At 38.3% G+C, this 144,179-nt stretch overlaps 1 protein-coding gene across 1 annotated transcript; it reads right to left on the bottom strand.

Moving 5' to 3' along the window:
- Window positions 1-79,827: 79,827 nt before the first annotated feature.
- Window positions 79,828-121,582, bottom strand: TRHR (thyrotropin releasing hormone receptor). Its single transcript, XM_061171988.1, has 2 exons — window positions 120,794-121,582; window positions 79,828-80,235 (listed from the first exon to the last, which is right to left on the bottom strand). Exons 1-2 carry the CDS (start codon window positions 121,580-121,582, stop codon window positions 79,828-79,830), a joined length of 1,197 nt encoding a protein of 398 aa, XP_061027971.1.
- Window positions 121,583-144,179: the final 22,597 nt, after the last annotated feature.

Below are 144,179 nucleotides of genomic sequence, written 5' to 3'. Positions count from 1 at the left end.
GGAAATCAAAAGAAAGTAGCAATGCTACTGATAGAAGCAATGCTACTGATATGAGTAGCAATACTCATATCAGAAAAAATAGACTCTAAAATAAAGACTATTACAAGAGACAAAGAAGGACACTACATAACGATCAAGGGATCAATCCAAGAAGAAGATATATCAATTGTTAATATTTATGCACCCAACATAGGAGTACCTCAATACATAAGGCAAATGCTAACAGCCATAAAAGGGGAAATCGACAGTAACACAATAATAGTAGGGGACTTCAACACCCCACTTATACTAATGGACAGATCATCCACAATGAAAATAAATAAGGAAACACAAGCTTTAAATGACACATTAGACCAGATGGACTTAATTCATATTTATAGGATATTCCAACCAAAAACAACAGAATACACTTTCTTCTCAAGAGCACATAGAACATTCTCCAGGATAGATCATATCTTGGGTCACAAATAAAGCCTCAGTAAATTTAACAAAATTGAAATCGTGTACTTTCTGAATACAAAGCTATGAGACTAATATAAGTTACAGGAAAAAAACTAAAAAATGCAAACACATGGAGGCTAAACAATACACTACTAAATAACCAAGAGATCATTGAAGAAATTAAAGAGGAAATCAAAAAATACCTAGAAACAAATGACAATGAAAACACGATGACCCAAAACCCATGGGATGCAGCAAAAGCAGTTCTGAGAGGGAAGTTTATAGCAATACAACCCTACCTCAAAAAACAAGAAACATCTGAAATAAAAGACCTAACCTTATACCTAAAGCAATTAGAGAAAGAAGAACAAAAAAACCCCAAAGTTAGCAGAAGGAAAGAGATCATAAAGATCAGATCAGAAATAAATGAAAAAGAAATGAAGGAAACGATAGCAAAGATCAATAAAACTAAAAGCTGGTTCTTTGAGCAGATAAACAAAATTGATAAACCAGACTCACCAGGAAAAAAAGGGAGAAGACTCAAATCAACAGAATTAGAAATGAAAAAGAAGAAGTAACAACTGACACTGCAGAAATACAAAGGATCATGAGAGACTACTACAAGCAACAATATGTCAATAAAATGGAAAACCTGGAAGAAATGGACAAATTCTTAGAAAAGAACAACATTCCAAGACTGAACCAGGAACAAATAGAAAATATGACCTGACCAATAACAAGCACTGAAATTGAAACTGTGATTAAAAATCTTCCACAAACAAAAGCCCAGGACCAGATGGCTTCACAGGTGAATTCTATCAAACATTTACACAAGAGCTAACACCTATCTTTCTCAAAGTCTTCCAAAATATAGCAGAGGGAGGAACACTCCCAAACTCATTCTACAAGGCCACCATCACCCTGATACCAAAAGCAGACAAAGACGTCACAAAAAAAGAATACTACAGGCCAATATCACTAATGAAAACATAGATGCAAAAATCCTCAACAGAACACTAACAAACAGAATCCAACAGCACATTAAAAGGAACATACAGCACGATCAAGTAGGGCTTATCCCAGCAATGCAAGGATTCTTCAATATACGCAAATCAATCAGTGTGATACACCATATTAACAAATTGAAAGATAAAAACCATATGATCTCAATAGATGTAGAAAAAGTTTTGACAAAATTCAACACCCATTTATGATAAAAACTATCCAGAAAGTGGGCACAGAGGGAACCTACCTCAACATAATAAAGGCCATATATGACAAACTCACAGCCAACATCATTCTCAATGGTGAAAAACTGAAAGCATTTCCTCTAAGATCAGGAACAAAACAAGGATGCCCACTCTCACCACTATTATTCAACATAGTTTTGGAAGTTTCAGCCACAGCAATCAGAGAAGAAAAAGAAATAAAAGGAATCCAAATTGGAAATGAAGAAGTAAAGCTGTCACTGTTTGCAGATGACATGATACTATACATAGAGAATCCTAAAGATGCTATCAGAAAACTACTAGAGCTAATCAGTAAATTTGGTAAAGTAGCAGGATACAAAATAAGTGCATAGAAATCTCTTGCATTCCTATACACTAATGATGAAAAATCTGAAAGAGAAATTAAGGAAACACTCCCATTTACCATTGCAAAAAAAGAATAAAATACCTAGGAATAAACCTACCTAAGGAGACAAAAGACCTGTATGCAGAAAACTATAACACACTGATGAAAGAAATCAAAGATGATACAAACAGATGGAGAGATATACCATGTTTTTGGACTGGAAGAACCAACACTGTGAAAATGCCTATACCACCCAAAGCAATCTACAGATTCAAGGCAATCCCTATCAAACTACCAATGGCATTTTTCACAGAATTAGAACAAAAAATTGCACAATTTGTATGGAAACACAAAAGACACCAAATGGCCAAAGCAATCTTGAGAAAGAGAAACGGAGCTGGAGGAATCACGCTCCCAGACTTCAGACTATACTACAAAGCTACAGTAATCAAGAGAGTATGGTACTGGCACAAAAACAGAAATATAGATCAATGGAACAGGACAGAAAGCCCAGAGATAAACCCACACACATATGGTCACCTTATCTTTGATAAAGGAGGCAAGAATATACAAGGGAGAAAAGACAGCCTTTTCAATAAGTGGTGCTGGGAAAACTGGACAGCTACGTGTAAAAGAATGAAGTTAGAACACTTCCTAACACCACACACAATAAACTCAAAATGGATTAAAGACCTAAATGTCAGGCCAGACACTATAAAACTCTTAGAGGAAAACACAGGCAGAACACTCCATGACACAAACCACAGCAAGGTCCTTTTTGACCCACCCCCTAGATTAATGGAAATAAAAACAAAAAAAACCAAATGGGACCTAATGAAACTTAAAAGCTTTTGCACAGCAAAGGAAAACATAAACAAGATGAAAAGACAACCCTCAGAATGGGAGAAAATATTTGCAAACAAAGCAACTGACAAAGAATTAATCTCCAGATATACAAGCAGCTCATGTAGCTCAATATCAAAAAAACAAACAACCCAATCCCAAAATGGGCAGAAGACCTAAACAGACATTTCTCCAAAGAAGATATACAGATTGCTAACAAACACATGAAAGGATGCTCAACATCACTAATCATTAGAGAAATGCAAATCAAAACCACAATGAGGTATCACCTCACACTGGTCAGAATGGGCATCATCAAAAAATCTATGTGGCACATATATACAATGGAATATTACTCAGCCATAAAAAGAAATGAAATGGAGGTATTTGTAGTGAGGTGGATGGAGTTAGAGTCTGTCATACAGAGTGAAGTAAGTCAGAAAGAGAAAAACAAATACAGTATGCTAACACATATATATGGAACCTAAGAGAAAAAAAAAAAAAGGTCATGAAGAACCTAGTGGCAAGACGGGAATAAAGACACAGACCTACTAGAGAATGGACTTGAGGATATGGGGAGGGGGAGGGGTAAGATGTGACAGGGTGAGAGAGTGGCATGGACATATATACACTACCAAATGTATAATAGATAGCTAGTGGGAAGCAGCCACATAGCACAGGGAGATCAGCTCGGTGCTTTGTGACCACCTAGAGGGGTGGGATAGGGAGGGTGGGAGGGAAGGAGACGCAGGAGGGAAGAGATACGGGAACATATGTATATGTATAACTGATTCACTTTGTTATAAAGCAGAAACTAACACACCATTGTAAAGCAATTATACTCCAATAAAGATGTTAAAAAATAAAAAAAATAAAAATAAAATGCTGGAGAGGGTGTGGAGAAAAGGGAACCCTCTTCAACAGTTGGTGGGAATGTAAATTGATACAGCCACTATGGAGAACAGTATGGAGGGTCCTTAAAATACTAAAAATAGAACTACCATATGACCCAGCAATCCCACTACTGGGCATGCACCCTGAGAAAACCATAATTCAGAAATAGAGGATATGGGGAGGGGGAAGGGTAAGTTGTGACAAAGTGAGAGAGTGGCATGGACATATATACACTACCAAACGTAAAATAGATAGCTAGTGGGAAGCAGCCGCATAGCACAGGGAGATCAGCTCGGTGGTTTGTGACCACCTAGAGGGGTGGGATAGGGAAGGTGTGAGGGAGGGAGACGCAAGAGGGAAGAGATATGGGAACATATGTATATGTATAACTGATTCACTTTGTTATAAAGCAGAAACTAACACACCATTGTAAAGCAATTATACTCCAATAAAGATGTTAAAAAAAAAAAAAAAAGACATGTACCCCAATGTTCATTGCAGCTCTATTTACAATAGCCAGGACATGGAAGCAACCTATGTGTCCATCGACAGATGAATGGGTAAAGAAGATGTGGCACATATATACAATGGAATATTACTCAGCCATAAAAAGAAATGAAATTGAGTTATTTGTAGTGAGTTGGATGAACCTAGAGTCTGTCATACCGAGTGAAGTAAGTCAGAAAGAGAAAAACAAATACTGTATGCTAACACATATATATGGAATCAAAAAAAAAAAAGGTTCTCATGAACCTAGGGGCAGGACAGGAATAAAGATGCAGATGTAGAGAATGGACTTGAGGACACAGGGAGGGGGAAGGGTAAGCTGAGACAAAGTGAGAGAGTGGCATGGACATACATACACTACCAAATGTAAAATAGATAGCTAGTGGGAAGCAGCCGCATAGCACAGGGAGATCAGCTTGGTGCTTTGTGACCACCTAGAGGGGTGGGATAGGGAGGGTGGGAGGGAGGCTCAAGAGGGAGGGGATATGGTGATATATGTATACACATAGCTGATTCACTATGTTATACAGCAGAAACTAACACAACATTGTAAAGCAATTATACTCCAATAAAGGTGTAAAAAAAAAAAAAGATAGTGCATGATCAGTCAATCAATCAAACAAATTAACCATAGACTTTTGCTAAGGGTTTTTGTGTTTAATTGTGTTTAATGCGGTACTGAAGATGAAATTTTAAAGTGATAGCATTCTAATGATCATATTAAATAAATCTTTGTTATAGTGAAAGCTAACTTCATTATAAATGCATTTCATTTCTAGAGGATTTATTATTGTTCCTACTCAGGAAATTACTCTGGCCAGACTCATTTGTCTCCTTTAATCAGGTAGAGAATAAATGATGGCCTAGAATTTTTAATATCAGTAAATCCAATGAATTCTATGCTTTGACGACACATTCCTAGTCCAATGAAAATTTATGGCCTCAGTGATGACCCTGATGAATTCAGATTCCCTATGTGTCTTTTGAATTACCAAAGGGAAATTAAATGGTATGCCTTATTCTTTCTCACACGTAAGAGTTTGAGATCTTATAGTTCTTTAAAAATTATTAATCCACGTATATAGTACATAATCATTCCAGAATAATGGTTGAATAACTAGATCATTCCATTCTGTTACCATAATATATAACCAAGGTCATTGTAAAAACAAGAGGATTAAAAATGAGAGGCTTTTCATGCTACCATTATCATAACAGAAAGTGGAAATGTGCTTTAAGAAGATTTATAATTGAGGTGTTTTGGAAAAAATATTTTTTAGGGGAAGTATTATTCTTTTTCTTACACTCATTATCTCTGTCAACAATTGTTTCTTTTTTTTCACACAAGCTTATCTGAGCCTCAAAAGTGAAAGAAACCAGTTGAGAGAAAGAGAAGGAGGCCTACTGTGCTCTGGCATTTTATCTACTGGACACACAAAGGGAATCTACACAGTAAAATATTTTTTTTTCCTTGAAGAGCTCTTTCATTCTCCTTGCTTCTCTGACCTTCACTATGTAAACAATTCCCAATCAATTGCCAGCTCTGATCTCTCTCCTGGGCTCAGGCCCTCCATTCCCAACTGACCAGTGAACATTCAGCTGTTCAATGACCACATTAAAGCTCAGATGTCTACAGCTGAATCCCCATCCTTCCAACCTAACATTTCAATGGTACCATTCTCCAGCTTACCTTGACATGAAACTGCAAATTCAACCCTGAATTCTTCATAATTCTTCTCACCTCTATCCATTAGTCAGTTGACCCTGTTGCTTCTTTAAAAAGTCTTTAGCAGCTTCCTGTTCATGCTTTCATTCTAGTTGCAGCTCTTACCTTGCATGTGAACAGCGACAATAATTTCCCATCTGACCTCCTCGTATTACATGTTTTCCTTCTCCAGACTGTTGTATTACTTCCACCGTAATTAATATCCAAAAATAATGCCAGCAGTTTGAGATCAACCAGGAGAAATCAGGACCAGAAGGGGTCTGGTGGATCAATGTTGCAGACAGCCAGTGAGTCAAGTTCAAAGAGGCATAGAGTGGGTAGAAAGATCAGTGGGTTTTATAGGTTAAGCAGGGAAGAATTTGAAGCTCAAAAGATTCTTGAGCCAGAAATGATCAGGTGGTCAAGCACAGTTAAGTTCTAGAAAAGGAGGATCTTGAGTCTCAATGTCAAAAATGGTACGAATGACCAGGAAGAATAGTTATTATATCCCAAATAGATGGCCAGCTCCATTAAGTCTGGAACTATTTGCTAAAGGTGTTGTCACCGTCCCCTCTTATCTAGAGCATACCTCCCATACACACAGAGCTGTCATCCCACAGCAGAAGTTGTTTGCCTCAGTCCTGTTCACTTCTCACAGCTGCTGCTGGATTACCCTGGACCTACTATAACCAAAGAGTAGTGAGAGAATTGGGCATGAACTTTGACCTTAAACAGATTAATTTTACTGGTTTTACCTAGAGGTCCCCCTGTAGGTGGTAATTCCTAATTCAGTAGCTCTGACTCCAACCTAATTCTCTAGCTCCATCCTGCTATTATGCAGTCTTTCTGTCTAAACGTTCTCCTACTCTACTTTGTCTGTCAAAGTTTATCATGTTGATCTGGAGTCAGACGGCATGGGTTGAAATCTTTGTTTCACCATTACCTCGCTGTGTGATATGAGAAAATTACTTAACCTAAATTGTAATATCCTCATGCGTAAGAAAGTACCGTTGATCCTTGGAGAACACTGTTTGAACTGCATGGGTTCACTTACATGTGGATTTTTTTTTTTTTTTTCACTAAATACAAACTACAACACTACACAGTCTGAGGTTGGTTGAATTCCTGGACACAGAACTGTGGATACGGAGGACTGACCATAAGGTTTTATGTGGATTTTCCACTAAGGGAAGGGTGGGTGCCCCTAACCCTTGCTTTGTTCAAGGGTTAACTGTAATGATAATAGTACCTGCTTCATAGGGGATTTGTATGCATTAAATGAGACAATAAATGAAAAGCATTTAGTACCTTGCCTGGGACTTATTGATGATGTAAATAATAAATGTTAAGCTGATACTAATGCCCAAACTTCAGCCACCTTTCAAAGTCCAAATTAAAATACTACTAGATAATATACTGCATTAATTAAGAGTGTGGACTCTGGCTTTGCATCCTAGCTCTGTCACTTAAACTAGACATGTAACTTTGCGCAAATTTCTTCACCTCTGCAAATGGTGATACTATTTCCCACTTCATATGCTTGTTACTGGGCTCAGGTAGAGGCCGAAGTCTGACCATGCAATACGATGTGACTATGTTGCCTGAGAACTGCACATTACTACATTATTAACTAGTGTTATGTGAATTGCTGCATCATAAAAACTGAAAGGGATCAGCAAGATTCTATTGTAAAATGGGAACTGCTAATAGATATTGGATCTGAGGAGGTCCAGATGCACAAGGAAACTGCATAAGCAGATGGTTCAGACTCATCTGTTTCTATTGCTTTGCTGCCTCTCTCTCAGCGCGTATTTTTAGCCTCAGAGAATTCCCAGGACTAACTCATGAGGGAGGAAAAACATGTGGGCCTGACTTACTGATATACCTGCCTGGGATATTGGCACCAGGCAGGGGTGAATGCTGTTGCACTACAGCTGCACTTAAGGGAGGCTCCAAAAGACGGTGGTGAAAGTGTATATACATCAAGCCAACAGGCATAACTTTAGGTGAGACTGATTGCTCACTTTGTCTGGAAAGAGAGTGCCTGCATCATAGATCCAAACTGATTCGTGGGCAGGAGCTAATGGGCTGACCAGGTGATGAGGCACTTGGAGACACAATTGGAAAATGGAGGATATGGAAAGATAAGTACATAGACCTCTTAGAAGGGCTTCTTTCTCTTCCTGGAGTGAACATTCCAGGATTCCCCAGGATTTAACATGACTTCTCATCTTTCAAAAGGACTATGTTTAGAACCCTGGCAATTCCCTCAAACGCCTGTTAGCTTTCCTCTGTCAGTAGTTCTGCTCAATGGAAAACAGCAACAACCCCAAGCGACAAAACCACCAAGTACTTGGATCCTAAAGGTCACCCTTTCATGTAAAAATCCTTTTGCAGCTGAAGGGCTTGCAGAGGGTGAAAGAAACATGGACTGCGTAGTGGCAGAAGGCAATTTTTGCCTCTTGACCAGCTCTAGGAGTGGGGACTGAAGCAGCTGTCTTATGTTAATTAATAACTTTACAATCTCTCTTTTTCATTCTACAACCTAATATGAAAACTAGGGTTTTAGATTTCAGGTAGTAGTCTAACCAAATTGATATCGACTTATGATGGAAGTTGATGGAAGTTTACTCACCTGGGTTGAAGATATGAACTTTTCAATTACATAAATGACAAAAGTAGTAGCCAAAGAGCAAAAGCACTTTGATGGGCATCAGCAATTTGTTTTTCCAAATCTACACCCTTGTGCCCCCTGTTCTATATCCGAAGAGACTGACCTGTCCAGGTTATATTCTCAGTCAGAGCTGTAAGTAACAGAGTCCAAATCCAGTGTTTTATCCACCATATCATACATAGTTGTATCCGCCTGAAGATGCCTTTGTTTTCTCAGCTGAAGGATAAGAGACCTAAATTATTTGTGGTGGAGCGGCTGAGGTACCCGATGTCACTATCCATTAGCTGTGGATGCATCTAGTGGCAGTGATTGTCAGGTTCTGCGATGGTGTCCAGGGGCAGAACTGTTGTATAGCTGTGTCTGGGGGTGATGGCCTGTATCCTTATCCCTGATGCTTAGTGTTCAAGGCCTCTGGGTTCCAGCCTAATTTCCCAACCTGCTCCTCCAGCTTTCTGTCAGTTCTCTGAGCCACTAAGTATCTTTCAAATTGGATGCAATAAACCAATTTTTTTGTTTTAGCCCACCAGATACAGCTTATAATTTAATGGGTCGAAGGGCAGTGCCAATAAGCAAACGAATAAGCAAAAGGAATATAGAAAAAGTGATAATTGTATACAGAAGATTGAAGCAGGTTTATTGAGAGGTTATTTTATATCAGGTGTCCTGGGAAGACCTCACTGAAGAGATGTAAGATGAGATCTGAAAGATAAGAAGGAACCAGCCATGTGAAGATTATGAGGAATAACATTCCATAAGGAAGAAGCAGCTACTCAAAGGCCTCAAGGTGGGGAATGAAATCAGCATGTTAAAGGAACCAAAGATAAGAGTAACAGGGTCTGAGAAATGAGAAAGAGCAGGGAGGGCAGGATTACAGGGCTTTATAGGCCACGGTGAGGAGGTTTTTAAAAAGTGTGATGGGAAAACATTGGAGGGTTTTAGGTGGGAGAGTGATATGACTGCATTTCTATTTTAAGAACTATCACTTGGGCTACTGTGTGAAGAAAGGATTAAAGGGGGACAAGAGTGGAAACAGGGAGATAATATGAATTAGCATCATAGCCTAATGATCTCTACTCAGAAGGTTCAAGAAAATATAATGAAGGAATTATTTATCGAAAAATGGGGAAATGGGGGAGGTTCAAGTGTTCCAAGGTTCAAGGGTGCAAGAAGAATTAAAGATGACTCTGAGATTTCTGGCTCCACCTGGAGTATTGATTTATCACATTTAATCATAATTATATTAGTATGTTTGTCTTACTAGCTGATTAAGGGCAGAGACTGGATCTTATTTATCATTTTCTATCTAGTTTCTAACCCATTGTCAGAGTGGACACAGAGTAGGAAGGAAATAAATGCTGCCAAATGAGCCTGTGTGCACTTTGAATAATAATAATAATTAAACAAGTACTCTCATCTAGTTATAGAGGCAAGTAGTAGAGACCATTTAAATACCGCTTTCTCTTTTTCTCATTTATGCTTCTCCTTTTTCTTTACCTTCATGTGTGTCATTTTTTTTTAGATGTAAAATAATTAAATGTAACAGGAGAAAAGAGAATCAGATATTAGATGTAGGAGTAGGAGCTTCTTTTATTCTTTGCAGGAAATCTTTTGTTTTGCTATTTTGCTTTTTTCTTTAGACTGAGAAGAAAATAAAAAGAGATAAAGATGGGGGGTGGAGAGGGAGAAGGGAGCTGTGGGGCTGAAGTATAATCTGAAGTGAAGACAGGCATATAGGGGAGAAAAGAGGAAGGAAAAGGGGAGCTGCGATGAAGAGATGAGGACAAGAATAAAGGCCACCTAAGAAAGGCTGGAGGCACAGCAAGGCCAGATAACGGGTCCCTTCTCCCCCCAGCCCTGTCTCCCACTCCTTCCCACGACTCCATTGCTACTCCTACAGTCTACATTTTAAACACAAAATCTCTAACACACCAAGAACCTCTTGGGTATGTGCAGGTGGTATATCTGGATGAAATGACTAAGTTAGAACAAACAGCTTTTCAATTTTGGTTTCATAGCTTCAATTTAAATGCTCCTGTTGTGCTTTGTGAGGTCTAAATATAGTCAGCATATCTGTTCTACAGCTTCTCAGTTATTACGTGTAGATTTATCTCCATGAGGGCCATGCTACCAGCTGTCTCCCCTGGGCACCCTGTGGAGGGTATAGTCATGTATGTGGCAATAGAGAGAGTCATGCGAGACTGGGAGAAGTGTGAAGGTCATATACAACTAGAACTCCTATGGACCAGAGATGAATCCTTTGCTCCCTTCCCCCACCATTCTGTTCCACTGTAAAAAAAAAAAAAAAAAAAAAAAAAGAAAAAAGGATATTTATAATCCAGGTAACAACGTTAATGGCTGTATTGCTTGACATTCAGTTGTGGAAAAAATATTCTACTCTAGCTATATAGCTAGAATCTACTCTGGCTGAAAATTTATGTAGTAAGAATTTTATTCTAGGGTATCAAATGGCTTAAGAATTTTTGGGAGGGATAAAGCAACAAATTCTATGTTGTGTTTTTATTAGGAAAGAATCCCAAAGCCCCACGCAAAACTCGGCTTTTAGAAGTGTTGCTGCCTTACTGTTGTAACAATATTTTTAACCGTCTTAGCCTATCAGTACAGAGGAATGATCTTCTACCTTGCTCTTCTTTTGCCAGTTCTATCCTGTGTGTAACCTCTTTTGGGGCTGTGTGGCAAGGTAACGCATAGTGGTTTGTAGCTTTGGCTTTGGCTTAGGAAGCAAAACTCTATTTTAGCAATTATCCCTTTATGCTGTAATTACCTATTTGTTCTATATATCTCAAATTCCTCATAGATAGTGACTAAGTCTTACTTATTTCTTTAACGTCAGCACCTGGAACATAGCGCTCAATATTTGTAGAACACATGAAGAAAGGAATTTTATTTTTGCCATTATTGAAACTATGCACAAGCCTGACCAATATGAAATTGTACAGGCTTGATTCCCTCCCACTCCCTACCAAATGTGCATAGTTATATTACTGGGTATGCAACAAAATGTTTGATTGTGATGAATGCTATTATAGTTAAGGCATGTGGCTAACACTTGCTGCAATAAACAAGGAATGACTACTTAAAAAAAAAAAGATTTGCTGCCTTTTCCGTGATCAGGAAGCTGTTGTTTTCCGCCCAAACCACTATTGCTACAGTGTGAAAGGTGTTGCTACTGCTGCCAGAGATAGAACAATACCACCTCTTAAAATCTGTCCTTGTACCTGGAAAATGGATGCCCGGTATGTATCACTCATGAAGGTAATGACTGGACACTGAAACCTCTTCTAATATAGCCAATGGAAAAACAAATGTCTCCACAATCTGGGTTGACAGCAAAAACAAAAGCAACAACAGGAGCAGGGGAGGAAAGAAGGATGGCATGCTCCTTACTTTTGACTTCCAATTTCAGGCAAGTTCACCTTATTTCTGAAATTAAACCACCTCCAGGTCTTGGCAGTGATTTCTTCTCTCTGACACCAAAAGTACAGTCAATAAAAGCGAAAACAGACAAGTGGGATTACATGAAACCAAAAAGCTTCTACACAGCAAAGGAAACAATCAGTGGAGTAAAAAAGCAAACTACAGAATGGAAGAAAACATAAGGGGTTAATATCCAAAAAACGTAAGGAACCATTACAACTCAATAACAAAAACAAGAACAACAAACCCCAAACACCAAACAACCCAATTTAAAAATGGGCAAAGGACTTGGATAGATATTTATCCAAAGAAGACATCCAAATGGTCAACAGGTATATGAAAGAGTGCTCGACATCACTAATCATCAGGGAAATGCAAATTAAAACCACAATGAGATATAACCCCACAGCTATTAGGATGGCTATTATTAAAAAAAAAAAAGTCCCCTCCCCCTCACAAAAAATAACCGTTGTTGGTGAGGTTGTGGAGAAATTGGAAACTTTGTGTTCTGTTGGTGGGAATGTAAAATGGTGCAGCTGCTGTACAAAAAAGTATGGAGTTCCTCTAAAAATTAAAAATAATTAAAAAGTAAAAATATGATCCAGCAATCCCATTTTGGGATGTTTATCCAAGAGACTTGAAAGTATACTATTACCTTAAAATGCAAATAGTAATAGTTAAAGGATAATATGTACCATGCATGTTTATAGTGAGTAGTCAATGTGATAAAGCACATAAAGGGCCTAGGACACTTAATGTGCCAGGCACTTAATAAAACAGTAATTGCCTTTTATCCCAGAAATACAGAATTTTTATTCCTTAGAAACTCAAAGCTTTTTGCATGTATCATGTCATCTATTTTCACAAAATCTTTTAGCGCTTACCCATGGACCTAAGACATAAGTCTTGTTCACTGTTGAACTCTAGATGTTTGCTAAACATTCACTGAATTAATGAATGCATTAAAAATTGGATAATCAAGGGGAGTTCCGAAGATGGTGGAGTAGAAAGACCCTGAGCTCACCTCCTCTCATGGGCACACCAAAATTACTATTTACACAACAACTATTGATGAAAAAAACTGGAACCTACAAGAAAAGATCTTCTACAACTAAACATACCAAAAAGTAACCACAATGAGATGGGTAGGAGGGTTGGAGTCACGGTATAGTCAAGACTAACACCCCTGGGTGGGTGACCCACAAATGGGAGAATAATTACAATTGCAGAGGTTCTCCCCAAGGAGTGAGGGGTCTGAGCCCCACATTGGGCTCCCCAGCCTAGGAGTCCTGTGCTGGGAAGACAAGACCCCAGAACACATGTCTTCAAAGCCCAGCAGGGCTTACTTTCAGGAGACCAAGAGGACCGTGGGAAATAGAGACTCCACTGTTAAAGGGTGCACACAGAATCTCACACGTTCCAGGACCCAGGGCAGAAGCAGTAATTTAAAAGGAGCCTGGGCCAGTAGGCACATGAAGAGATGCTCAACATCACTAATTCTTAGAGAAATGCAAATCAAAACTACAATGAGGTATCACCTCACACAAGTCAGAATGGCCATCATTGAAAAGTCTACAAATAACAAATGCTGGAGAGGGTGTGGAGAAAAGGGAACCCTCCTACACTGTTGGTGGGAATTTAAGTTGGTACAGCCACTGTGGAAAACAGTATGGAGGTTCCTCAGAAAACTAAAAATAGAACTACCATATGATCCAGCAATCCCACTCCTGGGCATATACCTGGATAAAATTATAATTCAAAAAGATACATGCACCCCTATGTTCATAGCAGCACTATTCACAATAGCCAAGACATGGAAACAACCTAAATGTCCATTGACAGATGAATGGATAAAGAAGATGTGGTACATATATACAATGGAATTTACTCAGCCCTAAAAAAGAACAAAATAATGCCATTTGCAGCAACATGGATGGAGCTAGAGATTATCCTACTAAGTGAAGTCAGTAAGAGAAAGACAAATATCATATGATATCACTTATATGTGGAATCTAAAATATGGCACAAATGAATCTATCTATAAAACAAAAACGGACTCACAGACATAGAGAACAGACACGTGGTTGCCAAGGGGGAGGGAGGGAGGGAGAGGGAGGGACTGGGAGTTGGAGTTTGGGGTTAGTAGATGCAAACTATTACATTTAGAATGGATAAACCAAAAGGTCCTACTGTATAACACAGGGAACTATATCCAATCTCCTGGGATAAACCATGATGGAAAAGAATGTATAAAAGAAAAATAAAATAAAAGGAGCCTGGGTCAGACCTACCTGCTGATCTTGGAAAGTCTCGCAGAGAGGCAGGAGGCAACTGGAGCTCACCCTGGGGACATATACACTGGTGGCAGCAATTTGGAGAAACGTGTTCTACCATGTGGACACTGATGCTGGGAAGCACCATTCTGGAATCTTCCCTCTAGTCTTGTAGCCTCAGAACCCAGCCCTGTCCCTGCCCACCAGTTTGTAGGCACCAATAATGGGATGCCTCCAGCCATGCAACTAAATGGGAGGGGACACAGCCCCACCTAACAAGACCCCCTGAGCCCACATTCACCCCTGGACATGGCCCTGCCCAGCAGTGCACAGGCACTAGACCTGGGATGCCCAGGAGCCTGCAGCCAGAGACCCGTTAGCTCTAAATTTTATTCCACTTCTCCTGTAGAGTTTTATGTTAAGAAAACATATATTATGCTTAAAATTCTTTTATTGATCCCCTATCATACTTGTTTTAGATAAAACTATGTGTATAAATCTAAATTAAAATATTTTATTATATTGAAACATATGTTCTGGATCATGTTATCACTGCATTATGACTATGCAATTTGATCAAAATAATATATGCATATTATAATTTTTGACAAAGACAATTTAATTAAGCACTTATATGATGCATTTTGCTTTTTTCTGCCAATTAGTTAATGTAACCCTAGATGAATATTATTTATTGCTTGAGTGGCATAGGGAGGGTTCAGCATCAGTTCACATAGATAAGTAGATGAGATGGGTTTTGTTAAAGTGGTTTTCCTTTATTCTTTGAATACTTTCTGAGTTACATGCCAAACATCTCAAAGTGGTCTAGCAGCAAAAGTCATTTTTAAAGCTCTATTAGCTGAATATTCTATTAGGCCTGCCTTCAATTTTGTTGAGAGCAAAGAATTGAAAATCAACTCACTTGCAAAGATTTGCTACCCAGTTGTTGTAGACATTCATTTTTTTCAGATTTTGGGAACTATACCAAAAATGCTTTACCAATACTTTTTAAATGGTTATTTATTATATGTTAGTTTTGCACTTGGAGGCATATAGTTTAACCCAATACTCTCAGAAAGAACTGGGACATGAAATAGTAATAATTTCAATATACATTGTCAATATAATAGCTTGATAAAATGCTTGTATCCACATGATCCATATGCTTTAAATACATTTTTGTTAAAACCTGAGGGCTTCAAGTTTAGTTCATTCAATTAATTGAAAATTTCCACTCTGTAACCTAATTAGTAAAGTCTGTACTTACTGACAAAAATTTGTTACAATTGATGAACCAGTATCAACATATCACTAACAACCAAAGTCCACAGTTTATATTTGGATTCACGCTTGGTATGTACAACTGTAGGTTTGGACAAATGCATAATGAAATGTATCCTCTACTGTAGCATCATATATCACTACCCTTAAAATCCTCTGTGCCTATCCATCCTTCCCTCCCCACTAACCCCTAGCAACCACTGATCTGTTTACTGTCTCCATACTTCTGCCTTTCCAAATGTCATGTAATTGGATTGATACAGTATATAGCCTTTTCAGACTGGCTTCTTTCACTTTAATAATATTCATTTGAGTTTCCTTCACGTATTTTTATTTTTTGATAGCTTTTTTCTTTTCAGAGCTGAATAATATTCCATTATCTTGATGTACTGCAGTTTATCTATTCACCTATTGAAGAATATTTTGGCTGCTTCCAAGTTTTGGCAATTACGAGTAAAGCTGTTATAAACATCTGTATGCAGGTTTTGTGTGGAAATGTTTTCAACTCCTTTGGGTAAATACAAAGTATGATAGTGGGATTGTATATATTTGGGTAAGAGCATGTCTAGTTTTGTAAGAAACTGCCAAAAGGTCTTGCAAAATGGCTATATTAGTTTTTCTTCCCACCAGCAACGCACAAGAATTCCTGTTGCTCCACAACCTCACCACCATTTGGTGCTGTCAGTGTTCTGGATTTTGGCCCTTCTAATAGGTGTACAGTGGTATCTCATTGTTTTTTCAACTTGCATTTCCATGTCGATATATGATGTGTCTATTAAAGTCTTTGGCTCATTTTTTGAGTTGTTTTTTTCTTAGTATTGAATTTTTATGTTTTGGGTAACAGAACTTTGTCAGGTATTTCTTTTGTAAATCTTTTCTCCCAGTCTGTGATTTGTCTTTTTATTCTCTTGGCAGTGCCTTTTGCAGAGCAGAAAATTTAATTGTAATGAAATCCACTTTATCAATCTTTTTTTTATGGATTATGCCTTCGATATTGTATTTAAAAAGTCATTGCCAAACCCAAGTTATCTAGATTTTCTCCTATGTTATCTTTCAGTTTTATAGGTTTGTACTTTACATTTAGGTCTATGATCCATTTTGAGTTAATTTTTGTGACGGGTGTAAGGTATTATGAATCTTGATTTTTTTGCACATGGATATCCAATTGTTTCAGCACCATTTGTTAAAAGACTATTTTTTTCACTGTTGCCTTGACTTTGCCCTTTTGTCAAAGAACACTTGACTTTATTTATGTAGGTCTATTTCTAGTGTCTATTTGTCTATTCTTTTACTAATACCACACTGATTATTGTAGCTTTATAGAAAGTCTTCAAGTCAGGTAGTATCAGTCCTCCAACCTTGTTCTCCTCCAAGGTTGTATTGGCTATTCTGAGTCTTTTGACTCTCTACACAAACTTTAGAATCATTTTGTCAATATTCACAAAATAACTTGCTGGCATTTTGACTGGGATTACATTGAATCTATAGATCATGTTGGGAAGAATTGACATCTTTACAGTACTGAGTCTTCCTATCTATGAATATGGAATGTTTCTCCTTTTATTTAGCTCCACTTTGATTTCTTTCATCAGTTTTGTAGTTTTCCTTATGTGAATCTTGTACATATTTTGTTAGATTTATATGTAAGTATTTCACTTTGGGGGTGCTGATGTAAATGGTATTGTGTTTATAATTTCAAATTCCATTTGTTCATTGCTAGTATATAGAAAAGCAATTGACTTTTGTATATCAACCTTCTATCCTAAAGCCTTGCTATACTTGCTTATTAGTTCCAGAAGTTTCTTTGTTGATTCTTTTGGATTTTCTACATAGATAACTTTGTTATCTGTGAACAAGGACAGTTTTGTTTCTTTTTTCTCAATAAATATCCTTTAATTTATTATTATTTTTGTCTTATTGCATTAGGTAGAATTTCTAGTGTGATAGGAAAGGAGCGTTGAGAGGGGACATCCTTGCCTTGTTCCTGATCTTGGCAGGAAAGCTTCTAGTTTTTCACCATTATGTATGATAATAGGTTTTTAATAGATATACTCTCTCAAGATGAAGAAGTAGCCTTCTATTCTTAGTTTACTTAGAATTTTTATCATGAATGTGTTCTGGATTTTGTCAAATGCTTTTTCTGCATGTTAATATGATCATGTGACTTTTCTTCTTTAGCTTGTTGATGTGATGGATTACATTAATTGATTTTTAAAAATTGAATTATAGATGATTTACAGTGTTGTGACATTAACTGATTTTTGTCAATTCCAGTCTTTCATACCTGGAATAAATTCTACTTGTTCATGATGTATAATTCTTTTTATTCATTGATGGATTTGATTTGCTAATATTTTATTGAGGACATTTGTATTCATTTTCATGAGAGATATTGGTGTGTGGTTCCTTTTCTTATAATGTCCTTATCTGATTTTGGTATTAGGGTAATACTGACCGCATAGAATGGGTTAAGAATCATTCCCTCTGTTTCTGTCTTCTGAAAGGGATAAAGAACTGGTATAATTTTTTTCTTCAATATTTGATAGAATTCACCAGTGAACTCGTCTGGTCTTGGTCCTTTTTGTTTTGGAAATTTATTAATTATTGATTCTATTTCTTTAATAGATATAGGTCTATTCAAATTGTCAATTTGTGTGTGTGTGTGAGTTTTAGCAGATTGCATCTTTCAAGGAATTGATCCATTTCATCAAGGTTCTTTTTTTTTTTTAATGTATTTTTATTTATTTAATTTATTTTTGGCTGTGTTGGGTCTTCGTTTCTGTGCGAGGGCTTTCTCCAGCTGTGGCAAGTGGGGGCCACTCTTCACCGCGATGCGCGGGCCTCTCGCCACCGCGGCCTCTCTTGTTGCGGAGCACAGGCTCCAGACGCGCAGGCTCAGTAGTTGTGGCTCACGGGCCTAATTGCTCCGCGGCATGTGGGATCTTCCCAGACCAGGGCTCGAACCCGTGTCCCCTGCATTGGCAGGCAGATTCTCAACCGCTGCGCCACCCGGGAAGCCCTCATCAAGGTTCTTAAACTTGTGGGCAATGTTGTTCATAGTATTCCTTTTATCATTTTTATATCTATGGGGTCTGCAGTGATCACCTCTTTCATTTCTCATATTAGTAATCAGTGTCCTCTCTCTCTATCTTTTGCTTGTTTAGCCTGGCTAGAAGCTTATCAATTTTATTGATTCTTTCAAAGATCTGGCTTTTGGTTTTTTGATCTTCTGTTTTCAATTGTATTAATTTCTGCTTTAATATTTATTACTTCTTTTCTTCTCCTTCTAGGAAACTAGAAAAAGAAGAGCAAATTAAATCAAAAGTAAGATCTTTCTTTTTTTCTAATATATGCATTCAATGCTATAAATTTCCTCTAAGCACTGCTTTTGAGATATTCCACAAATTTTCATAAGTCATGTTTCAAAATATTTTCAATTTGTCTTGAGATTTCTTCTTCGATACATTTGTTATTTATAAGTGTGTCATTTAGACTCCCCGTATTTTAGGATTTTTCAGATATCTTTATATTATTGACATTTCTAATTTAATTCCATTGTGGCCCGAAAGCAAGAAAGTGTATGATTTCTATTTTTAAAAATTTGTTAAGATGTGCTTCATGGCTTGAAATGTGGTCTATCTTCATGAATGTTCCATGTGAACTTGAGAAAAATGTCTACTCTGCTGTTGTTGGATGAAATAGTCCATAGATGTCATTATATCTAGTTGATTGATGCTGTTGAGTTCAACTATGTCCTTACTAATTGTTTGCCTTCTGGATCTATCCATTTTGGATAGAGGGGTGTTGAAGTATACAACTATAATAGTGGATTCATCTATTTCTCGTTGCAGTTCTATCAGTTTTTGCCTCATGTAATTTTCACTTTGTTGTTAGAAGCATAAATGTTAAGGATTGCTATGTCTTCTTGGAAAATTGGCTCCTTTATTATTATGTAATGTCCCTCTTTATCCTTGATAACTTTTCTTGCTTTGAAGTCTGCTCTGTCTGAAATTAATATAGCTACTCTTGCTTTCTTTCGATTAGTGTTAGCGTGGTATATCTTTCTCTATCCATTTACTTTTTTTTTTTTTTTTTTGATTTTTTAAATTTGCCTTTATTAGTGGAAAATTTGATTTTGTACCACCATAATAAAACAATAGTAAAATTAAAGTTCTCGTCTTATACCATTCTGATAGTAATACAGAAAAAAATTCAAGCATTATGAATAAGTATATGACATAAAAATCCATCCGTAAGTTATTAAACTATCTAATTATAAAAGTAATACATATTCACTATTAATTACAAGCGAGAACAAACAGAAGCTTTAAAGAAAAAAATGTAATTCTCTACTACCCAAGATTATTGATATTACAATTTTACTTATCTTTCCATTTTTAATAAAATATATGCAACATATGTAATATATCTATGTCTATATTTATGAAAAAGGAATTACCTGAACCAAAATATTATTATGCTTAAGACTGAGAAACTCTGTGTGTGTGTATGTGTGTGTGTGTCTGTTCATTTACCTTAATCAAAGTAGGTGGGAGTAATGGAAATCCCCAGCCTACTCCTTCAATCTATCCTGTTCCCTGGAATGAGGCTCTAATGGTTGGATCTGTCAGTCATGTTGGACAATAAGGATGAAGGCAACACCTGATATATTAGTCCTGGGACTGTTGGAGATCAGTTCCATTCTTTACACTCTCCTTTGCTGCTCAAGATTAAGAAGGACTACTCTGCTGACTGCATTTCGAAGGCTCCTGTATCAGTCCTATTGAATATCAAAGTGTATTAAAGTTATATTTATAATATACATTATCCATTTACTTTTAATACTTATATGTCTTTATATTTAAAGTGGGCTTTTTGTAGACAACATATCCTTTGGTCTTATTTTTTGATTCACTCTGACAATCTGCCTCTTTTGATTGATGCATTTAGATCAGTCATTCAAATTGATTATTGATGTATTTGGATTACTATCTGCCATATTTGCTATTATTTTCTATTTGTAGCCCTTGTTCTTTGTTCCTTTTTTTGTCTTCCACTCTTTTTATGCCTCTTAAATTTTTAATCAAGCATTTTATATGATTTCCTTTCCTTTCCTTTTTTTTTTTAGTGGTTGCCTTTGAGTTTGCAATATGCACTTACAACTAATCCAAGTCCATTTTCAAAAAACACTATGCAATTTTACAGTGTGAGTGGCATAGTAAGTACCTTATAACAACAAAATAATCCTTATTCCTTTCTTTCATCTTTTGTATTATTGCTATCATTTATTTCACTTATATATAAACCTACATAAACATATGTATATGATACACAGGTTTAAGTTTCTGACCTGTACTATTTTTATTCTCACTAAAGAACTTCTTTTAACATTTCTTGCAAGGCATGTCTCCTGGCAACAAATTCCCTCAATTTTTGTTTTTTTGAGAAAGTCTTTATTTCTCCTTCACTTTTGAAGGATAATTTTACAGGGCACAGAATTCTAGATTGGTGGCTTTCTGTTCTCAACATTTTTTTTTTTTTAAAGTGAATCAAGAACTCTTTTTTTAAATTTAATTAATTAATTAATTAATTTATGGCTGTGTTGGGTCTTAGTTTCTGTGCGAGGGCTTTCTCTAGTTGCGGCAAGCGGGGGCCACTCTTCATCGCGGTGCACGGGCCTCTCACTATTGAGGCCTCTCTTGTTGCAGAGCACAGGCTCCAGACGCGCAGGCTCAGTAACTGTGGCTCACGGGCCTAGTCGCTCCGTGGCATGTGGGATCTTCCCAGACCAGAGCTCGAACCCGTGTCCCCTGCATTGGCAGGCAGATTCTCAACCACTGCGCCACCAGGGAAGCCCTGTTCTCAACATTTTAAATGTTTCATTTCATTCTCTTCTTGCTTGGTTTCTGAGGAGAAGTTGGATCTAATTTTTATTTTTGCTTCTCTGCAAATAAGGTATTTTTTTTCTTCTTGCTTCTTTCAAGATTTTTTCTTTAATCTTCCGTAGTTTGAATATGATATGCCTAGGTGTAGCTTCGGGGGGCATTTTTCTTCTTGGTATTCTCTGAACTTCCTGAATCTGTGGTTTGTTTTCTGATATTCATTTGGGGAAATTCTCAGTCATTATTCTTTCAAATATTTATTCTGTTTCTTTTTCTTTTTCATCTCCAGGTATTCTCATTATGCATATGTTACACCTTTTGTAGTTGTCCCACAGTTCCTAGATATCTTGTTCTGTTTTTTCCAGTTTTTGTTCTCTTTGCTTTTCAGTTTTGGAGATTTCTCTTGTTTTGGAGAATCTCAAGCTCAGAGATTCTTTCCTCAGTCGTGTCCTTTCTACTAATAAGCCCATCAAAGGCATTTTTTATTTCTGTTGTCTTTTTTGATCTCTAGCATTTCTTTTTGGTTATTTCTTAGGATTTCCATCTGCCTTCTTACATTGTCCATCTATTTTTGGGTACTGTTTACTTTATCCATTTGAGCTCTTAGCATTTTAATTAATCATAGTTGTTTTATATTCTTAGTCTGATAATTCCAACATCGCTGCCATGTCTGGTTCTGATGCTTACTCTGTGTTTTCAAATTGTGGTATTTGCCTTTTAGTATGCCTTGTAATTTTTTCTTGATAGCCAGACAAAAGGTACTGGGTAAAAGGAACTGCCTTTAGGAATGTGGTGGTAAGGTGTCAGGGAAAGGAAATGTTCTGTAGTCCTATGATTAGGTCTCAGTCTTTTGTTGCCTCTGGACTGTAAACTGCCCAGGTCCTTCTCATTCTACCTCCACCTTCTTAGAACAGGATGACTAGAGCTGGCTGGAGTTGGGTATTTCCTTTTCCCCAGGTCATTTAGGTTCTGATAAAACCCCAGCAGATTAGGCTTTGGTTAAATAGTTTGTCCTGCCTTCTTCTTGTTATGAAGAACGGTGTTTTGACATATTGCAAAATGGTTCATTCTCCTCTCCATGAGGGGATTTTTCTCTAATATTTACTATGAAAACCTGGTCAAAGTCCTGCAGGAAAAATGCACAAGTGTGGCAGACCCCTCTATGACTGTGTCCCCCTGGTGATTTTTAACTCTCAGACCATCTACTCTAAGCCTCCAGCAATTTGCAATTACAGTTCTGCTTTTCCTACCCTGGCACTGGCTCCCATGGAGGTTTGAGCTCATATGTTTCTGCTCTGGTAAGTTTTGATTCTCTGTGTTTGCCTGTTGGTCTCAATGATTTTGGGGGCAGCAGTTTGCCCTGTGACCTCATTTCTCTTACAGATCTAAGAAGACTTGTTGATTTTTCAGTTTGTTCAATTTTTTACTTGTTATTATAAAGGAGTGGTGGAGTCCAAGCTCCTTGCATGGAGAACTAGAAACTGGAAGCTATGTGTTACTTTTTTATTATTTAATTTGTATTAATGCAATGTGATGGATAGCTAAAATAAGTAGTTGGGAGGAGTATAATAAATCAAACATGGTGTGTTTTTAACCTAAATGGGTTTTTAAGCATATATTGTATCAGTTTTGGGGACGTGTTAAATAAAGAATTGTATATAAATATTTAGAACTCTTAATTTTTTTGATATGATGGTAGCATTTTTCTAGGGACCTTACGAAAGAAAAATATTTTTATTGTTAAATTTACCTGGCAATTAACATATAATTATATATTATGTAATAGGGGATAGAAAATATTAACCACTTTATAAGATGAACTAATATACAATTAGAGTAAGTATTTTACGGTCTGATTTGATAAACTATACTTTAATGACCTCATTGAATATTGCACATTAATCTAAAAGAAATCATAAAATCTTTATTTTTGGATGTACTCTCCATAATAACTAGAAAAAACTGAATAATCTTGGAAAATATTCCAGTTACTCTTAAAAGACTCAGCATCACCAAGCTATACTGCTTTGGCAAAAAGGTGCTTTTCTTTTATAAATATTGTGATATCTGAAAAAATTGTTACTTTTATAAAAGCAATTTTTAGCTTTTAGTGTTTCTTAACAATGCTCTCTTCACTTTGTTCTCAGATTCTGTCTCAGGGAGTACTGTATGCTTTGAAAAGAGTCTGGGGAAGGGAAGAGGTGAAGACTGCTTACTCTATTATACATGTAATTTTGGAAAATTCTTACAAGGGCCAACATACCACTATATTTCTAATGCCATATACTTTAGTTTTATCAGAAATGTGTGTAGGACAAAGGAAAACAGGACGACAGAGTCTTGATTAACCAACAAAGGACACTTTCTACACTATTTCAATTGTCTTTTGCTGGTGCCCTAGATGGTTTTATGCCCCAGAACAATGACATAATTAGATTCAGGATGAGTCATGGGGATGTCTTTCTTATGTAAAGTGGGAGAAGAAAGGGCTATTTTGAAAAGGGAAGTAGGGGAATGGAATCTACCTGATGATAGGAAAAAGTACCCCTGAAAGTTGAGGATCTGAAAAATAGATCCTCTCAAAATTATACCCCAATTGAAGACCACATCTTATACTTCTCCTGTCCCAACCCCACCTTTGTTTGTACCATGGAAATTTTATCTTGACTTTGCTTTCTCAGTATGATATTCCAAACCTGCTCTATATTCTGCTCTGTATATGTTAGCTTCATCTTTGAAAAACAAGGAACAAAAGAGTTAGTTCTAGTAATATTCTTCCTCAACAGATAATGTCCATGACCTCATATTCAGGGTCTCTAGCAACATTGCCATCCTTTCTAGTTGTGCAACACGCTGGCCCTTTAAGGGCTCCATAGTAGCAACAGGAAACTGCAATATGACCAAATCAGAGTGCTAAGGCAATGACTATAGATTGAGTACTTCTTCTTTAAAAAAATCATAAAATACATGCACCGGCTTCCCTGGTGGCGCAGTGGTTAAGAATCCACTTGCCAATGCAGGGGACATGGGTTTGAGCCCCGGTCCAGGAAGATCCCACATGCCACGGAGCAACTAAGCCCATGCGCCACAACTACAGAGCCTGCACTCTAGAGTCCGTAAGCCACAACTACTGAGACTGAGTGCCACAACTACTGAAGCCTGCGCACCTAGAGCCCGTGCTCTGCAACAAGAGATGCCACCACAATGAGAAGCCCACGCATGGCAACTAAGGGTAACCCCCGCTCGCCGCAACCAGAGAAAGCCTGCGCGCAGCGACGCAGACCCAAGGCAACCAAAAATAAATAAATTAAAAATAAATAAATAAAAATAAATAAATAAAATACACGCACATAATAGCAAAATCAGAAAATACAATAAGAAAGAGATACATACTGTCACTCAGAAGTAACAATATTTTGAAGTGTATCTTTTTTCTATCTATCCTTATCTATCTAAATAAATAAATTTATCTTTGAAATTATATAATGCAAGGTGTTTTGAAATATAAGTTTTAGCTCTCCAGCTCATTAATAACATATTTCCACATTAATAAATTCACCTCTACAACATAATCTTTAATGGCTGCAGAATGTCCCACTGTGTGATTGAATCACAATTTAATCAATCAATGTACTATAGTTGGATGTTTAAGTTGCTTTCAGTTTTTCACAATTCCAAACACTATGTGATTAACATCTTTGTAGCTAAATCTTCTCATACTTCCTTAGTTATTTCCTTGGACATTACTCCTAGAAGAGATAGTTCTGGGTCAATATTTGAGTCTTTTGATACATAACCTCCAGAAAGGTTATATCAATATGCACTCCCACAAGCAACATATGAGAGTCTCCTTACAAAATTATGTGCTTCGCTTGAGGAATGCTAACACATCAAGCTTTGGTAAGGAGTGTATATTAGAGGTAAGAGAGTGTGTAAATTGCATACTGATTCATGTACATGTAAATAATCTTTTTCTAGATGGAAGACTACAGAGACCTTTGGTTTTTCTGCCTTGCTTAGAAGTTTCTTCATGGCTCCTGTATTCATAGGCTTTATAAATAGAGCTTTAAATATCTACCGATTTGTGGCAAACCAGGCAAGATAATTATTCTGCCACACCTGAAAGCATGTCTTGCTCTCAGCATCTAAGTAGTTTGAAGCTTTGATTAGCTACACAATCTGCAGAGCCCTAAAGTTTGGCTTATTTTCTTATTTGAAGAAAGTCTGCCAACTAACTTGAAAGTCAGAAAGTAGCAGAGGCAGATTTAGAGAGACAAATTATTTACACATTGCAGAGGAAAACCTGGTTTTGTATTCTGAATCCAATAAATTATTATTGCCTGAAAAAATTCCTACCAATGATGATAATAGACAGGATACTGAGAGAGATTATGAAATTCCTTTTCCTAAAAAGGCACTGAATGATGACTTGAATTGTCATTAATACAGAATTTATTTCTTCCACTGTTATAAATATGTGAAAGGGGCACTATGAAACAAACAATATGAATTGGTAAAAAGACTGTCTGATGACAGAATGAGATCAGGGAGGCATATGTGTCATAGAAGAAAGAAAATTGGACTTGTATCTGAACTTAAGTTATTCATTTTTTCCCCACCCATTTAACAAATATTTGTTGAGTATTTACTATGTACCAGAAGTTGAACTAGGTGCTTAAATACAATAGTGAACAACGGACACAATCTTATCTTTACAGGGCTTAGGGTTAGGGAGAAAATGGACATCAAAAAGTAAATAAATTTTTAGCTCCAGCAAGAAAAGAGCTTGAAAGTTTTCACTCCCGTCATTACAACAATAAAAAGCTGAACAAACTGAACATTAATGACGTTTCTTGGATCCATCAGAGAAATGAAGTCACAGGGCTAGGCGTCATGCTGAAATCTGGAGAGACAGGTGAGATTGGAGAGTCACAGCTGAAATCTGCTTACTGAAGCAGAAGTTAACCGGTATGAATGTTTAAATGGTGATTTCGACAAATCATTTAAGTGCATGAAAATCTTAAGGAAATCATTTAGGAAGTCAGCAGGCGAGAGAGCAATTGGAGTTAGAATCACAGCTCTAACCCTAACTGGCACTGACTAGGCGGTTCGGCCATGAGTAAGTCATTGACCTTTCCTGCCTCTTAACTTCCTCTCTTGTCAAAGATGTGACATTCAGAACAGAATTCAATTCATAGTTATCTCCTAAAAATATTAAATTTCTACAAATTAGCAATGTTTGTTGTTTCAGAAAATAACATTGTTGTTTATGTCATAAAAATTGAGAATTTTCCTGCTTACTAAAGCATCATGTTCTGTTTTGATCTTCACATTTTAAAAGACGTTTTTAGAATCAAAAACAATGAGATCTCAAACAGAACCAGTGAGGAAAGCTTAAATGAATTGAAGTCATTTAGCTTACATAAAAAGAAGATTAAGTGATGATTTGATGACAATTTTTCAATGAAAGAAAAGTTATAGAAAAGGACATAGCTAATTATTCTCTCCTTTCATAAAGGTTTTAATGAGAAGTGGCTTAAATTGCTAGGAAGGAGTTGGGAAGTATTGTTGACTGTACCTGTGAGGTGTACTAGCATAGATTATAGAATTTCCATGACCGAAACATACAGAACGAGGTCAGACAATGATTTGCCTTAAGTATTCTGAATTTTCCTTTGTAAAGACAGGTGATTGGTCCAGAAGGCACCTGGAGGTCTTTTCCAATCCTTTCATTCCACAGGAGAAGGGATTAGTACCTATTGATTCTTGCTTGGTGACAGCTGCTTTCATAATGTTCCTTAATCCTTACAATAACACTGTGAGTTGGGATAATTATTCCTGCTTTAGAGATAACAGGCACTTCTTTCCCCATACCCTGGAAGGAGCAACTTTTTGCAGGTGAAGGGAATAAAAACTGGGCCCTCAAAACTGGGCATCTGTTTATGTGCAGTAGTTAAATAGTTTATAGTCACAGAGTGAGGGGTGCAAAAATAAAACTTCATTCCTCATTTCCGCTTGGTGGTGGAAAGCATCCTTTTGCCAGGCTAAAGAAACTCAGTCATTTCCATTTAATGCTCAGCCTCTGCAGTTTTCTCCTCCCCTTTCTTCTCCTCATCTCCATGAGTAGCATCTGAGATTATGGCCTATGTAATGCCACAGAATGGGGTGATGTGGGGGTTCCATGGTAGTCTTCTGACCTTGCTCACCCATCCTGATGGTGCCTGGTGGGGTCAGCATCTGCTACTGCTGTATCCACTGATGGTGTAAATCTCCTCCACAGCCTTCAGTTACCAGGGTACCACCATCTGTGTTAGCCTTATGTCAGCCATGAGCTTTCTTTCAATCTACTATTAATTTTTATGCCTCTCTTGGGACCTAAGAACTGTTAGCTCCTTTGCCTCATGGCTTTAGATCTGGAGGAGACTTGGGGGATGTATCAGGTCTGCTTTCTCTCTCTACCTATCCTATACCCATTGCTCCTCTACTGCCTGGTGCTGTTTGGATGCAGGGCTTCTCTCAGAGGTTTGCAGTCTCTTTGGGCTAAGCCCTGGGCAGAAAGGCCATGTCCCCTGTACCCCATGATTCCTCTAAACTGGTCTGCCGTCTGGGATTAGAACGGGGTGGAGAAGTGTGGCAGAGGCTCGGGTGTTTCACAGGCACATCTAACTCTTTTGCTTTACTTTTTGAGTTCTTGCCAAATTCCCTTTTCCCCCATAGCCCATAAAAGGTTCTGATCACCTGTCTGGGTGTTAGGAAAGCTATTCTTGTGCCGTCACACATTATTCCCTGCTCTATGTTTTGACTTTTCCAGGCTTTGCTTTTAATCAATAAAGATATGCTTTTAAAATTCCCCCCCCAAGTCCACCAGCAACTTCCCACAGGAAAACCAAGCCACATAAAATTTATTTTCTCTTTCAATTGTCTGGCTTTTGTAATGGAAAGTTACTGCTTTCAAGACTATTTTGGAAAAAAAAATTTCCAAATTTGACACTTTTTTTCTTATTGGTTTGCTTTATCTTCTTTCCCCTTGGGCAATAAACCTCAGGTTTATGATCTATGCGTTTTGTTTTGCTTTAAGTAATGTTGACATTGAAACATAACAAATATATAGAAGAGCGCAAAAAAAAAAAGAAAAAGCATACAGCTTGGTGGCTTACTACAAAGTGATTACTGGTGATACCACCACCTACATCCAGACATAGAGCATTACCTGCACCCCAGGAACACAGCCCCCTTCCAGAGACTATTCCACCTTCAAAGTCGCCACTGATCCAACTTCTAATACTCTAATTTACCTGTTTTCAAATTTTATATAAATGAAATCATGGAGGATGAGTTATTTGTGTCTGACTTGTTTAGCTCAAATTTACATTTGTGAGGATCATTTCTATTGCTGTGAACAGCAGCAGTTTGTTCATTTTCATTGCTGAATATTCCACATTGCATGTATATCCCACAGTATGTTTATCCATTTCATTGTTGATGGATATTTAGATTGTTTCCAGTTTTTTGGCTGTTGAAAACAATACTTCTCAAATCACGCTTGTAAATTTCCTGTGGCACATGGTCTGCATTCTGTCGAGTGAATTCTTTGAAGTGATAGTCTTCACCTTTTAATCAGAGTGTTTAGTCTAGATACATTATCATTATTTTAATAGCTTCTCATCTTGTCTTCTTGCCTTTCTCTAATGCCTTCCCTATACTATATTCTTTCTAAAAATCAACTAGACCCTGTCATTTATATTTTTAAACCACTTCAGTTGTGAACTATTGCTCTGGGGTAAATTACAGACTCTACATGGCCCATAGGGCCTCCTATGATTTGACTTCTACTTCCTGCACCTTTTGCTCTGCTCTAGCCAAACCTTGTTCACCTCTCCTAAATGCGCTCTTTCACAAGCTGTTTCCTCTGCTTTAATCGTTTTCTGTCACCCCTTGTCCATCTCCCTCCCTACCCCTCACCATGATTTCATCTGGCCAACTCCCACTTATTTCTTAAGTCACAACTTGTCATTTCTGAGACAACACTGAAGGTTGAATTGTCAAATTTGGAGCATACAACACTCAAGTGAAACATGGGAAAGTCTGAGCCCATCAACAAAACTATCAAAGTCTGTTCTTCCTATATTAGGATGTATATTAGAACATGTGAAGTTCTCAGAGGTGCTTGGTGGATATGCACAAAGGGAGCCATTTCAGTTATGGAACAGCTCCTTTATATAGCCCATTAATACACAGTTACATGACATTTTCTAGTGACCTATAAGTACCAAGTTTAGTGACAATAAGCAAACTTGATAGACCATCTCTTAGAAATGATTCCTCCACTTCCCCCTAGAAAATACCACTAGGTCTTCACCTTTACAAAGGGATTTGATTGTGGCAACTCTTGCTAGGCATCCCTTAGAGGAAGAAAATAGATTTCAGACTTGCGGTTAATCTTTGCCTTTCCAATTTCCTAATGTAAGCGTTTCCAACACTCTAAGTCTGGACAAGTGTCTATTAATGTTTTCATAGTTTCTTGTGTTTCTCCCATCTAAGTGATTTCTGATGTATTGCCCATAACCCCCTCAATACTATGAATTCCATTAAAATGGGGATTATGTATATTTTATTTACTGTTATATGTCTAATGCTTGGCACCATTGCTGAGACATAGTAAGGCCTCAACAACATTTGTGAATTGCTAAATTGTTTAAATATATCTGCTCTTTTAAAATAAGGTCTTTTGTTTACTCAGTTTGACATTGTTGGTTTTTAAGCTTGTTTGAATAAAGTTTATACATAGTTAACTTTGATGAATGATTCTGGCATAGAAGAAAAAGATTCATGGGTTTCTTGTATAAACCTTGTCATAATAATTAGATTTTATATTCTCATTGAATATAAGGCATAATACGTCTTTGACCTTTCCAGAGATGTATTATTTATTTCCAGATTTACTTCTGCTGACTTTCTCTGTATTATTGTCTTCTTTCTTTTTTTCATTTTCTCACTCTTCTCCATTTTTCTCCTATTTTTCCATCCTCATCTGTTTGCAGTTCGTATTTCCTTTTTGTCTTTCTTTAAAATCCATTCCTTTTCTTTAGTTTTTGTCACCTCATAGAATTTAAAAAATCAAATTTCCCTGGCATTTGAATTTAAGATTGAAATAGTAAGCTTCTTGTTTGTAGAATTAGTGGTTTAGATCTACCTTTGCTCCACAAAGGCTGACCTCCAGTTTATCCATAGGTTGACTGATAAGGTTATGATAAGACTGATAAGACTGAAAAGATTATGGGTTCTGGCTATTTCTAAGTTATGCCAAAGCATCTCAGTGAAAAGGGATATATTCACTCATTTACCTGGATTCAAACAATACTTCACTCTAATATAATTCATAATAATAATATTGAGTTTATGTGACAACTGACATTTTCCTGAAACTAAGGCAGCATTCGTGAAGAGACTATTACACTGACTGCTACTGAGTTCTTTTGAATTTGACCCGTGTATACTTTCTTGTGTCATGGAATGGTTCAACTCTGCCGATACTTTTGCTCTAGCGCATTTTTCTATTCAAATTACTGCTAAATCTCTATTCAAATAGCACTTAGAATTTCATTTGGTCTTCACTGAATAACAATGCATCCTTTATGCATTTAGTCCTCCTCTGTCCTTATCCCATTAGCCAGTCTTATTAGCAACAATTAAAGTAATACTGTTTGGTGTAAGATGTAATTATAATCATAAATGCAAATATGGGCACTGACATTATACGACAATAGTTAGCAATAAGGTGGTTATCTGGATGTTTTAAAGTAAGTTGATAATAATTTATTTCAGATAATTATTAAAAAGATACACAAAACTCAAAAATTTTATAGAGGGCTCCTGAGCTCTTGAGACTGTTTTTTGATCCCCAGATGTCCACATCTTTGAGAAATCGTAGCTTCTTCCTTGAATTCTTAGACCAATAATTCTCAAAGTTTGTCCCCAAACCAACAACATCTGCATCACCCCAGAATTCATAGATGTGCAATTTTTGGCCTCACACTGAACCTACTAAATCAGCAATATTGAAAGTGGGGCCCAGAAACCTGTGTTTTAGCCTTTCAGGTGACTCTGATACACACTACAGTTTGAGATCACTGTCTTAGACCATGAGGAGATACTATCTGCCCTGGGCTAGAAAATAAAAGTAGGGCAGTTGCTGCATGTATTCTAGAAGATGCACGTGACTTGATGTATATGGCATGAATCATTTAAGGAACAGTATTCAATCTCAATTCTATAGTGGAGCAAGGGTCTTATAAGTTTAAGGCATGAAGAGGGCAGTAATAAAACTAAAATAAAGTTACTATTCTAAGATGGGAAGACCAGGAGCTACTGCTTATCTATGAAGATCAAACTGAGTCAGGAGACAGCAGAGGTCAGAGAGTCTGGAGAGTGTGTGTCAGAGGGAAAAAATGTGAAATCCAAGGATTAAGAGTTCAAAATCTGTGTCTATGGACAAACCAAACTTAGATTCTAAACCAGTTGGAGACAATAGCTGATTGACTTTCTGCTGCCATGGAGAGTTTGGACCAGATAAGACCCTGTTGTTGTGAAAGGACATACCTCTGTTGCCCTTAAGGCTTTGGTGTCCTGACAATCATGGTTTAGAGATACACTGAAGGCTATTATATGAAATTATATTTGAGAAAGGAAAAGAATCTTAAGATCAACTGCATCCATGTAGCTAGTACCTTATTCAGGATTCAGTGGGAGCTTCACTTCTCCAGGAAGATTTTCATGACCCTGTAAGGATAGGGTCCTAAGATAAGTACCATGTGCTCCATAGTACGCTGAAGCTCTGCTATCATAGAAATCTCATACTGTAATGTAAGGGTCTTTTACCAACCTGTCCTCTCTAATCATAGTAGATTACGAACTGCATGAGGAACTGTGTTGGGAGTTCCCAAGATTCCCCTACCTTTGGAGATTCCCTAGAAATGTACACGAGACTCTTCATATAGACGTACTCATGGCTAAGATTTATTACAACTGTGTAATAAGGAGACACAAAAAGACGCAGGCAGAGTCTGAGGAACCCATATATAATACATTGAATGAATGAACGTATGTGAATTCCTTATGTTGTCTCTAGCCCATCAGGGGTCACACAGAATGTGCTCTTCCCCCAGCAATGAAAATGCAGCAAACTGTGTGTGATGTTTCTGCCCAGGGAAGCCCACTAGAGACATGATGCCCAGGATTTCTACTGGGAGTTGGTTCCATAGGCATGCTCTGCATAGCACATAACAGAATTCCAGACTCCCAGAAAGAAAACACGTGTGCAGCATAAACTCTCCAGCCATAGTCTAGCCCTTATCAGTTCACTGTTGACTGGGAACACTTGAAAGCCAAGTTTTCAGAGGCCAGACAAGGGTCAACTTTGCAAGTAGGCCTTTCTAAGGACAGCAGTGTCAAACCTACTATTATAGCTCTTTCTGCACAAGGACCATATCTGCTGTATTCCCTGCTGTTTCCCCAGCAACTAGCACATTGCCTGAGAACCAGTAAATCTTCAGGAAATACTTCCTAAAGGAATTATAGACCCATACAGATAAACAACATATTTCTAGAAGCTTTGGCCTGAGTATGGTTGTGTGTGCATGCATACACACATGCCTGCGTACACACATACACATACACACACACACACACACACACAAGGCAAACACTAAAATATGCTTCACAATTTATTGACTGTAAACCTTTCTCAAGAGTTACTTAAGTGCCACAGTGCTATAGAAGATTTGGTTTCTGGATAGTTTGCTATCTGTTTGAGGGTGCAGGTCACTGACTCCCTGGAGCTCTCTGCTGAACTGTCAGAGAATCTAGGGCCTGGTCCAAGCCTCAGGGCACCCTTTAGTGAGGCCTAGGGGTTAGGGGGGGCGGTGGATGTGCAGGAGCATAGGATGGAAACCATCCTCTCTTCCAACCTATTTTTAGGTGTAATGGGTCTCTTCCTTCTTTCCTTTCTTCCCTCCTTGCCACCTGCCTGCCTGTTAATCTCTTGCTTTTTCTCTAATGCATATGGACATATCAGCTTTGGAGTAAAGTGAGTATCCACCTTTGTTGACCATTAGTTTAAGGGCATCCCTGCCAATACTCTCCAGTCAAATACCACCAGGAACATGCCTGAAGTTCAAGTTGGATCTATGACTTATTGACATGAGGGAGAAGACAATCCTTGGGGTGTCTCAGTAAAAGGGTGTTAGGTGAAACTTATAGGATTTGGGCTTGTGTTAGGTGATTTGGGGAGGGTTTAAAGAAGCAGAATTTTGCTCTTGATTGGATGCTGTGAGGAATCAGGTAATTCTATGATTCTGTATCTTAAAAAATCTTTTTTAGGAGGAGGAAAAATAGAGAATCAAGCCATAATTGGTAAAGAAGATGCAGTTACTCATATAAACTGGGAGAGGTAGTTTTTTGTGCCTTGGACAGTATTCATGTTTTGTCTGTCTAGACGTGATTACAGAATGGTCCTATTTTTGTCTTGATCCATCCTGGTCACAGAGTGGCCTTGTCTGATATTGACATTCTGTGAAATTGTTTATGTTCAACAGTAGAACACCAAGGCCTGGCTGGGAATACGAGGCCAGCTCCTGGATATCAAGGACTGCTTTTCTTTTTCTCAGCCCCATGGCTGAGCTGGAACTGATGTACAGGGCAATTGATACACTTTTGGGGATGAGGTGAAGAAGTTGTGCTCCTATCAAAAGATAAAAAGTGATGGATCTACTTAACAGGCCCATGAACTCAGAGCTTAGGAGGGATAAATGTACCAAAAAGAGAGACTTTATAGACAAAGCAATCAACAATTTGATGAGAGAATGCAATAAAACTACACTAATGTTACAGATTTTTTTGGAGAAGGTGGGAGTCAAAGTTTCCTTCTTTGTTTCTATGCACATAACTCTTCTTTTCCAATCCAAGAGTAAGTTAGTTCATTTTCTTGTCACTTAATAGTTTGCAAAGTGCTTTATAGCCTGTCATTAGTTTGATTCTCATAGTAACCTTGAAGCAAGTATTAACTTATTATTATTATTATTTTTTTTTTACAGATTAATAAACTGAAGCTCAGAGAGGTTTAACAGATTTGCCCCAGAACACAGAATTAACTTACAGGAGTGAGTGACAGAGGATTTGACCTCTGATTCTGAATCTCATGCTCTTTCAAAAGTGACATCCAGCTTCCATTGGGGGGACTTCTTTTTTCTTCTCAAATAATTTAAATAAGTAGCATCAACACCCTCTTTGAGTCACAATCATAGTGCCAACTTACATAGCACTTCCTGTGATTCAGACATTTTTCTAAGCACTTTATATAAATTACCTCCTTTAATCCTCAACCCTTTGTGTAGATACAGTTGACCCTTGAACAACAGTGGTTTGAACTGCATGGGTCCACTTATAAGTGGATTTTTTTTTTCCAACAGTAAATGCCACAGTACTACGCAATTCCCAGTTGGTTGAATCCGAGGATATGGAAACTTGCATACAGAAGAAACTTGGATACAGAGGACCACTTATAAGTTATATGTGGATTTTCTACTGGTGGAGGGTCAGCACCCTTAAACCTGCTTTGTTTAATGGTCAACTGCTTTCATGTTCCAAAGGATGAAACTGAAACAGAGAGGATAAAATTAAGGAAGAAAGAGATAATTTGCACAAGGTCATGCAGCTAATAAGGGGCAATGTCGGAACTTAACCCCAGGTAGATGGTTTCCAATGCTCATGACTTTAACTACTGTGATTTACAGCCACCTCTGCTCTCTCAATTCTTACCCAATGGGTGATTAAGTTGCTCTTGGGGTGCAGAAATTATGGATCTAACTGAAGTCTGTTATTCTCCTTTGGCCATCTCCTGTCTTCTAGGGTTCACACTCCTCAAGAATACCTTCTGGGGCTTCCCTGGTGGTGCAGTGGTTGAGAATCTGCCTGCTAATGCAGGGGACGCGGGTTCGAGCCCTGGTCTGGGAAGATCCCACATGCTGCGGAGCAACTGGGCCCGTGAGCCACAACTACTGAGCCTGCGTGTCTGGAGCCTGTGCTCCGCAACAAGAGAGGCCACGATAGTGAGAGGCCTGCACACCGCGATGAAGAGTGGCCCCCGCTTGCTGCAACTAGAGAAAGCCCTCGCACAGAAACGAAGACCCAACACAGCCAAAAAAAAAAAAAAAAAAAAAAAGAATACCTCTGCCTTTATTAGTGCTTCCCACCCATTATTTCTGATGAGAAATATTTTCAACTTGTTTATCTCAATCCTGGCAGGAGGACAGAGAGAGAGGCAGAGAGGGAGAAAGAGAGGGAGAGATGGGGGTGGGGGGGAGGGAGGCAGAGAGAGAGAGAGGAGAAAAAGAAAAAGGAGGAGGAGGGGAAGGGAGGGGGGAGGAGGACAAAGAGGAGGCAAAGAGGAGGCTAAGAGGAGGAGGAGGGGGAGGGGAGGGGAGGGAAAGAAAAGAGATCTCCAGGCCTATTTTTGTTATATCTTGACCTCTTGCCCTTACCCAGCTTTTTGCTGAACTTCACAGTCTTTGGTAGTGTCTCTGTTTCAGCTCCATGTTCATTCCTCGACCTTCATGGTGAACTTGACCTTTCTGGTTTGGACTCTGCTAAGATCTGGGCCTGTACTCACTACCTGCTTCTGCCCCCCAGCTCCAGACCACAGGGTGCACATCCTAGAAATACATCTTTCAAAGTTTCCCCTCCCAGGAGCTATGAGGAATGATCTAGATCCTGGGCCCAAAGATCACCTGTGCCTCAGCTCCTGTGGGGCCTCCAATGCCTTTTGCCTCCAGCAAACCTACCAGCTCTTCCTCCTCTGCTACTAAATTATTCTGAAGAACAGAGCTTATGATGCCTCAAAAAAAGAAGTGGTGCCTTTGTGTCAGCAGCATATAATTTTCCTGAAGTTGCTTGGAGAAGCAGCTTCAAAGATGCTCTACTGTGATAGGGATGAGTGTGTGTAGAAAAGAGAGAACTAAGCTCTATTCCTTGACTCTGCTAGTTGTTCTCGTCCTATCTTTGGTAATCCAGGCACTGGAGTGGGGTTGATCAAGTATATGAAGATCAACTCCGTCCTTCCCTGGACAACAGCCAAGTGAAGACTGTTCCAGAATAAGTTTACATGTCAGCAGTGGAAGGACCAATCAGTTGTGTTACAATGTATCTTAAGAAAGCAACAGGACTTAAGTCTTTCTGTAATATTTCCTTTCTTTATTTTCTGCTAGATGCTATACTAGGAATCTGTGGAAAAATGATGGATATTATTTGGCCTCTGCCATCAAGGGATTTACACTTGAGTGAGAAAAACAGGCACATAAACAAACAGATTACAATATGATGTGATAAGTACAAAAAGGGAATATTGTATAGTTCTAGAAACAGCATACAGGAAGAAGCTATCAGTTCTCTGTATAGGAAGGCTTCCATATGAGGTTGTTTCTAAACTGGGTTTTGAAGGATGAATAGGAGTTGTCCAAATAAACAAAGGGAAGATATTGGGTAGGAGGAAAGAATTAAAACCAGGATCCTGGTCGTAATTAAAACCATAGAATGAGGACCTACTTCTAACAGTATTATGGACTAAGGTACTATTAGAGGTCTCTCTGCCACAGCAAAACACTTCCAAAATGACATGCTAAGCTCACAGGAAAGTATGGAAAATCTTAAAGGGCCAGATCATAAGAGTGAATGCTGAAATCACAGAAGCAGATGAACACAGACACGGAAGCTGCTGCTGCCCTGGGGATAAAAAGTCTTATTTAGGGCTTCCCTGGTGGCGCAGTGGTTGAGAATCTGCCTGCCAATGCAGGGGACACGGGTTCGAGCCCTGGTCTGGGAAGATCCCACATGCCGCGGAGCGACTAGGCCCGTGAGCCACAACTACTGAGTCTGCGCGTCTGGAGCCTGTGCTCCGCAACAAGAGAGGTCGCGATAGTGAGAGGCCCGCGCACCGCGATGAAGAGTGGCCCCCACTTGCCGCAACTACAGAAAGCCCTCGTACAGAAATGAAGACCCAACACAGCCATAAGTAAATAAATAAATAAATAAATAAATAAATTAAAAAAAAAAAAAAAGTCTTATTTATAACTCAGAGTTTTATGTACCAACGACCACTGCGTGGAAAGACTAAGTTTGGGGTATGTGACTCTACGTTAGACAACATCACAGATTGAAAACTGCTGAGAAAAGCAGATGACTAATTCCAGAGATTGTCTTTACATGCAAATCTCTTTGCAATAAAAGTTTCACTGTATGGATAATCAACACAAAATGAAAATGCTGTGTGACTGTTATGAATGTATATTCAAATTTCTGTCTTATGTGATAGTCGATACTTTTGAAATTATATTGCCAAGTATAAGAACTAGAAAATCTGAGAGAATATGACTAAAAGAGGATGAAAATTAGAAAGGTGAGCTAAAAGTAGCCTAATGGTCTAGTCCCCAGTCACCATCAGGAGCTTGGATGGTAATGAATTTATACTTCCCAAGGCCACAGGGTTTTGCTGGGAGTCCAAATCCTTCCAAAAGCTAAGATAAATAGTAGTTCCCAAGACAACTCTCTGAAGCTGTACAAGTGAACCCTTTGAAGAATTTCCATAAAATACAAATGACAGTGGTTAAAATAAGGAGTTATTTAGAATCCACAGAGGAACATAAGTGAAAATAAATGAAATGTTAAAAAGTTATAGAAAGTTGCTGCAGAAGTCATTAAAAGAGGGGGGAGAATACAGTCTTTGAAGGATTTTCATATTGTCATTGAATGTATGAGTTTCACAATTAACTCTTTTTGAAGAAAGATATTTGTGCTTGCATTGATTCACTTAATAAACATTGAAAGCCAAGTATGTGCCAGACACCATGTCAAAAGCTGGAGATACGAAAATGAATAGACCTCACTGCCTGCGCTTCTGTAATTCCATAGTCTACAGTAGACTACAGTGTGGCCTTCGTGTAACAAATAATTGCAGGGCTGTGAGATAAGTGCTGTAATAAGACATAGTGGTGACACACACAGCCCGGGGTGGATAATGAGAGGGAACATATATTATCTTTTCATCTGGGATGAGCATCTGCTTACAGCTGTGATCTTCCTTTCATTTTTAGAGTGGGCTGCACCAAGTCAGGGAAGGCTTGGGGGCTTCTGACTCCCTTTCTGAGCTTTATCAGTGAAATTTCATACAAGTTATATTCCTATCTGTGTCTATTTCATGTCTCTGTATATTCTAGCCAATGCGTACACAATGCAACAGCAAAATAAAGATATAAGGAAACAAAAAACAATAAACAAAGACACATTCAGGTGTATCAAGGGAATAAATTAAGTGATATGAATTTTAGGGCATGAATCTGTTTTCATTCATAGTATCTTCCTTTTTCTTTGGGGCGGGGGGCACACAGAGAATTATAAAGAAATTACTTTCTCAAGGAGCTGCAGTGTACAGTGATGATTGAGAGTGTGGGATACAGAACCTACATGGTCTGGCTCAACCCAGGCAGGGCCACTGACTACTCAGGGACGTCAGGCACAATATTTAACTTAGCAAAGCCTTAGTTTGCTCATCTGAAAAATGGGGATGTAATTGCAATTTTTTTTTTCCTTCATAATGTTATTGTGTGGATGCTTGCAAACAGCTTAATACATGTGATGACAATAATGATGAAGAAAAGCCACCCAAGCTACAGGAGTGGGGTCTGGCCAGGGGAAACATTTGGTCCAATGGCTTTCAAAGTTTTTAGCATATTAGCATCATGTGGGGCAGGGCTGGCTTCAAAGAGGGGCTCCCCCCTTGATTTAATGCTCTGCTGTTGCCGTCTTAACATTCTTAAATTTAAACAGGAGTCCTATATTTTCATTTGAAAATGGACCCTGCAAATTATGTAGCTGGTCCTGTCTGGGGAGCATTTAAAAATCCCAATGCCTGAGCCCCACCCTGCATCAATTAAGTCAGAATCTCGGAGGCTGGGACCAGAGATGCTTCTCATTTTTTAAAAGTTCTATAGATGAGTTTTATACGTAACAAAGTTGAGAAACAGTGCCTTGATTTTCTAGTTGATTGCTGGCAGTCTAGGGCAGTTTTTGCCTCTGTGGCCTATGTCACCTTGGTGGGGGAAACTTGTTTTAGGTATAAATTTCTATTGCAAGAGAATTAACATATGTTCCTCAACTTTGAATCATGTCTATTACTACACTGCACACACTAGAATGCCCATCAATATAGCTGAGTGATGACTGGTCCTGGAGTCAGACCATAGGAGACTTACTCTCTTTAATCTGTAAAATGGGGCTTAAAATAACACCTATCAATACATCAGACAGTTGTTATGAGAATCAAATAATTCATATTAAATGCTTAACAGAAAGCCTGACACATAACAGGTATTCAATAAATGTGAGCTATTATTAATGTTATAACGCCTACAGGTTGTTTTGGCTTTATTAGTAACGGGAAACTTTGATGACCTAAAAGATTCCTGTCATGAGAACATCCATAAGGTACTTGTTTCAAAGTCCATGGTTAGTTTTTCTTTAGAGTGTACAAGGCATTTAGTCCAAGGAAGTACAGTGGCTTGAGGCAAGCCACATCACAGCACATAAAGGCAAGCTGTGAATAATTTACTCATCCTGCCAAGCTGTCAAATTATTGAAGTTTTCCAAAGCACCATCTGACCTGATTTCTCAGACCACCAACCCCCCACCCCTCCTTTAAGGAGGACATGGCTAATTGGAAGAGAAAAGACATCCACAACCCTCATGCCCTTTGCACATCAAAACATGCCATCTGTCACCCCTATCCTTAGTCACCACCCCAGCCAACAAAATCTCTCCATCATCAATGACTGTACTCATATTTGTTCCTTAATTATTGATCATTATTTTTTGTTTATTCTGATATCCTTCATGTTTGATAGTAAGATGACAGAATGGATGCTGCAATACACTTTTAGAGCCTCAAGCACTGCTAAGATGCAGACGGGTAGGTTTTTAAGCCTTAGAGGGGGATGAGGACAAAAAGAAATATAAATTATGTTTTAAGGCATAAACGAACCATAAACTTACAGCTTTAATTTTGCAGTTTGAAATTTTGTTTTCCTATTTTCCTCCATTTGAAGGATTACCTGGCATTTTGCTAGTACCGCAGAGGGAAAAAATTTATGAATGCCTTTTGGTAGAGAATTACAAAGAACTGTGTAAATACTAATTTAATTAGAATTCAGCATGGAAGCCAAAAGCCAGAAATTATTTATCTGCCTGACACCTGGTTGACATGCTTACTTGGCAAAGTGGTTCTTAACCCAGCAGCACTTCAGGATCACTTGGTGAGCTTCAATGAAATCATACCTAAACTCTGGCTCCACTTTCGACCAGTTAAATTTGAATCTTTGGGGATGGGTCTGGGCATCATTTTTTTTTTTTTGTCTTTTAAATAGACAATTTTTAAAAAGCAGTTTCAGATTCACAGCAAAACTGAGCAGAAAGTACAGAGAGTTCCCAGCTACCCCCTGCCCACCCCCCGACAGCCATCCCCACTATCAACATCCCGTACCACAGTGGTACGTACATTTGTTATAACCGATGAACCTATACTGACACATTGTTATCAAAGTCCACAGTTTACATTACAGTTCACTCTTGGTGTTGTACATTCTATGATTTGTTCAAATGTTTAGTGACATGCATCCAACATTGCAGAATCATACATCACTGCCCTACACGTACTCAGTGCTCTTATTAATCCCTCTCTCCCCACTAACCCCTGGCAATCCCTGATCTGCTTACGGTCTCCATAGTTTTGCCTTTTCCAAATGTCATATAGTTGGAATCATACTGTATGTAGCCTTTTCACATTGGTTTCTCTTACGTAGTAATATGCACTTAAGTTTCCTCTATGTCTTTTCATGGCTTGATAGCTCTTTTCTTTTTAGTGCTGAATAATATTCCATTGGCTAGATGTACAGTTTTTTAATCTATTCACCTATTGAAAGACGTCTTAATTGCTTCCAAGTTTTGGCAATTAAGAAATAAGCTGCTATGAACATCTGTGTACGGGTTTTTGTGTGGATGTAAATTTTCAACTCATTTGGGTAAATATTAAGGAGCAAATTGCTGGATTGTATGGTAAGAGCATGTTTAGTTTTGAAAGAAACTGTCTGGCTGTCTTGCAAAGCGGCTGTACCATTTTGCATTCTCACCAGCAATGAATGAGAGTTCCTGTTGCTCCACATCCTCACCATCGTTTGGTGTTGTCAGTGCTCTGGATTTTGGCCATTCTAATAGGTGTGTCGCAGTATCTCATTATTGTTTTAATTTGTATTTCCCCGATGACATACAATGTGAAGCATCTTTTTTATATGCTTATTTGCCATCTGTATATCTTTTTTGGTGAGGTGTCTATCTGTTCGGGTATTTTGCCTATTTTTAGATTAGGGTTTTTTTTTTTTTTTTAAATCAGGTTCTTATTGCTGAGTTTTAAGAGTCCTTTGTATGTTTGAATAGTCCTTTATCAGATATGTCTTTTGAAAATATTTTCTCCCAGTCTGTGGTTTGTCTTCTCTTTCTCTTGATGGAGCATCAATTAAAAAAAATCTCCTCTGGCGATTCTAACATGTAACAGTTAAGAACATGGAGCCCCAGCTAGAAATGTGAGGGATCCTTATAGAACCCTCAAGGGCTACATGCTTTAAGGGTTGAGAAAGTACAAAAGCAGTTTTAAAAAACAACCTATTTGATTCTGGTTGGACTGTACCAGTAAGCAAACAATGTTGATGCTTGGTTAAAAAAAAGCACACACAAACATACCTTCAACCACGTAGGAACAAGAACTTCCTCATGCTAAAAGCAAATTCGGTGCTGCTAGTTCCCTGGCCCTGAGGGCATCACGGCAGCAGAACAAAGTCAGTGCAAAACACAGTGTGGCCTCTTCTCTTTCTCACTTTTAGGTTTTCTCCACTTAGCTCAGGCATTTGGAGTTCCCCTCGCACACTTCAGTTAGACCTGAGCCTCCCTGAAAGGCAGCCACACTAGCTGTTCCCAGCGGAGCATGGGGAGCGTTCTTCACTACTGTGTGCAGTGCAGCCCACCCCCACTCACTGCTGTGTTCAGGTTCCTGAGGGACCAGATACTGCCCCCCACAAAAATGAATGTCATCCCACTTCTGAAAGAGACTTCTGCCTTGAATCCCTACCGTTAGAGAACTTGCTGCCTAATATAGAAGGAATTGCAAAGGTCTCCTTTACTCTAATGCCTGAAAGCCTACATCAGTGGAGGACCTGCTTGCAATCTCTGGGGCCCCATCCTGACCCTTGTTCAATTCTGAAACAAAAGAGCCCCCTAAACTACAACGGCAGCTCTTCTACGCTGATGCTATATGGGAAGCAACTCTATAAAGGGAGAGAGGGAAGGGGAAAGGACAGAGGTAGAAAGCATTTAATCATCTGATAACCACTTAGGGTGAGCTACCCAATATAAATAATCTGGATTATGCCTGTGTGAAGTCTCTTCTTCACCCAGTAGCCAGTGATCCTTAGTTACATGAGTCAGATCATGTCACCCCTCTTCTCAGAAATCTCCAGTGGTCTCCCAACTCACTAAGAAGAAAGTCCAAAGTCCTTATCACGGTCTACAAGGCTCTGTGGGACCCGCACCCCACTGGTCCTGCACCCCTGTCTCCCACCGCTCACTGAGCTTCAACTACACTGCCCTCCTGGCTATTCTTGGTACGCACCAAGCACCTCAGTTTCTAATTGCTGTTCCCTGGGTCTGCAAGGTTCTTCTTCCGGAGGTTGGCATGATCCCTCCCTTCCTTATGGGAGAGACAAGCTGACCCTCCTAATTAAGACACCACCCCATCCACCTCTGTCACTCTCTCTCCCCTTACCCTGCTTTGTATATCTTCATAGTATTTATATCCACTTGACACATCAGAGAGGTTTTGTTTATTGTCTGTCTTCTCCCACTAGAATGCAACCACCATCAGAGCAGAGGCTTTGTCTTGTCCACAGCTGCATTCCCAGTGACTAGATTGGTGATTATTAGACCTACATTGGTGTCAAGTAAAGTTTCAGAACATGTGCGGAGGGATCTTTCAAATGACACCCCTTAGCAGAGCTCTTTCTCCAGAATGCTAAGGACAGCTGTCCAACATTTCCACTTGAATATCTCAGCATGTTAAAAGACTGTAAGCCACAGCAGAGCAAGGACTCTATTGTTTTGCCCACCAATTTCTCCCCAGCACCCAAGACAATGTGGGTTTATGGCCTGTGCTATTTGTTGAATGAATGTTCAGAATTGAACAATTTCCCACCAGCCCAGCCATAAACTTGGGAGACAACCTTGACTTCTCCTCATTCTTCATCTTGTACATCAATTCATATATCAATCCTTGTGGATTGTATCCCATTTACATCTATGAAATATATAGATTTCTCTCTAATCCTATGGCCATTACTCGAGTCTAGACTTCGTAAATCTCTGATTTCCTCTAATTCATTCTTTAGTTGACAGGTTTAAAAAAATTTCTATTAAAGCAGATCTGATCATGCCTTTTTTATTATGCTTAAAACTTGTTAATGACTTCACACTGTGCTCAAGATACAGTCCAAACTCTTCAATATGACTGGCACAGATTGCATGATTAGACCCCTGCTTTTCTCTTTCATATCAAATTCTATACACCAGACACACTGGCCCAAGGCTCTGTCTTAGCTCTGGACCTTTGCACAGGGTGTTCCTCCTGCCTGAAGAGCCTTGTTCTCTTCTCTCCGTCCATACAGCTAACTCCTACTACTGTCTTCACCCCCCTTCGAGATTGGATCATGTGCCTTTGCTGAAGCACCTCCTCAAAACACATGCATTCATTTGTACCCTTGTGAAGGTAAGGGCAGTGTCTAACTTGTTCTCCATTGTGTCACCAGTACTAATCCATCCCTGATACACAGCAGAGATTTACCAAACTTTTTTTAAAAATAGATCTTTATTGGAGTATAATTGCTTCACAATACCGTGTTAGTTTCTGTTGTACAACAAAGTGAATCAGTCATATGCATACATATATCCCCATATCCCCTTCCTCTTGAGCCTCCCTCCCACCCTCCCTATCCCACCCATCTAGGTGGTCACAAAGCACCGAGCTGATCTCCCTGTGCTATGCTGCTGTATGTTTCTTGATCAACTGAATCCTGTGTAGGCATAGTGATTAGTGTGTGTGGTGGCGAGGAGAGCATGCTGTGTTGTTTAAGTTTAAACATCTAGTATTTAGAGCAAGCCCTGTATTTCCACAATTGTTAGTTTCTTTATATGGACTAGGTAGGGTTCACATATGTATCCCTGGGGCCTAATACTCTGCCTGGCATGTTGTAAATGCTCAGAAAATGTTTGCAAAATGAAGGTTGCATATATTACTGCAGCAGAATTAAAAAAAAAAAACCACTGCACCTCAACTCTGGTAAAAAGGCAAAATAGTGGAAAGAATGAGAGCTTAGACAAAGAAAAAAATTCAGATAATTTTGGTTGCTTTAATGTGGACTACTCCTGATTGTAGTAGAAATGGTCTTAATGCCTTAACCACCAAATAATTTCCAGTTTTACCACATTTTCTAAGATATTTGAACTGTTTAAGGGACATTCAGTATGAGTGTGAATGTGATCTTCACAGGATAACAATTAAATACACACACACACACACACACACACACACACACACACATCTTGACTCTTAGGAAGGTAATATGGTGTAGTGGTTGAGAACCTGAATTTAAGGGGTCAGACAGACTTGGAATAACATACTGATGTGTCATTCCCTACATGTGGGAACTCAGGTAAATTACTTAATCTCCCAAGTCTCAGTTTATTAGATTGTAAAATGGGAATAATAATACCTAAATTTTAAAATGATGTATTGACAAGAGGGAGAAGATATGGGGATATATGTATATGTATAGCTGATTCACTTTGTTATAAAGCAGAAACTAATACACCACTGTAAAGCAATTATACTCCAATAAAGATGTTAAAAATAAATAAATAAAATGATGTATTGAGATAAATACTGTATATAGTACTTGATATACCAAGCATAATGTATTTTAGAAACTGTGCCTGATTATTATTACTAATTATTATTAAAAGATAATCCAGTTACCCTTCATGTAATTGAATTCCTATTGAGCAGTAGTTCATCCTTTGCTTCAACAAAGCCCTGAAGCTCTCTAGCCATCCTTTCATCAACACTAACTCGCCATAATACCACCCACAACAGGTCTAATATTTTAAGGATGCAAATGGAATACTGTAGGCCCATTCTTCACTAGTCAACAGAATTTCTGATACAAAAATATCAAAGATTATGCATTCTGGAAGGAGAACTAGGGAACCTCTATGGTGATATCTCTAATGGAAATAGTCTTTAAATTTTCAATATTGGGGACATTATGGTGGGAGTTTTAGGTATTTTAATGTAAGCCATGGATTAAGACTTGTTTGGGGGCAGGAGGATCAGGTAGATATTTTATGAACATTCCCTCAGAAGATGAACAGTTAAGAGTGACGCATTGTGCATGAATGACAGGATGCAACACATCATCCTGAACTTTCAGCCCACTGAGAAAACTGGAGGGAAAACACAAAAATTTTCCATATAAAAATGTGCGTTGAACTTTCTGAATCTTAACAGGAGAGAGCAAAGAAACTGACTTGCCAGAAGGCTTTCTCCAAGTTTCGAGTAATGAGTCATTTAGAAAAAAACATCTGTTGCATCTAGAAATGGACCACTGGGAGCAAAAACATTCACTGGAAAACAGAGAATTTGAACCGATGTCACAAGCAGTTTCACAAATAGTTTCCAAGACTAAAAAAAGAGAATTAGATTCAGCTCTCATGGCTACCAAACCAATATTCTGTTGCATCATGCCAATTTTATTGTTTCTGTTCTATTATGAGCACTGATCTTTAAAATTCTCCCGAGACAAACAATCAGAGTGCAATTCTGAATGTCATTCTCATTTGATTACCTGTCATCCAAAACTCTGCTCTCTAAACTTGGCGTGCACATGTATTTGTTCTTCTAAACTATAGTTACATTGAAAATTAGAAGACCAACCTGTCCAAGATTGATTCTCAATGGCATTATTATGTGATGAAAAGATAGCAGGCTTTGCAGTAAGGTCTAATTTGAATCCTGGCTTGGCTGTTGATGAGCTGTGGGAACTTGGAGTTACTTACCTTCAATTGAATGGAGTTGCCTCATGTGTAACATAGGGAACATAATACCTACCTCGCAGATTTGTTGTAAAGGATACATGAGTATCCACTGTGCTCATTACAGAGTCGTTCTAAATGTTTTCCCTGTAGCTTCCCAAACTCCAGGGCAACTCTCATACAGTCTCCTTATAAATATCCTGGAATGCAGTACAGGGACAAAAAGTGTTTTTGATGGAAAGGCATCTTGCATTGGTCCTTGGACCCCATGGGTAGCCACTGTCAAATTCTGTTTTCCGATGAAAGGTGTTTCAGAAGGGATCTCATGTGCTCGATAATCAGCTTAGAAAAAACCTAAAGTTTATTTATTAACTGTTTCATGGTTCATAGAAAACCGAATAATTAAACACTAATATGCCAGCTGTTTATTGACTGACTTCTACGATCTTGGCCCTTTTTACACATCATTTCAACCTTAAAACAACTGGACTTAGTTTGTATTTTGATCACCCTAATTAACAGAGGGAAGCCCTGAGATGCAGAGTTGTGCTCAATGAAAGTAAGTGGCAAATTCAGTGTCCGATTCTAAAACTGGGCACTTTCACTTCATCACTCTGCCTCCCCAAATAATAGCATCTTTGGAATGTGTAAGTGGTTCAAGATACAGGATTACTTAACACACTCTACTCAGTATATTCACATTGTAATTTTAGGAATTTGATTTCCTTTGCTCCCTTCTATGTTCTTTTCCAACAACTATAAATTGTTTTTTATTACTTTAAAAATTTGATTCCAATCTGATGTCTAAATAAGCCAAACTTATTTCTCCCTGAATTCCTACCTTCCTTCCTCACTCCTTCCCCACTTTTTCCTCTCCTTCCTTTGGTCATGTCACTCTATTAAATATTACATATACATTTACAAATATATACATATAGAAATATATCAAAGAACTCCAGATGTCTAGTCAGAAAATGATGCTAAAACAAACATGGCCTCCTTCCTGTTTTACCTATTATTAGTTCTGGCCATTCCACAGTCATTTGTAAAATATGGACATGCATCTCTGAACCTGGACCCATATTTCTTCCATATCTCCTCCATGGTTGGAGCATGTCTGGTCTAGGTCAAGAGTCAAAACTCCTTCTAATTTTAGACGTATACTCTCTAAATGAAAGAAATGCTATCCAATAAATTGTTTGGCAGTTCTTTTTCTCCTTTTCTTTCTGAGGAAGCAGATTACTACCTAATTTTCTTCTATTTGGAAACATTTCACTAGCCATTGAACTAGAGCCTTTGAGGTTTATTCATAACATACCACATGAAGAGTTGGAAAACATTCTGGTTTGATCACTAGAAAAAGCCCAAAGGTGGAGACAGTTGCAGAAAGGAAAAGAATGAAGGGTCAACATATATACAAACTAACTGCACTGAAGTGAAATGAAATGAATTTTAATGAAAAATGGATTCCCATGGATATATATGTTCTGGTTCTGAATTGAGTTTTTTAGAGCAAAGGAAACTAACAACCCCTTTTAATGATAAATAATTAAGGAAACTTTTATATAAAAACTTTAAGAAATTAAGACATTAGTTAAAGGAATTTTCTCTTGCCCTTTTCCATGAGAATTTCTGCCTAAAGTGATTTACTTGGCTTACTGTTTCCAAGGCTTCTGATCCTTTATTTGCATTTGGTTAGAAATCCCCTAAAATTATACACTAAAGAATAAGTATGCTATAAAAGTATATACCTAAAAGTGAATATTAAAGAATATTCTAAAGGATAGGTACTATTCTAAAGGAGAGGAGAAGGATGATGCTTTAATTCGTAGCATCAACTTATCCTAAAAATGATGGAGGTCATATATGTTACTAGGGTAAAATCCTCAAACACCATATGACACGTATACAATAATGCCCCATATTTCAAAAACAGTCCTCAATCTCCTATCTTCTGCTACTGTATCAGATACCATGTACATGTTATAACCCATGCCTCAAGTTTTGGATTAGGAAATACTACCAAAGCACACGTGGACAAAACAACAACTAAAACAAACAAAAAAACCCACAACAAAATTCAGCCATTTCTTGTTTACAAGGGACTCAGCCAAAGGAAAAAAAATCAGGACACAGAAAGTCTGGAAATAACAAGATGACAAAAAATGTACTAGGACAATATTAACAAAGTAAAAGAGAATGTGGCAATATTAGCAGAGAAAAAATTATATTTCTATGAATTACTATAATGGATCTTTCTGGGATGAGAGTGTTAGATGAGACACGGAGATATTGCATATTTTAGAGGTAAAAGAGATTTTATATTAAACAAGTAGATATGACCTATATACATCTAAATGCATAGCTATAAAATATGTAAGGCAAAATATTAGAAATACAAGAAATGGATATACCTACAATTGTTGCAGAAAAATTTAACAAATTTTTCTTAGAAATTAATTGATAAAGAATAAAAAAGTATATAGCAGATATAAATAATTACCAAACTATATCTAATAAACATGCAGAGAACTTTGTATCCATGAACTGAAAATATACAGTCATTTTTTGTATATATGGATATGGAAAGTCTCACTAAAAAAAGAGACTATATACTAGTCCACTAACTAAATAGAAAAATCATTTAAAAAGTGGGTGTAATAAGGAGTATTTGATCATAATGCAATCAAATTAAATAAAGAAATTTATAGTAAAACTCTAATCACTTAGAAATTTAATCTTTTCTAAATAAATTTTGAGTTGAAAAGGAAATCAAAAAGAAACTAAAATTTATATTGTAAGAGAAGACAAATGAGAACATAATTTGAACATAAGTTTCATATCAAAACCATATAGCACATAGGCGCATACATATATATACATACAGACTGTTAGACCACCAACACAGAAGATGCATCTCTGTATTTAAAGAAGATTGGAAAAGCCAAAAAATAACAAAAATGTTAGTTGTCTAGATTCAAAGTCAACATACAAAACTGGTATCATTTTCTATACATCTAGAATAGGCAACTGAAGAAGTCAACAGAAAAGAATCCCATTTACAGTAACAACAAAAATCTGGAAGTTCTTAGAAAAAAATTAATAATATGTGTTCAAATCCTATCTGAAGAAAACTACACTACTTTAGGGAAAGGCAGAAAGGGAGACCTGTATGAATGAAAAAGCACACCATGTTGCAGCATGGGGAGATTCAGCATTGGAAAAGCTTACTAATTCATGATTTGATTCATTTTCAATTAAAATCACAGTAGAAAATTTCATGGAATTTGATATCTGGATCCTAAATTTTTCTGTAGGAGAACATGCACAGAAAATTTGGTAAAATAAAAACAAGAAGGAAATAGTACTACCAAATTTCAAAATAAGCCATAAAGCTAAGTAAGGTAATTAAGATAAAGTGGTGTTAGGGCAAGAAAGAGGTTAATTCAGATGGGGAATCCAGAACCCATCCCATATATAAAGGAATGTTTTAAATATTAGAGTGTCAATCCAAATGAATTCTCCCCCAAACTGCTGTGGGAGAGATGTTGCCTGATTTTCTGAAGGTAACACTAGAGAAAAACACAGAGAAATATTTTTACTGTCTTGATGTGGGCAAGACCTTCCCAAGCAAAGCAGAAAACACAGAAATTATAATGGAAAAGACTAACAAGTTTTCCAACAAAAGAATTAAAATCTTTTGTACGATAAAAGATACCACAAAAAACAAATGACCAAAAGGGAGAAAATATTTGTTGCAAATATAGCAAAGAATAAATAAAAGGACAAAGACCATGAAAAAGCAACTTACAGAAAAAAATAATAGAAATAGAGACAGACAGAAAGAGAATGTTCAGCTTTATTAGTAATAAGAAAATTGGAATTTAAACTAGTGTGATTTTTTTGGAATTCCCTGGCAGTCCAGTGGTTAGGACTCTGAGCTTCCAACGTCAGGGGTGCAAGTTTGATCTCTAGTCTGGGAACTAAGATCCTGCAAGCCGTGTGGTGCGGCCAAAAAATTAAAAAAAAAAAAAAAGGGTGATTTTTTGGACCATCAGCTTAGGAAAATCTTAAAAGATTGATACATTTAATGTGGGTGAAAGTGTAGAGGAATGATTACTCTCCTGTACTATTGATTGGAGTGTAACTAGGTAAAGTCTTTTTGGAGGTCAATTTAGGAATATATTTCAAATTTATAATATATATGCTCTTTGACTCAGTAATTACTTTTAAAGGCATATATCCTATAATACTTCTGGAAGCTGTGTGTAAAAACATCTTTATGATGGTGCTCTTTGAAGCACTGTTTGTGATAGTAAAACGTTAGGAACAACCCCGCTGTCACTGATAGATGGATGTAATTAAATCATGGCACAGCCATACAAAGGAATCCCATGCAGCTCATCAGTGTTCTCCACTTGAATCACAGATTTTCTCTAAAGGGATTTTTACAAATTAATTGCCAAAGTAACATGAGGAATATTTATAAGTACAAGACTTTAAAGATATAAAATTATCTTAAGTGAAAAAAATCAGGTTACAGAATTATACGTTTAATACAACTTTTTAAGAAAACAAACTCAAGCTATATATTTGTTCTCTTTCTCTCTCTGAATGCATAGAAAAGAATAAAAATACACGTCAAATTGTTAATACTGGTTACTTTTAAGATTTGAATTGAGATGAAGAAACATTAAGCAGTATTTTATTTTTACTCTACATGATTCTGCTGTGTTTTGTTTATGTTTCAATCAGATTGTGTTCCTCATTTTTAAAAAGTAAACTCTTAGAAAATGAAAAAACCACCTATTATTCTAGATTTATTTTAATCTTAAAATATTTACCCTGGGATGGGAGTTATGAGATTTAAGAAGCAGACCAAGTCATACTTAATCCAAATATATCAATGTAAAATGAATTTTTCATTAGTGATCTCTGAAACCAAGTACTCAAATCATTATATTCATGAGAAAACTCAAACATCCCTTCTTAGCTTTTTGAAGTGTTATTTGTCACTCTAGCTTGCTCTAAAGTATTCAGGTACTTATCTGCCTTATTCCATGTCCTACTGTGGACAGGAAAAGTTCAGCATTCATTCTGTCACATAAGAAAAGTGCCCCCTTTGAGGGGACCTTCAAGATAGTGGAGGAGTAAGATGAGGAGATCACCCTCCTCCCCACAAATATATCAAAAATGCATCTACATGTGGAACAACTCCTACAGAACACCTACTGAACGCTGGCAGAAGACCTCACTTTCCAAAAGGCAAGAAAATCCCCATGTACCTGGGTAGGCCAAAAGAATAAAGAAAAAACAGAGACAAAAGGATACGGACAGGACTTGCACCTCTGGGTGGGAGCTATGAAGGAGGAAAAGTTTCCACACACTAGGAAGCCCCTTCACTGGTGGAGATGGAGGGGGGTAGCTTTGGAGCCACGGAAGAGAGTGCAGCAACAGGGGTGTGGAGGGCAAAGTGGAGAGATTCCTGCACAGAGGATTGGTGCTGACCAGCACTCACCAGCCTGAGAGGCTTGTCTGCTCACCCGCTGGGGCAGGTGGGCCTGGGAGATGAGGCTCGGGCTTCAGAGGTCAGATCCCAGGGAGAGGACTGGGGTTGGCTATGTGAACACAGCCTGAAGGGGGCTAGTGCGCCACAGCTAGCCAGGAGGTAGTCCGGAAAAAGTCTGGACCTGCTAAAGAGGCAAGAGACCATTGTTTCGGGGTGCGCGAGGAGAGGGGATTCCTTCCCTATCTGCCCACAGAAGGTAGAGCACTGCCTAAGGGAGCTCCAGAGATGGGCACGAGCTGCGGCTATCAGCTCAGACAACAGAGATGAGCATGAAATGCTAACGTTGCTGCTGCAGCCACCAAGAATCCTGTGTGCAAGCACAGGTCACTATACACACGTGTCCCCCCCCCCCCCGCCCCACTGGGACCCTGTGCAGCCTGCCACTGCCAGAGTCCCGTGATGCAGAAACAACTTCCCGGGAGAAGACACGTCACGCCTCAGGCTGTTGCAATGTCACGCGGGCCTCTGCCGCCACAGGCTCACCCCGCATTCCAATTATAACTACCACATCCTCCCTCCTCGCTCCCCCCTCACCCCAGCATGAGTGAGCCACAGCACCCCAATCAGCTGCTGCTTTAACCCTGTCCTGTCTAGGTGGGAGCAGACGCCTGAGGGCAACCTACGTGCAGAGGCGGGGCCAAAACCAAAGCTGAACCCCAGGAGCTGTGTGAACAAAGAAGAGAAAGGGAAATTTCTCCGTGCAGCCTCAGGAGTAGTGGATTAAATACCCACAATCAACTTGAGGTACCCTTCATCTGTGGAATACATGAATAGACAACAAATCAACCCAAAACTGAGGCAGTGCACTTTGGGAGCAACTGTAGACTTAGGGTTTGCTGCCTGTGACTGACTTGTTTCTGATTTTTAAGTTTATTGTACTACAGTTTTTAGTGCTTGTTATCATTGGTGGATTTGTTTACTGGTTTGGTTGCTCTCTTTTCTTTACTATTACTCTTTTTATTGTTTTATTTTAATGATTTAAAAAAATTTTTAATTTTAATTATTTTATATTTTATCTATTATTTTTTTCTTGCTTTTTTTCACCCTTTTCTTCTGAGCCGTGTGGCTGACAGGGCCTTGGTGCTCTGGCTGGGTGTCAGGCCTGAGCCTCTGAGGTCAAAGAGCCAAGTTGAGGACATTGGACCACCAGAGACCTCCCAGCCCCACGTAATATCAATTGGCGAGAGCTCTCCTAGAGATCTCTGTCTCAACACTAAGATCCAGGTCCACCCAAAGGCCAGCAAACTCCAGTGCTGGATGCCCCATGCCAAACAACTAGCAAGACAGGAACACAACCCCAACCATTAGCAGAGAGGCTGCCTAAAATTATACTAAGTTCACAGACACCCCAAAACACACTGCTGGATGCAGCCTTGCCCACCAGAAAGACAAGATACAGCCTGACCCACCAGAACACAGGCACCAGTACCCTCTACCAGGAAGCGTACACAAGTCACTGAACCAACTTTACCTACTGGGGGCAGACACCAAAAACAACGGGAATTATGAATCAGTAGCCTGCAAAAAGGAGACCCCAAACACAGTAAGTTAAGCAAAATCAGAAGACAGAGAAATATGCAGCAGATGAAGGAGCAAGGTAAAAACCCATCAGACCAAACAAATGAGGAGGAAATAGACAGTCTACCTGAAAAAGAATTCAGAGTAATGATAGTAAAGATGATCCAAAATCTTGGAAATAGAATGGAGAAAATACAAGAAATGTTTAACAAGGACCTAGAAGAACTAAGGAGCAAACAAACAATGATGAACAACAAAATAAATGAAATTTAAAATTGTCTAGAAGGAATCAATAGCAGAATAACTGAGGCAGAAGAACGGATAACTGACCTGGAAGATAAAATAGTGGAAATAACTACTGCAGAGCAGAATAAAGAAAAAAGAATGAAAAGAATTGAGAACAGTCTCAGAGACCTCTGGGACAACATTAAACGCACCAACATTCGAATTATAGGGGTCCCAGAAGAGGAAGAGAAAAAGAAAGGGTTTGAAAAACTATTTGAAGAGATTATAGTTGAAAACTTCCCTAATATGGGAAAGGAAATAGTCAATCAAATCCAGGAAGTGCAGAGAGTCCCATACAGGATAAATCCAAGGAGAAACATGCCAAGACACATATTAATCGAACTATCAAAAATTAAATACAAAGAAAAACTATTAAAAGCAGCAAGGGAAAAGCAACAAATAACATACAAGGGAATCTCCATAAGGTTAACAGTTGATCTTTCAGCAGGAACTCTGCAAGCCAGAAGGGAGTGCCAGGACATATTTAAACTGATGAAAGGAAAAAACCTACAATGAAGATTGCTCTACCCAGCAAAGATTTCATTCATATTCAATGGAGAAATTAAACATTTACAGACAAGCAAACGTTAAGAAAATTCAGCACCACCAAACCAGCTTTACAACAAATGCTAAAGGAACTTCTCTAGGTGGGAAACAAGGGAAGGAAAACACCTACAATAACAAACCCAAAACAATTAAGAAAATGGTAATAGGAACATACATATCGATAACTACCTTAAATGTAAATGGATTAAATGCCCCAACCAAAAGACATAGACCTGCTGAATGGATACAAAAACAAGACCCATATATATGCTGTCTACAAGAGACCGACTTCAGACTTAGGGACGCACACAGACTAAAAGTGAAGGGATGGAAAACATTATTCCATGCAAATGGAAATCAAAAGAAAGGTGGAGTAGCAATTTTTATAACAGACAAAATTGACTTTAAAATAAAGACTATTATAAGAGACAAAGAAGGACACTACATAAGGATCAAGGGATCAATCCAAGAAGATATAACAATTGTAAATATATTTGTACCCAACATAGGAGTACCTCAATACATAAGGCAAATACTAACAGCCATAAAAGGGGAAATCGACAGTAACACAATAACAGTAGAGGACTTTAACACCCCACTTTCACCAATGGACTGATCATCCAAAATGAAACTAAATAAGGAAACACAAGCTTTAAATGACATATTAGACAAGATGGAATTAATTGATATTTATAGGACATTCCATCCAAAAACAACAGAATACACTTTCTTCTCAAGTGCTCATGGAACATTCTCCAGGATAGATCATACCTTGGGTCACAAATCAAGCCCTGGTAAACTTAAGAAAATTGATATCGTATCAAGTATCTTTTCTGACCACAATGCTATAAGACTAGATATCAATTACAGGAAAAAAATCTGTAAAAAATACGAACACATGGAGGCTAAACAATACACTACTAAATAAACAAGAGATCATGGAAGAAATCAAAGAGGAAATCAAAAAATACCTAGAAACAAATGACAATGAAAACATGACAACCCAAAACCCATGGGAGGCAGCAAAAGCAATTCTAAGAGGGAAGTTTATAGCAATACAATCCTACCTCAAGAAACAAGAAACACCTCAAATAAACAACCTAACCTTACACCTAAAGCAATTAGAGAAAGAAGAACACAAAAACCCCAAAGTAAGCAGAAGGTAAGAAATCGTAAAGATCAGATCAGAAATAAATGAAAAAGGAATGAAGGAAACAATACCAAAATCAATAAAACTAAAAGCTGGTTCTTTGAGAAGATAAACAAAATTGATAAAACATTAGCCAGACTCATCAAGAGAAAAAGGGAGAAGACTCAAATCAATAAAATTAGAAATGAAAAAGGAGAAGTAACAAGTGACACTGCAGAAATACAAAGGATCATGAGAGATGACTACAAGCAATTCTATGCCAATAAAATGGAAAACCTGGAAGAAATGGACAAATTCTTAGAAAAGCACAACCTTCCGAGACTGAATCAGGAAGAAATAGAAAATATAAACCGACCAATCACAAGCACTGAAATTGACACTGTGATTAAAAATCTTCCAACAAACAAAAGCCCAGGACCAGATGGCTTCACAGGCGAATTCTATCAAACATTTAGAGAAGAGCTAACACCTATCCTTCTCAAACTCTTCCAAAATATAGCAGAGGGAGGAACACTCCCAAACAAATTCTACAAGGTAACCATCACCCTGATACCAAAACCAGATAAATATGTCAGGAAAAAAGAAAACTACGGACCAATATCACTGATGAACATAGGTGCAAAAATCCTCAACAAAATACTAGCAAATAGAATCCAACAGCACATTAAAAGGATCATACAGCATGATCAAGTAGGGTTTATCCGAACAATGCAAGGATTCTTCAATATATGCAAAGCAATCAATGCGATACACCATATTAACAAACTGAAGGATAAAAACCTTATAATAATCTCAAAGATTCAGAAAAAGCTTTTGACAAAATTCAACACCCATTTATGATAAAAACTCTCCAGAAAGTAGGCATAGAGGGAACTTACCTCAACATAATAAAGGCCATATATGACAAACCCACAGCCAACATCATTCTCAATGGTGAAAACCTGAAAGCATTTCCTCTAAAATCAGGAACAAGACAAGGATGCCCACTCTCACCACTATTATTCAACATAGTTTTGGAAGTTTTAGCCACAGCAGTCAGACAAGAAAAAGAAATAAAAGGAATCCAAATCGGAAAAGAAGAAATAAAGCTGTCACTGTCTGCAGATGACATGATACTATATATAGAGAATCCTAAAGATGCTACCAGAAAACTACTAGAGCTAATCAGTGAATTTGGTAAAGTAGCAGGATACAAAATTACTGCACAGAAATCTCTTGCAGTCCTATACACTAATGATGAAAAATATGAAAGAGAAATTAAGGAAATACTCCCATTTACCATTGCAACAAAAAGAATAAAATACCTAGGAATAAACCTACCTAAGGAGAAAAAGACCTGTATGCAGAAAACTATAAGACACTGATGAAAGAAATTAAAGATGATACAAACAGATGGAGAGATATACCATGTTCTTAGATTGGAAGAAGCAATACTGTGAAAATGACTATACTACCCAAAGCAATCTACAGATTCAATGCAATCCCTGTCAAACTACCAATGGCATTTTTCACAGAACTAGAACAAAAAATTTCACAATTTGTATGGAAACACAAAAGACCCCAAATAGCCAAAGCAATCTTGAGAAAGAAAAATGGAGCTGGAGGAATCAGGCTCTCTGACTTCAGACTATACTTCAAAGCTACAGTCATCAAGACAGTATGGTGCTGGCACAAAAACAGAAATATAGATCAATGGAACAGGATAGAAAGCCCAGAGATAAACCCATGTACATATGGTCACCTTATCTTTGCTAAAGGAGGCAAGAATATACAATGGAGAAAAGACAGCCTCTTCAATAAATGTTGCTGGGAAAACTGGACAGCTACATGTAAAAGAATGAAATTAGAACAGTTCCTTACACCATATACAAAAGTAAACTCAAAATGGATTAAAGACCTAAATGTAAGCCAGACAATATAAAACTCTTAGAGGAAAACACACGCAGAACACTCTATGACATAAATCTCAGCAAGATCCTTTCTGACCCACCTCCTAGAGAAATGGAAATAAAAACAAAAATAAACAAATGGGACCTAATGAAACTTAAAAGGTTTTGCACCGCAAAGGAAACCATAAACAAGACGAAAAGACAACCGTCAGAGTGGGAGAAAATATTTGCAAACAAAGCAACTGACAAAGGATTAATCTCCATAATATATAAGCAGCTCATGCAACTCAATATCAAAGAAATCAAACAACCCAATCCAAAAATGGGCAGAAGACCTAAACAGACATTTCTCCAAAGAAGATATACAGATTGCCAACAAACACATGAAAGGATGCTCAACATCACTAATCATTAGAGAAATGCAAATCAAAACTAAAATGAGGTATCACCTCACACAGGTCAGAATGGTTATCATCAAAAATCTACAAAGAATAAATGCTGGAGAGGGTGTGGAGAAAAGGGAACCCACTTGCACTGTTGGTGGGAATGTAAATTGATACAGCCACTATGGAGACCAGTATGGAGGTTCCTTAAAAAACTAAAAATAGAACTACCATACGACCCAGCAATCCCACTATTGGGCATATACCCTGAGAAAACCATAATTCAAAAAGAGTCATGTACCAAAATGTTCATTGCTGCTCTATTTACAATAGCCAGGACATGGAAGCAACCTAAGTGTCCATCGACAGATGAATGGATAAAGAAGATGTGGCACATATATACAATGGAATATTACTCAGCCATAAAAAGAAATGAAATTGAGTTATTTGTAATGACATGGATGGAACTGGTGTCTGTCACACAGAGTGAAGTAAGTCGAAAAGAGAAAAACAAATACTGTATGCTAACACATATGTATTGAATCTAAAAAAGAAAAAAAAGGTTCTGAAGAACCTAGAGGCAGGACAGGAATAATGACACAGACATAGAGAATGGACTTGAGGACATGGGGAGGCAGAAGGGTAAGCTGGGATGAAGTGAGAGAGTATCACTGACATATATATACTACCAAATATAAAATAGATAGCTAGTGGGAAGCAGCTGCATCACACGGGGAGATCAGCTCAGTGCTTTGTGACCACCTAGAGGGGTGGGATAGGGAGGGTGGGAGGGAGTGCAAGAGGGAGGGTATGTGGGGATATATGTATACATATATGTGATTAACTTTGTTATACAGCAGAAACTAACACAACATTGTAAAGCAATTATACTCCTATAAAGATGTTAAAAAAAGAAAAAAGAAAAGTGCTCCCTGAGAGAGTTTAATAGTATGAGCCAAAGTATCTCAAAACCCACTACAGTTAAAATCCCAGGAACAAATCGAAAGAGAAGATAAGAAGGGTTATATACTCCATGCAAGCCTATCTTTTGTTCTAATATAAAAATTCCACTTGAGTATATATCCGAAAAAAATGAAAACACTAATTTGAAAAACTACATGCACCCCAGTGTTCACAGCAGCATTATTTACGTTTGCCAAAACAAGGAAGCAACCTAAGTTTCCATTAACAGATGAATGGATAAAGAAGATGTGAGATATATACACATATTCATACAATGGAGTACTAGTCAGTCATAGAAAAGAATGAAAATTTGCCATTTGCAACAACATGGATGGAGATGGAGGGTATTCTGCTAAGAAAAATCAGTCAGACAGAGAAAGAAATACTGTATGATATCACTTACATGTAGACTCTAAAGATAAAACAAACTAGTGAATATAACAAAACAGAAACAGATTCACAGATACAGAGAATAAACTAGTGGTTACCAGTGGGAAGCAAGGAAGAGGGAGAGGCAAGATAGGGGTAGGGGATTGAGAGGTACAAACTACCATGTATAAAATAAATAAGCTACAAGAATATATTGTACAGCACAGGGAATATAGCCAATATTTTATAATAACTATAAATGGAATATAACCTTTAAAAATTGTGAATCACTATGTTGGACACCCAAATATAATGTACATCAATTATACCTCAATAAACCCACCCCACACACAAAATATATATATAAATTCCTAACTTGGAGGGCAAGAATTAATATCTTCATTTTATGGCTGAAAATGAAATTAGAGGACTTCAGTGAATGAATAATCTGTGTTGCTTATCTTGCTAAGTAGCATATTAATTTATGGTTTCTTGTTGGTGCCCAAACACCAGGAATCATGGGAAGCAGTGCAATGTATTAAAGAAGGATGCTTTTACGTATCTGAAAAACATTCAGGTCAAATTAAGTGAGTAACAGTTCACATAGTAAGAATTAGGTTGTATCAAGAAGTTAGTCAATTTTTCAGGCAGACAGGGTTAATATTGCTAGTGATGGGGTGGGCAGCTATCAACATGCTATGATGGGTGAGGGACAAAAGATCTGCCTGCCCAAAGAGGCTTCTTCTTCCAGCCTTTCTGAAAATCCTCTTGGAGTCACTTGTATAGTCACTGTCTCCAAGTGGATCTGGCAAATGAATTATTGCCTCATTGGACAGCATGATACCTTAACCTCCTTTATAAAAATGACAATTTATTTTGACATGAGTGTCTGTCTGGTGGATCTAAGGCAAGGGCTCTCCGTGCTCCCAAGGTGATCAGGGATCATCTTGTGAATCCGTTAAGGTAGAGTAACACTCGTAATCTACTGATGATTGATGGTTAAGTGGCAGAATAAGGGTTCAGTGTCTTAGAATCTGAGTCCTGTCCTTTATTGATTCCTACACCACTTATCCATTCTTTCCTGAAATATTAGCAATTTTTCTGTCCATTAACATTCTTTGACATTTTCATGCTTGTTCATATTTTATGCTTTGCCCATAAAATTCCCTTTTCCTGAAAAATGTATTTTTCAGTTTTTCTTCTCTATCTCAAGATTTTACCTATTTTAAGGACCTTTCTTAAATGCTTCCTCCTTTGTAATGGCTGTCCTGATATCTTCAGGAAGAATTTACCATTTATTATATGTGATTCCAAATACTTTGCAGATCTCTAGGTTAAAAAGCTTATTTCAGTGTAGCTGTGCATGTGTCAACTCACAATTGAGGATGGGGTGGCCTTTACCTTGCACAGTGCACATTGTAGGTGCTCAATAAAAAATTATTACTTAATAAATGAGCTTTCATTATATAATTCACTGACTCCAATTGGCATGGGTCGATGACTCGGAGAATGTGTAATCTAAGCTAACTCTCAGGAGCTAACGCTTGCAGACAGCTGATATCTGAGGGATTTACAAACTCAAATCATTGCCTTAGATCACAAAGTCTGATTTAAAAAAACTGGCCTTTGGAGTTCAACAGGCTATGCTCTAATTAGATCACATTCATTCTTCCATTCAGTGAAATGGATTTTAGCTTGAACAATCATTTAATCAATTCTCTGCAGAGTACAGCTTAGACTTAGATATATGCAGGTTATTCGGTCATTCAGGTTTAATTCTGTTTTTGATGCTGGCGGCTGCTGACATAGTGGAGTCCCGGATGGAAACCTAGGCTGTGCACCCACAGGGGGTTCAGGACCAGGTGCATCCAGCCGTGTCTGAATGGCTGACGGCGGGAGTCACCAGCAACTGATTTTCTGGAGGTTATCTGAAAGCCTCATTGTGAGGAGCTCACCCACAAAGAAGGAAAAGTTAAGGAATGAAATCTTGGTGTGAATACAATGTGGCATTTTGAATTTAGGAGTGTGACTTCTGGCTCAACCCTCTTAGCATCAATTAAGTTATCTGTGAACTCAGACCAGAACCATTTTTCTTTTTCATGCTACTTGTATACTGATGACAGAAATAACTGTAGACCTTTAGAAAGTTGCTCTTCCAAGTTGCTCAAAATAAAGAGAAACCCCTGCAATTTCCTAAATGTGTAAGCTACTCCCAGGTGGTTCTTGGTCCATAGTTTCTCTTTCCTACACCCTCTTCCTCAGAAAAACAATCTCCCCACATGACTACTAAGCCCAGGACTGCTGGCTGACTGCCCTTCATCACACCTTCTTCCTTCCTGCCAAAATCCTGATTTTGCTCAGCTATCTATCCCTGCACCACACAGCGTACATGAGTACGAGGAAACTGACACCATCTCCAGTACCAAGTGTGGATAATAATTAGCCTAAAGGAATCATCACATGGAATTCTCTTGGCAACTATTACTGATGCAGGAGTGGGCTTCTGACTTTAGTTGGCTCAATTAGATTAAAGTGAAAGACATATATTCCTTCCTTGGGGGCAGTGATTTCTCTTTCTCTCTCTCTCTCCCCCCCCCCTTCCCCCTCCTTCTTCCCCTCCCTCCCTCTCCCCCTCCTTCTAGATGTGAACAAAAGACCACATGGCTATAGTTGCTGCTGGCAGCCATCTTAGGACCAAAACAAGAAGGACCATTAGGATAAAGCAAACACTCAGAGCAGAAAGATAGAAAAATCTGGGTCTCTGATACTGTAGCCTGAGCCCATGAATCAAATCACCCTGCAGTTTACTGCCATACTTCGTGCTATGTGAAATAATACAGTTCCTTATTGTTTAAGCCTAGATGAGTCATGGCTTCTGTTACTGCAGTTGAAACCATACCAACAGATATATTATGAAAACAGCTAATTATGAAACTGCGAACACAAAATTTTGTGTTGTACTCAAACAAAACTTAAAGTTAACCTGACTCATTTAGTGATTTACATAATTGTTACCACACTGCATAATAACTAGATATAAGTTATAAACAATGAACACAAATGACTAATTTCCCAGGGAGATGGTGGGAGAAGGTGACATGTGGATGGAACTGTCCTACCCCACTTACTTCTAAGAAAAGGAGCTACACATACATTTGTGATCAATAATCAGCTCCCAATTGGAAAGGGACTATTGCTTATTGAGTACTTACTGGAAGACAAGCAGTCTCCTGGGTGCTTTTTATATAGTTGGAGTCATGCAGTCATTGAGAGCAGTAGATGTGGAGGAGTTGCTTAGAACTTGTTCCATTGGGGCACGTGCTGGATGCAGCCAATTTAGAATTGAAAGAGCAGATGGGGTATACATCTTCCCTACTCTGCTTCATCCAAATTCCACACTTGGATTCCCAAGATTACTGTTCTCTTAGTGAAATCAATCTTTCCCAGAGCACAACCAGTATGCCCCAAGGGGCTGGTTCCAGAGGAACTTCCGATATCAGCCACATACAGTGTCAGAATCAGCCCTTCCACATAAAACTCTTAGGCCCTGGTGTTAAGGCTGGATCAAATAGCTACCCTTTTTTGTCAAGGTAAATTTATTTCAGGTGCCGCATCGCTACTTCTTGTCGATGAAACCTGATTGGAGCAATCCCAGAAAGCCCCATCGGGTCTCACCAAGTTCTGTTCTCAGGAACAGTGTTGGATCTGTGGTCCCTTATTCCCCAGAAGTCCTCTGGGCTCCTAGGTAACTCCTTTGAGATCCTGACTTGAACAAGTATAAAAAGCACTAATCTAAGAGTGCCTGCTCTCCTACACTTGAACAACCAAGGGGGCTGCACAAGTGATTCATCACTTGATAAAGGATGGTTCAAATTTATTTAAAACAACATATATTCAAATTATACACATGTATATGTATGTAAAATCAGATCATTACACAAATGTTCTATATCTTTTTAAAGGTCTCATGGAATTCCATCTATAAGAATACCATAATTTACTAAATCAATCTTCTAACGTTGAACTTTTAGATTGTTTCTATTTTTTCTCTACTATAAGTATTTCCTCACAATGAACACCAAATGCATAAGTTTAAATGTTCCTGGTAACATTTTAAAAGAACTTTTCAAACTGACCTTGGGGGAGTCCAGAATCATTGCAAATGAATATGGGGACTATTGTGGAATGTGTCACTAAGTCTACCAGAGAGATTACGAGCCAGCACCACATAGCTGCTCCTTTTCAGGGCAAATGCTACCCGCGTAATGGACCCTAATTCCTCTTCTTTGACTGTTTCTTTGCTTTGTCATGTTGGGCCCTATTAGCCTCCCACACCTACTTCCTCAGCTTTCAGTGTTTCCTCGTTGCTCTCCCCCAGGTGACCCTGACCAAGGCCTTGCTCCGATCCTGCCAGCCAGGCACTGGGGCGCTTCAGGGAGCCCAGCCCTGTGCTCTCTGCTTTCTTCCTCAGCCTTTTCTGGAATTGACAGCTTGCACCAGCCCAGCTCTCTGTGACCACACGAGGGTTTTAAATTGTTCTGAGTAAGGCAGGAGTTACGGGAAGGATGAAGCGCAGTGCTGAGGCCGGGGAGTTGAAAACTTAGGGAAAACCCGCCGTTGGGCTGCACCCACCGGCCCTGCAAGGCCTGTACTCGCCCAGCTTTTAAACCCAAGAAGGAGCCTGGAATCAGCAACAGAGACATCAGTGGTTTAATGGGTGGGGGAAACTTACGTGTCTGAAGCGAGATCCTGGAGCGACACCCCACCGTGTGCAGCTGACTGCGGACGGGACATGGCGGCAGTCTTCTCCGGAGATTGCCAGTTATAGGGGGAATTGACATCAGGTGGGCTCATTAGTTACCAGGGAAACCAGCGAGGGGTACGCCCCTTCCGGGCCCCTTGCTGAGGACCATCACCAGCTGGGACCTGGGGCAAGTACTAGGTAAGTCAGTCATGTGCGTGGGGCTTAGGTGAAGCAGCCACTGGTCAGGCAAGGGATCACAGAGAGCAAGAGAACGGCCATGTTGAGTGGCCTGACCATACACCCACTTTCAGAGCACAGATCCCCCCCTTTCCCTAGGTGCCTTTTAGCTATGATATTTGATATTCTACTTTATTTCCTTTCTGCCCCAGGCTAACGTTTCAGCGACTGCGCCTGAGCTGCGAGTTTCATTTATTTTCATCTTCTGTCGGTAAGCATCTGGACCCCTACACTTTGAGAGGCCCTGGCGTCTGATTCTATTAGTCTTTCTAGCCCTCCTTGGAGCTCCTGGAGACCCAGGTGCTTCCCCTGCCTCTGCTCTCGCGGTAATGAAGAGGCCGTGCTGCTCAGCCATTTAGTCATTCTTTCATATTCATAGAAAAGCATAAAGACAATTTGCTTAATTACAGGGCTTGATGCTGCCATGTGTCTCCCAATTTTCCGTGTGTGGTTTCATCAGTGTAACAGTCACTCTGCATGAATTTAAGACCTTTAATTGCTGGGGAAATTTCTCCGGGAGAAGTAAGATGCAAAGAGGGAAATTGACTTCCAGGATTCCATTTAAAGGATGCTTATTTGACTCTGGTCTTATTGAGGCTGAGCTGCTGCTTTGTGATTTGCATGTACAAACCAAAATTAAGCTTCTGGTTTGCATTCTTCATTTGCTAATGAAAGTTTGTATTTACCCGCAGGTGAAGATTTAGACCTCACTCTCTCCTGAGATCACTGTGAAAGAAGGGAATGAATAATTGGATGGTCTCTAAAACATGGAGAGAAAAATGCTGCAGGCTTTCACCATAAAATTGAATTACATGAATCTATCAGTTAATGTTTACAGATTGTGAGGAAGTAGAGTGTAGCCTCTGTGACTTTCCTCCAAATGCACTGAACAAATCCAGCCGGTCTAGGTTTGTTGGGTAGAATGCTTTGCCTTCTCAGTGCAGAGTCTATAGGATTTCAAAACAACAGCTGGGGGGACTTTCCTGGTGGTCCAGTGACTAATACTCCGTGCTCCCAATGCAGGGGGCCTGGGTTTGATCCCTGGTCAGGGAACTAGATCCCACATGCTACAACTAAGAGTTTGCACAACGCAACTAAGAGTTTGTGTGCCACAACTAAAGATCTGGCAAGCCGCAACCGAAGATCCCTCTTGTGGCAATGAAGATCCCGCATGCCACAATTAAGACCCAGTGCAGCCAAATAAATAAATATTAAAAACAAACAAACAAAACAACAGCTGGAAAGTAGAATAAATATCAAATACATTTGCTTTGAGCATCTTAAGAGCTAGATCTCCCTGTTTGATTTCAAAATTCCACTTTTATCAGATGTCAGTTGGTCAAACTAAGCAGTATTTTTTTCTTTCCAGTCATTTAGGGTCTAATGAAAGAAATATATGTTTCACTCTGGCTCTGCCCCTCACTCAAACTGTCTGAATGCTTGAGGCTACTGCTGGCTGAGATATGATCTGAAGCCAGGACTGATCATGTCTGAAGCTGGCATTACTATTCCTTGTTTGGGTAGGATTGAACTAAGATTTGAAGTAAGCTAAGGATCCCTTGAGTTTTGGTTTTTTTTTTCCATTTGTTCTTACAAGTTACAGAAAGAAGAAATAAACTAGCACATCTACTTTGTTCCTCAAATTTAATCTGTTTTCAATACAGCTGTAATTTTTACGGACCCTAAACAGGGATTTAGTCACCACTCTGGTGGGCCAGTGCCCTTCATTATTTACATTCATGAGCTGATTTGTATTAAAGGAGAAAAAGATGCCAGAGTTGGAAAGTTTTGTGATGAGTGTCTGAGAGGAGAGGTGGGGGAGAAGAAAAGGATATTATTATGGTGCTTTTTCCCAGCCTTGCAAGCTTATTTTTATAGGAATCATTGCTACACACAGAACATATGCAGTGGTATGCAGAACCAAGCTTATCTCAAAACATGGTATAAAATAGGGGAAAGAAGGGGATTTTACATGGAGCAGGGAAAGAAATGCAGTTGGTTTTTTTTTTGTTGTGTTCTTTTGGGGGGGTGTTTTTGGGCAACTCTAACACTTTACACCTTTCAAAGTCAGAAGGGATGTTTCCTTGGGCAAATCTATATTGTCATGATGAGAACTGGCAGCCACGTCAGCTAGGAGATACTATCTTGTTGTTTTGCATCAGTAAAGAGGCTGAAGTTGAAGACAAATAAGACAGGTCCCGAGCAAAGTGATATACCCCCAGGTCAGCAAGAAATAACTGAAAGGGAGACTGAGGCCTTGTTGTTAGGCAGGTGGGTTGACCAGCCAGTGAAATTATGTAAAATACTAATGTTACTGTGACTTCATTTATATCCATAGACTGGTGAATCCCAGGAAGATCCAGAATATATTTGCTTCTATTTTAGACACAAATATCTATTTGGGACACCGGATTTCAATTTGCTTGGAAACAGAGACACTGCACTCTTGCCTTAGGGCACTTTGAGTTAATGTCACATTATTGGCAGACAAGATCATCCTTTTTTGCTTCATTTCCGTTGTTTCAGCATATTTGCATTCGATGTCTTTTTCTAAAATCTGATGAGAAAACTTTTCTGTTTGTTTTGTGCTGTATCAAAATAGGAGATTGTAGAAAGCAGTATCCTCCTAGGGGTGATAAGAACAAATGTGAAAACTGCCTCTTGGCAGAGGATAGTGTATGGAATGAGTTTGCTGCCTTTTTAAACAGAGGGCTGAGAATGGAGGGGGTGGGATGTAGGAAGGGCAACACATAGGAGTTTTGGTGAGTCTTCTAGATTGTGAACTTGCAATGAGAACAGTAAGAGGATGAAGGGTACCAAGAGTAACTCTTAAACGTTTTAAAGAAAGAATTTGTCACCCATTAGTAACTTAAATATTCAACTAGCTGCCTATCTGGTTGGCTCAGCTATCTATCTATCTATCTATCTATCTATGTATCTATCTATCATCTATCATCTGTCATCTATCAGTCATCTATCTATCCATCCATCCATCTATCTTCCTTAAATATATGATGTCAATCCTCAGTACAATAAGAATATTTTCTTCAATTTATAGTACCAGAAACAGAAATATTATAACTTTATGTTTATGTGGTTTTGATTTTAAAAATTGTATATTTAATTTATGACATATTGCTTTTTTGGGGGGTAAAACAGTGGTAAATTGAATATACACTTAGGATCTTTTCTGGGAAATAGTCCCTAATCAGAGTAAAAAGAGTCTCTATCAGTGAACTCTTGCACCATGCTGATGTTTTAGCATCCTGACCTTAGTAATGCTCTGTGAGGGACCAGGAGGAGAATGAATGGGAAGAAAATGAGAATGGTTACGAGAAAGAGGTGGTGGAGAAGGAGGTAGCATACTAGCTCATTTAGCACAGCTAGTCACATGGCACCACTTGACTGCAGAGGGGTTGGGATATGTAGTCTTCCTTGTGTCCATGATGAGGAAGAGAACCAGTAATCTTTATGCTTTATACGGTGCTCACAAAGATAACTTTATTGGACATGGAAGCTCCAATTCCTTTGAAATTCTAAGAAAAATTCTCACAATGTCTAGTGCTATCTATCCTTATTTAGTGACTCATGTGTGTGCCAGATACATTGCACACACTTCTTATTTAAATTTACCTAAATGTTGTTTTGGTCACTTTATAGATGCTCAGGGAAATTACACAGCCACCCTGAGATTACATAGTTAATAGTTGTACTAGTGGGATTTCAACCAACATCTACTTTAAAGTCTCAAAAGTAAGCTCCCACATTGTGATTTGATATTCACCAAAGCTGGACTGATCAGTTTTTGTAGCAGCTGGTGAATGTTGAGATCATCTTCCCTTTGAGTTGACTCCTTTCTTCCACTGGCTGGAATTCTAAAAGTCTGGAGAGTCTAATTCCTGACACACTCTTCTTTTGGAGAACCATATTAGAGGCCTGGATTTTTTTCCATTACCATAATGATCAAAACATTTTTTTTTTCTTTTAAAAACTCTATATAAGCCTCAGCATATAAAATGTCCTAAAACAAAATAATCCTTTCAGTTATTCTATTATAAACTGTATGGGTCACTACTTGTGATCCCAAATTAAAATCTGTCATGTTACTTGGGATAGATTTTTTTATGATAATTCACACACACACACACACACACACACAAACACATACACAAGATCTTAATAATTTTTGTTGGTTTCTGGGACATTTTTCATTCCTACTTTGGTAGTTAATCAGAATTTTAAAACCAGTAACTAAGAGGTTCTTTCTCTTCCCAATAAACACTTGTATTTAAAATATTTAAAACATTGATGACCAAATTCTTCAAACATGCGCCTGCTTTGCTCTGGGAAATACACAATCAATAGTTGGGGCAGCATGTGTTTCTGCTCATCCCATTCCTGCAAAGACACTGAAATTCCCCTTCATGTGAATAGTAATCACAATGTTCAAGTGAGAACATAGGAGCTTAATGTTGGTCAGGTCTGCCTGGTCTTTGAGTCTCTTCAGTCTCCTTTCTAGGGCTGGGGTCACTTGACCTCACTTTGAAAGCTCAGTCTCATTCCAGGCTCTCAAATAAGTTGTGACTTCAGCTGGGTCTATGTAAGCACTTACAGCTCATGACTGTACTGCTCCACACAGCGTCAAGTCACCCATACTTCAGCGTGGCTCTGATTATTTACATTGATTTTTGTCCAGTTAGATCTCTGAATATCATTAATTTCTTTCAAGTGCTCTCCTCGTCTAAGTCAATAAACAATTATGATGAACTTCCCAGTATCAAGTATATGTATTGTAAGATGTATGCGACCAGTCATAGTGTTGGCACGCTGTAGATGCTTACTACCCATTTGCTGCCTTAAATTGAATTATGTGGATGCCATTTTTCCTAATAGACTGGACTCCCTCTCTGTTTCCACAGATGGATGGGCCCTCACCTCAACTTCCTTCTCACAGTGCCTGCTAAATGCAGGAAGCAGTTTTAATGCTGGGTTCCAATCTCTTTTGGTCTCCTAAGTGCCGCTCTATTGATTATATCATACCAGTAATAAGACATGGTAATATTAATTTTCATAAAATCCCAAACATATGTAACTGATATAAGAAATTAAAGGACAGCAATTCGTACTCACCGTATCCATTGCTGTTTCTGATCAGCGAGCAAAAGTACAGTGTGAGGTATAACCTAGGAGAACAATATGTAATGTGGGTAAACTTAGAAAATGCTCAATTTGAAAGAAGCTGTAGTTCACCATTTGGCTATAAAAGTGAGTGTTTCCACATCCTTCATATCTTGGCATTAAGAAGAATGTGTTCAATGTTCCAAGCAAAGGCCATGATTCTTTCAACTGTCTCCGATCCTTCTGGTAGACAATTACATTCTTCCCAAAGAAAATGACTTATTGTGAATGAAGTAGCAGTGCTCCTATTAAATATGGAATATTAAATTCTGAAAGAACTTCTTTCAATAAATCTAACACAATATGATACTTGGAAAAGTTATTTTCATCAATCCTTGTTTTATTTCCTTTTTGTTGTTGTTATTGTATTTCTTCCCTTCGACTGTTGGGATACTGTCTAAGGATGTTTCTGTACACCTCTGTCCAGTCATAGCTAATAGTACTAAGAAGCTAAACAAACAAACAAGTATTTTAACTGTTGCTATTGTCACCTCTTTTTCAGGGTTTTTTTTCAGTTTAAGAGTTAGTCTTTCTTAGACCTTGGAAATTGCCACACCAAGTCACCTGCCATAATAGCTGAAGACATAAGACATGATTTTCAAGGTCTGGAGTGTGGGGTAAAAGTTGAAACACTGTTTTAATCAACAATGATGGAGTTTCTCTGAGGGTACCTTGGCAATGGCAGAGTCATTAGAAACTCCTTGAAGTCAACTAGTGTCCATTTTATAATACCTGTGAATGACTGAAGTCATGTAGTAGATGCATGATATATTTTAGTCGATGAATGGTTATATGGATGAAATGAAGAAAGCTGTCTATGGTCAGTTTGGTTTTTTAATTGTTTTATGCTTCTCTATATTCTGTAATCTGGCAGTGTGTCTGTGTGTGTGTATTCGGCGTTAGGATGGGGCTTTTCTGGTTTATACTACTATATAACAAAATACGAAGCTAACTGATTCAAGTGAGAGACATTCAAAAAGCTCCTTGCAAAAAAAATCCCTGCACTTGAATTATGGTTTGACAGTTATGAGCTTTGCTAGTGGTTTTGTTAATAAGGTTTGCCTAATTTTGCCATTTGACTAATTTAAAAAACTATCTTAATATCAAGATAATTCTGGATCTCATAGGGAAACATTCTAGGTCATACTTAGATGTTTCTATCTCCATTTTACAAATGCAATGATTATATGCTGAGTTAAATACTTATAAATTACATAAGAGAGATTGAGAAGAAAAAAGATGAATTGAAATGACAGGATCCTTTATGGTAGTATAGAGTAGTATAGAGAAACAACTTTTTTTTTCTGTGATTCATAAATTTTGTGCTATATTAGAAGTGTAAAAACTGATAACTATATGCAACGTCAGTTCTTTGAGATTTTAGAAGGCAATCTGATTGGAAATACAATGAGATCTATTCTTTGTGTTACTTTCTGATGATGATGTTTCTGATCTGCCACTGAGTAGACATTCACATAAAAATCGTAAAAAATTGTAAAATCCCAAATCAGAGCCTCAAACAAAGATTTGGGTGTGAATGTTATATTTTGGAGGTGACTCCAGAAAGCAGAAGTGAGAAATTTAGGAGAGAGGAACAAGGTAGGAAGAAAAGTTAATGAAGGGTATGTCTTTGAGCTGGTTACCAATATGGAAACTGGGGGCTGGTCAGGCTGAAGACCTTCTAAAGAACCTTTTGAAGATGCTCAGAAAGATGAGCATCTTCCACCAGAAGATGAGAGGCTGGCGCTTTTGTCCATTGGTTTTCATCCCTCACTGTTTTAATGTTGTCCCCAAGGACATTAACTCCCTTGAAATCTATGCTCAAGCTGAGTGGCTTCCCACAGCTTTGAAGAAAGTTGTGAGGCAGAAAAGCAGAGTCACCTTGGTTTGCTGGAGCTGGGAGGGAAGAAATGTGCGTGGAACTGTCCACCACAGCTGTGCTGAAATCATGGAAGCCAAAGAGGAGACGTGATGCAAGTCCCTACAGGTGGCTGCTACCACTGGTTGATTTGCATAGATTCATCTAATATTATCTCACCTTTTATAACAAATCTATCAGCAGAGGTCACAGTTTTGTGGAGTGGATGGAGTGATCACATTTGGTGGATTTTTATCTTATTTTATTTATTTTTATTTTTTAATTTTTTGACAGCACTGCACAGCTTGAAGGATCCTAGTTCCCCGACCAGGGATCGAACCAGGGTCCATGGCATTGGAAGCTCAGAGTCCTAACCACTGGACCTCCAGGGAATTCCCTGGTGGATTTTTATGTCAGAGGAAACAATATTAAATCATGAAGCTGAACATATTTTAAGGTTAGTATGAATAAGCGGATGGTGTTTGAGACTGGGGAGATCTAAGACTTTTAGTGTCTACATGCAATCTATACTCTTAGTAGTTATTATCTGTGGTATAAAATGCTTTCTGTCCATTAAGTTTAATTATTTGCTAAACATATTCATTCACATCCATTAACAGATACTTTTGATGGGTCCATTATGTGCCAGGTAGTGTGCTAGTCGCTGCACTTTACTGACCATGGTGCATGAAAACATGTCTTCATTGATTTTTATAGCATTTTTAGGAGATTTGGGAAAGAGGAATATGCTATTTGGTAAAATCCCACTAAACGAATGACCTGGGGTGGGGGCTGAGGAAAATTGACTTTGCTGAAGGTGCTACACATCATAATATGAGAACAAATGTTTTGGAAGGTAAATAGGGTTAGTGGTGGCAAGGTTGTTTTATTGTTGAATAAAGAGGATTCAAAGAATCCACTGTTGTTCACTCAATGCTGCAGTGCTTCAAATGTTATTTTTTATTTTCTTTTTCTCATGTTCTCCAAGTGTGAAAGAATAAGGTCATTCAAGCAAAGTTTGAGATTTACTTAAGCAAGCATTTTCTTTTACATGGTAAGATGAACTTTATCAAATAGAATGTGTATACTAGAGCAGTGGCCCCAGGAATAAGCCAAATCCACTTCTACAAGAGCTGAACTTTATGGTCCATGTATTTTTTGCCTTGCTTTTTCCAGGTAAGTTGGAGATTACTTGGAACTACAAAGGTAATGGAGCAATCTGCTTTTCAATGATACACACAAGTATCTGGGTTTACTTTGCTATTGTTCAAAACGGAACAGACACCTGAAACAATTACTTCAGTGCTGTCCACACTTCAGCCACTTGTTTAAACCTCATGATTTTTCGTCTTATCTAATATCAACATCAAGTGAACTCATTAACATCATTGACATCGTGAATTTGATGAGCTAGTCATATTTGCTCCAGTACACATTAAAATGACTATTGAAATGGAAAACGTCTATCTCTGTGTTACTTATAATCATCTCAAAAAACCACACTGGTACATGTTGGGTGCCACTGGATTAAAATGATGTTCTTCTGAGCAAGTGGTTAAGAGTCAAGTTGCACCAAAATGAAATAATTTGGAAGACAAAGAAAACTAAAGAGCCAGTTCTTTCAGTTTGATGCTTTATTGCTCACAATACACATATTGGTACAGACACAGTTTCCCACAGCAGAGCACACGATACTGTACTTTCTTAAAGAAGAGTCTTTGTCCCACAAGGACACAGCGATTAATTCCCAAGTGATGAAATGAGTCAGGATACAACTTTCTAAAACTGATAGAAGGAAGCCAACACATTCAGGAGCACATCAAAAGCAAAATGCAAGTCCACGATGTCACAAGTAATCTGAAGCTAATCACTACTTGCTTTTCAATACAAATTTATTCTTGAAGCTTAAGTTCATGAAGGGCCTAGGTCCCTGAGCTAGCTCTGATTTCTACGGTTAACATAATTGGATAAATCCAGAGTTGTTAAGGACCCCTGGATAATATACACAGGTATAAATACTTTAAAATATATGGTGATGATATGATATAGAAACAAAGATATACATGTATATGTATATGTATATATACACACATATTTTCCACTTCGAAAATTAAGACTATAAGAGTACTTTTGGAATTATAATGCTTATAAGACAAATAGTGTATTATATTTTCTATACATAATAAATGAAATATTTAGAAAGTAAATATAGCTGACCTATATGCTTTTTAACTCTATATTCTAGTGTATGGGTGAATATTTCCTCACCAAATATAAGCACAGGTAGGTTCTTGACTTCTTTTACTTTTCCTTTACTTGGAGTTTTATTGGTGGTGGCAAATATGAAAGGACTAGCTGCCTTCCTTAATCTCTCATGAAGTGGACATACTTTGGACCAGTATCCATAATGTCCAGAGCCTTGCTCTAATGTTTATTTGTATCCCCCTGACCTCACTCATCTTATTTCTCCCACATGTATTGTCTTTTCTTTATCTAAATCAAACCTATCCTTGAAAGAAGTCCTGTGTTCTCTACAACGTTATCCTTAATGACTCCAGGCACCAAAGATGTCCCTTTTCCTCTGAAGAGTTCAATTGTTTGTAGTCTGAAATCACACAATTTGGCTTCCAATTATGCATTCTGTATTTCTTATGTTTCTGTGTTAATATGTTATCACGAGATTGTAATCTCCTTGAGGGCAGAGGCAATGCATTAGTCTTGAATTATTAGATTAGGATGTGGAAGTGCTATTGAAATTGTCAAGCACTATACGTATGTAAGGAATTGTTCTGACCCTCATGTAGCACACTTAATGTAATGCCTTTGACTGAGCTGGGAGAACGGTTTAGAAAAATAAAAACCAGATAGAACTAGTTATCTTATTGTGTAGAAAGATTTAGAGGCAAATTGGACATCAGCAGAAAATTTAAAAATACATTAGCTTGCAATTCATTGATTTCTTCATACATTTACCAGATACTTAGGGACATCATCCAAGTTTAGATAATTTGTGGAATACAAAGATGAAATAGACTTACTTTCAAGGAGTTTTTCATGCAGTTTGTTTATTAAGAGTTATGATATGTAAGAGCCTTGAAAGTCTACACTGGGGACTATGCCTCAGTGGTTTTCAGGGTATGGTCAGAGCGCTACAGGCATCAAAATTACCTAACAAGAATCTTGCGGCAACGTCAAATAAAGTGCATTTTAAGATAAGCTTCCAGGTAATTCTTATGTATATTAAAGTGGGAGTGATTTATTATTCTTGGCTAAGGTGTAAACATTTAGCCTCCTTACTGGGGCATTTTGTGCCATTTCAGGAATACAGAAAATGTTCTTAATTGTCTTCTAAATTCAGACCTGTGGTTAAGTTCAATCTTATTCTACTGCCATGTTGTGTTTATTTTTCTGTTCTGGAAAGTCTCCATCTTTATCAATATCAGTTCATAACATTCTTGAGAAAGTTCATTCTCTCTTCCAAGTCAGAGAACGACGATATGCACAAAAATTAAGAAGTCCATTATTCTGTGAGGAATGAAATAATCACTTATGGGTGTTGCTTAGGGGCTCAAATAAGTTGCAGGAACTGTAACCAACTCCATTGTTTTTATCCCATCCTTTTAACTTGTATAATTTTCAAAATGCTTTTATTTCCATTATTTCAGTTGAGAGCCTGTAGTATGCACTTGACCCAGATGCTCCTCCACGAGGATATACAGGTGATCATTGTGTGGATTTGCTGTTTATTGGCCATAAAACTGTCTTTTGTTCTCTTGCAGGATCCAGATTTGACAGTTCGGACAATGTGCTGTCCCAGCTGAGCTATTTCATCCAGCTTAATTTTTCCAGACGTAATCTCTAAAATATAAACCAATCACCTCATGTTGGATTTGCCATAAATGTACTTGGTGTAGAAGAATGTAAACAAGCCTGACAACACTGTCTACAAACATTCTTCACAATTCTTTTCACAGAGATTACTCGAATATTAAAATCAGAACCATATAGATTTAGTTTATATCAGCATAGTCCATTTGCTTCTAACCGTCTCAGTAACAAAACTATTCCCCAATGGGCACTCTTGTAAATGAGCTTTTCTGCTGAGTGACTTGAGATTACAGACTAAACATAAAAACAAAAATATTACAGGGCTGTATCTGACCTTTCTCCCCCTGTGTGATCAATGAAGTTAAAAATTAATCAATATTTCTAATTATAGTTCATAAAATAGAATCATAATACATGAACGATCTTAATTGCTTCTTTAAAACATTTCTGTTGTTTCTAATTCATATTCTAAATATTGCCAAAATGTTATATTTTGAGATGATATTATATTGATTTAGTTTATCCTCATTGGATTGTGAAATCCTTAAGAATGGGGCGAGCCTTTTATTTAGTACAGTGTGATTTTCTTAAATTTCTGCAGTAGTTTTTCACATATGGAGTATTCTTTTATTGGTTTCTCAGTGAAGCTCTGAAATGCCAGACTTCTACATATCTGTGAGGGAAAAAACATCGAGCAGCTCAACTCTACACATGACTCCCCACCGTGAAAATTGGGACATAAGTAGAAACTTTAGAAGCATCAGTTCTTCCACAATTTGAACATGATTTTATGAAACACAGAAATGTTCAGAGCAAGTATATATATATATATATATATATATATACACACACACATATTACATATATTTGAAAGAGTACACTTAAGATAGTTCATGTCCAGGTTTAGTCTTGAATAAAGTCACATAAAACTGGCTGCTCTGAGGAAAACCATGTTTGTGGAGGGAGAAGAGTTTGATAGGGGAGGTGGGGGAAGGAGAGAAAAATATATTTATTACTACAGAGTGCTGTAAGACTTCTTCATGTGTATTACTCTAAAAACTTATATTCGCTCAGCCAAATCCTGGTTTTGATGGTTATTTGCTGTGGACAACTACAGATAAACAGAAAACAAATTGCTAGAGATGTTCATACTCTTCTTTTTCCAAGGAGAACAAGTGACTCCAAATATTTGAAATAAATGTTCTTTTAGCCTGGATGGACTGCTTGTCTGTGGCTGCTCTGTCATTCACATCCAGTTCCCTTACTCCATGATCAAATGGTCCAACCCCTTTGTGAGCTGCACTTGGGAGACATAAATAATGTTGCATATATTATTTATAGAATTCATAGAGCCATGGGTAAGCTATTTAAAATCTCCTTTTCCTCCCAAAAGTTAATCTTTTCTCTCTTCTATCATGTTTATAGATTTAACATAGTTTGGAATGATGTAACTCTTATTCTTTAAGAGTAGTCCATAACTGTGTGGACTCAGCTTTACTATGACATACTGTCATTATTACTCCAACACATTCTTCTGAAAATGAAACAATTCAAGTATCTATTTAAGACTTAGTTACACTAACCTAAGTTTTATGGCTATAGTTTTCTTTTGACTTAACTAGTTGTTTAGCACAAATCAGCCATGTGTTTGGGTATATTGTCAAGGTGTATTGTTCCGTGCATTTGGCCTGTTTAAGAGTGATTACAGAGTTTTCACTTTTCTCATTTCACTTTTCTCATTTCTCATTTCTCTTCACTCTAGTTCTAGAGTGAAGCTCTAGAACTAAACTCATAATACTGATGGGAGAAGTCTTAAGAGGAAATTTATGTCTGCTTGTTTTATTCATGATCTGTGCCCGTTACCTAATTACCTCAGGTCCAAGATCTAACCAAAGACGCTCAGCAATTAATGAAATTGGAAGTAATAAAATAGCTCAAGGAATTTTATTAAGGGAGGCCTTAATAACATCACTCCATCAGCAATTTTTAATCTCTTTATTTTTCATTTGATGGTTTGTTAACTTTTGATTATTTATGGCAATATTTTATGATTTAGTACAGTGTGATAAAGAATACCTTAAAAAGTTATATTTCTGCTGTGTAAACCCAAATATCTACTGGATATTGCATGGAAACATTTAATTTCATAATGGCATTTGCTTTAGAGTTGAAACGCTATGAACTGTGTTCTTTTGAATTTCCCATGTGGTCTAAAATTAACAGATTATTAGCAAATAACTTTTTAAACATTAAAACAAAAACTGAGCCCATATATTAAATTTCCAAAGGTGGGAAGAGTATATTGTGTTCTGTGTATAACATATAAAACTAATCATAATTTTTTTCAACATCTGATATTACCACTCTGCAAAGAATATATTTTTTTATTATTTAAGCCATCAGGTCACAAGAATTTTAATCAGCATGCTGGCTTAAAAAAAGAAAAAAGAAAGACATTTCTTCATTTTCTTTCCCTAATATCTATACAGTTTAGGGAATTAATCCCTGATCCCTGATCTTATCATAAGAAAATCACAGCTGTAGTGAGACTGTGATGAAGATAATGTTGATTAAATACCTAGCAGCATGCCTGAGACATAGTAGATGCTCAATGATATCAGTTCTTTTCCATAATGAAAAAAATCTAATATATTCCAATCCCCATGGATAAGCAATTTACACATCCATGTGTATGTGCTTGTACGCACCTGCATACGTGCATGTGTGATTTGGGGTTGGGTCACTCTAGTGCTCTATCTATATGATCCCAAAATTAATATTTAATCCAGGATGAAAAGTCAGTTAAAATAGTTTTCTTAGTGTTGTGCATATAGACCTTTAGTGTATTTCCTATAAGTGTTTGCTTGCATTGGTTTACTGACACAGTGACAGGATAAGAATGTTTTCATGGAGTAGATGAGGCCAATTTTCACCAAAGCATATTCAGGACTGAGGTTCTGGATGGCAGAGTCTCCATGAAGCAGCATTTAAAAACTGAAGTTTCCAAAATAGAGTGATATATTCTTCATAAAGAAGGTGTTTGTGTGGGTAATTATCATTAGCAATTAGGTTTCAGGAAAAAATCCACAAGATAAGGATATACCCTGGAAAGAGAAAATGCCAGTCTATGGGGCACTTAGAAGTACACAGTACTTTTTGACCCAGTCATTAAAAATCAGCTATTACTGAACCAACACCAAGGGCGATTTTTACACTTGGCCAAATCTTAGTACGTGAGTCAATTGAAAGGGATTAAAGTAGGACCTGACAGATTCACATTCACACCTCTCTAATAATCACTGGAATAGAAGAGCAGGCCTAAGTCATAACTATAAAGAGATATTAATAATAAGATGAAATTAGTTTTAGCTCTATTGGAAATAAAGCCAATAAAATTTTGCATTGCTTTGATTTAGAATCTGTAAACAAAATGTCACAAGCATTTGAAAAAAAAAAAAGAGAGAGAGAACCTACAAATGACAAGCAGGCAGGAAGGAAAGACACTTGCAGACAAGTTAAAATCCATAGACTACAATGCTCAGTGGGGAGTCTTCCGCTGGAAGTGTAATAGTCAGCCTTTGGCTGACTTAGACTAGCAACTAAGCTTTTGAGAATGTTTCAGACTTTTAGCTAGATTCAGCTAGAAAGCTTTGCTTGACATGGCTCAGTAGTTCATAGGATTTTCTTCTCAAATGCTCAAATAGGATTTTCTTCCTTAAAAGTCTCAGAGGAAGAAGTAAAACCTTATTTTGAATACTTGGTCTTGTCTTGGCTACTTTTCAATATTAATTATATGTTAGTATGTATCTTCACAGTTATTTAATCTTGATATTTCTCCTGTCTCACCCATCATTTAGAAGCCTTGCAGAGTACAGAGCTGGATTTATCTAAATATCAAATCTACATGTCTTCTCAATTAGTAATTTTGGTTATTTTGGGGTTTGGCTATTTACATTAAAGTTGAATGGTGACCATCTATACTTTGTAAGATATAAAAATCAACTCAGAATTTTATAAGCATTATGACTTTTTTTTCATATGGTGAATATATTTGTCTGAAATCTCATTTTTACTCATCAAATTTTTTTTCTATTTTTCCCTGTAGTTTCAAATATTCATGAAAATAGCACTGCACTTTATTAAAATGAAATGCTAAATGAAAACATTAAAAATTTTCATGTTGCCAAATTACCACATGTATAAATAATTTGGGGGGGGGTAAGAAAATACATTTGATAAAGTTATTTTGAATAAGGTAAACTGATGTCTAGATTTTATCTAAACTTCACAGCCCCAGAAAATACAGTCTCAAATTAAATGGAAAATTTCCACCATTTGGATCTTTCACAGATCTGCTCAGTTTTTCTATGATATACATTTTCTTGATACGAGCAGGAAGCTGTGACTCATTCTAATGGGTTAAAGTGTCTTGGGGCAGTATGTGTTAGAGCACTGGCGAGGACTTTATCTGCTCTGTCGTCACATACGAGTATTGGCTGTTTCCTCTCTTGGGTTGATAACTGCACAGATTCTTATTTTCTTTATCATCCATTTTCTTCTACTCCATGAATCAACTTTGGCTAATGGTTATTTCAGAAGCCAAGCAGGTGTCATCAAAAGACACTTTCGTGGCAGACAAGTAAGTGTCAGTGACAGTGATGTCATCAAGCTCTGTGCTGAAATGATCTGACTCCTTGATGACGCTGTAATTGAGGGCCACACTGTAGTTAGCCGGTTTCTCCACTGGCTTCTGCTTACAGTTGCAGAGCTTTCTGAAGGCTGCACGGAATTTCTGGGACATGAGATTGTAAATCACTGGGTTGATGGCACTGTTGAGATAAATGCAAATTCTGCAAAAGAGCAAGAACCAATTTTCTTGGAAAGGGCTGGAGAGAAATGAGTTGACAACCACAAGAGTTCTGTAGGGCATCCATAAAAGGGCAAACAGAATGACAACCACTGCCAGCATCTTGGTGACCTATGGAGAAACAGAAATGCAAAGCAAACACAAATTAAAACAAAACAGAACCAAAACATGAAAATAAAACGACTCCCCCTCTGCCCTCCTCCAGCATTTAGTTCCCAAGAGGTAGTCTGAGACAAGGACTTAAGTGCAGGCAGTTTACAGTATTTGGGAGATGAACCCAGGAAGCAGGATTAAAGACATAGAAGAGAGTGTGACAGAGGAGGAAAAGCCAATATAAGGTGTGTTTTTGAGACAACTCCCACTGTGGGCAACTGTGGATCAAGTAATGCATTTCGGGATCATCTGTCCAGAGACAGGGAAGCTGAGGCATTTATCTACTGGCTGCCATCTCCCCTTTGTTGAGAGGTGCCTTAGGGGCTTTAAATGCACGGTACTTCCAAGTTTCACCTACCTGGAAACTCCTAAGGGCTTTAGACAGAACCTTGAGGCGGAGAAGAGGCGAGACAGTCAGGGGACGTTGGATACCTGTAGGGCAGTGCTCTCGGCAAGCAGGAACCATCCACAACAGCCATGAAATCATGGCTGAAACCACAGTCTGTCTAAGAGGATGTGACCCAGGGCACCAAAAGTGTCTGCGGTAAACACTAGGGTCTAATCCCATCTTTACTCACCTTTCTTTCAACAGCAATACTTTACATATTTTAAAATAAGTTTTTAGTTATCTATAGTCTCTTACAGAGTTTGACAAATTTCAGCTTCCTCAGCCCAGACTTTCTAGATGTTCTGAACTTGAAAACTACTGCAAATAGAAGGAACTGATATTTCCTCTTTCATCCTTCTTAACCTCTCAGCTGTTTCCCTAAAGCCCTCTCCACCAGCCTCTATCTTGTTCTGGCATTGAGAGAGAGCCGGTTTTTAGACAGGGCTTTTGAAAGTTCTTTAGTGTAGAAGTAAGGATTTCACAGCTGGATACCTACTCTGTCATTAGTGTCTACTATACATTCAGCTCCTGTACTTAATCCTAATCATAGAATCCATCTTGCTCTCCGGTGTTAGAATACCTTCCGTTCCCCTCCTAGCACTCCTTCTGATACTGGGGCTCTGTCCTACCCTTAACTATATCTTGTCCACCCCAGGAACTCCCCATGAATCCCACATCGTGGGGGTAATGCTACCCTCTTGTTGTTATTCTATAGTAACTGCCTCCTTCCTTGGCTCATATTATTCGCTATAAGACTTCTCACTTAGGGACACACATAGCCTTTATCGGTTTTTGAACCACTACTATCTTTTTTTGAACAACTCCTACAACTTCTTTGCAATGGCACCTATGAGCTATCTATCCACCTACTCTCAAGTTACTGTGTTTCCTCTGCTTCCAGGGCCCTTTGATCACGTTCTTGAAGTCCTCCCTACCCTCTAAGAATGTGCCCCGAGCCCTCCTGCTCTACCTCACTCACTGTTCCCTGAGCGATCACTGTTCACGGTCCTGCTGACTCACTGCATTAGGATAATTACATTTTATATTTGGCTTACTGGGGCAGGGAAGTTGTTCAGTGGGAAGATATGATTTTCACATTGGTTCATATAATACCAAGTAAAACATTTCAGAGATTCTTGACCTCTTTCAGAGATAAAGAGGATCTATTCAGACAAGAGGTTAATGGAAGCCTGCTTTTTCAAAGCTGACTTTTAAGATTATGAGTAAATACTTTAATTGATCCTAGGAAACTAAAGGCTTAATTCAGTGATAAGTACTCTGAGCTTTGGAAGGAGCCATAGTAATTATCATCTTTCTCGTCATTATCATCACTCACATCCCTGCCTTTTCCCACTGCCTGGTACTCCAGGTTCTCTGATATCAGGTCACTGCTTCACACTTACCAACATCCTCCCACTCCTTGCCAAGGACTAAGCATCTTATATTTGAGCCCCTGGCTTGAATTACAATTGGATTGCTAGCATCACATTTGAGTCTTTATAATGGCCCGTCATAAAGATATGTAAACATAATCTTATTTAATGCTTTTAATAACTCCGTGTGTAAGCTAGTATTGGTTCTCTTTTGCATATGAAGAAATTGAGGTTTAGAGAGTATATGTGATTTGTCTAAAGACACATGGCTAGTAAGTGACAGCCATGATTCAAGCTAAGTCTGCTTAAGCCAAAGCCCATGCTCTTTCCTTTATACTTTGCTCTCCCTGTGAAAGTCTTTTGCATTTTCATTAATGATATTTCTACCATGTTACTCCCACATGGTTGCCAGAAACATTTAATCTCTTCTAAGCATAATTTCAACATACTTATTGCTGCTTAATTTCTGAACTTAAAGGTTGAATTTTATCTGTTTATTTTTCCCTACTATTTTCAGATGAAACACTGAATTCACATATAATATCTACCTACCTCTTTTTACTTAATGTAAGGGGGCAACTTTCATTGTCTCAAAGAAAAGCAATCTGTTTCTAGGTTAGTATCTCTGCCATGCGCTTCCACAGGCCCCCATGCATACTTTGGCATCATCACTCCCCAAACTTTTTATTGCAATGAGTTATATTTGTCCACCTGTCCAATAGATGGTGAGCTTCTTCAGGACATGAGTAAAGTTTATTCATTTCTCTTTCCTCAGGTATTTAATACAGTATGTGACATAAGATAGCCCTCAATTAATGTTGAATAAATTCAGGCATGGAAAGAATTATTTCAAAACATGTAATCATGATCCTTTTCTGGTTTTTTGTTTTTTCATTCAGTGAACATTTATTAAGCACTTGCCATATCCTAGGGACTTTTCTAGATGCTGGGGATTCAAACAGTAAGGCTCTCTCCTCTTTTCATGTTGCTTTTATCAATGCATTGTGAAGTCGCTGACTTTATACATTAAAAATAAGCAGACTATGATATGTGCCTTGTGATATATATGAGTCCAGGGTTCTGAGGAAGGATTAACTTACTCCAGCTGCAGAGAAGGGGAGGCTTCATGAACCTGGTTCCCTTGGAGCTGCCCCCTATTCACTCCATACTCCATCCTGGAGGAGACACCATTCCTCGGGTATTCCTTTTCTGGGTTTTAGTACTCCAACATATTGTTAGAGGATTTTTGCAAACACTTAATTTTTTAATATTAAAAATCCCTTTTAAATAGAGATTGGTTGATTAGTAAACTGAGTCCTTAATATACTTCAGCTTTTTGTTTGAAATACATTTTTTAAATGTTAAGGAGGTGTTAAAATAAAACAAATGCAGTGATGTTTCTAAGACTGACCCAGAGGAAAATATGTCTCCAGTGGGATAATAGAGAATACATTTAATCTCACTCATAATTATTTTTAGTTAATTCCAAATATCTTTGATTGAGCTTAATCACTTTCTAAAATGTTCACAAGTTTTTGGTGTAGCCATAGCTTGGATTTTAATAGTTCGTAATACAGGAGCAAATACCTAGAAAGGAAATGTCCTAGAGATTGTCTTTCATACCCAATTAATTTCACTGTTGGTTGCTGAAGTTTTATTTCTGTTGTGGTTCCAAATAAGTGACAAAAATGCAAATTTGAAAATATCTTTGGGCCATTGTTTTTAGGCATTGACATTTTTACTGGGGAAGTGCATGGGATACACAATGAGTTGAAAGATTGCTTATTTACAGAAGTCTCTGCCCCAGGACCTAAAGGTCTTTGAGAAACAACATGAAACAATCTTCAGGGGAAAATGATCTTACCATATATTTTTGATTGGGAAGGAATTAATTTACCCATTTACTCTAGGAGATTCATTGGCATTCCTACTGTGTACCAGTCAATGTCCTGGCTCTTGAGGATTCGAGAGTGACCCAGAGACACATTGCTAATGGCTTCATGTATCTTATAATCTGATACAATGTGACAAATGCTAAGACAGAGGAAAGTTTTGGTTCTATGAGAGCCCCTGATCTGGACTTGAGGTTGAGGATTGGTGAGTGAGGATTTGGTCTCAGTGATAGTTAAGCCAAAATCTGAAGATAAGGAGAGGCAGGACAAGTGTTACTGCAGAGACTGGGTGTGTGTGACAATCTGGAGGCATGAGATAGTGGGGCATAGCATGAAGACCAGAAGTAATTTAGTGTGCAAGTTCTAACTGCAGACCATGGAAAGAAGTGGAGCGATCTCTTTTCTCTAGGAAGCTTGTGGAAACCATAACAAAATCCATCATTTTCTGTGGGCTGCTTGGCATTCCTTCTGCTAGGACAGAAGGGGAGATGCAGCTGCCAAAGGGGATGTAAAGTATTGAGTCCTAAAAGGGTCAGCTCCATGGAGCTAAAAAGTCAACGAAGAAGTAGGCAGCCATTTTTGCAGAGTATATTGAGGGCAAGGAAAAGAGGTCATAAAAATCAGTTGATTAAAACATAGTGTTCAGCTGGAGAAACTGCCTACAGAGATGGTTGAGAAGAGCAGGGTGGGAACAGGAGAGTCTAAGGTGGGCAGGCCTCTGTCCTTGGCCACCATGGTGAAGGGTTATCTTTTTCGTGAGGATCAGCTGGAAACTTTAGAATCAAGCCCTACTATATATATTTTACTCTTTATGATATTTAATTATGTGGAATAAGTGCCATATAGTTCTCACAAGAGAGTTTCAATTCAGTCCTCAAAACATCATTTTGTAATCTATAAAATCTCTAGATAAAGACCCTATTCAAGGATTTCTTTTCCTTTAAAAATTTTTTTAAAAAAGACATGAACTGGATAGAGGTCCATCTGACTGTGAAGGTTGAGATTACATTTCCCTGAGTGGACACAAGCTCAACTTTGCATATGTGTGCTGTCTGTGAAAAACCAGAGGCTAACTAGGTTCTCTCTTCTAGGCTGCTGAGGAACCTCATTTTACTAACTACTATCTCTAGTACTAGTACTATGACTTTTACTACAAGTTCTAAAACTATTAGCTAATGTTTGTATATTACCTTTAAAAAGATAGTGTTAGATTTATAGAAAAGTTGCAAAGTTAATACAGGGAGTTTCCAAATACCCTACACCAAAGTCTCCCTATCACTAAGACCTTACCCTAGTATGGTGCATTTCTTTGTCACAATTAATGACTATTCTTACACAGAATTAGTTAACTCCATACTTTATTCAGATTTCATTAGTTTTTCCCTAGTGCCCTTTTTCTGTTCCAGGATCCCATCCAGGATACCACATTATGTTTAGTCATTACATCTTCTCAGGTTCCTCTGGGCTGTGACAGTTTCTCTAACTTTCCTTACATTTGATGGTCTTGATAGTTTTGAGGAGAACTGGTTAGGCATTTTATAGAATATCTTTCAACTTGAGTTTGGATGATGTTTTCCTCATGGTTACAATGAAGTTGTGGAATTTTTGGAGGAAGGCCACAGAGGTGAACTGCCATTTTCAACACAACATATCAGGGGCGCAGGCCATCAGCTTGACTTATGACTAATGATGTTAACCTCGTACATTGCTTTATTGAGATATAATTTACATATAATTAAGTTCACCCACTTAAAGTGTTCAATTCAGGTGTTTTTAGTATATCCACAGAGCTGTGCAACCATTACCACAGTCTAATTTTAGGACATTTTCATCATCCTGAATAGAAACCCTATACCCATGAGCAGTAACTGTCCACCTTCCCCAGCCCTAGGCAACCACTAATGTACTTTATGTTCCATAGATTTGCCTATCTGAATATCTCATATAATTGGAATCATGCAGTCTTTTGTGTATGACTAGTGTCTTTCACTTAGCGTAATGTTTTTAAGGTTCATCCATGTTGCGGCTTATAGCAGTACTTCATTTCTTTTAATTGCTGAATAACATTCCATCTTATGTATATACCACATTTTATTTATCCACTCATTTGGGTGGTTTCCACTTTTTGCCTATAATGAATAATACTGTTATGAACATTGGTGTACAAGTTTTTGTGTGCATGTATGTTTTTATTTTTCTTGGGTCTATAAGTAGGAGTGGAATTTCTGGGTTGCATATTGCTTTTTAAGTTATAAAGTATTCAAGAATATTAAACATTTAATATTTGATATAATTCTGAAATAATTCTGATAATTATTACAATAATGCCTAGTAAAAAGTACTAACTGATTTCACAGATCAGGACTCAAGAAAGATAAAGAGTAAAAGACAAAACTAAAATAGTTGGGACAACCCTCTTAGGCTACTCTTGTAACTTGGAGAACAACTACAAGACAGAATAGCATGAGTAAGAGGAAATGAGTAGTTTTGGAGAAAAGCATTATTTATTTATACAAATAAAAACTTTCATTTATCAGGCAAGCCTGTTTAGAGTGGGTTCAAGAGAAGATGGGAAAAGTGGATAGTGATTATAAACATATCTTTTGAGTTATTCTGGGAAAAGGAGTAGAAAAGCAGAAGGGCTGCCAGAGGGGGATGAAGAGTCTATTTTTTTAAAGATGAGAGACATCACAGCATGTATGTTTGCTTAGGGAACAATCCCCATAGACAGGGGAAATCTTATGATCCAGGAGAAAGAGAAAGAAGACAATTGGAAGAACTATGTTCTTGAATAGGGAACAGAGTCCAGTGCCCAAGTGGTGTGGTTGGCCTCTTCTCAAGTGTAGACACAAAATTACTTTTTCAATATCTGTTTTTCTTTTCTTTTCTTTTTTTGTTCTTAGCCACACTTGATCTAAGCAATCAAGATAATCTGGGAGAAAATGCTACTTTCTTGTCAATACCCTGAATCCTAAATGGAGTCCTGATAGCAGTTAATTGTTTAATTCCTTGGAATTAACAATGTACTTTCATTGTCCTTAAACCATTTTCTGTTCATGTCCCAGTGAGATCTGTAGGACAGGTGTTATTATCCCCATCTCATTGATGAATGGAAACAGCTCAGAGAAGCAGAGAAATAAGGTCATACAGCTCACATATAAATAGCAAAGCTAGTTATTAAACTAAGGTCTGTCAACTCTAAGTCTAGTTTTCTTTCTAGATAATTACAAAAATCAACATATATGGTAAGCTGAAGCCTTCAAATTGCTGTAACATATATGCAATGGAATATTACTCAGCCATAAGAAAGAATGAAATAATGCCATTTGCAGCAACATGGATGGACCTAGATATTGTCATACTGAGTGAAGTAAGTCAGACACAGAAAGACAAATATATGATATCACTTATATGTGGAATCTAAAAAAATGGTACAAATGAAATTATTTATAAAACAGAAATAGAGTCATAGATGTAAAAAAAACCAAATATGGTTACTGGGGGGATGTGGGGGGGAGGGATAAATTGGGAGATTGGGATTGACATATACACATTACTATATATAAAGTAGATAATTAATAAGGACCTACTATATAGCACAGTGAACTCAGTACTCGGTAATGACCTATATGGGAAAAGAATCTAAAAAAGAGTGGATATATGTATATGTCTAACTGATTCACTTTGCTGTACAGCAGAAACTAACACAACATTGTGAATCAACTATACTCCAATAAAAAACGTTTTTGAAGTATTTGGAAAAGAAAACATTATCAGCAGGAATCATTGGTAGCCCTGGAATCACATATGATTTTTTGCCCCAAATTGGAGTGTTACATTTAGAAAGTACGGATTAGGGAGAAGAAAATTGTCGTATCAAGGCAGATAGGAATCCTTCATACCAATTTCCTAGGGAAAAAACAAACAAAATTTAAAATGTGAAAGTAATAAAATGGAATAAAAAATAAAATGGAATAAAAAATAAAATGGAATAAAAAAATAAAATGGAAACTTCTTTTTTGGGGTAACAGCTCAATTAATAGTATGCCATTTATGAGGATCTGCTTACATAGAATCTGAGGACATTTTGATTAATTATCAGAGATTGGTTTATTAGTCTGCCTAGGAGGTCATGGGGAATGGTTGATACCTCAGTACTCTGGGAAATTTAGTTGGAATTCTTGTACTGATTCAGAAAAAAAAATTGATTTTTGATACTATGTATGATTCAGAAAAAATCCTGTGCCTGGTCATGGGTCCTGCTATTATCTGGACAGTCTCCCCTGGGAGATAAATGCTGTGGCATAGTCCTTCTGTATGTTAGTGAGGGACAAAGTGCAGTGGGCATAGAAGGAGCTGGAATTGGTGTCCAGCATCTTGGTTTCACAATCCACCTCTGAGTGCTGAGGAGATTGGGCAGGTCACATGACTTATGTCTGAACCTCATATTCCGAGCCAGTAAATACACAATCTGGATTCCTCTCAAAAGTCTCTCTAGGGGCTTCCCTGGTGGCTCAGTGGTTGAGAGTCTGCCTGCCAATGCAGGGGACACGGGTTCGAGCCCTGGTCTGGGAAGATCCCACATGCCGCGGAGCAACTAGGCCCGTGAGCCACAGCTACTGAGCCTGCGCGTCTGGAGCTTGTGCTCCGCCACAAGAGAGGCCGCGATAGTGAGAGGCCCGCGCACCGCGATGAAGAGTGGTCCCCGCTTGCCGCAACTAGAGGAAGCCCTCGCATAGAAAAAACGAAGACCCAACACAGCCATAAATAAATAAATAAATAAAATAAATAAATTAAAAAAAAAAAGTCTCTCCAGTTTGAACATTCTAAGAAAATCAAACTTATATGTTATTAATGGTAACACAATATTCAGACATGTTTGTGATCATTTTCACATAATGGGATTTTGTTATTTGGGGATTATAAGGCCAGGCAAAGGGAAATAACACCTGGAGCATATGTATCCCTCAAGATGCTGATGAACTATAGGAAGAGATTCAGTTCCTAATCACAGTGATTGTTGGTAATCATCTTAATTGCTGCATTCAGAGAGGTGATGCAGTTTCTTGAAGTGTTGAAGAAATTACTAGAATTTATATTAATTTCCTGTAGCTATCTAAGAACACAGTGCAGCTCTAGACCCAGAACCCTGGTTTCCAGACCTACTATTATTTCTTTTTTAAAGTTCATTATAGGGCTTCCCTGGTGGCACAGTGGTCAAGAATCCGCCTGCCAATGGAGGGGACATGGTTCAAGCCCTGGTCCGGGAAGATCCCACATGCCATGGAGCAACTAAGCCCGAGCGCCACAACTACTGAGCCTGCGCTTAGAGCCCACGAGCCACAATTACTGAGCCCACATGCCACAACTACTGAAGCTCGCGTGCCTAGAGCCCGTGCTCTGCAACAAGAGAAGCCACCACAATGAGAAGGCTGCGCATGGCAACGAAGAGTAGCCCCTGCTTGCCGCAACTAGAGAAAGCCCGCGTGCAGCAATGAAGACCCAATGCAGCCAAAAATAAAATAAATAAAATAAAATTTAAAAAAATAAAGTTCATTATAACTGAAATATTGTTGAAGACATGGAGCTATAGAAAGATATAGATGTATCACTTTGAGAAGAAAGCAAATAATTAAATCCGTTTTTAGGAGTACTGTCAATTTAAAAACTGAATTTATAGAAGATTTAAAAAGAATAAAAAAGAATAGCCAGACAAAAATTACTTAATAAAATGTACCAAGGCCCATTCAAACCTTTGGCTGTCATTTAGGCGCAGAATATCTAAATTTCAGGGCAATCTGAAAAAGCTTTCTTAGAACTAAAAAGGCAAAGCCATATTACAGGAAGTGACAACTACATCGGTAAATGCACTCAAAGAATATTTACCGCTTTTATGAGTGATCATCAAGAGCATCGTAGGCTAACTTCAGTTTGTAAACAGGCTCTTTGTCAATACTGGATCCCACATTCTATAATGCTAAAGCTCTGTTTTTGGCTTCATGAACAAAGTAAATCAACAAGTAACATTTATAGGATCGCATAACAGGTTGGGAGAAGGCCTTTGTGTGCATGCCTGTGATATAATAAGTGTTCAATTAACAGTTGAATTATTATTGAGTAAATACTTATTTTTTGCAAATGTTAAAATATAATTGTGGAGGCCTGTGTGGGTGTAGGGCTCTTTAAATCAGCGAAGTGCTCTAGTTCTTGCACTTCTGACTGGAATATTCCCATTTTCAGAAGTGTACATCCTTCTGGACACAGTTTGTTGGTTAATGGATATAAAAGTTAGCCTTTAATCTTCTAATGCCATTTTCTGAAGGGTGACAATACGTCCTATGTCTGGAGACTATCCACATTCTCCTGCATTGCTGCATATTAGCAAAGTGTTCTGTTACTGGGAATATTTTGCTCTCAGATGGCCTGTGATCAAAGTGATCGATGACCTCTTGCATTTTGTTACATCAGTTGAGCCAATTGAAGGAAAAACTTGACTAGACAATTATATAAATCTGAATTTAGCCAAGCTTCTACACTGATTGGGGGGCTCTGGAATTTTCCACTTTCAGCTTGTTCTACTTTGTTCTGACTTAGTATCTGCACAGACAGTTTAAAAAAGACAGTTATAATCAATGTGGGGTGCTTCATATCTTGGTGTGAGATCATTGATGGGATTTAAAAGTTGAATGATGGGGCCAGAAAAGGGCTTGGAATCAACTCAAAGTCAGTTAAAGTATAATAAAAGTGAATGAAGGCTGAGTGGTGACTCATGGTGGAGAGATTGTGGACTGTCATATCCTGTGTTGTGGATTTCTTCACAGGAAGCCACACAGGGATGCTAATGCATGGGTTCTTGACTCCACCTGTCAGGTACTATATCTAAATGTTCTATTCAGAATAGCCATTCTGGCAAGAATTCTGAAGTGTTTTCTGGGCTCTACTCTGATTAAAAAGGTCCATAAAAATGTTAGCAGAGGTTCACAGTAGAGAAACTGTGGTTGTATTTGGTGATGCTGAGGAAGGAGAAGTAGTGATTAAGTGAAAAAAATGGTGACACAAGATTTTTCAAGTATAAATTTGTAAGTGTGGTATATCCTGTAAAATTGAAAAAAAATTTCTTCACAATTCTAGAGGTGTTGAGGAAGGTGGACTTGTCCAGCAGAGCTGTTTCTTGAGTGAGACGATTGTGGGCACAGGAAACTGGACTCTATGTGTCAGGGGGCTTCATGTGCCAGTAGAGCCACAAGTGGCCACTGCTGTTGGTAAGATACAAGAGCACAGATGAGAGCTGAAGTAACAGGGTGGCATATTTCTGTGCAGAACACGATGTGACTCTTCTGTTGTGACACGTCCAGGTCTCCAGAATAATCACTGAGCGTCACCAAATACCAAGTGTGAGTCACTTCTTGTGGGAAATGGGCAGAGTTCTGCACCCAACTCTGATGTGGGATGAACCCTCAAAGCTTGTACTTTCTTTCAAGAGCAAAGACAGGCAGAGGCACAGACACATGAAGAGTGAGAAAAAGTGATGGAATGTTGAGCCGTCCCAGTTAGTAGAGCTAGGGTTCAGGGTAAAATGACACCAACACCTCTCAGGGTAAGAGAGACCCTGAGTGGCTGTAAGCCTCACTTTCTGAGAATCTCTGAGAATCTGGGGACTGTGCAGTATTTCTTAACATGTTTCAATCTAGAATGAAGAAAACTGGATGAAAATGAAAGGTATTCCAATCTAGCAATGGGAATTGGCAGATGAAGAAGAGAAAGAGAATTAAGATTTATGAAATACTTACTATGTACCAGACAATGTGCTTGGCATTTTCTTCATGATAGCCCTACTTTATCTGCATTTTACAAAGGGTAAGACTGATGCTGAGAAATGTCATACGCTAAGGAATAAAGCCACAGTTTAAAAACATGTATAAACATGTATATTTGACTCCAAAGTCTCCTTATCCTCCTTACTATAATACCTTGAATTTGGGGAAGAAATACTTTTTTCCTGAAGTTTGCAAAACCAAAAAGAAAAAAAAAACATGTGCTGCTTAAAGGTTGGAATTGATGAAGGCTGTATGTGCAGGGGAGCAGGGAGGATGAAAAAGTAATTCTTAAGGGAACCTTCCTACACTGTTGGTAGGATTGTAAATTGGTGCAGCCATTATGCAAAACAGTATGGAGGTTCCTCAAAAAAAATAAAAATAGAGTTACCATATGATCCAGCAATCCCACTTATGGAAATCCCACCCGGAAAAGACGAAAACTCTAATTCCAAAAGATACATGCACCCCACTGATCATAGCAGCGCTATTTACAATAGCCAAGACATGGAAGCAACCTAAATGTCCAATGACAGATGAATGGATGAAGAAGATGTGCTATATATACACAACGGAATACTAATCAGCCATAAAAAAAGAATGAAATAATTCCATTTGCAGGAACATGGATGGACCTAGAGATTATCATACTAAGTGAAGTAAGCCAGACAGAGAAAGACAAATACCATATGATATCACTTACATGTGGAATCTAAAATATGATACAAATGAACTTATTGACAAAACAGAAATAGACTCACAGACATAAAAAACAAATTTTATGGTTACCAAAGGGGGAAGGGGTGGGGAGGGATAAATTAGGAGTTTGGGATTAGCAGATATAAACTACTATATATAACATAGATAAACAACAAGGTTCTACTGTATAGCACAGGGAACTATATTCAATATCTTGTAATAAACCATAATGGAATAGAATATGAAAAAGAATATATATATATTTATCAGAATCACTTTGCTGTACACCAGAACTAACACAACATTGTAAATTACTTCAATTAAAAATACTTCAATTTTTACTTCAATTAAAAAAAAGGGCTCAGATGATGTTAAAAAAAAAAAAAAGCAAGCCTCATTCTTAGTTCAACACAGTGTTTATGTCTCAGCACCTAACAAAGATATTCCTATTCATACTGCGATACTAAGTCCTGATAGAACATATTTTTGGAATGTTTCTGATTTCAAGTTCTTTTGCTAAGAGTAGAAAGCAGCTGTGTGCTAGGTAACATGTGCAGCTAGACTTGAGGATTAGATGCAAAACTTGCTGCAACACTAACAACTATTGTAGGGTGGAGGTTTAGGTATTGATTACAGAGACTGATAATTGTGCATGATGAAAGGCGGCTTCCTTCCTGTTGCTTGGATGTTTTCTTGTTCACAGGAGGAGGACATTTGGAAACATGCTGGCAAGGGAAAAACTCAGCTGGCACACCTGGGATTCAAATTATAATAACATCTCAATTTAGAAAATGAAATGTCAGTCTGAATTCTTTCATGAGCCATGCTGGAACAATGCTGCAGTTCATCTGCCTTGGGCTGAATGTCCTATTTAGTCTTTTCTGAGTGTTCTCTCTTCCAGGTAAATTATTGCAGAATGGCTAAGCATGTGGAAAAGCTTGTCTCAATAAGTCTTGCTTTGGTTTCCTTACCTATGTACCTAGGGTATGTTTAGCTCCTTTGATCATTTTTCTCATTGGAATGAGACCTTAGAAATTCTGAATGAGGCATCTTGGCTGGCTCTGAGCTGGGAATCCAGTTACTGGCTATGACACATCTATGAAGATATTGATCCTTTCTGAGGGAGCTATTTCCCAATCTCATCTCTCCCCTGTGCTTCTCTGGCCTCATACGGGAGACACTGTAGACTGTAATACAGACAAGTGATCCCTCAGCTGCTCACCCAGCAGGGGATGGGAAATCAATGAGAATATTTTAAGATGTAGAATATGAATGATGGAGGGGAAGGGAGGTAATCTCTAAGTAAAGCTCTCAGGGCTGCTAAACTTTTAGTGGGCATTTAGTTGTCTTGCTTCTAAAGGTCTTGGACAAAGTCCCTTATCATGGGGCTGAGAGCACTTGGGAGGCAGCCAACTCCTTCTCTACCTGTGTCTGTCCCTGGAGAGACAGCCTGTACCATGCTTGGGTCCATCTGGAGTTACAGAGCTAATTTTCTAGTTGACCCCAAAGAACCCACAGAGACAGCCAAAAACGGGGGAGATACGTTTCTTTCCTTCAGCAAGCCATAAATTCAGCATTTTCCCTGAATTTAACTTTCTGGTGTGTTAAACAGGGGTCTTAGAAGATTTGGTTCGAAATTTTAGCTTCACTAGTCATTACCATTCAAAGCTTTCTGGAGCCTTGGTGTCTGCATTTAATATAAGAAAATATATGTTTGAAGATTAATTGCAAGGAGGACATGAAAACAATACTCTCTAAAAATAGAGAGTGGTGGGTATAAACCCTTCTCTAAGTTCCTTTCATCTCTTCCTGTTTACTTCTTCTGTACTAATAATCACATTCTGAAGAGATCCTGTTGCTTCATTTGGTTCTTTGTTTATAGTCTCTTTTTTGTCCTTAGAATGATGATGGCTCCTTGAGGATCCCTGTTCTACCTTACATGCAAGGAACAACGTGAAGGTCTGGTACCGAGTAGGTGCAATAAATGTTCAGGAAAGGAATGAATGTATAAATGAAGAAACAATTCACTAACGCTACTCTAAGTTTTGCTCCCTCCATGGAATTCCACGTGGTTGTTTGATACTTCCAGCCCTAATTGCAAATGTCATTCTTATTTTGGGTCTGTTTTCTTTCCTGGTACATAAGATCTTGATGGTGGGAATAATGTGTAGTGCACATTTTTATCTCTAGCCCCTGAGGCAAGGTTTGGCATCAAAAAATGCTTGAAGTTAAAAATTAAAATCAGTGTGTAAAGATTCAGTGTCCAGAAGGGTCATGATAGATCAGACTGAAATTATGTTGAAGAAAAATTTCTGGGGAATAGTCTGTAGAAATAAAGAATTGTTGGATATATTGTTATGAAGAACTTATGAAATGTAAAGAGCTAAAGAGATGCTAACTCAATATGATTTATGCTGAGTTCATTTCCCATTACTGGATGTTGACTGATACTCTGTTAATGTATACCAAAGTAAGGTGAAGGTTGCCTCCAAAAGATATAAATCTCACTTTACAGCCATTCTTGTTCTGTTCTTATCTGCTGCTGTCAAATTTAGTCATCTGTGGCTTCTCTGTCACGCATGAAACTGTAGAAAACTATTTTTCTAGATATCACTCTGCATCTTAAATTTGTATTTTTAGAGCCTATTGAAATCAAGGATCCTCCCATGTAACAGGCAAAGCATTTTCTTTAGGAGATACAGAGTCAAGTGAAGGCAGGGGATATACTAGCTGCTAACTTAGCCTGCCTGTGATAAGCTTTAACTTTTCTGTTTTGAGTAATTTTGTGGAATTCAAACATATTTATTTAATATGTACTTATCATTTGTTTTTGAACACCTGTCATTTGCCAGTGCCTGTACTAAGTATATAATATTTTTACAAACTCTTAAATAGGAATAGTTCAGGGGTCAGCAATCTTTTACTATAAAGGGCGAGATAGTAAATATTTTAGTCTTTTTGGGCCATATAGTCTTTGTCTCAACTACTTAACCTGGCTATTGTAATGCAAAAGCAGTCATAAACAGCACATAAATGACCAGGCATGGTTCTGTTCCATTAAAACTTTATTTAGAAAAACAAGCAGTTGAACTGGATTTGGCCCATGGCTGTAGTTTGCCAACCAACTGAAGAGTTGAACACTTTAAATAAAACAACAAATGGCACATAATGTATTTCAAACTATTGTTGTATTTTATGACTAATTTTTTTCAAGTTCTTCATTTCATCATCAACAGAGCTTATGAGAAATATAAACCAAATAATGCTGGCTTTTAGCTCGTGAACCAAAGTTTTGATTTAAAATTTGATTTCTCTTATGACAGAGTCATGGTTAGCATTACCTCTCTAAAAAAATCACCTAAAAAATGTAATGTTAACACTGTACTTTCAATAATCCTGGGAGCTACTTTTCTAGAAGATATGATGCACTCTCATGGGTGATAAAGTCAGGAGTGTTGCAGAAACCAGTATAGGAGCCAGTTGGAGAAGGTGCATTTACATGTGGATCAGTAGTTGGTCCTCCTGTCCCTAAGCAAGCCAGTCCTTCGGTTTTTATATCAAACCCTCCTAATTTACTAATGTCAAAGACTCTTCTTTTACAACAGTCACTCTGTGCTGGTATCCTGGTCCCACCACTTACCAATTGTTAGACTTTGGGCCCTACTGAAACTATTTCTGAGTCTCAGTTTTCTCTTCAGGGAAATGGTGAAAGAAATTTTACCTACCTCCCAGGGTTTTTGTGTGGAAACATGAGATGATGTAGATCAAGTGCTTATGCTAGGGCTTGGGACACAGGAAATGCTAGAACAGCGAAAGGTATTTTTGAAATTAATAATAGAAAACACTCATTACTTACTATGCATCAAGTCCTGTTCTAAGTGCTTCATTTACACATTAGCTCATTTAATCTCAACAATAGTATTGTGAGGAAGGTACTATCATCTCCATTTTACAAATGAGGGAACCCATATACCACTTACAAGGGGTAAAACTGGGATTTGATCTAGGCAGTTTGTCCCAATCTGCTCCTTAACCACTCCGGCTGCCATCGAAAAAATGGAATTCTCTTATCCTGTCCTTAAAAAGGCAACTGTCTCTTCTTCCCCAGTTGAGAAGGGAAGATAGAGGTTGTCAAACTTTCTCACAAAAATGAAGAGGCCTAATGCTGTATTTGGGTAAAGGAACATTTATCACAAACCTCTCTCAATCACTGACCTACCTAGAGGTCCCTATTCCCACCGCTGGGAAATACTTCAGTTCTGAATTAGAACGTAAAATGCATTTTCTTTTAGAATAAGTGTTATACAAGTTTATGAAATATAATTAAATAGTATCACTAATGCTATACTTCCTGTGCGTAAAAGCCAAATGACTAATGTAAGCCAGCCTGTTTTAACATTTCATCAATGGGAAAAACCCTGTTGTTTCAGGCATTGATTTATAAATGACATTTACTAATGCCTGCATATAGAATCTAAATAACACTGCACTCTGCAAATGGGCTATTTATTTGATATCTCTGACTGTCCTATTTAAAATCATACCCCTCTTATTTCAAGTTTTCATATCCTCCTTATCGGCTTAATTTTTCTCTACAATCTGATATACTATGTGTGTTTGTTTATATATTATGTGTATTTATTCCCTGATTCCCACCTCCCACCCCCCCTTTAGAATGTAAGGTCTACGGGACAGGGATTTTTGTCTTATTTTTTCATCACTGTTTCTCAAGGTCTAAACAGCGCCTGGATCATTCAAGCAGGTGTTCAACACATTTTGTGGAATGAATGAATCAATTTAACTGTCACATATACAAGAAGTTCCCCTTTTCTTAGGCAGATAGGCCCACTCTATACCTAATCTCTGAGATAGTAGTACCGTGGGCAGGTATGTGAGGAAGTAGAGTGTAGCGTTGCTATCAGAGGGTTTAGATCAGATGTTAGGATTAAACTCTTTGCCCTCCTATTTTTTGACTGGGGGCCCTGAGCTTAATGTTGCTAAACCTCAGACCCCTCACCTTTAAAACCGAGATGAGAAAATTATGTCTATGTCAGAGGCACAAATGAGATGAGATGTGAAAATCCCTGAGAAACATGCCTGGCTCAATGTAGGAAAAGCTCAATAATATTACCTATCAAAAAGGTTAATGAACAACACACCTAGGCAAGTGGGACAGACTACTTGCTTGGTTACATTGGTGGGAGGAAGACGAGGCAAGTGGCCTGGGGCATGATTTTAACTGAAGAGTCTAAGGTAGCATATTTAAACAGTGACTCTCTACCTGGGGTGGGGAGGCTTTGAGGAAGGTTGTAAGAATCCAACTTCCAAACTCTTGGAAGTTTCAGCCTTTTCCGGTAAGCGGCCTGAGGTGACCGCTAAAAATGGTTCACTATTCACTTGACCAAGAAAACCCCACAAAATCATGCGAGTCAAGAGGTTCAAATCTTCGTGTTCACTTTAAGAACACTCGTGATACTGCCCAGGCCATTAAGGGTATGCATATCCGAAAACGGTTTTGTGAATTTTATCCTTGCTAATCACCACGCTTCAAGTTGTCTTCATGGTAAATTACTGGTGTTTTTGAAAGAATAGTTTATATTCCTCCATGTTACTAAATAACTTGACTCTACCCTTAATATTGAGATTGCATTGAGTCAGTTTAGTTGAGGCAGGAAGATGGCCTTATTGAATAAATAGAATTCTAGTTATAATGTCTTTACTCTGTAACTCTTTAAAAGATAGCAGCAGCATCTGAAAGTGGGTCTACATTTACATCAGTTTGCAAAAATTATTGTGCCTTCCTTAAATGCTACCAAGAGTTTCATAATGGTCATTAAAAATTATTTGAGAAAATTCATACCATCACAGCCTAGAAATTTCTGTCTTTTGGCTGAGTTTAATAGGACCATGAGTTTTCTTTTGGTGCCTCAGTTTTCATGATTTAAAAAAAAAAAGTTCCAGAGTGCATGGATAATTTTCTATTTTAAAGCATGTTTAGAAGGGGACAAGAAGCCTGATATGACTTAACAACCTCTTTTGATTAATTGTTCTGAGGAAATGGGTGGAGTTGGTGAGGAGCCAGCAACAGAAGTTGTTATTCATTAGCTTAAGAATAACAGTGAATAACAGCAGTTTTCCACCTGTCTGAATTTTGGGTCTGCATTGGATTTTGAGTAGCTGGCACAGACTTCTTGAGATGGGAGAGCTCCCCTGAGGAATAAAAAAATATTCTGCGAGATGCTGAGGTGTGAAGAGTAGCACTGATAGAAAAAAGTGTTATTATGTGGAGCCTCTCTGGCTTTTGCCTTTAGCATCTCAAGAGTCTTGGTGAGGCACAGGAAGCTGGTATGCTTGCATTTGAACAAGAAGGGTCAAGCACCCTCGATCGCGTGGATCTCTATTTATTAAGGGTGTCTGCACCCCATGATACCCTCTTTCTCTGAGATAAAGTCAAGAGCAAAGTTAAAGTAAAGGACTGTGTGCAAAACGGAGTGTGTTGCTTTTGTCCCAAGGCTAATTGCTTTTATGTGTGTTTCCAAAATCCTCTAAAGTGGACAAATATCATATGATATCACTTATATGTGGAATCTTAAAAAAAAAGGGTACAAATGAACTTATTTACAAAACAGAAGTAGAGTCACAGATGTAGAAAACCAACTTATGGTTACCAGGCAATAAGGGGTGGCGGGGTGAGGGATAAATTGGGAGATTGGGATTGACATATACATACTACTATATATAAAATAGATAACTAGTGAGAACCTGCTGTATAGCACAGGGAACTCTACTCAGTACTCTGTAATGACCTATATGGGAAAAGAATCTAAAAAAAAGAAGAGTGAATATATATATATATGTATAACTGATTCATTTTGCTGTACACCTGAAACTAACACAACATTGTAAATCAACTATACTTCAATTAAAAAAAAAAAAAAAAAAAAAAAAGTGGAAAGAGCCAAGATGTTTGAGGGGAAGGAAAAACAGACTGAACACTAGGCATGTCAGCTGGGGATGCTGATAAAGGAGAGATCTGGCTCTAGGTGGTGAGGAAGGACTTACTGCCCATGAGCTGGTCCTATTCACGATGTTTTTGAGTAAGGGGTTTATCCAGGCACCTGGCTCCTCTCCATTTGGAGGCAGGGCTCCCCATGGCAATTTTGGCAAATGCAGAAATCCCTGCCCTGTGGCAATGCATCACATCTGATGTGATCTGGCCCTTTGTCCTAAGATCCTTGCCTCAATGAAGGGGAATGAAGTGCTAAATGTGAAATTGTACCCGTTGTGGGTGTGTCACTTGCTGCAACAGAAAAGGAAACAACCTTGAGGACAATGAAATGGCTCGTCTAAATAGGGCACCACGCATACAGACCTCTGACTGTCCAAACAAAGTGATGGATTTTCCTAATTTGCTGGAGATGTTTATTGGGAATAAGTCCCAGAGGAGGTCCACTGCAAGTACGCAAACATCACTAAGAAATTAGATCGCCTGTAATTTACTACTGCTCCAGTTCATTTTTTCTAAACAGGAATGCGGCTGAACACTGTTACCATTCTACCTCTCATCTACTTTTCCCATTTCCCACAACAAACTGCCACGTCCCCTCCTTCTGCCATTGCCCCTTCTTTCTCAATCAGTATTGTCCATCTTATCACTGAGAAAATAGAGACCAGCTTGTGAGAACTCACCACTTCCTGCCCCAGAACTTAAAACTGATCTGCAAAATAGTCATCCTCATCTCTTTTCCTTGTATCTTATTCATTTCCTCTTTCATTCACTCACTTTTCCATTTATTTATTTAACAAACATTTATTGGGTACCTCTATGTGCCAGGCACTGTGCTAGGTGCTAGGTGATGTAAATGGGTCAGTGACTTAGACACAAACCCTGCTGACAAGGAAAACAAGGATGCACCCTTTTCTCTCCAAGGCTGACTGCTTTGCCTACACTCTTTATGGTATCCCTTCTTGCGTCCTCAGGAATGGTGCTCTCTCCATACTTAGTCTCACTTGTTTATCTACAAATAATTCCTCCCACTCTACCAGCTCTTTCCCATCAGGATTTCTACAGGCTCAGGTTTCTTCATCTTCAGAAATAAAATACAAGTAAAACAAACATAAATACCCTGCCCTGTTTCTCACTGTCATTATTGTTCTCTCTCTCATAATCAAGTTTGTTAAGACAGCTATTTACTCTTACTCTCTTTCCAGTCTTTTTCCCCTTAGAAATTCATTCACCAACTCCGTGAGATCTGATTTATTCCCCCCTACACTTTATGGAAACGCTACTCACAAAGGTTACCAATGCATGTTTTAGGTGCTTTTTCAGTTCTTATCTTTTCCTCTTTATTGATCACTATTGAAAGTCCCTTCCTCTGGCTTTTGGGACTCTACTTCTCCTGTTCTTCCTCCTTCCTCTTTGGCAATTTCTTCTGTTTATTTCATAGGCTGTTCATCCCAGTCTCCCTACAATTCTAGCTACTCCAGGGTTTCCATTCCATTCCACAAAATTTCTTCCTGTAATTATACTCAATCTGGAGTCTTCCACAAACCTGATTTGTTCTCAGATCTATATCTCCAGGCCAGATGTTTCTTCTGGGCTTTAGTTCTATATTTCTAACTGCACCCATGTATCCTATTGACACTTCAAATACTACGAAGGCAGAACTGAATTTAACATGCTCACCCCCACCCCCCGAAATATGTTCCTCCACCAATTGTCTTCATTTAGGCAAATTACACTATCCAATTAATAATATCGTTTATTATTTTCATGTTCCAGGTACTCATACGGGCATGAGATTCCAGAATGCAGACTCTCAACTGTCATACCACTTTTTTTCTCAATGGTGCAAGTGTTTGAGTCCTTTCTCTCCCCCTTTCTACACATCTACATATATCAAATCTATTGATTCTATTCCAGATGTATCTATTTCTTTCTATCCTTACTGTTATTGACCCCATCATGTTAGGCCTTTGCAGAATTACTCAGATTATCTCACCCATATCGTTGCAGCACTTTCCTAACTAATGCCCTTGACTTTGATCTAATCCTTTGCCTACTGAAAACAGTGATCGTCCTCAAGCATAAATGTAATTATAATACACCTTGCCTTGCAGTCTTCCAGTGACTTTTCATAGCCTTTAGAATATTGTCCAAATTCTCAATATCCTAGATTAAGACTTTATTTCCTGGTTCAGTCTCCTCTTTTGTTGCCCAGCCTTAATGAGCTACTTGCAGTTCTTTGGACTGATTGTGTTCTTTCTGGACTCCTGGTCTTCACTGGTAGAGTTTCCTTTGCATAAACCATCTTCCTTCCCTTCTTCACCTACAAAGCTTCTATTAATTTGCAAGGCTCAGTTTAGGAGTCTTCTTTTCCAGAAGGCCTTTTTGATGCCCACCTTTCCCCAAGCCATCTAGGTCAGGTAACACTAATCTGTGCTTTTTCCCGTGATAACACTTATTCCTTTATGGCTTTAATGATCAGTTTACGTTCATGTTTTTTCCTGTTGGACTGTGACCTTTTTGTGAGCAGGAACTCTGACTTGTTCATTTTTATATCCTAGTGCTTAATACAGTGCCTGACATATAGTAGGTTTTCAATTGAATCATAAATGAGTAGGTACAAATTTGTCCTTATTTCCACTATTTTCCCATTCCATATAAGAATGCACTGTAATAATTGAACAAGGCCATCTTTAATTCCAGGATCATACCTCCACTGTGCACTACAGTTGGTTTATACAAAAGTAGTGACTCGATTGCTCTTAACTTATTCAGAGACTTGTCTAATTGATTTGTAAAGAAATTCCTGGTGGTCCATTCTAGTGCTTTGTAATATCTAGTCAAATATTTCTCCTGTAAATTCACCCTGAATCTGAGCTTCTTTCTACCTTTCCCAGTAGGACAGAAACTATCTCAGTGCACACTTCTCTCTCACTCTTCCCACCCAGATTTTTCTATATGCATAATATTTCAAATGTTTGCCAAGTAGAATCACTCACAAAGCTGAACTCTTATCAGAGGAAACATGGCAGGGTGTCAATCCTGCACATGGGGTCACTTGACTTTAAAAATGATCTTTGAAAAGTCATGGGGTGCTCTGCATTTACTCTGTCTCTTTCCTCTCTCATTCTCATGATCATGCCACCTCTCTCACTGAGTCACTTCCTTATTTTCAAAGCTAAGAGCTGCTGCCTGCAGAAAGTATGCTGAGTTCTCCCATAGTCATAAATCCACATAAGACTCAAACAACAAAGGCACAGGATGGAGAGGCAGAGGATGCTTTACTTACTTGCAGCTACTATAAAATTATGTTCAGGCAATCTATCCAAGAGAGATAGCTTTTGGCTAAAAGTGTTGTTTATAAAAGGTTGCAATATTTTCTTTTCCAAAATAATATTATCTATTTTTATTTCAACTAAATATGGATGTCAGGTGTTTTACATTATTCATCCTATTCCATGTGCACATGTATTTAGCCTTGTTTAATTTTCAGAGCTAATTTAATTTTTAGTTTATTCAAGTGCTTTTCAGGTGCCTCCCATGCAGCTCTGAAGAGCTGTGTTTGACTCTAGTGGCAAGGACACAACGTCCCAGTTTTAGATAAATCCACTTATTCATTTAACTGAACCTTCTCGCTCTCCTTGGCTTATTCTTCTTTCTTTACTTTCCCTCCTAACTGGAATCATCCACTACAGCTATGCCTTTGACACTCTGGCTGTTCCAAGAGGGGGAAATTGTGTGGTGTTTTTTTTTTTAACCTGTAGCAAAGAATCCAGTCATCTTCTAGCCTCCTAAATGCAGACATTCCTCCAGAACTAGGTTTTTGTCAGTCTGTCCTTCCATTTTAAAAAATTCAACTCTAGCCAGAGTCCGGATCAGGATGGTGGAGTAGGAGGATCTTGAGCTCACCTCCTCCCAGGGACACACCCAGACTACAACTATATATAGAACAACCATCTCTGAGAACAACCTGAAGACTAGCAGGACAGCTTTTCTACAACTAAGGATATAAAGAAAGGCCACATCGAGATGGGTAGGAGGGGCAGAGATGTGGTACAGTCAGAACCCACAACCCCAGTTCAGTGATCCACACGTGGAAGGGATATCACGACCATGGAATTCCCCTCTGAGGAGCTAGGGGTCTGAGCCTTACATTGGGCTCCTCAGCCCAGGGGTCCTGCACTGGGAAGATGAGCCCCCATAACATCTGGCTTTGAAATCCTGAGGGGCTTATGGCCAGGAGAGCTGGAGGGCTGTGGAAAACTGAGATTTCATTCTTAAAAGGCTTGCACATAAATTCGTTCCCTCTGAATCCCAGCACAGAGGCAGCAGCTTGAAAAGAACCTGGGTCATATACAAAGGAGAATCATTGACTAACATAAAGGCAGGTACCAGAGGCACAGGTATCTGGCAGCACTTTCTCTCGGGACGAAAGCACTGGTGGGTGCCAATTTTCTTTTACTTTCCTTTCACTTAGCTGGCCCAGCGCTGGCGAGTGCCATTTCTGTCACACTCCATCAACCCAGCTAAAACTGTGCACCCGACCCCGGTGTTCTCTGGGACCCACCTCACTCAACCCACCTGTCCTGGCTGGCCCCTCTGAAGTGGCTCTTGTCCTCCCCAACCTGTCAGGCTATTCTAGCTGGCACAGTGCCCTTTCAAAGTGGCTTCAGCTACAGGAAGCCAGCCCCACATATCGGTGTATCAGCAGCAATCGAGGTTGGACCTCCCAGCCAGCTGCACTGGGGGCCAGCCCTCATATCAGCATGCCTGCAGCAGTTGCAGACAGGTTTTGTAGACAGCTGGGCCAGGGACCAGCCCTATCCACCAGGGAGTCTGCAGCAGTTGTGGCTAAGCCACACAGCTAGCTGGCCTGGGAACCAACTCTGTCCACCAAGAGGTCCGCAGCTATCATGGCTCAATCACAGTAGGAAGACACACACATCCCACACAGGGGATACCTCTGGAGCACCTGCCTCTTTTGACTAGGTGAGATTGTACTATTGAGCCCCACAGAACACCTTCTACATAAGGCCATCCTTTCAAGACTGGGAGACATAGCTGATATATATAATATACAGAAACAAACGCAGAAAGTAAGGCAAAATGAGGAGACAAAGAAATACCTTCCAAATGAAAGAATAAGACAAAACCTCAGAAAAAGAACTAAATGAAACAGAGATAAGGAATTTACCAGATAAAGAGTTCAAAGTAATAGTGTTGTAAAGAGGATTATAACACTTAGGAGTAGAATGGATGAACTCAGTGACAACTTCAACAAAGAGGTAGAAACTATAAAAAAAGAACCAATCAATATTTTTTAGTAACTGAACTAAAAAATACACTAGAGGGAATAAAAAGCTATTTAGAGGATGCAGAAGAACGGATCAGCGTTCTGAAAGACAGGGTAATGGAAATCACCCAATTAGAACAGCAAAAAGAAAAAAGAATAATTCAAAAAGTGAGGATAGTTTAGAGACCTTTGGAACAACATCAAGTGTACTAACATTCACATTATAGGGGTCCCAGAAGGAGAAAAGAGAGAGAAAAAAACAGAAACCTACTGGAAGAAATTATGGCTGAAAATTCCCTAACCTGGTAAAGGAAACAGACAATCAAGTCCAGGAGGCAGAGACGCCCAAATGAGACGAATTGAAAGAGAACCACACCAAGACACATTATAATTAAATTATCAAAAGTTAAAGATAAAGAAAGAATCTTAAAATCAGCAAGAGAAAAAAACTAGTTATGTACAAGGGAATCCCCATAAATCTATCAGCTAAATTTGCAGAAGAAATTTTATAGGCCAGAAGGGATTGGCATGATGTATTCAAAGTAATGAAAGAAAGAAAAACTTATAACCAAGAATCCACCCTGCAAGGTTACAATTCAGAACTGAAAGAGAGATAAATAGTTTCCCAGAGAAGCAAAAGTTAAAGGAGTTCATCACTACTAAACCAGTCTTACAAGAAATGTTAAAGGACTTCTTTAAACAGAAAAGAAAACGCCATAACAAGAAACAAAAAAATTATAAAAGACAAAATTTCACTAGTTAAAGCAAGCATACAATAAATGTAGTGGATCAACTATCTATAAAGCTAGCATGAAGACTGAAAGACAAAAGTAGTAAAAATCATCTATACCTAAAATAATTAGTTAAGCAACAAACAAAATAAAAATATGTAAAATACAATGTAAAAAACATACAATGTGGGGTAGGGGGAGTAGCAAACCGAATTCAACAGTACATTAAAAGGATCATATACCATGATTAAGAGGGATTTATTATTATAGGGATGCAAGGATGATGGTTCAATATCCAAAAATCAATCAAAATGATATACCATATAAGCAAATTGAAGAATAAAAATCATATCATATTGATAAATGCAGAAAAAGCATTTAACAAAATTCAATGTTCATTCATGCTAAAAGCTCTCAACAAAGTGGATATAGAGAGAATATAACTCAACATAATAAAGGCCATATATGACAAACCCACAGTTAACATTATGGTAAAAATCTGAAAACTTTCCTCTAAGATCGAGAACAAGACAGGGATGTCCTCTATCAATAACCACTTTTATTCAACACAGTATTAGAATTCCTAGGCACAGCTGTCAGACAAGAAAAGAGATAAAAGGCATCAAATTAGAAAGAAAGAATTAAAACTGCTGCTGTTTTCAGATTATATGGTACTATATATAGAAAATTCTAAGGACTTTACCCCAAAACCATTAGAACTAATAAATGAATTCAGTAAAGTTGCAGGATATAAAATCAATACAGAAATCTGTTGCATTTCTATACACTAATAACAAACTATCAGAAAGAGAAATTAAGAAAACACTCCTACTTACAATTGCATCAGAAAGAATAAAATACTTATGAATAAATTTAACCAAGAAGATGAAAGACCTCTACTCTGAAAACTATAAGACACTGATGAAAGAAAATGAAGATGACACAAACTAATGGAAAGATATATAGTGCTCATGGATTGGAATAATTAATATTGATAAAATATACAAAGCAAGCTACAGATTAAATGCAATTCCTATCAAAACATCAGTGGCATTTTTCACAGAACTAAAGCAAAGAATCCTAAAATTTGTATGGAACCACAGCAGAATGCAAATAGCCAAAGCAATCTTAAGAAACAAAAAGAAAGCTAGAGGTATCACACTCCCTGATTTCAAACTATACTACAAATCTATAGTAATCAAGATTGTATAGTACTGGCACAAAAACAGACACATAGACCAGTGGAACAAAATAGAGAGCCCAGAAATGCACCCACACTTATGTGGTCAATTAATCTGCGACAAAAGAGGCAAGAATAAACAGTGGAGAAAAGAAGGCCCCTTCAATAAATGGTATTGGGAAAACCAGACAGCTACATTCAAAAGAATGAAACTGGACCATTTTCTTACACCACATATAAAAATAAACTCAAAGTAGATTAAAAATTTAAATGTAAGACCTGAAACCATAAAACTTCTAGAAGAAAACATAGGCAGTACACTTAGACATCAGTCTTAGCAATACTTTTTTAGATCTGTTTCCTTAGGCAAGGGCAACAACGACAAAACTAGACAAATGGGACTACGTCAAACTAAAAAGCTTTTGCATAGTGAGGGAAACCATCAACAAGAAGAAAAGGCTGAGTACTGAATGGGAGAAGATATTTGCAAATGACATATCTGATAAGGGGTTAATATCCAAAATATACAAAGAACTCATACAACTCAACATCAAGAAAACAGAACAACCTGATTAAAAAATGGACAGAGAAGCTGAATAGACATTTTTCAAGGAAGACATAAAGATGGCCAACAGGCACATGAAAAGAAGCTCAACAGCACTGATATGAGGGAAATGCAAATCAAAACCACATTGAGATATCACCTCATACCTGTCACAATGGCTATTATCAAAAAGACAACAAATAACAAGTGTTGGCAGGGATGTGGAGAAAAGGAACACTGGTGCACTGTTGGTGGGATTATAAATTAGTGCGGCCAGCTTAGAAGACAGTATGGTGGGTCCTCAAAAAATTAAAAATAGAATTACTGTATGATCCAGCAATTCCACTTCTGGTTCTGGGTATTTATCTGAAGAAAACAAAAACACTAATTCCAAAAGATATATGCACCCCTATGTTCACTGAAGCATTATTTACAATAGCCAAGATATGGAAACATAAATATCCATCCACAGATTAATGGATAAAGAGGATGTGAGAGATATATATATAATATATATATATATATATAGAATATATATAATATTCTATTATATATAATAGAATATTACTCAGCCTTAAAAAAGAAAGATGTCTTGCCATTTGCAACACATGGATGGACCTAGAGGGTATTATGCTAAGTGAAATAAGTGGGACAGAGAAAGACAAATACTATATGACTTCATTTATACAGGCATACCTCAGAGCTATCGTGGGCTTGGTTCTAGACCATGGCAATAAAGGGAATATCACAATAAAGCGAGTTACATGTATTTTTTGGTTTCCCAGGGCATATAAAATTTGTTTACACTATACTGTAGTCTATTAAGTGTGCAATAGCATTTTGTCTAAAAGAAACCAATATACATATCGTAATTAATTCTTTACTGCTAAAAAATGCTAACCACCATCCAACAACCCAGGGTTGCCACAAAATTTCAATTTGCAAAAATTGCAATACCTGTGAAGTGCAAAAAGTGAAGTATGCTTGTGTGTGAAATCTAAAAAGCAAAACAAACAAACAAAATAAAACAGAAACAGACTCATAGATACAGAGAACAAACTGGTGGTTAGCAAGGGGTAGGGTGGTGGGGTGTTGGGTGAAATAAGTGAAGAGGATTAAGAGGTATAAATTTCCAGTTATAAAATAAATAAGTTACAGGGATGTAATATACAGCATAGGAAATATAGTCTGTAATATTGTAATAACTTTGTATGGTGACTGATGGTTACTAGACTTATAGTGGTAATCAATTAATAATGTATATAAATGTTGAATAACTGTTATACACCTGAAATGAATACAATATTGTATGTCAACTGTAGTTCAATAAAAAGGATAAATAAATAAATAAATAAATTCAACCCTAGTCATACCTTCTTTCCATTATTCTATTGGTTCATAAATGCACATATCTGATTCTGACTACTCACAGTCTAAATTTTTCCAAATCCTAAATACTTACAATGTAAAATTTCCATATCCTCATTTAAGCTAAAGATTTCTGACAGTGTTTTTAACATCTTTTCTCTTAACATTTCTTTCAACAATTTTACCATTTTTGGTCTCCTGAAAAAATCTTTGGAGTCATATTTGATCCTTCTACTTTTATATCCAGTCTTTACTAGTTTAGTCATTTATCAGTATGTCCCTAGGCACCATGACAGGCACTGTGGACACAAAAATGAATGGGATAAATATTTCTGCCATTGTGGGATACACAATCTGGTGGGAGAGACATTTGAACAAATTACTACAGCAATGCGGTGCGCGCAGGCCCTCATTTGACCCTCTCATAGATCACGACTCAGGGCAGGCTTTCTTTTTCTCCACTGGCAGGGATTGGTGTTTGTCCCTTCCATTTGTAGCATTTTGTTCTTGCATCTGTATGGAATGCTTGTGGCAGGGGGAGTATGCACACCGGCTTGGAGGCAGGAAAGAGTGTGGCCAGATAAGGAAACTGCTTGTAGAATGGTATGCTGGGGACAGAAAGGGGATGAGCTTGAGAAAGTAAGTGGGGAGCAGAACATAAATGTCCCAGTGTGCTATGACCTTGGATTTAAACCTATAGGAAAAAAAGGATATTGGAAGACTTCAGGCAGCATGATGATGTTATCAAGTTTGCATTTTAGATGATTCTAGCAGCACCCTGGGGGATGAATTGGAAGAGGGCAACTAAGAGGCAGGGAAGTTGGTTAGGATGCTTATGCAACAGTTTGGCGAGGCAGAGAGACCAGCCTCCTGGTCTACAGTGCAGGGAGGACATGATGAGACTGAAATTAAGGAAACAGCATTAGAGAGGAGAGGTTGGATGTTGGGGGCAGATTTCAGAGGGAAAAAATTCCAGGTGTGACAACTTGAGGAGAGTAGAAAGTTTTGAAATAGGCATGAGAAGAGGGAACCGGTGATGGTCCTGTAAATGGATCAGCAGAGGTTAACGAGGGCCCATTGGAAGGGAAACTCCAAGGCTGGGATAGCTGCGCCCTATAGAAGGTGATTTCCCTGGTGCTGCTCACCAGCCTGATGACGGGCTTGGGGAGGCAGGTGGTGGTCCTGTGCTTGGTTTTCTGATCTCACTGTTCCAGCCCCAGTCTGCATGTCCTCCAAATTTATTTCCCATAAACTTTTGGCCCACATCTGACTAATCTCATTACTATTCCTCAGACAGAAAATGCTTTTTAAAATTCTGGGCTTTTTTCTCCTGTTGATAATACTGTCATATCCTTCCCATCTCCCTCCTTTATCTGGAACGACCTCTTTCCTCTCAGTCTCTTTAACCCGGCCCAAACATCCAACTCCAGGAAACTTACTTTAGCCCTCACCAGTCTCACCTTTATTTGATTTTCTCTTGCCCTACGGTTGAAATGGAGCAGGTGTGCTGGGTCAAAATCCTGGCTTTGCTACAACCAGCAGGTCACTTTGCATTCATTTGCCTCCAAATTCTCTTCTACAGTTAGTTCCTACTTCTCAGGATTGTTGTGAAGATATATTTAGTTCATATAAACTTAACGTGCTTAATGTATTTCTCTCTGGGCACATAGCAGAGCTCAAGAAATATTAACTTGATCTTATGAATATACTGTTAAATCAGCTTGGAAGATCAACCTCTACTATAACCTCTAAACTTTGTCGTTTTGGGGAATTACCAGTCTGTATTTTTTGCTATTTCATGAATAAGGCGGGGTAAATAATATTTTAACTATAGCATATAATTTAAATATAGTAAATAAACATTTTAAAATGCTTACTATGTACTAAGCATTTCCTCACAGCAACCCTATGAGTGGGTATCATTAGTATCCCAAGTTACATTTGAACAAACAAGTATCAAGAAGTAAAATAACTTATCCAAAGTTACAGAGATAGGAAGTAGAATTGAACTTACGTTTTTCTGACTCTAGAGCTCATGCTAGACTCTGCCTTCAGGCAGATGTCCAATGTAGGGGACCCCCGGCTCTAACTGCAGCCTGAGCTGGGAACTTGAGCTTTTCAGAGAGGTGGGAGGTATCAAGAGTGGGGAGGGCTTTACAGGTGGGAAAAATTACATGAGCAAGGTTGCAAAATCAAATGAGCTTATCATACATGGGAGAATCTGGCGAGACGTACCCGCGTCTATGAGGAAGGAGTAAATACAGTTACGACTGTTCTTCCTCTTGTATTCTGCGCCATGCTTGCTACCACCACTGCCCGTCCAGTCACTCCAGGTGAGAATCTGGGACTCACTTTAGGAACTTCTCTCTTTTTCATTTGCCAAATTAGTAGTTAAATCCCACTCATTTAACTCTTGCTTATCCTTCCTAGACTTCTCTACTGTTACGCCCTAATTCAAGTCTTCTTTGCTTTTTGCTCAGATTGCAAAAGCCTCATTTCTGTTTCCCTGGTTATGGGCTGGCTTCATTGTAAAATTTTATGAGTGAAGTTCACGAAAGTCAAATCCAGTTTGCCACTGCCCTTATTAGAGTCCTTCAGTGGTTCCCTGGTGCCTTAGAACCAGATTTAGTTGCTTTCAGTGGCACACAGGGACTTCCAAGGTCTTACCCTGGGCTCTGCTTGGCTACGTAAATTCTGCTGGTTTCATGTTGGCCTGGCAAACGCCTACTCGTTTTTCTAAAGTGAAGTGACTCTTCTCTGTTGAGGGCCTGCTCTCCAGCCTTATGTATGGTGTTCACTCATTCCTTGTTGCCTCTTCTGCACACTGTACAGCCTAACTTGGTATTTTCCAACTGTTTTTTTTCAAGTTTAAAAAAAATTATAGTTGATGTACAATATTATATAAGTTACAGGTGTACCATATAGTGATTCACAATTTTTAAAGGTTATACTCTATTTATAGTTATTATAAAATATTGTCTATATTCCCTGTGCTGTACAATATATCTTTGTAGATTATTTTATACATAACAGTTTATACCTCTTAATCCCCTAACCCTAACTTTCCCCACTCCCTTTTCCTACACCCCACTGGTAACCACTAGATTGTTCTCTATATCTGTGAGTCTATTTCTTTTTTGTTATATTCAGTAATTTGTTTTACTTTTTAGATTCCACATATAACTGATATCATACAGTATTTATCTTTCTCTGTCTGACTTATATCACTTAGCATAATACCATCCAAGTCCATCCATGTTGCTGCAAATTGCAAGATTTCATTCTTTTTTTATGGCTGAGTAATATTCCATTGTATATATGTACCATATCTTCTTTATCCATTCAACTGTTGATGGATGCTTAGGTTGCTTCCATATCTTGGCAATTGTAAATAATGCTGCTATGAACATTGAGGTGCATGTATCTTTTCAAATTAGTGTTTTTGTTTTTTCACACCTGTCAGAATGGCTATCATCAAAAAGACCACAAATAACAAATGTTGGTGAGCACGTAGAGAAAAGGAGACCTTTGTGCACTGCTGGTGGGTATGTAAGTTGCTGCAGCCACAGTGGAAAACAGTATGGAGGTTTCTCAAAAAACTAAAAATAGAGCTACCATATGACCCAGCAATTCCATTCCTGAGTATATATCTGAAAAAAACAAAAATACTACCCCAACTGTTTTTGAATGGTGATCTTTTGTATTTTACAGAAAGTTCCATAAGACAGTGATTATTATTAGTTTTCTGGAGTAATGCCTGACATGAAATTGGTGCTCAATAATTGTTTATTAAATTAAGGAAACAATGGATGAACAAAGCCAGAAAAATGATGAAAAGGTCAGATTTTAGAGGGCTTTGAAAGCCAGTCAGAGGAGATTGGGGATATTTCTTTTTGAAAGAAGATGATGTGTGCAAATTGTTTTAGGAAAATTAGCCACATAGGAGCGCTCGGATAGATTTATTCTCATCTTAATACTTCTGCTCACACTGTTTCCTTCCCTAAGTTGCCATCCCTCTGCATCTCTGTGCATTCGGTCCAATGTAGCTCTCTCATTGGGGAGCATATTTGAAAGGCTCTTTGGAAAGCCAACAGGATTCTGTATAAAAAGTAAATTATGATTTGAGTCTGCCATGTTTCTAAGTCAGTCTGTTCTGTCTGGAAGGGGGAAATCTTGCTCAAAAGTCTTATCTAGTAACAAACTCACTATCATACTAGCTGGTTGCTAGTTTTTCTGTTTTGGAATTCAAAAGACATTCAATAGAAGACAATAAATTTTAATTAAAATCAGTGAAGGATATGGAATAAATAAACAATAATTTTTAAGGGAGCAAAATAGAGTGTTGGAATTGACTTAGCTCCAAAGTATACGTGTATGTACTCTTTTACACTTTCATTTATTATGTATGATACACACACACACACAGAGAAGTGTACTGATCAGTATTTAACAATTGGCTCTCCACAACAAAAGGGAGGGGACCTGAAATGTCATATTTGCTGATTTCTGCAGTGTTAGTACTCCAACCATGACCAATTTTAAGCAACTAGTGTGATGTCACTGAACATAGATTTGGGAAGAAATGCTAGCCACCTGCTGTATTGCAAAGCCTGTATTCTTTGGCTGCAACACATGACTATCTATAAACTCTTTTGGGAGCCTGTGACATGCCAGATTCAGTGCTGAGGGCACTGGGGATATGGGCCCTACTCTTACGGATGTTAGTGGCAATGGGAAGACCAACAGGTAACAATTATGATACATAAGAATTACTAAACCAGAAGTATATGCAATGTACTGTGGAAACATAGGTAGAATACCTAACACACATGGTTATAGCTAGGCATTCAGTTACATAGATCTGCCTGAGACATTCAGGGAAGGCTTGATGGGATGCATGGGGGGCACCATTTGATCTGAGACTTGGATGATAGTTGAGAGTTTGCCAGATGAAAGATATTCTGGCTGAGAGAACATAGCATATTCAGAGAACTACAAATAATTCTGTATCACCGGAGCATGAAGTCTGAGTTAGGAAAGCCATAAGTGATGAAGCTAAAATCATATAAAGGAGCCAGGATCTTACTTGTTATGCTAAGATGTTTAAACTCTAGGCCTCCGGGAACTTTAAAGCATTTTAATAACATATCTGTTTGTTAGAGAAACCCCCTAGTGAGAAATGTGCAGAATGATTTGGGGGGACAGTGGAATGGGAGTCAGAGAGGCTTGGTGAGGTGTGTCCTGAAATAGAGCAGGTGAGAAATGGTGAACTAGGACAATGGTAGTGTGATGGAGTAGGTCAAATAATGAGTTATCAGCTAGAATCACTAGCACTTGACTATTACTTGGATTTGGGGTGAGTATATAGGACAGAAAAGAACTTAGAAGGACTCCTAGATTTGTGGCTTGGGAATCTAAAATAGGAAAGAAAAAAAGAGGTAGGGGTTTACGAAGGAAAAAAAAATGGATTTAGTTTTAGACATATTGGATTTGATGTAATTACATGATGTCCAAAACTCAATTAGGCGTAGGGGTCAGGAGATGTCTTTGCTAGAGCTGTGTACTAGACTCTCATAGTTGGGAGTTGTAATCATGGGTGTGGGTGTAAGTAGGTAGAGTGACAAAGTCAGGGCTGGGGAGGAGAGATGGGAGTTAGATATAGCAGGACCACAATCTGGTTCAGGCTTCCCTCAGTAGACAGTTCACTTTCATTGCCCCACTTCAATGATACTAGACTATTCTCTCCTTGAACGTGCCCAGTCCTCCCCTATCTACTCCTCCCTTTCTGTTGAACTTTCTTCCTTTTCTCTCTGTCTCCTTATTGCTGCTTTTAGACATTCCGCCCATCTTTACAGGCCCAGATCAATGCCATGTTCTCCATAGAGCTTTCCTCCATTCTCCGCCATTTTGCTTTTCCCCTCATGGAGGCTTCGTCCTCTATTGTAGAACATAATGGTCTGCTCAGGATTATTTGTGTACATGGCCAATAGTGAGCTCCTTGAAGATGAAGAGTGTGTCTTTCTATATCCCAGTGCCCCCCCCCCCCACCTAGGAGAGTGCTAGGTGCTTTTAGGTCTGTGAGTGAATGTTTCATTAAGTTGAGGAGGATAGTGAAAATAAAGTGACCTACTGCAAAAATCTGCTTAATGTTGATCTAGCTCTAGCTTTATACCTTTCACCCTTCCCCCAACTCATAAAAAAAGTAAAGGAGACTAAGAACATGGTTACAGCCCAGACTTAATCTGTCTGGAACTTGGAATATCTGCAATTTGAAGAATTCACAAGAGGCTACGTAAAGAAATATACTGTGTCATTTTCAAGGTTAGCTGAATTTAAGGTGTTTTTTGGTGTGTGGTAAAATCAAGAATTCTGTACGAGTGCAGGCTTTTCCTTTTTGTAGGCATACAGGAAAATTTATATTTCTTTACTGGTGAAATTATGTCTCAAAGCTGCAAGCATAAAATTGGGAATACACAATGTGCGTTCATCTAACCAAAGGACACAAAACATGTAACTGCAGGGCACTTTCACTGAGGCAATTTATGGCATATGTAGTTTTTCCTTATATAGGATGTGAATTGGAAAATGGAAAACTTTTCTTTAATAATAAAATAAGATTGCACACTCAGATAACTGTGTGCTAAGTTACAAAAATTGCACTTTTTTCCCACCTAAGAGATCTTTATACTATTAAGGATAGAGTTGAACCCAGAAAAATGGAACAAATAAAACAATTAAAAATGAAAGGTGGACCTGTGAAAACAGTACAAAAACAGTCCCAGTAGACTTGAGGAACCTCTGATTTAGGCCTAATGCTGGAGAGTTTAGTTTCATTAATACACCCGTTTTTGTTGTTTTTTGTTTTTTGCCGCACCCGCGGCGTGTGGGATCTTAGTTTCCCGACCAGGGATCGAACCTGTGCCCCCTGCAGTGGAAACACAGATTCTTAACCACTGGACTGCCAGGGAAGTCCCAATATGCCTTTTAAGGTTAATCGTTGATTAAGCTACCCACACGACTTAAGGGACTTTATGTTTCCAAATGTCAGCCCTACTGCCACCATTATGCCTGCTTTCCTTTGTTTCTTAAGTGTCTTTCCTTGTTCAAAATTTCTTCTTTAAAAAGTAGGTAACACTTGAGGCAGGAGTTGGAGGGAGGCAGGGGGAGAAGAGAAAAGACACATTTAAGCCCTTTCTTTATCTGAATTCTTCATTTTCCATGAGCACAACCTACTCGGATTACTCAGAGTCAGAGTCAGGAGGCTGCCTAGGGGAATGGAAGTCACTGAGAAGTAACGGACTGATGGAAGGGTAGCTGATGGTACAGGAGGGAGGAGAGACAAAAAAAAAAACCCAAAAAACCCCACGAATTTTGTCTGATGCATCTCATCTGATTTGAGTAACTCCATGAGGAATTGTTAGTAACATTTTAGTAATGAGAAAACTGCGGCTGAGAAAAACTGACTCACAATCTTATCCATTTTCTTTTACTCTGTGCTATTCTTGAGAATATTAATTTCACATTTTGTGTAAAAACAGCATATAAAATTATATATCTGTATATTGACTATAATGATATAAAAAAGACCAAGTGAAAACATGAAAAAAAATATGACTAAATGCTAATAAATTGTGGTTTTTGAGAGATGGGGTAAAGGATGCCTTTTTTCTTATTCCTAGTTTTCTGTGTTTTCCATAATACACGACTCCTTTTCTATCATCAGCAGCAATAACAGCAACAAATAAAAGGCATATATTGCTTTAAAAGGAAAGCTGCTTTTGTCTCTTGGGCTACCAACATTCCTCTAGGAAGGTAGAAGGCTTTTAAGAAATTTATGTAAACAAAGACTGTTTGGCATTTCAAAGGCTTTTTCAGCCAAACAAAATCCATAATGAAAGTTTTGCCATAAACTTTTGGAGTTTCTACTTGGACTATGTTGCACAGTTTCCCACCAGTTACACTGTAACAAACAAACAAAAAAGCACGTTAGTGTGACTCAACTGAAAATGAAACTGGTAGCCTGATCTAGAAAATATTCTGCATACCCCTGTATGCTGTGGAAATAAAATATTTGAATTGAATGTGTTTATCCATAGTGTAGTCCTTTACCAAGATATGTCTGCATCTCCAAAACACTGAACGATCCAATCAATTCCTTTGAAATACTCAGTCAATGATAAAGATATTTTATCTACACAATTCTGAACACCTGAACTGACTGAACGGAGAGAGATCTTTTGGTAGTGTGTAGAGAGAGCTGAAATGGGAAAAATGTGATCATTTAAACCATGTCTCCATTATCATTACAGCCAATTGTAAAGCAAAAGATTTAGTCAATCAGATAATTCTTTTGTCTACACAATTCCAAGCCATTATTCTGAGTAATTTGTTTCATTGAATTTACCAAATATTTAGTTGGTTTCCTAAAACATAATTGAATCTGAATAATAGGAAGAAAAAAGATTCTGGTCTGAATTTTCTGCATAGCGGATGTAAGTTAAAAGCAAACAAATGAACGAACAAAAACCCCACACTTGTCCCTTACATATAAATACTCTTTTATTTCTTCTTAAAATGTAGTTCTTTTAGGCTATGCACATTTGACTTTCATTACTTGGTTAGAAAGACATGGTCCAGACAGAATATTTATTAAAATGTAAATTAAAATTGCCTGAAAGAAAAAACATGCAGAGAAAATATTAGAATAAAAGTCCTTGGGTTATAGGAGGTGGAGTTAGAACCTTTGGAAGATTTAAGAAAAGAACTGTTTCAGAAGAGGAAGAGCCAGATCAAAGGGTCACTGATTTTGGACAAAACTGACTCCCCTTCATGGCTCTCATTCCATTCATTGGGGGCACTACCGTTCTTCCAGACTCGGAACGCTGAAGCCACATTGAATTGTTCCTTCTTCATCCTTTGTATCTGTTATGTTCACATCTCACCCTCTCTTTCTTTGAAAGCTCTCTCTGGTTCACACCTTACTTTACATTCTCCTGATACAGAGTCATGCTACTTCATGCCTGAATTACTACCAACAACTTCCAAGGGGGTCTCTCTGCCACAAGTCTCTCAGCCTCCAACCCTGCCTGGTCCACAGCTGTCAGATTTATTGTCCCCAAACATCACTTTCCTCATTGCTGCCGCCTGCTCACCACTCACTGTCTTCACTGTCCCTGCACTAAGTTCAAACTCCTTGTTCCGCCTGATAGTTGGGATCCTCCACAGCCCTTTCCCTCATTCTCCCTCTCTCTCTCTTTCTCTCTCTCACACACACACATCAATCCAATCTTACTTTTTGCTGTTCCCCAAAGACTTCATTTTAGTCAACCAAATCACTACATACTATAAAAGTCCCCCTCCTGACCCCTTCTCCAAATCCATACCATTCTCATCCCAGCCATGTCCTTTCTGTGTAAAGTGCTGTCCCTCTTGACTTTTACTTTCCAAATTATCCTCATCCTTCCAGAGCCTTCTCAAATGCCACCTCTTCCATGAAGGCTTCTCTGATCCCTCTAGCCCCATAATTTCCTTTCTTTTCTCTGAACTCTCCTCCTATCTATAATCAAGACTGAATTATATGACATATTACTTCAATACACTTCTATTGATTTATATGGCATCCCTTGTTTCTCAAGGAGGGTGTTATTGACATTTGTAACAGGGCACTTCATTGTGCAGGGCTGTCTAGCACATTTCAGGTCATTTGGCATCCCAGGCTCCTGATGCTAATTGACAGGGATGTTATTGTGACAACCCTAAATGCTCTGAATACAATTCCAAATGCCCTAATTATTAAAAAGTTCCTTGGAGGGGCTTCCCGGGTGGCGCAGTGGTTGAGAGTCTGCCTGCCAATGCAGGGGACACGGGTTCGAGCCCTGGTCTGGGAAGATCCCACATGCCGCGGAGCAACTGGGCCTGTAAGCCACAACTACTGAGCCTGCGCGTCTGGAGCCTGTGCTCCGCAACAAGAGAGGCCGCAATAGCGAGAGGCCCGCGCACCGCGATGAAGAGTGGCCCCCGCTCGCCACAACTAGAGAAAGCCCTCGTACAGAAACGAAGACCCAACACAGCCAAAAAAAAATTAAAAAAAAAAAAAAAAAAAAAAGTTCCTTGGAGAAGTTGCTATATCACATACACACCTGCTCAACAAATGATCTTTGTTTAAATGGTGAATGCATATTTTAAAGAATAAATATTTCCCTTACAGTTGCCAACATATTAAAAAAAACTCAGAATGAGACTAATTAAACATTCAGATGAACCAACACTCTATGTTAGGTGTCTTTCATAAGGTATTTCATTAAACCCTCACACCAACCCTGGTTGTTATCTATGCTTATCCTTAAAGATGAGGAAACTGAGGCTCAGAGAGTTCTGCTTACCCAAGGCCATACATCCAAGCTTGATTAGAGCCCTGGCATTTTAAAGCCCAGGGTATTTGGAGTCAAATCTTTGGCTTTTTCTCTTACCACTCAGCCTCTGTAAGGGCAGCCTATTTGTAACAGCTTTGAAATAAGAGTGTGAACATGTAACACAATTAGCAATTTAAAGCACATTATTAACGCTGATAGGTGCTAATGACTATAATTGAAAGGGAAGATATTACACCAGACAAACAATTTTTTAGAATTTGAAACAAGGATCTAAATTAGAGTCTAATGAATGAATCTACTCCCTGACCTTCTTTGCTACAGACATTACCCCATGTTTAGTCTCTAACTGAGATGTACATATTCTTTACTCTCTTATTGTATTCTTTACTCTCTTAATGTTTGTCTTGGCAGATGGTCAACAGATCTAAGTTTCCCTTAATCAAGTTTTGGGTAATAGATGCCCAATACAAGGCCCAGTAAATATGCCTTGTATTAGGTAGTACTGCTAGACCCAAAGCAACAGAAATCTAAAAGCTGGCAATAGTTGCTCAACTCTTCCCCAGTTGCTCAAGTCTTTTTATCACCTGGGCATCTTTAATAATAAATGTTATATAAATCAAGTATCATGGTATCATTTAAAATGTTGTCTATATTTCTTTCTAGTGACAGTTCATTATTCATTTCATGCATGTCTAAAACACCTACATTTATTAGTAACTTATTTCACTACGTGCCCAATGTCCAATTACAATTCTTCATATTTCAGCTGATCCAGAGTTTAGGAAGTGATAGTGTGGATGATTCACGTGCTTACTTTAAAAAGTACACTCAGTTTCTATCTATGCACATAGGAAGAACTATATTCCTGCAGGATTTAAAAAAAAAGAAAGAAAATTCAACCCATTTGAAAGAGCCAGTATTGTTGATTTCAAGTTTTTCTTTTCAGCTCTGAGGATGTTTACCATCTATTTTTTTTCTGTTTAACAAAGAAGGAAAAGGACCTGAATGCCAAGTTCATAGATAACTTAGAACAATTGTGTAACTATAGGTAAATGTGCATAGGATATAAAAGTATTTTATTCCTGTATTGTCTTATAAACCATATCTACTGAAACAAAGTTAAACCATTTGTTTAACTCATATAAAACCATTATTCAACTGTAACCACCTGAGCATTCAGGTGATCTGAAACATAAAAGGATTTTTAGTTATGCTTAGCAGGAAAAACAGACATTTAAAAAAAATTCAATAATTGTTTGTAACAAATTGAGCTTGGTGTTAGCCTTTTATTAGAACATTTCCTGAGCAAAGTGCATTTTGAACTTCTACATGCTGGGACACTTTGTAGGGAGGTGGAGGAGAAGGTAATAGAATCTTTCTCCACTAAGACTAAAAAAAAAAAAGAAGTCCAATAACCCCTCTCAGTTTCATTATTCTTTTGATTCATCTTTTCTCAAACTATCTTATCAAATATTTGTCAGACAATAGAATTCTTAAAAATATCCAGTTGCTCCCTATAGAAGCCAGAAATGGTCTAAATATTTTGATAACATTTCTCAGAGAGGCGCAAACATTTTAAAGGTGGAATTCTAGGGTTTTTGTTATATTTCCTTATATCCCAATAGCACGTGAACTTGTATCTGCTGATGTGCTATCAAAATTTTCCCATCTATTTTTAGATCTTCAGTTGTTTTAGAGATGGATTTAATATGTAAAGCAGAAGCTTACACTGTGAAACAGTTGCATGATTGTATTTTAGTTTTACCATTAGCTAAGTAGGGCAAAGTTGATCCCATCTCACAGGGAACTCTCTCCCACATTTCCTCTGTGGACTTGGAGGTTCAGATTTGCTTACCTGCTTCCTTGAAGATACTGTGCTGTTGAAATATCTACTAGAGGTCTTTGAATTCAAATTCTTGTTCGGATGGGTTGAGTCATTTTTCCATGTCTTAGAGTTTTCTTTAGGATCTGAAGGAATGGGATTTAAGAAGAGGATCCTAGCTATGAATCCATAGAGGACAGTGGCCAGGATCATTGGAACAACATAAAAGACACCAAAGTCCATTAGGTAAATAGGTGAGTAGTAATTCCTGGAGATCTTGTAGCCACAGGACACCACAATAGCATCTTTATAGGTGCTAATATTGAGATCCAGCAAGAAGAACCACAGCATACAGTAAATGGATGTGAAAGCCCAGACAAAGATGATGATCTTTTTGGCTCTGGAAAATGTGCAGAGAAACTGGGCTTTGATGGGGTGACAGATTGCTATGTACCTCTCAATGGTAAATGCTGTGATCGAACAAGAGGATGCATTAATGCCCAAGTACTGGAGGTAAGTAATGCAGAGGCATCCAACGTAGCCATAAACCCAGGAACCATAGATACTGTCCGTTATGTTGGGGAGGCCTGCGGCCACCAGGACCATGAGATCAGCTACTGCTAGACTCACCAGGTAGCAGTTTGTGGGCGTCCTCATGTGCTTGGTTCTCATGACCACCAGGACTACCATGATGTTGCCCACGATGCCCAGACCACAGATAATGAGCACAAGGAAGATGGTGACCACTTGGTATTCTAGGGCCACCACGGCTCGAGGCTGAAGCTGTGTTTGGTTCAGTTCACTTACTGTCTGGTTTTCCATCTTTAGTGGCTGGAGGTTTCTCTGAAACACTTCTCACCACATCTTCTTTCCAGTGCCCTGCCTTTATCACAGTGGTTCTCTCCCCCTGTGAAGAGTTAAGTTCATGTTCATTCACAGCATCACCAATTCTGATCAAGTCACCGTCACTTACAGGTAATTCTCCTCTCCTTTCACCTCCCATTTTTCTGCAGTAATAGGGCTCATATGTACTCCCAAAAACTCCTTTTGTTGCAACTCTACTGTAGGATGGAATAACTGTTTTGACTACCTTACAATAAGAGGGACCGGTTTTTTTCTTAATGGAGAAAAATGCTCAAGAAAAGAGACACAGAAAATGCTCCTTGTTTTGAAAGAGTGCTCAATGGAAAAAAAAAAAAAAAAAAGAAACAATATCTGCTACCTGAAAAATAAATACAAAGACATCTCTCAGATGCTTGGGAAAAGTACAATGGAGAAGAAAAAGATACGGGGGGGGGGGGGGGGAAGCCAAGAGGCTCAATGATCAAGCTTGACAGAAAATTAGCATCTGCCTCCTTTGCTCTCAAAGGGTGAGATCGCTTTGCTACAAAATAGCAAGCCTTTGAACCTACCTCTCCCCATGCCCTCTGCCCTGCAGACCCAACAGAGAACAATTTCTTCTCTTACCTTTTCCTCTGTAGCGCTGCCTGCTTTTCCAGGTAGATGAAGCAGTATTAAGCGCGAGTTTCCAACGCTGCAGAAAACCTCGTCTACTTTGTTTGACAGGGAGACTACTCAGCAGTGCTCTGTCTTCAGAACTGCGGTTCTTCTAAACCCTTGCAGCCTTTCCAGCTGATGACAGACCATACAGCTGCAGCAGAAACAGTAGCAGGAGCGGCAGCAGCGAGCCTGTCAAATCGTAGATCGTCCCCTGCTGAGAACATGCTCGCTCGCTCTGTCTCCCCCCGCCCCCTCCCACACACGCGCGAACACACACGCTCACTCGCAAATGCCAGTCAGTCCTCACGGATTCATAATCTTCTCCCCTCGAAGGATTTACTTTTAAATGTGCTAATGATACAGTTCTAAGCTGGAAGGCTGAAATCACCAGCAAGGGGTCCAGCGGCAGCTGGTCTTAGAGTTGTTTATAGTCTAAGTTCTACAGAAACTCCAGTACCTGAGGCAGCCCTGAAATATATTTACACTCCCTGTTTGGTAGGACTTGGGGATGGCAAATCCTTCTCAGTCCAGACACAACCCTTGAAGCTTGAGATATGTGTCTGAGCTGAAATCAACTTCTTCCCCTACTATGGAAACCCTTAGACGATTTCTCCCGTGAACCAGTGAAATTGACTCCCTCCTCTCATATTATATGAATGGAAAATGAGTTGAAATGGATTTTAAACCATTTCAGCTGCAATCTTCTGAGGCTTATAAAGATTATTTTTTAAAAACCTGTTTGAGCTAAGAACATCAATTTAAACCTACATATGATCTGTGAACTTTGTTTTTCAACTCTGGCTCTGCGTCACTTACTAGGATCTCTCTAACTGCTCTGGACACCTCTCCCCTCTTCACCCAGCCTCTGGACTGCCAACCAACATGTACCACCCAGCAATGTTTTGTGTCAATTTATTTCTAGGTGGAAATCTAAACCAGGGCCACTCTGGTAACATACCTCTGAAACAAAACTTTATAAACAATCTTTTTTAGGAAAGTGTACTTCGGCTTGATTTTTATTTCTCTGAAGTAGCCCATGGGCAAATCTTTATACTTTTTAATGAAATCTTAGAAAATATGTCTTTCTTCTCCAGGCACCAACTGAATACACCAAATGTTAATGTTTGTCCACTTTTATTTCAGACTGACAACAAATAACAGCCCTTAACTTAATGCCCTATATAGTGAACAGGTTGATTCTCTACTCTAAGAAGTTTAGATGTTCTTTTTTCTAGAAGATGTCAATGGAAGAATAGATTCGGTGTAGACAGGACCATGAAGGAATCAGAGTCATGTTCAAGGCTAGGTAACAATGGGATGAAGGTGAAGCTTGGATCATATTGAGTGAATTCTACCCTCTGAACCATCGAGGGCTCCTTGAGTATCTACTTCTCCTTCTAAATCAACCAGAGTTACAAATTAGTGACCCATGACTCAGATTCAGGTTTCAGAAATGTATTGTTTGGCCTGCACAATGTAGGCTCAAAGGTAGACTATCGTCTGTCTACCTTTCAATATTGAGAGATTGTATAGTAAATCTGGATTTCTGCCTCTCATAAACATGGAAAGATCTGGCAACCAAGAGTCCATATTCCTGCTAGAAATAATCATCAGAAGCTGAGTAGCGGTTGTGAGTAGCAGTCTGTGGGGGGACAGGATGTGTCCTCTCCTCTTTTCCTCCCTCTTTTCTGTCACACAGGCCAGCTTCACTCAGTAATCCTGCACACCTGGCCTCTGTAGCCTTTCGAGTCTTGACTCTTGTATCACGTGCAGTTCCTGAGAGAGACAGTGGAGGGTACCAGCCAAATGCAAATTCTTTTACCCTGAATAGGACTTCTGCCCACCTTCTAGTTTGTTCCCCCAACTGGTTTAGCAGATTGGACAAAGGGTGCCAGCTTTACTTCTCTCCCTGCCCTAGAGGACAGAGATTACTCTGAACACCTTGTTTCTGGTTGAGTCCTCTGCATTTTGGAATGAAAAGTGCTTTCTAAGGTGAAAACATTGCCTCCCTACCCCATCCCAACCCCACCACCTCCAATCTGAAAGGCCTCTTCAAAGGTCACACTTCATAAAGCACATGTTCCCCTCTCATTGTCCCCAGGATTTTAGTCAGCTTTCAGGCCTTCTGAAGAGACCTTATTTTAAGTCTTGGGTAGTAAACATGAGGGGAGAGAACATCTACAATGCTACCTGCCCTGGCAATTCCACCTCCCTCCAAATCTTAGCACATTCTTCAGCATTTCTATGTAAGGACACCATTCTGAGTCTTCAGTTTGTGTCCCTATTCATTCTTTTAGCACTTAATTGTTAAGCTCTTACTAGGTACCAGGCATCTAGTATATAACATTTTGTTTTTACCTTCAAATAGGTCATGGTCTATTGGGAGAAGCAGACTTAGGAACAGTTACAAATATGCATAGATATGTTGAGAGGGCTTAGGTTGTGAAGGGGAAAGCATTTGTGGGTGGTAGGGGCAACAGACTGAGGGACCAGAGAGGGCTTCCGAGGCAAGGTAACATCTGAGAACAGTCTTGAAGAAAAGTATAGCTTCTTTTTGAAGGGTGGGATGAGTGAAGATATTCTGACTGGAGGAGATAGGTTATATAAGGCCCAGCTGTGTAAAATGGCAAGGATTTTGGGGGGTGGGGTAATTTTATGATTCTGCTTTGGCCGTGAGGAGTATGAACTGGTGATGGGACAACCACTGATGACCACCAGGCAGCTTTCGGAGTAAGGAGCGCTCCTTTCTGCTCTGACTCAGACCATCGTTGGCTCCTCCGTCCCTCCCCTTTAACTAGTTCTTTCATCTCCGGAGAGTACTAACTTCTGCTTTCACCATCCCAGACTTGCCTGTCCCTTATGGTCCTGTCTGTTTTCAAGCTAATTCATGCTCTTTGCAAAATTATATTTTCAAAGTAACTGTGATTTCATAAGGTCGGTGTTTTATTTGTAAATCTCAATCAGATAATATCTAATAAATGCTCCCTAAGTGTAAAGCACTGCACAGAAATAGTGTACAACTAGATTACACTTTACATTTTGGGGTGAGATTTTTTTCTCACAATAATATCTTAAATTCTAACCAACTGTGACTTTTATATCTTTTGAGTAATTCTGACTAGAGAGAAATGCATCCTTTGAAAATAGCTCAGTGGCGTCTGTTTTGAAAAAAGGTTGGTAAGTCATGGTTGCAGCATGTAGATGGTGCACAAACTTCTCATTGCCCACTTTCAGTTTTGCTCCGTTTCCTCTGACCTTTAGCCAGGCCTTCTCAGTCGTGTGCCACTTGGCCAGCATCCATAAGAATGAGCATCACACTGACAGGCTCCCTTGTAAGAACGCCCTTGGACTCCAAGCTGGGACGTTTTTTTTTTTTGGCCTGGCCTCAGACTTGACCCTCAAGCTTGAGGAAAAGATTTAGCACTTCTGCTTCCCACTCTTGGCATTCCCAACCAGACAGCTTGCTCTTGGTATCTGGCTTTCCCTTTCTTGGCTACCCCAGGAAATCATCTGCTTGGCCAAGTCTCTGTCCCTGGGACACAGTGGCTGACTTGATTTTACACAAGAGGAATTCTACAAGAATTCTACATAAGGGGAATTCAGGAAAGCCCTACCCTGGTCTCTGAAGGTGATCTTAGCTGTCTAGGTAGTAGCTGGCTATCAGCTGGTTGTCATGAACCCTTTAGTAGAAAGATGATTATTTATGCTATCAGCATTTCTCAAACGTTAGCGTGCATCTGGATCTCCAGGAGAGCTTGTTAAAACCTTGATAAAACCGCCCCCAAATTGCTGTTTCAATAGCCCTAGGGTGGGACCTGAGTATGTGCCTTTCTCATAAACTCCAGGTGATGCTGACGCTGCTTGTCTATGGACCACACTTCGAATAAACTTGTACCGTATGATCTAGCTCAGCGGTTCTGGTGTGGGAGGTGGGAGCAATGATGAATCAGAATCACCTAGAGAAAGTTTTAAAAATTTACATATCAGCTTAGCCCTCCTAAGTATTTCGGGTTTTGGTGTATGTCCTCAGATTGGACTAGGGCCTGAGAAAGAGAGTGGGGCTCTGGACAAAAGCAATTGACTTGTTCTCCTCTGTATCTATCACTCTTTTTCATCTCTACTATCATACCTGGAGCTTGGCTTGGCAGGTGGGGCATTGCTGCGAAAGAGAATATCTATGCTCACTGTGGTCAAGTGGCACTGGGGTCAGAGATACTGTAGAGCATCCAGCTAGGTCAGTGGTTTGCAGGACCCAGACCATGGTGAGGAGAGGGCAAAATTTAAGGGGGTGCCAAAAACCTCAGTAATTAATACCATCAATATTTTAATGCAATATTTTTAAAATTAAAGTTTATGCAAAAAAGTCTATGATGAATACAATATCAACATTTTAAATAAAGACAGCATCAATATTATGAATTTTCCCTTTCCATCCCTTGTTGAATTTCAGAATCGTCTGGGGAGTTTTAAAAAATATAGATAGTTAGGTCCCTTTCCTAGATATTCTTATTTAATTAGTCAGGAAGTGAAGCCTAACCTTTGATATGTACAGTGATGATTAAGAACCACTGAGCTACACCAACAAATGTTGGTCTCTGGAGGTGAGGGAGCGGTGGTATGTGGGCGTCCACGCTGCGGGAGGGCCAGGGAGGTGAGGTAAACTAGGTGCGGGTAACCCACCCAGATTTGGAAAGGTGACAACAGAAAATGTTGGCAACAGGACACTAGCACAGAGTCTGGTTCCTGAGAAAAATTATGTAACTATACAGGTTTCTAGATTTAGAAGAGCAGAGTGAGGTACAGCCTATCGAGTTGAGATTCAGACACAGAAACCACAGAAGACTGGGTCACTGGAACTGGGATAGAAGGTTTGGGTTCTGGAAGTAGTAAACAAAGTCAACTCAGGATGTGATGCTAAGTCACCTAGATACCGAACTACGTATCCTTCAAAATTTCCCTGTTCAGGTGTAAGCTTGATCACAGAGCTTTGAGTAAAAGAAAGCATTTGGCAAACATTATAGAAAAGAAGTCAAAATTCATTTTTGCTGAAATTTAAATATTAGCTAGAGAAAACTGTTGGCTGTTGATCAACAAAGAAAAATACTTTATGAAATGGGATTATGAAGTTGTGTTTGTGCTTATTGGAAAAGGTACAGAACCTGAAAGGTAAAATAAGTTGTACAGTAATATTGTATATTTTGGGCACAAAGTGCCCTTCCTTTCTATTTCTCAACCATATATACTCTTATTTTTCCATTCCCTAGTGTCCACATTTCTGGAGAAAATAAGATCTTAGATTTAAAAATGAAGTACAGTAGAAGTCAACCTAAAAATATTTTACAGTGAAAAAGTAGAAACACATATACATAGCTTCTTACCCTCTGCAGTCTGTAGCATTTGTTATCTGGTTGGATGAAGCATGTTCAGGAAGTGTTAACACCAGTTACAGAAGTTTCCCCAAAGTGTCATGACCTACACAAAAGATTGAAGAGTAAGAATTTTAATAAAAACTTCTGAGCTTGTAAATCAACTATACTTCAATAAAAAAAAAAAAAAAAATAAATAAATAAAAAGAAAAAAACTTCTGAGCTTCTGATTATTTTGATTTATTGCATGTTTTATGGAACACTAAAGTTATTTTTAAAAATTCATATAATATTAAAAAGTTACTGTAATTAAGTTATTATAAAATTCCATTTTGTAAGCTGTACATGGCTGACTCTGGCTGCTAGGAATTTCAAGTCCGAATTTATATCCTTATATAAATGGTTGTGTAAGACTTTATCAATAAGATTTTTTTTTGCTTACTAAGTCTATCAACTTTGTATTTGACCTTCAGTTCCTCCTCCTTATTTATTATGTCAGACACACAGATGCAGACACATAACACTGCTTCCCAGATATGTATATATCATTTAAAAAATCAATTTTATCGAGGTACAATTTACATAAAATAAATTCACTTTAAATGTAGAGTTTTGTGAGTTATAGCAAATACATATAACTTTGTAGCCATGACCACAATTAAGATACAGAAAACTTCCATCATCCTAAAATGTTTCCTGTGTTCCTTCCCATTCAATTCTGTATCCCCCGAACAATTCTATGTTCAGGTAAATGTTGCTCAGCTTTCTATCTCTAGACTATATTTATCTTTTGAAGAGTTTCATATAAGTGGAATTATACAGTACACACTCTTATGCACACATAAATCAGCATGATGTTTTTTATATTTATCCATTTTGTTGCATGAATCAGTAGTTTGTTCCCTTTTATTGCTGCACAACATTCCATCGTATGGCTATATGGATATATCATATTTTATCCAATCGCCTGTTGGTGGATATTTCAATTGTTTTCAGGTTTTGGTTAATATGAGTGAAACTTCTATAAATATGCATGCAAATACAATGTCTGTAAAAACATTCTGCCATTTTTCTTGGATAAGAATTACCAAATTCCAAGCGTGAAAATTGTTGGGACATAAATTTAGTATATGCTTACATTTTTAAGAAATCACCAAAATGTTTTCCAAAATGATTGCACCATTTTCATACAAATTTACATAATATTTTGTTTTCATAGAAACCTACATAATGGCTACATATAAAAAATTCAAAGGAGAAAGTAACTGTACACATTTAGGGTGAACTCTGCTTTATGCATTTGTGTGTCCCCCAGCATGCAGCAGAGAGAATACACAGAGTATACAGAAAAGGCAGTTCGTGTATGACATGAATTTGTTGTATAAATGAGTGAATTAATTTCCCCAAATGACTGCCTTAAACTTAATTCATAGAACAGATATGCTGAGTAAATGACATAATATATATCAAGCACTCAGTCCAGTACTTGGCACATAATAAAAGTTTAATATATTTATTATTCTTTAAACACAATGTGTTCATGGAAAATAAAACTGGTATTATTAAATTTGCTAAAACACCACATACCACCTTTAAAATTTCTAAGTTATAAAATATGTCTTGCTGAATCCAATGGGGTTTTTTAGTGGTTTGGCTAAGATATATCTCTGTGGAGATCCTAGTGCCGTATCTCTCTTATTCTTCTAAAATCCAGTAAATGTGAATTATAACATTAAATGTTTTCATGCCTCCATAATTGTTTATTAATTAACAAAATGCAAGCATTTGTTCATTCACCATAATTATGTTCATAATGAATGAGGGAATTTGTAGAATTGAAATTCTCACTGATGCCTTTGAAATTACGATTGTGATAGGAAACATTGAAAAAAATGGCTTGTTTTAGTTGTCAGGAATTGTTGGCTTACATAGTATACTAAGACAGAAAGGAGAGCACAGAATACTGAAACTGTACATATTTAAAAAAAAAAAAAAGGGAAAGGAAGACAGTAAGTAGTTAAGAATAAAATCCGGTCACTTAATTATTAGATTGTAGTGGCAGCTGACTATTTGGTGTTACTGATGAAATCATCCAAGCACTGACGTGAAGAAGGGATGCATCTCCCTGAGGAAATGTTTTCGGACCCCTGCACAGGTAGCCCAAACCCTTGGAGAAGGTGGGTGGGGCTTGTTGGGAGTGATGGTGATAGGAAACAGGGGTTTGTTTGAAGGAGATAAGTAAGATCTGCCAAAATCAAAAGTATAGCGTCTTAGAGAATCAAAGGCCACCTCAATACTGAAAATGATTTTTTTAAAAATAAAAAGAGGCATTAATGTGGAACAAATTTTCAGTTTGTGACATTGTCATAGTAATTTCCTCTAAGGTGAGACACTTCCAAAGTATTTTGTTACAATGTTTCTTAAACTTTCAGTCTTCTGGGAAATTCTTTTCGAAGAAGAATGGCAAGAAAGAAGTGTGGTGAATGAATTAAGAGACAACATTACAGAGTGATTTCTCACCTTCAGTGTGGAGGTTCGTTTGTCCGTCTACCTGCTCATACATTCACAGTTGTTAAATGCTCCCTTATTGGGTGCCAGTTATCTGACAGGCTCTCTGCCAGACTCTATAGATAGAAATGTGAATACGAAAAGCACAGAGGAGCTCCCAGCCTGGCAGGGGTGACTTATACAAACTGCCAATTATAATGCAGTGTGTTAGCTGCTATAATTGAGGTATGTACATATTTTTAAAGCTGTAAGGTGTTAGGAGTGACTAATTCTATGTGAAATGGTATGGAGTAAATTCACAAGACCAAGGAGAAGGACTCGTTGGTCCAGGAGAGAAAAAAAGCAATAAAGAGTTGGACAAATAGCCCCTGACCAATCAGCTGGGTTGTAGGGAAGCTACCATGCATAGAAAATTCTCAGTGGACAGCAGTAGGTGCCACGTTCTCTCTGAGGATGTCCCATGGTGAACGCTACTCTATCACACGTGCAGTGCCTGACTCCTCCATCCTTGGACAAACAAAGAGCCCAATGAAAAGGCGTATACAAAGCCCATGGTTCTTGACAGACTGACTGGTCTTTCATCCCGGTTCACTTACTGTCTGTGTGACTTTGGTGAGTCATTTAACTTTTCTTCACGTTAATATCTTCATTTGTAAAGTAAGGATAATAATAGTAGCTATCTCATAGGGTTGTGTGTGGGTTTTTTTTAGGATTAAATGAAGTAATATGAGTTAAAATTATTAGAACTATGCCCACACAAGAGTGTACTGAGTAAATGTTAATGGCTACTATATTTAGAAGAGAAGAAAAAGACTGTTTTCTAAATCTGCTGATTTTTAAAAAAAAATAAATTTATTTATTTATTTTGGCTGCGTTGGGTCTTTGTTGCTGTGCGCAGGCTTTCTCTTGTCGAGGTAAGCGGGAGCTATTCTTTGTTGCGGTGCGCGGGCTTCTCACTGCGGAGGCTTCTCTTGTTGCAGAGCACGGGCTCTAGGCACGCAGGCTTCAGTAGTTGTGGCACATGGGCTCAGTAGTTGTGGCTTGCGGGCTCTAGAGCACAGGCTCAGTAGTTGTGGCTCATGGGCTTAGTTGCTCCGCAGCATGTGGGATCTTCCCAGGCCAGGGCTCGAACCCGGGACCCCTGCATTGGCAGGGGGATTCTTAACCACTGCACCACCAGGGAAGCCCAAATCTGCTGATTTTTGAGGCATGGTCCTCTGAAGTTGTACCCAGCTAAATTCTTGTTGGTGTCAAGAAGTGGCAGGGCTGTCTACAGAAGCTGGATGCTCATCTGTATTACAAAGAAATGACAAAGCAAAGACAGGATTCGAATCTATTTAATGATGAAAGGAGTGGATAGCATAGCTCCTTTTTTGCTGAACAAATTCTTTTTTTTTTTTTCAAGAGGCAGTGATATTTTATTTTATTTAATTTATTTTTTGCATCTCACTCTATTTATTTTTAACATCTTTATTGGAGTGTAATTGCTTTACAATGGTGTGTTAGTTTCTGCTTTATAACAAAGTGAATCAGCTATACATATACATATATCCCCATATCTCCTCCCTCTTGCATCTGCCTCCCACCCTCCCTATCCCACCCCTCTAGGTGGTCACAAAGCACGAGCTGATCTCCCTGTGCTATGTGGCTGCTTCCCACTAGCTATCTATTTTCCATTTGGTAGTATATATAAGTCCATGCCACCCTCTCACTTCGTTCCAGCTTACCCTTCCCCCTCCCCGTGTCCTCAAGTCCATTCTCTACGTCTGCATCTTTATTCTTGTTCTGCCCCTAGGTTCTTCAGAACCATTTTTTTTAGATTCCATATATATGACAGACTCTAGGTCCATCCACCTCACTACAAATAACTCAATTTCATTTCTTTTTATGGCTGAGTAATATTCCATTGTATATATGTGCCACATCTTCTTTATCCATTCATCTGTCGATGGACACTTAGGTTGCTTCCATGTCCTGGCTATTGTAAATAGAGCTGCAATGAACATTGTGGTACATGACTCTTTCTGAATTATGGTTTTCTCAGGGTATATGCCCAGTAGTGGGATTGCTGGGTGGTATGGTAGTTCTATTTTTAGCTTTATAAGGAACCTCCATACTGTTCTCCATAGTGGCTGTATCAATTTACATTCCCACCAACAGGGCAAGAGGGTTCCCTTTCCTCCATACCATCTCCAGCATTTATTGTTTGTAGATATTTTGATGATGGCCATTCTGACTGGTGTGAGGTGATACCTCATTGTGGTTTTGATTTGCATTCCTCTAATGATTAGTGATGTTGAGCATCCTTTCATGTGTTTGTTGGCAATCTGTATATTTTCTTTGGAGAAATGTCTTTTTAGGTCTTTTGCCCATTTTGGGATTGGGTTGTTTGTTTTTTTGATATTGAGCTGCATGAGCTGCTTGTAAATTTTGGAGATTAATCCTTTGTCAGTTGCTTCATTTGCAAATATTTTCTCCCATTCTGAGGGTGTCTTTTCATCTTGTTTATGTTTTCCTTTGCTGTGCAAAAGCTTTTAAGTTTCATTAGGTCCCATTTGTTTATTTTTGTTTTTATTTCCATTTCTCTAGGAGGTAGGTCAAAAAGGATCTTGCTGTGATTTATGTCATAGAGTGTTCTGCCTATGTTTTCCTCTAAGAGTTTAATAGTGTCTGGCCTTACATTTAGGTCTTTAATCCATTTTGAGTTTATTTTTGTGTATGGTGTTAGGGAGTGTTCTAATTTCATTTTTTTACATGTAGCTGTCCAGTTTTCCCAGCACCACTTGTTGAAGAGGCTGTCTTTTCTCCATTGTATATTCTTGCCTCCTTTATCAAAAATAAGGTGACTGTATGTGCGTGAGTTTATCTCTGGGCTTTCTATCCTGCTGAACAAATTCTTGAAGTAAGTCAGGGAGACTAGGATGCCCATTCTTATGATTCCATCTGACTGAGGTGTTATAGCCCCTCTGCCTGTTCTAAAGGCATTCTCCCAAATGACTGATGTTTACCAAGCTCTATCAAATGAATATTTAAAAAGAGAATGAAATTGCTAAGCATTGTTATCCTCAAACTGCAAGTTGAGACGCAATATTGGGTTGTGAAATCAATTTAAAATTTCAGGACAAATTTTTTTTTAGATTGCAGATAATATGGGTATTATTTCATAAACTTCTAGTTTCACTTAATTTATATAAGCAATAATATGATGGCTGACGCTGTTATAGTGCCTGACACTGTTCTAAGAACTTTAATGTATAGTAACTCAGTTAATTCTCATAACAATCCTAGGAGATAAAGCTCATTTCCAACTCCATTTTGCAGGTGAGAAAACCAAGGGGTTAAACAACTTCACAAGGACAGAGAGTTGATATATTCCAGAGCCAGGGTGCAGACCTGGAAGTCTGGCTCTAGATGGTTTGAGGTACATGGTGATAATATATAATATACATCTTACCGTGGGTATGGGTCAAATGGGTTTGAAAGCCACTCTGATGCAGAGAAGATAGGCAGCCCCAACCATACCAGCATCCCTGGGCAAATGCACTAGCTCTGTAGAATTTCCAACCTCTTGGCAATCACAGCCAGTGTTAATATTCAGGTTACTTCTGAATCTTAGTCAAATTATTTAATCAATTTAAGAATGAAAGAGGAAGGTAAGTGTATGCAAAAGAGTAAGATGTCAAAGTCGTCAAGGGCATGCTTTTAGGGAGAGAAAATGGTGAACTGCTAAGATGTGCAGATTACAAAAAATTCAGTTAATATCACGCACAAAACGTTATTTCAGAAAATAAACGTTAACTGTGCACCTTCTTATTCTAAGGATTGTGGGGAGCAAAGATAAGTAGAACAGGGTCCAATGTTCTCAAATAGTTTATAGTCCAATGGGCGAGACAAGCAAACACAAAATCTGAGTTATACTATGACCTTGTAAGTTCAACAATTGAAATGAGAAGAAATGCAGTGAGCTGCTCAGTTGTACATAAGAGTGGCCACCAACTTGGCCTGAAGGATGAAAAAAGCTCATGGAGAAGCCAATCCTGGACCTGAATCTTGAGAGTAGAAGGAGGAGGGAGGATTGCAGGCTGAGGGAAGAATGTGTGTAATAAACTGAAAGGGTGGGAAGGTGGAGCATGTTTCTAGAACTCTGGGTTGTCTCAACTTACTCACTACCATGTTCCCTAGTAATGAGAATGTCTTTGGGAACAAACATTCTATTTTTTTCTACAACATCCTAATATTTGAAGATGCACTGAACCTTGCCAAAATAGCTGCATTCTCCTAGGCTCTATTGCGAGTGCGTAACTGAATACTAATGCAGCTGGAAAAAGAAAATTTCTACAACATTATGCCTGTCCCTAATAAATTCTAGCTGAATTTGCTTACCTAAGGGCTCAGTGTACTTCAAAGATCGAAACTCGATTGATTGATTGATTGCCTTCCGTGGGAGCTGCTGCAGGCAGCAACTTTCCTTGCTTGTCTCAGTTAGATTAGGGCAAGTGTTCGCCACCTCTCCAGGGCAGAACAAGTCATAGGAATACCTTCTCCTCATTCTAGACACATGCTTTTAACAACGTTTCAACAAGCAACATTAGCTTTTTGCAAACCAGGTTCAGTTTAATGCGAAGTGATCCAATGTCGTATGAAAAAATAATTGGCTTCATGCTTGGAAGAGCAGGGAGGCAAGGTGTATGTGTAATGGAAAGGAAAGCCTTGAGTGTCCCATAAAAGACTTGAGTGTCCCATAATGAGCCTGGACAATTTACTTCAATTCTCTGAGCCTCAGTTTCCTCATTTATAAACTGAAGATGTTGGAATAACTGACATGTTCTAGTTTTAAATGTTTGATTTTGAGGTTATTTTAGACTCTTGTTGAGAATCAAAAGAAATGATGTTTAAGGTTCAGGTAGCCCAGAGTCATACTATATTGTCTCTCCTATACCAACATCTTGAGGGAACCAAAATGGAAAAAGTGGGTTTCCTCTCTAAGCTGGACAAAGCTGTCCTCTGGACCTAGGCTGGGAAGTGGGACCCTCTGATTGTGCCCCTGATATTTTATCACGTCTGTAAAACTGCATTTGCTGGCAGCCTACAAGGCTGCTCTATTTGGGTCTCCTGTGTTGGTTTACCTCAGCGTGGAAAATGCCCAAGTTCTTGTGCATCATACACGTAATGCCACTAGCTTGCAGAGACTGCAGAGGCTAAAAGCTGCATAAGGGAACAGGGCAGAACAACCCACGTGATGTCAAAGAATCAAGCTCTTGGGGACCTTTAAACACACTGTACATATGCAGATAAATCCCCTTGAGAGTACAGGGTAAATATAACAATATTTACTTTCTTGCCTTCTGTTCTTGTGGAATGCACATTAACACAAGAGAAAGCCAGAGCTCTACTGGTCTAATGATGTATATTTTATGGTTCTTTTGTTGAAAGTTCACCTCTTTTATTGGTTATCTACTTGACTGCGGTTAAGGAAATGCCAAATCCTGCTCCTGTCCTGTTGCTATAGTGATTCCTGAGAGATAAAAGCCAGGCATGAAATATTCAGCTGCAAGTTTTATCAAACTAATGTTTAAATTAAAAATGGATTTTAATTTATTTATTAAAATATTTGAAATTCGGTGATCATGGAAGCTTTACTTTCCAATTACCTCTGCCTTTTCCTCCTTGATTGCTGATTCATGCAAACAGGTGTTTTCAGTGAGTGACTCACTTGTATTTTCTTATTCTCAGGTGAGAATCACTGGACCACAGTGAAGGCAGTTGAGTGGCTGGATCAGCTGAAGGGACCAGCATTTTTTTTTTTCAACAGTTTAACCATCCATTATTTGATGGGAGCCATATAATTAATTTCAAATAAGAGATTTTAAAATACTTCTTTCCCTTCCCACTTGAACACTGGCTCAAATGTTTTTAAAGTCTCAATAACTATATTTTGGAAACTTGGTTTTGTTTCTACAATAGTTCCATTTTGTAGAATGCCCTCATCCAGTTTTTGTTTCTACAATAGTTCCATTTTGTAGAATGCCTTCATCCAGTTTTGCATTTTGTAGAATGCCCTCATCCAGTGTGCCATGCTTACATTTCTGTCCATGCATTTCAAGACAGAATAAACTAACCTATTGGTGGTAGGTCAGAAATGTGGTACTGTGTCAGGTTCACACACAAGAGCAAAGATTGGAGAATGAAATATCAATAGATGGCGGTAGGTGGAAAGGAAGGTTTGCTTGGACAGCAGGTTGTCACTTGGGTATGGCAAACTTGGAGAATCCTCCCCAGCCCTTGCTTAGTATCGCATAGACCAGGCACCGGAAAACTTTTTCTGTAATAGGCCAGAGAATAGATATTTTTGGCTTTGCAGGCCATACCAACCTCTATTGTAACTGCTCACTTCTGCCATTGTAGCATGAGAGCAGTCATAGGCAGTATATAAATGAATGAGTGGCTGTGTTCCAATCAAACTTTTGTTTATGAACAATCAAATTTGAATTTCATGTGACTCATGTGTGAATTTCATGCGTCACAAAATATTATACTTCTTTTTATTTTTTTCCCCAACCATTTAAAAATGTAAAAACTATTCTTAGCTTATGGCCACTAAAATAACAGGCAGTGGGCTGATTTGGCCAGCAGGCTGCTGTTTGCTCTCCTCTAGTATAGAATGTTAACAGGGTGGAATCTGGGCTCAGGTTGTCTGTCTTTGAATTCTGCACTCTTCCATTCTACCTGTTTTACCTTGAGCAGTTAATTTCTCCTTGTCTTGGTTTCTTCATGTATACAGTGAAGTTGGTAGTAATACCTACTCGTGGAGTTTTTAAGTTTTAAATAAGGGGATAGATAAGAGTGATTAGAATTGTTCTTAACATAGTAGGAGCTCACTAATAGGAGTAATTATCATCCACAGAGGACCTCAGGGCACTAGGGGAGATGTTCTGTCATGGTGGGACTGGAACAAAGTCAGTCGTTAAGATTTGACATCTGTGGAAAAAGCCAGTGTGACTTACAGTGAGAATACGACCACCCCTCCTTTCTTCCGCAGTCACCAAAGCAATACAGGCTGCCTTTTGCCCACCTACCCGGCCACCATCTATGGCCTATTTATGATGAATGCTTCCCTGTGGAAATGGTTGCTGGTGCTTTGCATGCCGGCACCTTCTGTCACACAAAATTTAATCATTTTTATTTGCCTTCCACAGCGCTTTCTAAGTGTTGGCACAGTCATTTCAGGACTGGTCTCATCATTTTCAGATCTTATGATGGCCATTTTTTATACCTCATAAATCCAGAGAGGCAAATTTTTGCAGAACATCACACAGCTGTTGGGCAGCAGAGAACTGCCCTTCCAGAGTTGTCCATGAAAATACAAAGTTGTCTTTATGATGTTTACTGTTTTCTCTCCTCGTTTTACTGTTCCCATTTATTTTTGGTTCCTGGTCCTTTAGGGGAGCTTAGAGCTAAGGAATATTTGTTTTGAGGGGGAGGAATTTTTAAAATATCTAGAAGATATCCTTCTGATGACTTTCTTTTTTGATGATTGTTTTCAAATCTTGCAAATCAGTTTGGCCCAGAGGCCAAATCATAATCTTAATTAATATTATTTTAAAGGCACAAGCCATAAGAAGGAATGATGTACCAAAATATTCTAATTTAGGAAAATCCAGGTGGCAATTTGGAGAATTTCGTAATGGAGACCACTGACGACGCTTTTTATTGTTTCTTAAAAATGGTGTCAGACATTTTCTGAGATTGGTGATTTTAATAAGTTTGTGATTCCTATGAAATATTTTTTAGGTGGATGATTCTCTACTGAGTTGTGTTGTAATTAGTTCTGTTTTTAAAAAACTTAATTACATTATTCATTCATTCAAATCATAAAAACCTGGGCTCTGGAGTCAGTTCGAATCTTGGCCCCATCATTTACTAACTTTGTAACTTTAAGTAAGTTATTTAAGCTCCCTTTGCTCAATTTTCTTCTCTGTAAAAAACAGGGGGGTAATTATCACACGCATCTCATAGAATTGTTGTAAAGAATAAAAGTCATAATTCATAAAAATTTCTTAGAATGGTGCCTAGCACTGAATAAGGATTCAAGAAATGTTAACTCTTTTTATTCTTTAATTATTCATTAGGGAGTTCATTTGTCTCTATTATGCTCAGACCTTGACGCTGTTGACCTGAAACAAATAGACTGCCAGATATTTTTCCAGCAAAGATGGGCTTATTCAGGATCAGCAGAGAATTACAATTCAGGGCAAGACACATGCAAGTCCCCACACAGCAAGGGAAGGAGAACATTTTTATAGAGGGGGAAAAGAAGTTGGGAGGGCTACAGTAAGCATAGAGCCCATGGCTTTTCATTGGCCGAGTTGTTGCCAGAAAAGAAGAGTCTTTCCTCTCTCTGTTGGGCTCTGCTATCCTCACAGGGTGTGGGAGCTCTCCCTTCTGGTCTCCCAACTCTATTTTACAGAGGTTTCTGTTTATTAATTTTTTACAGCCCCTTTCACTTACTAGCTGTGTGACCTTGGGCAATTTGCTTTAACTCATAATGAGCATCTTAAATTTTTTTCAGGAAACTCTCTCAACACATCAGATTAACAATTTGAAATAGGAGAAAGAAAGCAAATAATAGGAAAAAAGGAAAAGCAATAGTTGAAATCCATTGCAAAAATGTACTCTAAAAACAGTCTTTCATCTCGGATTTGAAAGAATTCTGCTTGTGCATTAATAAAGGTTTCCCTTTTGTCTGATTCAAGCTCATGATATAAATTACTTTCAGGTACTGCTTCTACAATGCTCACAATCAGAAAGAGGGGTTATATATGATGCATAGGCAGGGATATCCTGCCTGAAAGCAAATGTATCCTTTTGAAGAAGAATGAAGGAAACAGCCATGGCCAAGGCCAGCCACCAGAACATTCTACCTGTGATCATGAGTCACAGAGTGCCTAAACAGACAAGCAAGAACCTACTTGAACTTTTCAAATCCTGGTAATAAAGAAACATACTTTTCGTCAAAACTAATTTTTTCCATAGCCATCCACAAGTCTGAATTCACACACTCCCGCAAAACTCCAAATGCAAATGAACATTTCTAGAGCACGTCGACAGTTTCATGGCCAGCATGCTTGATTAGTCTGCTGTCCTGGGCTCTGAGTGAGTCATGGAGCCCAAGGGATCCATCTGCACTGGGGCTTTGTAGGTAGAGCAGATGGCAGCCCTGTTTCTACATGGCGGTTTGGGGATAACCACTCCCTTCTTAATGGGGAATAAAAATAGATTTAATAAGTTGCAGTAAAGGCTGCAATTAAACAATTTGAAGATCTTAAAACTATCCAATAACTGATCCTACTTTTCCAATTTGTTCCCTCAAACTAAATTTGACCTGTCAGACTGACACAACTTTATGTATATTGGATTATTGAAGAGAGGAAGTAAAATCATTCCAAAGCATAGAGCTTAGACTTCACAGTCCTGAAGGCAAGCTAATGAGGAACTAGAGACTGCCTTTAATTTCTCAATAACTTTTGTCTTCAAAACAGTAATGCTAATTTAGAAATACCTCGTTCTGCTCTTTCTTTACATTATTATTTTTTAAATTTATTTATTTAAATTTATTTATTTTTGGCTGCATTGGGTCTTTGTTGCTGCGTGCAGGCTTTCTCTAGTTGCAGTGAGCGGGGGCTACTCTTCGTTGCGGTGCGCGGGCTTCTCATTGCGGTGCCTTCTCTTGCTGAGGAACACAGGCTCTAGGCGCACAGGCTTCAGTAGTTGTGGTGCATGGGCTCAGTAGTTGTGGCTCGCGGGATCCAGAGCTCGGGCTCAGTAGTTGTGGCGCACGGGCTTAGTTGCTCCGCAGCGTGTGGGATCTTCCTGGACCAGGGCTCAAACCCGTGTCCCCTGCTTTGGCAGGCGGATTCTTAACCACTGCACCACCAGGGAAGCCCCTTTACATTATTGAGAATCTGTTATTTTTAAAAGATTTAAGACATTAATTATGGTTTCCCTAATCCTACCTGTTCATGGTATATGATGTGATGTTGGATTGTTTCCTGAAATTTTCTACTATAATATTTCTAATATTTTATTTAAATGTTTTGCTTTAATATTCATAAGTAATAATTGGTCTATAGTTCTCTTTTTTGTGCTGCTTTCTGAAAAATTGAGATTAAATATCAATGTAATACTTGCTACCTAAGAAAGAAATTGGAAGTTTTTCTTCATTTTAAAAGATTTGAAACAATTTATGGAGCATTGGGGCTATTTAGTCTTTACAGATTTGGCAAAATTTTCCTGTGGAACTGCCTGGGACTGGTGCTTTTTTGTGGGGAAATTCCTTGGTAATATTCTCTGTTTCTTCTATGGAAATTCATCTGCTTAGGTTTTCTATCATTAATTGGCTCAGTTTGGTAAATCGTATTTCCCTTGGAAACAGTCAGTTGTGTCTAAACATGCAAATGTTTTTGCATTAAAGTTTGCAAAGTAAAAAAAAAAAAAAAAAAGACATTAATTATAAAGGTGTTACATTTTTATTTAAAAAAAACTGTAACTACTTGGTTGTTCAGATTTAACTTAATTGCTTAAGAATACTTTATGAGATAAAAATAGAAGTTTAAAGTTCATACTTATTTGTTTACCAATACCATATTCCTCTTCTGGTTACTCCCAGGGATCTTATTCTCACAGCTAAAGTTACTTAAACTCTAACTGAAGCCTCAGCCCTGCCTTAGGCCCTATGATGCAGAGCTATTTTTAGTTTCCCCACTTTGCTGGTGAGAAAACTGAGGCAAGGAGATGGTAAGAAACTCATCCAGGATTGTCCAGCTCACGTGGAGCAGCGCTGGGATTTGAACTTGGGTGCTCTGTTCCTGGAGCCTGTACTCTTAACCACATGCTCTGGGTCTCCCCAATGCCTACCATGGAGAATAGACTCATTCTTTGGGTCCTCCTTTACCCAAGCAGGATGCAAAAAAAAAGAAGCACACACGAGAGTGGCAAAAAACCCCACAAAAACAAGGAACAAAAAAATGCCACAGACTCTGTTGAATTCTAAAACATGAGCTCCCATGTTTGGAACTGTAGCAGCCACCATAACTGCCTTCTTCCCCACGACACTTTGAAGGAGGTGTGACATTCCCTGGGTTGCATAAATGTCACCACATTTGTGAGACGTTAGTCTCACTACACTGTAGTCACATGTCATATATAGGAATCAGAAGGGCTAAATGACGAGCAAATTTGACAAATCAACTTTCTCTCTCTCTCTTTTTAAAATGCTTGAGGGGGAAGGCAGTAAAAGCAAAGATAGAAGATTATATTGGTTTCATTAAGGTTATGCTTTGTCTGGCGCACCATTCTTAATTATGAAGACAAAAAGTGTTTTGATGAAGTGTTTTTGATCGGGTGGATGAATAACTATCCTTAGTAGGTGGGCAATTCAGGTTTACATGCAGTGATATTAAATAGACACTAATGCTGTGGCCAAAGTCAAGTCTGCATAGCTTCCTCCTCTTCTGCTGGTCCTCAGAATTCTTACTAAATTTTTCTTCTCAGGGCCCCTTCTTTCTCTCAACTGGAAAAATGCCCACTGGCATTTAATGAACCCCTGTACTCTCCACAACCTGGTTCATATCATGATGGTTTCATGTGGATCTCAATGTGCCAGCCCATCCACAGCCCTGTTTGAATCAGTCTCCAGTTCCTAAGGCCGCTGGGTGCCCATGGTCCCCCTGAGCTCTAGCACCCTGCACAGCTTTCAAGTAGTTAACATTTCATGCATATGACTTGGTATTATCTCCAATGCTTCAGCTTAAGAGTTTGAGGACTTTCTTTGTAACACCCATATTGTACGTGTAGTACTTCAAATGAATTTGTGGACAATGTTAAATGAAGTCACCTCCCACAAAATAACTGCTTTAAAGCCCACCATTATATTTGATAATATTCTCATCCCTAGGGAAGAAAGCAATGTCTTGGCTAGTATGATTTGTGTAAGGAGTATTTCTTCTTAGAAATTGTGGCAGATATTGCTGTTTGCTTCCCAATATTCATTTTCCCTTGAGCAACGTACTCAGCTCTGGGCTGTAATTCTCAGCTTCTCTTGAAGCTCTGAGATACAAGTGGAAATTCCTTTTCAGAAGTTCTAGGAAAGCTTCAAGAAAGCTATAAGGGATCTGGGAAGTAAGCTCTTTGAATTTTATTTTTTCCTGGAAAGTAAGTGTGATGGTTGGAGATCTAGCAGGCTTCATGGATCATAAAATAACTTTGAAGATGCTAAGACTTACTGAAAGAAAAAGCCTGGGTTTCTGATGATCATGGACAGACCAGCTCTAGACTTCCTACTTTTTTTTGTGAGAAAGAAATAAATTTTTACTTTATTTAAGGCATGACTTTATTTATTTGTTTGTTTGGGTTCCAATTTGCAGACAAATGCATTTCTAACCAACAGAGAAGTTAAATGAATATCCAACTACATTTTAAGTGGCATGGAACAGCAAGAAGCTAATGGGAATTCAGTAATACTATCAGTACCTTTATAAAAGAAGGAAACATTGTTCCTCAAGTTTCTAGTCTAAATTAGGGTGGGATTGTTAATAACTGACAAAATAGGAATGCAACAAGTTGTCATGACCAACTTATTGGAAGATATGAGAGGCAGTTTCGTAATGTGTCAACTTGGCCAGGATGAGCTACATTTCTCAGATTCCCTTTCCTGTATATTTCCAGACAGGGTCGGCCACAAGAAAGAACCTTGTAGGATATGTGAGGGCAGAAGTGAAGCCATAGCCATTTTGTAACTTATACAACGTGTCACATACCTGCTAGTTCACCTCATCACCGTGAAGCAGCGGCCAGGCCTGCAACTACTCCCCCTTCCTTTGGATCCTCTTTCAGTGCCTCTGAATCCTGGACCAGGTATGTGTGTTTAATTCCATGATGAAAGGCTTAGATTTCTGCAGATACCCACACCATCAAGGTCAGAAGCAACAGGAAATGACACAGGTTTCAGTTCTTCTTCATGGATTCCAGTATGTGTTTATGGATTCCAGCTCTTTCTGGCTGTCTCCCACTTTATCTCTGTCTTCCCTTCCTGACTGGCTAATGAGTGAACTTCAAGCTCTAACATCAGATGCAAAGACAATAACCTTACAAAGATCACTTAACCAGCTCCCACAATTGTAGAAGGTCAAATCCCTGTGACAAATCCCTTCATATTATGGGTTCCTCTAGTGGTTCTGTTTAACTGATTGAAGCTTGACTGATGCAATGATATCAATATCATTAGTATCAGCACATTTCCAAAACAGTTTGAAATTTAAGAGGAATAAATAAATGAAAGGTGGACCAATTAGGGATGAAATGCCAAAAATAAAATATAACTAGGCAGAAGCAGAAAAGGAGTCTTGTATGTCATTCTTGATCTCATTAATTAATTCAACAAATGTTTATTGGGTGACACATAAATGCCAGACACTTTGCTATGTTCTAAATGAAAATAATAGGCAACAGATTTGGTCCTTGCCAACCTGGTACCTGTTCTAGGAACTAGTGATACAGCAATGAACCTAACAAATATCCTTGTCCTCATGGAGCTTACATTCGAGTTGGTTGAGGCAACCAATAAACATGTAAATAAATTAATTAAATATGCATATGTCAGATCATTATAAGTGAGACAGAAAAACCAAGTAGAGGTAATAAGCCCTTCATTGCATGGTGGGAAGTGGCAAGGATTTAGAGATAATGTGGGTAAAGTATCTGACCCACAGTAGACCTTTCATAAACTATAGTTATTGTTGTTGGCCTTATTAGAATTGTGGCATGAAGATAATATATATATATATATGGAATCTAAAAAATACAACAAACTAGTGAATATTACAAAAAGGAAGCAGACCTGCAGATATAAAGAACAAACTAGAGGTGACTGGCGGGGAGAGGGAAGGAGGGCGGGGCAAGATAGGGCTACGGGAGTAAGAGGTACAAACTATTAGGTAGAAAATAAGCTACAAGGATGTATTGTACAACATGAGAATATAGGCAATATT

This window comes from Eubalaena glacialis, chromosome 17 (genome assembly GCF_028564815.1).
Source record: "Eubalaena glacialis isolate mEubGla1 chromosome 17, mEubGla1.1.hap2.+ XY, whole genome shotgun sequence".
NCBI classification, from domain to species: Eukaryota; Metazoa; Chordata; class Mammalia; order Artiodactyla; family Balaenidae; genus Eubalaena; species Eubalaena glacialis.
The sequence above is the reverse complement of the archived record's forward strand: the minus strand, read 5'-3'. Positions and strand labels throughout refer to the sequence as shown.

Coding starts and splice junctions, on each gene's coding strand:
- TRHR (XM_061171988.1), bottom strand. CDS start 121,582: ATGGAAAACCAGACAGTAAGTGAACTGAACCAAACACAGCTTCAGCCT. Junction 80,236..120,793: donor CAGTATCTTCAAGGAAGCAG/GTAAGCAAATCT, acceptor GTTTCTCCATAG/GTCACCAAGATGCTGGCAGT.